Genomic DNA, 109,963 nt, shown 5'->3' on the forward strand with positions numbered 1-109,963 from the left:
CAGCGTGTCCCACGGCCTCTCATCAGCTGTGGGAGCGAGATTCTTGGCTTCCATCTGTAGTGTGTTGGCCCTTCCCTGAAGAGCAACCAGACTCTGGCTCAGGGAGTGAGGCCCTGAATGACATTCAAGAATAAGTCAGATCTCTTGCTGTCATCACCACCATCCACACTCTCCCCCAGCCTCGGCCCATTATTTTAATCACTGACAGGATTTCAGGGTTTTTTTTAAATATTAGAAATCCCTGACATCTTCTTAATGGAGAATACATCTTCTGTGCAGAGACATTCTTGTGGGTAATCAGTCATTAATTCCCTCTCATACCCCCACTATATGATGCACAGAGAGTGGGAGCTTTGAAAGCAGTCCCACGTATGCCCACTCCAAAGCCAGGCCAAGACCCATGTAAGCAGGCTGCTCATGTTAAACTGGGCCATGGAGCCAAAGGTTCTGCCTCAGGCTACACCAGAGAAGGTAAACTGGGAAGATACCTAACAGCTACCTCCTGGGCTACTCTGAGTCTCATCGGGATGACCCTCAACTCAGACTTTGTTGCTGTCTGAAAGACTGCTTACTAGGGGAAGGGGAAGAAAGATGGATGCCAGATTATGCTCTAATTCCCAGGCAGGAGCATGCACTCCCAGAGCGAGTGGAAAAGAATGCCCCCAGAATCCTCTTTCACTAGCTGGCCAACAGAATCCCCCCAGTGGAGATAAATCAAGAGGAATACCATCTGGCCCGTCTGAGGCACTGTCTTTTCTTTATCTTCACTTTCTGTTTATAAGGATGCCTGTGTTCTGATGTTATATGGGATACAGTCATATACCACACTATAAATTATTAAATACATACAAATAAATGCCAAAGCATGGAGGAAAAGGGATCCTTCCTGCCTGGCCTGTATGGCTTGGCAGCTTGGGATCTAGATCTATCCCTTTGGCTAAAGAAATGACCCTCTCTTGAGGGCTTATACTCCAATGGAAAGGCACACATTGGGGCTCTTAATAGATTTTGTCTTCTGAACAAAGCCAGGCCTTACAAGGGTATTTTCCCCTGAAAGGAAGAAGTACCAAGCTACTTTGGACATCAAAGGAACTCAACCAAGTCTGCAACTACAGGTGGGATGAAATGAACACCACCACACGACAAGTGGAAACCAAAAATCTAGTCCCCACACCTGTTAGGAGAAAATGGGACACAATAAAAATGAAGGGCTGCTCCTTGCCCTGCCTGCTCAGCAGAGGACACACACCTTCAGTTCAGTGCTGTAAGAAAATATAAACTCCTCCTTGAGACAACATACTACTCAAACTACTAGCAGATGCTGATAGACACCAAAGGTGGAGGAAAACAACTCAGCACAAAGAACAGCTACTTACCCTGCATTCGCTGTGGTTCTTTGAGACGGTGTTGGCAGTGTAGATCCCACTGCAGGCATGCATGTGTCCCAAATGTGCAAGATTGGAGTGTTTGCACAGCGGTATCTGTAGGGTTGCACAGGTGCCCTGTGCCACCTCATGCTCCCATGCAAGGGCATATAGGGCACAGTGGCCATAATCATACCTCACAAGGCAAAGTCTGGGGTTGCCGAGGCCTCTGAAAAGAGAGGGATGGAGGATGGGTCATGGGATCTGCACCAACTACATCTCGTGAATGGACGATAGGTAACTCTTCCTTCTTTGAGCATATATCAATGGGAATCCCACTGTAGGTCACTGTCAAACAGTGTGCCCTTAAGATGGTGGAAATGAGGTGTCTCAGCTGGATTAGTTGAACAGTGATTGGAGCACGGTTCTCCTGAGGTTGGCATCTTACGTAGCAGTTAAGTCCAATGTGTAATGTCTGGCAAAGGTCCGGGAGTTACTCCATGCTGTTGCCCTACAGATTTAGGATATTGCCACATTTCTGGAGTAGGTGGAAGATGTCGCTTGAGCTCTGGTGGAGTGAGCCTTTCAGCCTTAACATCCAAAAGGAGAGATACTAGCCAACTAGTAATATATTGAGATGGCATGTATTATGCTCTGGTATATTCTCTGTGATGAATCACCTGACTTTATGAGTGGCTGCCTATGGCTCTGGCTCCAGATAAACAAGGTGCCAGTCTGGACGGGTTTGTTCTGTCAATGTAATAAAGTAAGACTGGAGACATGCAAGTTCTTTTTTTGGTACAGATTGGGGTTTCAGGAAGAAGATAGGTTGATTAACTAATTAGTTCAAATGGAATTCCAAGACCATCTTCTGGATGAACATAGGATGAGGTTTCAACCCCACCTTGTCTCTGAGTAAGGTCATAGGGAAGTTCAGTCATGAGTGCTTGCAGCTCACTGACTTTTCCAGCCAGAATTATGGCAATTAGAAAGACTGCCTGGAGAGTGAGACAGACTAATGTGTGTTCTGAAAGAGCCTCAGAGGGAGGCTCTGTGAGATTCAGGAGGACAATATTGATATCCCAAGCAAGCACAGGTTCTCTGACGTATGGTAAACATATAACAAGCCTTTGAGACACTTTGATCCCGTCAGTGCAAGACGACTGAGCATGACCGTAAAGGAGGATGGCAAGCTGAAATTGCTGCCAGGTGGATCTTAACAGAGCTGAACAAAAGGCAAAGTGTTTTAAATGCAACAAGTAGTCAAGGATCTTCAACATCAGAACCTGCTCTGGGTCCAGGTTGTGTTGGCTTATCACATTGAGATTCTTTTGCATTTCAAGGGAGGAAAGTCTTTCTTGTAGCTGTCTTCCTACTCTGTATCAGGATTGCCCGAACCTACAAGGAGCAGTCTTTTTCAGTAGTACTCAGCCAGCCAACATCCAGTGACTATCAAGTATCTGACCATGGTTCTGAGATACTGGGGCAAGGCAGTCTGGGAGCTGGTTAGGAGGCCGGATGGTCACCTGTAGTAGGTCTGTCAGCCACAACTGTCTCAACCAGTAAGGAGCTACAAGGATGAGTGTGGCTCTATCCACCATGATCTTTGACACCACCATACAAATCAGTGGGAAGGCATGTAAGAGGCCTTGATTCTATGGCAGAAGGAAGGCATCTCTTAATGACTCAGGGTTCATGCTCCTTCTGCAGCAAAAGTTCTGACACTTGGTGCTATCCTTGATCTGTGATGGGAGTCCCTCATCAATAGAACACTGGCTCTGTGATGAATCTCGGCAGTGATTATTCATGGTTAGTGACAGACTGTCTGCTTAGGTAGTTTGTTAGATTGCTGCTGACTCCCAGGAGATGAAGAGCAACTAGGGTTATCCCAGGATGGTGACACCATGTTCCGAGCTTGATATCTTCCTGGCAGAGGGGCGATGAGCTGGCACCTCCTTGCTTATTTACATAGTACATTGCAGATGTATTGTCTGGCAGGATCTGCACTGTTGGATTTTATAGAACAGCTAGGGATGCCATATAAGATAGCCGTATGACTGATTTCCAGGATGTTTATACCCTTATATCTGAAGATGGTCAGGTGGGCTCCCCAACTATTCCCGATGCGTCCATAATCAAAGTCATCATTCGGGAACAGCAAGAATGGTAACCACCGTCTCATGTTATTGGAGTTTAGAACATAACATAAGAACGGCCATACTGGGTCAGACCAAAGGTCCATCCAGCCCAGTATCCCGTCTGCAGATAGTGGCCAATGCCAGGTGCCCCAGAGGGAGTGAACCTAACAGGTAACGATCAAGTGATCTCTCTCCTGCTATCCATCTCTACCTTCTGACAAACAGAAGCTAGGGACACCATTCCTTACCCATCCTGGCTAATAGCCATTAATGGACTTAACTTCCATGAACATATCTAGTTCTCTTTTAAACCCTGTTATAGTCCTAGCCTTCACAACCTCCTCAGGCAAGGAGTTTCACAGGTTGACTGTGAAAGCCACCAATTTTTGACTGTGGTCAGAGACTCAGAGCCCAAGCCCAGTGGAAAGGGGCAAGACAGCTTCTGAAGGTCATGGTAGGCTCAAGCATGGCTCTGGTGAGGCTCCTAACATTCCCATCAAACCTGCTGCCACGGGGAGGACGCTGAGTGTATGATGGAGGAGGATGGATGCCTCCTGGCGCACCAGGGTCTCTTTCTAAGTGGGCAGTCAGCTCTTATCACTTGTTAACTCTGCAAGTAGAAGGGTGTTCTCTGCTTCTGTTGAGGCTGGTACTTGTAACGGCTTATGTCAGAAAAGGAATTTATTCAAATACAATGAATCATCTCTGATAATACAGGTGTTACTGTGTGCGCATATATAATATTAGTAACACTGCATTTAACCTGTCACTTAAAAATCTGAAGGCATGTTGCAAATATAAAATATAGATATATTTTCTTCATAATGCCAAAGCCTTTTTTAATGCACAGAGTGCAGCTGCTTTAAGGGGGAAGCTACACATTTCTGAAGCAAGGTGCCAAGTGGAGATAGACTCTACATCCCAGCTTCCTCTGGATTTGAAAAAAATGTTCTGAAGCCAGGGCTAAATGGTGTGGGTGTGGCATTAAGAATTGATACATTTCCACAAAAAGATGCCATGGTGACTGACAGACACACCAGGAAATCCAGATAGAGGAGGAAGCAGGGGAAACACAGGCAGACACACATGGAGACAAACCAACACACAAGGAGAGGAGATGATCAGATGATAGAGGCTAACACAGGGTTAAATCCTGCTCTCTTCACTCACAGGGTCAATTCCATTGATTCTGATTCCAATGGGACTAGCTCTGGGAGTAAGGGGAATAAGATTTGGGCCCCAGTGAGACACAAGTACATTGAGATGGCCAAAGAGAAACATATGCTAAGATCAACAGAAAGGGAGAATACTATACAAACAGGAGAAAGAAAGGGGAGAAGGCAGATGACTGAATTGTAGCACTTTTACATTGGAATCCTGTCTCTCTCCCGTGTGGGATGGTGATTTCATAGCCAGGCAGGGGAGTGCTGCTTTTATTTCCGCTAGCAATGTACTACTCCACTAAGGTGGGGAACAGTATTATAAAAGGGGCCCATTTCGGCTTCTTGGCTGGAGAATACTAATTATAGCCCGGCCGATGCTGCAGGGAAGGATGGGGATGCTCCTGCTTAATCGTGGAGGGTTAGGACAGGTCAGGCAGGAAGGTCAGATAAAAGAAAGAGGACGTTTCCACAGGCAGGCCATGTTCTGTCAATTTGACACAATCTTTGGCAGGGATAAACAGGAGAAAAGGCCAAACCAAATCAAAAGATTAAAGCCTCACTAGGTAAACCCTGGGTTCCAAATCATAATCTGTCCAAGCTACTTCCGAAGAACTCCACTGTTGAGAAATCATAGGAGGAGGCATGGCAAGCAGCTGTGTGGAGGCCTCATGGTGGGAAAAATGAGAGCCCAACTCACTCAAAAAATCAGAGAGGGGGGAAAAAAACCTAGAACTGAAATAGTTACAGAAAAAAAAAAACCAGAAGGGAGCAAATTCATCCCATTAAACTCTACCAGCTTCAATTCAGCTCCATGAGGTAGAAATCTGACAAGGAGACAGATGAAATTTTTAAAAAGATGGAATTCTAATGACATTTCTCTGTGTTGGTGTCATGATGGTTGGGTTCTGGAACACTTGGTGCTCACTCTCTCCTCATTGGCTTCAGAGACAGGAGGCTGAGAAACAAAGACTGGCAATGTGACTTGAGCTATTGGAACTTTTCAGCTCTCTTCCTTCGGCAGAATTTCTCCAGTTTCTTTTAGTCTCAACCATTTCTGAGTCTGTGACACTCCTGTGACATTCTGAACACCCTACACCCCCATGTTCATCCTGATGGTCGTGTGGTATCTAATGCAAAGTTTGTCATGTCAGGTGTCTTCAGAAGGCTCATGATATACTGAGCATTGTTGTCATGGTAATGTTATAGGCTGTGATTTCATGTATATAGTTATGAGGCTGAAAATGTGTCCTCATGGCTTAAAGCAAGCCCAGGCAAAAACTCCCCAAGAGCAGAGGGGCAGTTCACACTTCATCAGGACATGTATGGGACAAACCCAGCCCCAGCCTCGCAAGAACAAAGGATGCTGGCCTAGGCAGCAACAAAAGGATCTGTTGAACTCTCGAGTGAGTCACCCCCCTTCCATTGGCCAGTTTGGGACTACGATGAGGTAATGCTCACCTGATTCTGAAGGGGAGGGGGCAAAGCCAAGAGGGAAGAAAGAACATGATAAAAGGGAGAGACGTCTGCCATGCTCTCTCTCTTCCACCTCCATTTACAGACACCACCACCAAGTGAATGAAGCACTGATCAAAGGGGAGAGCCTGGCTGAAGGGCAGCCAGCCAGCCTGTGGTGAGAAGCATCTAAGTTCATAAGGGCATTGAAAGTGTTATGATCAGCTTAGAATGCGTTTTGCTTTTATTTCATTTGACCAAATCTGACTTATGTTTGACTTATAATCACTTAAAATCTATCATTAAAGTTAATAAATCTGTTTATTTATTATACCTGAAGCAGTGTTTGTTTTGAAGCATGTCAGAGACTCTCCTTGGGATAACAAGCCTGGTACATATCAATTTCTTTGTTAAATTGATGAACTCATATAAGCTTGCAGTGTCCAGTGGGCATAACTGGATACTGAAGAGGGAGGTTCCTAAGGTTGTGTCTGGGACCGGAGATATTGGCTAGTGTCATTCAGTTGCACAATACAAGGAGCAGCTTACATGCCAACGGCTGTGTGTGAACAGCCCAGGAGTGGGGGTTCTCATAGCAAAGTAGGGCAAAGCTGGCTCCCTGAGTCAAGGATTGGAGTGACCTAGTAGATCACCGGTCCAGACAACACCAGAGGGGAACGTCACAGTAATGCACTGAACTCTCCCTATTCAATAATTTTTTGTCAAAATAACAGATGACCTAGGAATGTCTCCCTGGATGATCTCCAATAGCAAAGTGGGAGAAAAAGGCCATCCTGGTCAGGTTGTTTTTAGTCACTTTTGCCAGGTTCAGACAGAAAAGGAGACTATAGTGGATCTGTATAAACATGAACATTTATTTCTTTAAAAAGAACAGCAACAATGTATTTTTAGACAGAAAATGCTTCACTCTCCCGCTCTTGGGCATCCCTCTTTAGCTCTTCAAATAGAAAAACCATATTGCACACCATTGAATCCAGCAGGCCATAGACCTAGAACAGAAAACATACAAAGACCCTTTTAATGAAAACATGATAACAAATGTTGGTGAAAGGGATTGACTGAAGCGAAAGCATCTCGCTTATATACACCCCCCACCCCAAACATGGTGCTTGTAATGCTCAAATAAATATCTGGATTTTATATATTTTTATCCCTAACAGGAGCTGTCTAAACTAAAGGAAAGCATGTTTAACATTATCTGACATAGAATTAAGTATGATGATCCCTCAAGAATCCGTAAACATGCTGAAGAAATTCCAGGTCAAAACTGGGGGATGCAGCTGAATACATGATGGAATCATTCCAGCTTGGGGATTTGTTAATACAGCAGCCCATGCTAACATTTGCTGACAATTTGTTCATTAGGTTTTCTTAATCTGATAAAATGCCCAGCTATGCACCTAGCTTCATGCTAAGCTTAAAAGCAAAGAAAACAAAAGCAACTGAGAAAAGGTGACAAAAAACACAGGAGAATGGGAAACATGGAAAGATAAGACCAGACTTACTTCAACATAAAGTTTTTCACGGTATTTCTCAAGTACAATGGGATCTACTTGTTCCTGGCGAGATTCTACTTGGTCTGAATCTACGCTATCCAGCAGTGTCAATTCTTTCACCTCCCGTGTGAAACTTGGAGTTCTTACTCTTTTCTCATCTTTCCCTTTCGTCCTCCTGCTATTTGAACGTTCCTGATCATACACAGAAAGACAGACAAAGGTAGGACCATAGCATCCTTCAAATTGCAGAGCATGCTGCACATCAGAGACAGCAGTTCATGCAAAAGAGAGGAAATCAATTCTTCCACAGGAAGATGGAGGTTTACAAACTCAATATAGGTTTCAGAGTAGCAGCCGCGTTAGTCCGTATTCGCAAAAAGAAAAGGAGTACTTGTTAGAGACTAACAAATTTATTAGAGCATAAGCTTTCGTGAGCTACAGCTCACTGTTATCTGTCACATACACTCTAAGAAACCAATTAATCGCTTTCCATCTTCTAGATTTCCACACATACCTCTCTATCTTTTCCTGTTGACTTTGTTGCTCCTTTTTTGTCCTCTTTTTCCTTCCCCCCAGTTTTCTTCTCTTCTTTCTGCACGGCTTTCCGGTCCTCCTTTCCTCCTTTTACAATCTGCTTCAGATCCACTGCAACCAAAACAATTTCAGTGATCCCAGAGCATTGTTTCAAGATCCAGTACAGAGCTGCAAATCCAATGCCTCTGTGCACTGTATATACATTATATTACAATGTATTTTCCTCTATCTGATGTTTATGGAAGCATACTGCAAATTAGCATTCGTACAGTACTCTGACTTCTCAGATATAGTCATATTTAAGGCTGAACATAAGCAGCAATAAATATGCAGCAGGACTAGCACGTAAAGGAGCAATAATGGTAATGTTTTTATTAGTATGGGTGAGAAATAGGCCTAAATGTTAATAGAAATACAAGTATGAATGCTAAGCCAACAGGTTTCTGTGCCTTTAAGAACCACACTACAAACCAGGGTGAGTACTATACTCTGGACTACTTTTTCTGATAGGTTGCCTCACAAAGAGCTCAGCGCGGGAAGTGCTCAAGCAGTCATTTCAGCTGAAGCTCAGTAAATTACCTGAAATTAAATGGAACTGAAATCCACTTAAAAGTCCCAGGAAAACCTGCTTAAATGGCTTAAAGGCTGGTGGGCTAAGACTAGAAATTTACCTATTTCTTCTGGAACACTTTCTACGGAAGCGTCCTTATCAGGCATGCCGAGCAGGGATCTCAGCATTAGGGAGCGGCTCACCAGACCTTCAACTGCTTCACGCCACAGCTGGAAACTGAGAAACAAAACAGTCAGTATTTGCCATGGCCAGAAGTTGTGCAGGAGAGCATTCATATGCACGTGGGGGATGAGGGGCAGCATAAGGCAGGGTTTTTGCTTCTCCCAGCATCTTGTTCTACCCTGTGCCCATGAACAAAGACACCTTAGCCAGTAAGAGCTATTGCTGTTTCCAACTAACTCAATGTGCTAACATCCAAGGTCTGACAATTGTGCATAGTTGACTTCAGGAGAAATTATTTTATGAAGTTATAGCCCCCATAGCTCTCAATAGTTTGGGAAACAGAGGTCAGCTGGATCCATAAATATTGTGAAATAAGGTTTCTTCCTCTTCAACATGAGTCAATGTGGATCAGACTCCCATCTACATCTTGGCTTTCCTGTGTCCTTCTGATTTACAGGAGAACAGAAACTTTCAGTGTGTTTACAGCCCTAAAGTAAGAGTCAATGACAGAATATGGGCTACAACAACCTTTTCAAGTACAATGTTAGAGAAAACTGCCTGCCAGGTGAGACCCTCATAAAAGGAAACACAGAATATTTTGCCAGATAACAATCTCGGAGAATGAAAAGATCTCAAGTATTCTCCAAAGCAGCAAGAGATCAATATTCTGGCTTATCTCCAGAGTCAAATGGGATCTACGACTTGGACAGCTGCTGTCCCTAAGCTGTAGAAAACCTTGCCTGTAGAGGACTGATAGAACTCTTATTGCTGGACACACTTGTCTGCTCTCTTCTGGAATTTGCCAGTGCTACTAAGCGAAGGTATTTGTCGGAAAGGGCTTTTCTCTGAAATGGTAACATACCATGTTTGGTACAGGAGGTCTGACTGAGTTGGCCTCTGTTCAACACAAAGTGCCAATGCCGCCTTATTGAGCTGAGTCAGGGCTGCTTCTCGTTTTTCCTCCTCCGGGATTAACTGCAAAGCCTGATGGGATAGAAAGCCCAGTGAGCAACTCCTCAGCTTCAGAGCCAGAATGAGGACCCTGGGGGGTCCAAAAAGGCAGGGAATGGGGAATAAAGCTATAAACGCAACAGACAGGTTTCCAACAGTGCACTGTAGCCAAACTTGCACGATAAGTTACACCAGTCTGGACTCTTAAATCCAAACGAACACCACAGTGAGGGAGAGAATTGGAAAATACCCTGTCTGCACCCTGTTGTGAGCACTAGGCCCCCAAATCCCCTGATGGATAAGAAGAACTTTTTAAGCACAAGGATCTGTAAGGGAAACAGAGGGGGCTGGATCATGACCCCACCCCTCATATTCTAAATCCTGGGATAAACAACAAGCGCTTCTCCTCCATACTAAAAGCTTTAGCTTTCCAACAGCTAAAATACTACTGAACACAGAACACGTACAATGTTATCCAATTCTTTTTAATTCATCACACAGGAGCTGCAAAGTCTCCCTCGGGAATCTCTTCACAAGAGCACCCAGGACATGGTCAGCAGTGCTGAAGGAAGATTCATTCCCTGCTAGATTTTCGCTGACACACTCAGTGAATCACCCCTCTCACCTCATTGCAGTGATTTACTCAGACTTCTGATACACACACAACTATTCCCAAACAAGCAAATCTCAAAGTGGATACACCTCCATTCCTTGCCAACCCATCACTATTTTAACAAGGACAGAGGGGTAGAACCTGTTTAAAATCCTCAAAGGAAAGGTTCCACTCTGGCAGATTCACTTCCTCCTGCTCCACATTAATCATCTGGCTTAGGATCTCCTCCGCAATACTCTTCTGGTGTGGGATCTCCCCGGTAACACTCTTCTGACATGCAATGTCCATAGCACTCTTCCGGCACCAAATTTCCTGTACAATGCTCTTATGGCCTGAGACTGGCTGCACTACGATCTTCTGGCACGAAATCTCCTCTTCCTCTGAAGTTGAGGGAAAATTCATGTTTTGCCTCCACAATTCATGGAGCTCCTTCACCACTTGGTGCTGATAGTGCAACTGTGATAACAGAGAAGAAAAAAAGATAAATACAGATGTGAGACAAGTCTTACTTTTCAAATAAGACCACCATCTAGCGATTAAACTGACAAGCTAGATGAGTCTATCTTCCTGCTTAGAAACTCTGGAATGCACCACATAGGCCACAGCATCATCATTCCCGAGTACTTATGCTCAGTTCAGTGTAGAATATCAAACTGTACCTCTGGATTCTTTCGGTGGAATAACTCTTCCTCTGTGATATAAGCATCCACAGGAGATAGGACTCGCTCCGGTGTCCGAATTCGATCAAGCAGCTCCTTCAGATTCTCCTTTACTATGACAGCAACTTCTCGCGCAGCCAGCTCACTCTGGGGCACCACAGTAACCAAAAGAGATGTGATTCCTTGATCCACACACACTACTATAGGCATACATTAACATACTTGATCAGTTACAAAGACACATAAATAACTAAAACTAGAAAAGAAAAAAAAACAAAAAACACCTTTGGGTGCTATGTAAGTAACTGATAATCTTACTCTTAGTGACAATTTTATGGCAATAAAAACATTGGTCAGTATCCACAATTCCTTACCCACATCATACTATATTCTATATTTACATATTGAATCTGAAGCTTATATTCCCGCAGCTAACCACTTGGTTACCTCCAATTCATCTCTGAGGCCAGCCAGCATATCCTCATACAAAGCAATGCCCCACAGGGACACCTGTAGAACAGCCCCTCCTAACAACATGGGGTGAGTTCCAAACTCCCAGGACTCACTGAAGATTCCTGCCTTCCCCGATTTGAAAAAGAAGGAAAAGTTTCTAGTTTCCCCAGGCAGAATGACACCTAAGAATAACAGAGAGAGCACATCAGTCACCTGACTACAAGAGTTCTCTTGTCCTGCAGAATTCCTCTTCCAAATACTTCACAAATCTGCTTATTTTCTTGTGTCAATGTCTGTTTTTCAGCCAGATATCACACTTAATATCGCCATCCATCTTCCAGGTTTACTCCCATTCATCTAATTGCTGAATGGGTTTTTTTCTCTTCACCCTTCCAATCCCTAATTTTACCTTGATCTCAACACTCTCAGTACACATTCTACCCCAATTTTTCAATAGAAAAAATCACACGGTTTTAGATATTCTACCCATACAAATTCTGGCTAGGACTCACTCGCTTTCCTCCAACCATTCTTGAATGGGATCTGTCTCACACATCTCCTCTGGCATTAGTCTGCTCTGGGAGCCCCAGATAGCTTCTTAAGGAGAATCACCACATATGTTTGCTTTGGCAGTGGCCTGACTCAGATAACCTCCTGAACATGTCCACTTCACAGAAATTAAAATGTTAGATTAGCCTATCCATCCAGGCACATGGCATGGGTATAAAGCCCATACGGTAATCTTTAAAAGATCCACATCTCACCTGGTCTGGTGTTAAAATAAAAATACGGCATCCCTTTCTTCTTAGTTTCTTCAAAGGTAACAGATTGGGCTTGCCTCCGCCAATCATACCATATGGCAGCTGTGCCATCATTGCTTACTGTCAGGCAGGATTCAGCTTTCTCACCTGCCAAAACTTCAAAGGTGACCCGGGCAGCAATGCCAATTTCATCCTGTGTGGAAGAGAGAAAGAAAAAAGGTAACCACAGGATTTGCCTTCCCATGACCAAATGAAGTGATACCACAGCTGGCTGTTTAAACTATTAGATCCAGCCTGACAGAAACTTCTGCAAGGCACTGTTTGTCCCTACCCCACCAAGTTGCCACTATCAGGAGGTGGACTGAGGCTGAACAGAAACACAAACAAAACTGCCTGTCTCTGTTTCTAGATACCTCCAAAGCAAGTAAAAGTTTAGCAACCACTTTATGATGTCCAGAATAATCCCTGCTGGTTACACTCAATATACAGCTATGACTTGGGAAAGAAAGAAAAAACTTAGCTTTATCATATTTCAAAACAATTGCAATTTTACCCTATGAGAAGTGGTGCTGTTGATCCAACGAGCTGGCTGTCCACAAAACTGCAAAGATGGACCTAATACTGGTTCTGGAACCACATCTGGATAATCTTCTAAGGGATCACTGCTAAACAAAGCAACGGCCAACATTCTCTTGGGACTGTTCAAGCAAGTTATAATCAAGCACTGGGAACAGACTGGTTGTTTAGAATACCCACATTAACCAAGGAACAGAGGGTTCATTTCTGATTAACCATTTCATCTGTAGGGTTCAACTGTAGCCAACAGACTGAAAACTCATCAAATCACAGAGTCCTCTGATTACAGACAGTGTCATTGGACTACAGCTTCGAGGATGGGTGCAGGAACTCCAAACATAGACTGATATTGTCACCACAAAGAATGGGCAGGATGCAACTCATGCTGATGAAATGGACAAGGACACCTGCCTAAGGAAGGCTGGGGACAGATCTCTAAATGAAGAGGCAATATCCACCAAAGAATGGACCAAAGGTAATGCCCACCATGGGCAGAAAAAGATATCTGAGGAAGATGGAAGACTGAAGACACCAGAAGGAGATGCAAAGCCTGGAATAGCTAGGGGCAGATTCTCCACCCTGCCTAACCTAGGGCACATTGAGTGGAAAGGGGGTGGGTCACAAGAAGTTGGTTTCAGCTTCTTGATCCTCAGCCACGAGGCCCCATTGCTAGTCCGGAGTCATACAGGAGCATCTCTAACTTTGCCAGTGGAGAACTGACCATAGCAGTGCTTCACTCCACCACATCTCCTCCTCTTTCCACCTCTGCTGCACCCTGGAACACTCTCAAAATGGCCCCTTACAACGGGATAAGGAGGACATTTGGTATTGGAGGCAGTGGAGCTACCTCCATCAGGTTTCCACCAGTGGAGAATTCCTCCTGCACAGGGGGAGTTCTCTACTAGCCATCTCTGGCTTTCTTAAGGCCACTTCCCTCTCCTCTGTGGAGAACTTGGCCCATTCTGGATAAGGACAAGTGAGAAATCCTCAAAGACTGTTGGTCAGTATCCACAATTCCTTATCACTATCATCAAACATAACTTACAGGCTCTCTCTCTCTTCAGTGGTGCCTTCCTTATTTTCCTTGCACAGCGGGGAATACTGTGCTGAGACAGAAGTGAAAGGTTGCCCTTTACCGATGACTTCCAGGCCATCTAGGTCCTTGACAAAAGGTAGACATATAAAAGGAAAAAGGACATCTGTTAGTTTTTCTTCTTATCCAGAAGTCAGACTAAGTTAAGTTAGGCTATAGTATATCCTTTGATAAGGAAGGAGAGAAGCAGAGTATGCTGCCTTAAAAAAACAGTGCCTTGTGCTTAGGAGAGGGTCCACTGGTCTTACAGGGTGATTAAAATCCAGCTCCTCTAGAATGGATTTTAGCTCCTGTCGTCGATACTTTAGGAAGAGACTCTTATCCCAGGTGAGACGGAAAGGGGACTCCTTTGCAGATCTGGAACCTGTGGAATTAATCACATGTGAGCTCAGTGTTTACATACCACACGCCTATTGATTTCACTTTCTCCCTTACCATTGATCTTGCAACAGTCCAAATATCCCCAACTGTATCTCTGAGAAACACAGTTCCATCAGTGTAAGCTTAATCTTCTGAGTACCCTGGCAGTGTCACCTAGGGCTACAGTAGTGCAACCTTCCACTTGGCAGGTCCCTCCATGTGATGACTAGATGCTCGACAGTGTAAGCTGCTTCACATCAATGCCCTCCCACTGCCAGAAGGGACCCTAGCAATACGAGCTTCCTCACAGCAATTTAAAACTACTGATAATTAATCTTTGCTGTTCCACACACCTCCCCATAAATGTTGTGCCTCCACCCATTTCCTCACCCATCTCCATCCTGACACTCTGAGGTTTCCCTACGTGAGTGACAGGCTCTGGGTAGCCTCGCTCTCTCTGGGTCAATGTCATCATCAGACCAGTGAGTTCATCTCCAATACACTCAGGCTGGCTCCAGAACTCACTTCCTACATGGTAGCCCTAGGGAGAGAAAAGAAGTTCGCCACCATGCAATGATAATCTGCCTCTCAGTCTCACAAGAACTAAGCAGAAGGCATCACATGTTGTTTATAAGAAGATTTAACCAATTATGACCTCTCCTCAATCCAAATGGACACTCTGACTGAATGAAAGATCAAATGATATTAAAACAATATAGTCCCATTGATGTGAATCCTTTTTTAGTGCTGTAAATACACAACAAATGACTCTTGTTTTAGCCCAGGAACATTTCCCTGCAGAGCACCTTCCGAACGGGAACCTCGGCCATCTAGCCCTGACGCCACTACATCTTTGTTGCCTGGTAATAGTAATTTCTGGCACAGGACCATGCCATCTCCCCAACCTCTGCTGCTCCATAGTAGGAGGCTCACTGCATGGCACTGCCCTATGCACTAAGGCTCTTTAGCAAGGAGCCCACAAGACAGCATCCATTAGATCTAACCAATACTTGTGACACCACCACCATTTTTAGATCAAATGATGTTTCTCTTTGAAATAACTGAAAGCTCCGTAATTCATTTCGGACCTGTAGTGGATGTGGTAGATGCCTAAAGATGGCTCCTCATTGCCAGTCCCAACAGTATTATTCATGATACTAACATCCTAGTCCAAACGGCCTCCCCTTTCACAAGACCAGAATAATCAGGACTCTGAAGAAGTGGGGCTCTCACTTTCCCATAGTGCAGAGCAGGGAGGCTCCGGTCGATAAGATACCGCTCTTCCTGGACTCGTCTGTAATCCTCTGAGAGATTCATCAGCAGTTCATTTTCTGGTTTCTGAAGAAACTCTAAAAACAAACAAAATAGAATCACCTCTTTTACCAACCAAAGTCTCCAGAAAATCAGCCTCACTCCTTCCAGCTAGCTCCCTCTCCAGCACAGTAACTCTCTTCCAGTCATCACCCGCTCCCCCATATCTGCCTCACTGCTACTTCCAGCCACAGCCGTACAAGCATCAAGGCCATCCTCACAGCCTGAATGTGCTGAACCATCTCACCCAGCACTACTGGAGTCTGGGGAGCACTGAAAATGTGTGGATAATTGCACAGCAATACAATTTCCCAAATCAGCCAGGCCTTGGTTTGCCAGGGACAGTAATAACTTACTGCAATGGTGTTTGATTCACACGGTCTTACGTGGTGTTCCACACAATTAAGCTGTTCCAACTTTACTCACTACTCAGAACTCTCTGCTGCTTCTTCCTGAGTGCCACATTATGATGCCAGTTCTGGAGGGCCCTGTGCTGTGATGGTGGGGCCCAGAGAGACTCTCTCTTCTTTCCTTCCCCATGTTTCTCTCTGTACTTCTCTAAAGCTGCCACAGTACCATCCAGATACGAGTCTGCAATCAGCTCAGCTAACTGAACAGAAATTAAAATGTTAGATTAGCCTATCCATCCAGGAACAGACACCACAAAAACAAATGGGACAAAGGGGTAAAGAAAAGTGTGTTCTGGATTGGCACTCTCTCTACACAATCACTTCTGGATCAACAGAGTTTCTGGCATTCACTGCATCACTTGCAGACTGTGTCAGACTATACTACATTGAGGAGTCAGACAAGGAATGAAACTGTCTCATCACCTCACTTCTTGTGCTACTTAGTACTGGTGCTCTCAGCAGAACTGCTGATGGAACTGGAGCCTGGAACTGTTCAATTCCTCTTACTGTGGAACTCTTCTCCAGACAGGACTTAGTAGTCCTGGCACTGCAGCTACTCTACAAGCAATTTCCCCCCATATGGGCAAACAATGTCTCATGCCAGAGACTTTTCTGAAGCATTTTCAATTAAACCTAAGTCTACTGCATTCACTACTAGAACTGTGTGAATAATAGATTTTTCGGTTCACTAGCCAAACAAAAAAAATCGTTTGGGTTTGACCCAAAACTCCCCCCCCCCGGTTTCCGTGGTGGTGCCCCAAAAACCCCATGGCGGTACTCACCTGGGATGCAGGAAACCCAGGTTCCAATCCCTGCTCTGGACTAGGGACCTGAACCAAGGAGTTCCCGCTCCTAGGTCAGTGCCCTAACCACCAGGCTATAGAATCTTATTTCTCTCTCTTTCTGACCCAATGAATATTTCATGAAAAGTGGAAAGCTTCAACAGAAAAGACAGAGACTTCCCCAGAACACCCAACAGGTTGGTAGTTAGAGCACTCACCTGGGAGGGCAGATACCTGAGTTCAAGTTTCTGCACCAAAGCAGGAATTTGAACCTGGGTCTTCCACATCCATACTGAGTGCCCCAAAGAGTGGACTATTAGGCATAAGGGGGGCAACATCACCACCTCCTCCTCAGTTTTGTGAATGCCACACAAATCCCCTTGTGAATGTAGCCAGAAAGAAATTTGGGGTTGAAATTGACAAGTTTGCAAATAGTTTTGGAACAACTGGAAGTCCGTTTTTCAGTGAATAAACTATTCATGCAAAAAAATTCATCCAACTCTACTCACACTCTACTTCTAGGACAGCATTTGATGGTAGCCATTTCACAACTTTATAAACCAACCTCAGCATTTCCTCTAGCTAAAGCTTCTCTCTTGAATTCCTGGAGACTTCCTAAGATGCTGTGGGGGAGAATCTGTTCACAGTTACCAACAAAGGGTTCTTCTGGCCCTACAATAAAGCAAGTCAGACTGTGAGATCACAGAGTGCTCCTCATCAAACATAGTGGACAGAAACAGAGACTGAGACCACAAGAATTTCAGGTTCATTTCTGGACTCTCAAAGGTCTAGCCACAGGTAGTTCTAGCAAAACTAAGAGTTACAGGTAAGAGCTGAAGTTTAACCCTACCAGAATAACTCAGTGGTCTCTTAGATGCATCAGTAACAGCAGGATATGCTACCAGGAGCTGTGCCTTCTTCCCAGCCTCTTGGGGTTTGTGTCTTCGAATGAGGAACTTCCTGGCAATAGGAATTTTCTCCCCTTCTTGGGAAAGGCGTGGAGTATGGAGCTACAGAAACAGAATACACAGACCCAATGAGGTTAGGTACAGCACTGCCTCATCTCCACCCTTCTGATCTTGCTGGGGAGGCCCTGGAAGTAAAGAACTCACCAAGATCTGTCACCACACTTCTGGTCCTTCTCAGGAAGGTGTGGTGTATGGAGCTACAGTTATCAAATTAAGTAACATCCTGACCATCTTGACTCTGCTGCTTTGATGGGGCAGGGAATTAACTCTGAGTGGCCTCCCCCAAGAATTTTCTGCACTATAGCTTAGTGACAGGTGCTACCTCTTAAGTAGTTTAGTTTGGGTTTCATAAAGGTGCTATTTTTTTTTCAAAACCACAGAAATCTTAAAAGAAAAAAAAAATTGGGAAATGTGATTCTGAACACACCAGATGGTTCATCCTGACATTTAAGATCTTAGTATAAAATTAATCCTCCACTTTCAGCAGCTTTTTCACAAAGACTAGCTAAAAATTCTGATGATTTGACAGACCATCAGAAGTAGGACAGCGACAAGTGGAACAAAAGCAAAGCTCCTATAGTTTGTTTGGATGAGACCCTCCCCAAACCCCCATTCAGGATAAAGGGAAAGTTTCAGTGAAGGCAGCTACTCCCTGTGACAAGGGACACAAGATTTTATACCCACCTTCTCTAGATCTTCCACCTTGATTGCCAGAGCCTGGATTTCATCTCCTTGCAGAACAGAGCTGACAGGCTCAGGTTCCTCTTGAACTGGTGGGGAAGGCTGCTCAAATGTCTTCACTCTCTTCTTATCTGAAGCACAAGCAAAGAAGTAAAAACACATTGTCTTCCTCTCCCAAGGAAACCTTCTTTCTTTCAGCCAATTGAGTAAGTCTTAAAGGCAGTACTAGTCTTCAAGGTGTATGGAAAACTAGAATTCAGTATCACCCGTGTTCAGCACATCATGGTATCCACATGACTTGAACATAGACAGTGGGTTTCATCTGCCCCATTCCCCTCACCCTGGCTTAGACACAATGCGATACATTTTCAAGTAGTACATTTCCAGCAGGCAACGACCTAGAATGGAAACAAAGAACTTTTACAAAAGTTTTCTATTTCAAATGGAAATGGAAATAGAGAACTTTAACACAGTTACACACTCAACTACATGATAGTCCTTAAAAACTCTATCGTGTGCAAAAATATCAGATTTGTATACTCTAGGAGACATTTTTGCAGCTCATTAATGCATATTGATCATCAAACCTTTGATAATTTGATCTGCTTATGTCCTGAGTTGTGGCATTCTCATTACTTTGTGATGTTATATCTTCCTTGTCTCTCCTTTTGGTCTTAGATTGTAAATTTTTCAGGGTAAGAACTATCTTTTTGTTATGTGCTTGACAGCACCTGACATAATAGAGCCTGGTTGGGGCGCCTCAGTGTTACCACAATTCAATAAGAAATAATCCTAGCTTTAAAAGGCTTTCCCCACCTTTCACTCAAAGCAACAAAAGTTTCTCCAATCAGAAAGAAAATCAATAGTAAGAGTCAGTCAAATTTTATTGATTTTTGAGACAGGTATGTTAACATAATTAGGAATATGCAGTATTATATTTTAATTACTTTCAAACATTAAAAAGAATATCAGGGTGAAACCTCTTTCTAATTTTATATAATACATATTTTGAAAACATATGAGATCACTGCACTTCTCAGATTTAGCAGTCTTCTCACTGACTATAATTGGTATTTGAAAACCAATCTCCCTAGGACTCCAATATTTAACTGGGTAAGTGGATTAAATATGAATATAATGTGCATATGTGATAAATCACTTGCATGTATACTGAGGGTAGGGCTAGCCAAGCCATCCACACCTGCCCGGTTATTTCTGCAATCTCATTGGAGGTATCTATGTTCCTTTTCTGTCGCCTGCTGAAAATATTAAAGCATGTCTTACCATGCACCCAATTAGACATACTGGAGCTGCTGCTGCATCTCCAACATAGGTGCAGCTTTTGGAAAACTTAACCTGCTGGGTCCTGCCTCCCTCTTAAAAAAAAAAAAAAGCCTGATAAAAGTCTGGACAAGGGCAGGCGGGGATGAGATTTTCTCTTATAAAGTTAACGCAGAGTAGGTAACTGGTAATAGTACAGAACCACTGACTATCATGTTCAGCGTGTGGCCCTCGCAGTGCTGTTAAAGCAAGATCAGTTTCATTTGGATACCCCCGCCCTATGTCCCAATTCCAAGGCAGGATTGTCAAGGCAATGCAAGTTCCACTCGGACACTCCGTCACCATTTTGTGCTGGCGGTGGTGATAGCGGGCAATGGGAATGTTGCCAGGGCTCCCAGCTTGTCCCAGGGGATCTCTGGCTACACTACCTGGGCGATGACAGGATAGGCAACCTCCCAATGTGCTAGGTGGTGCCAGAGCCGTGCCCCAGTGACTTCCTGGCAGCGATACCAATGCCTTTCAGCTGTATGCCAGCACGGCAGGGCTCTGGAGCTGGTGCCAGTGCTGTGCCCTGTCAGAGCCTTCCCCCGTGACTGTGCCTGGGCAGCTGGGGTCCCTGCAGCGGCGTCTGGACCGTGTCTCTGTACCTGGGGGGAGTCCCTGAGCCCCCTCACTGTGCCCGGAGAAGGAGGGGGTCTCTGTGCCTGGGCGGAGTCCCCAGGTCCCCTCACTGTGCCTGGCGGGGGGGGTCTCTGTGCCTGGGGGGAGTCCCCGGGCCCCCTCACTGTGCCCAGAGAAGGGGGGTCTCTGTGCCTGGGGGGAGTCCCCGGGCTCCCTCACTGTGCCCGGAGGAGTGGGGGGGGTCTCTGTGCCTGGGGGGAGTCCCTGGGCCCCCTCACTGTGCCCAGAGGAGTGGGGGGGGTCTCTGTGCCTGGGGGGAGTCCCTGGGCCCCCTCACTGTGCCCAGAGGAGTGGGGGGGTCTCTGTGCCTGGGGGGAGTCCCCAGGCCCCCTCACTGTGCCCAGAGGAGTGGGGGGGTCTCTGTGCCTGGGGGGAGTCCCCAGGCCCCCTCACTGTGCCCGGAGGAGGGGGGTCTCTGTGCCTGGGGGGATTCCCGGGGCCCCCTCACTGTGCCCGGAGGAGGGGGGGGTCTCTGTGCCTGGGGGGAGTCCCCGGGCTCCCTCACTGTGCCCGGAGGAGTGGGGGGGTCTCTGTGCCTGGGGGGAGTCCCCGGGCCCCATCACTGTGCCCGGAGGAGGGGGGGGGTCTCTGTGCCTGGGGGGAGTCCCCGGGCCCCCTCACTGTGCCCGGAGGAGGGGGGGTCTCTGTGCCTGGGGGGAGTCCCCGGGCCCCCTCACTGTGCCCGGAGGAGTGGGGGGGTCTCTGTGCCTGGGGGGAGTCCCCGGGCCCCCTCACTGTGCCCGGAGGAGGGGGGGTCTCTGTGCCTGGGGGGAGTCCCCGGGCCCCCTCACTGTGCCCGGAATGGGGGGTCTCTGTGCCTGGGGGGAGTCCCCGGGCCCCCTCACTGTGCCCGGAGAAGGGGGGTCCCTGCAGCAGCGCCGGGGGGGGGAAGGGAGGGCACCGCAGGGCTGCCGGTCCCAGCGCCCCGCCCCTACCCTGGGGGGTTTTGGTCCGGGCGTCCTTCTTGCTCGACTTGTTGATGGTCTCGGGCACGGCGATGAGCGAGGGGACCCTGCGGCCGCCCCGAGGCTCCTTCTTTAGACTCTGAGGCGGCGGCGCCGCCGGCGCCTGCATCCCGCCCCGCACGGCCCGGGCAGGCAGCGGGCTCGGGCCTGTCTCCCGGGCAACCCCTCCGCGCCAGCCACGGCGCCTGCGCGCGTTCCTCGGGAGACAAGCTCCGCCTCCCGCACGCCACGGTAATGGGAAGCGGAGGGGAGCGACGGCTCCCTGGAATCGTCACCACACGCCGGGCGGCCCTTGCGCGCATGCGCGAGCCACCCGGGCGAGAGCAGGTTGACTCTGCGCCTGCGCAGTTTCAGTCTTAGGCGTGCTTGCAGCTGGCCAAGCCCTGTGTTGCCCATAGGTCACAAGGGCAATGAGGCTGCTGGGGGGCAAGGGGAGGGGAGGGTGCTCTGGGACAAATAAAGAGGCAGCGTTGCATTGTGAGGGCTGGTGCCCGTGCCTTGCTGCTAGGTCCTTCAGCAGCCACCAGCAGTCCCTGCATCTTCCTCCTCTCCTGCCTCCACGCCTCCTCTGGGGCAATTCTACAGCTCCTCCTGCTGGTGCCTCCAGCCCACGGGGGCTTTCTGCAGCGTTGTGATACCTTCCCTTCAGGGCAAATGCCTCTCAGCAAGGAAGCTTCCCCAACACACACAATGAGGCTGAACCTCCCCTCAAAGCGGGTTATTGCAGTGATGGCAAAGCAGCACAAAACGGAGACGGGTCTGAACCAGCCCCAGTCGCTGGGGAGACAGGCCCACAGCCCTGGTACCCGTCAATCTTCACGTCCCCCTTGACTCTGCAATAGTTCCACAGCCCCTAGACAGTCCATCCACGGTTTCTTCTGGGCCACAGAGGAATGTTCCAGTTCTTGGCAGCCCATACACGCTCTCTCGTGCGCTCCAAAGGAGCATTCTGCTCGCTTCCATTTCAAAAGGAACTCCCCTCTCATCTTGCCTTCTTTGCCCTTCAAACAGGAAGCCAGCATCTAGTCACAGGAACTCCCAGCACAGAATGCTATGTCCCCATTTGGCAAGTTCTATCTGCACACACTTTCTTATCAAGGTTACACACATCCTTTCTTATAGCAGCAATGTGATGCAGCCACCACTCTTCAATTAGCTGAAACACGGTCAACAGCATCCCCTCATGCCACACCTCAGCTATTGGAACAGTGACTACTACTCTGTGGTCTTAGGCCTACTATCACACATCTGAGGACAAGCTAAGAAACTAGAGAAAAAACCTGCAACACAACTTATTTCTACGGGAGGGAGGGACAAAAAATATCCAGGGTGGGGGCAGTCCACCTCATGTTCCCCCCCTTAGCTATGGGGCTGGATCCATAATATACAATGCTTTTTGCTTTCTTCAAGATGGAGCAATGCATGCTGGGACTTATACTTTCTGTGGGCTGCCCTCCCAAAGCCTGTCCCTCCCCCACACATTAAAGATGGGGCATTGTATTCTGGGACCTGTCCTCTCCCTGGTTTTAAAGTGCTGTTTGGCTCATAACTGATCATTCCATGCTGAGATCTTCCAGAACTGTGGGATGCACAGCACCCTCCATAATAAAGTGCTACCTGGCTCACATGGAAGCATTGCATGCTTGGCCCAGTAATTTCCCTGGGCCTGACCCTATATTTAAAAATGAGGGCTATCAGAAGAGCAGATTGCAGAATTCCTGTGAGCTGGATTTGACTCACCTCTTCTTAATAGAAACATAGTTCTTGACCATACAATTGGATGTAGATCTTTTGTGCCTATTTTCATCCATTTTAGGCCATGCTTTAGCTCAAAATTTACCTCTCCTCAATCCATGATAACAAGGTCCTCTTAGTGCTTTATGTTAAGAGATAAGAAATATTGATTTTTCAAACCAAGGTGTCATAAAAATAAAGGGAAGGGTAACCACCTTTCTGTATATAGTGCTATAAAATCCCTCCTGGCCAGAGGCAAAACCCTTTCACCTCTAAAGGGTTAAGAAGCTAAGATAACCTCACTGGCACCTGACCAAAATGACTTTCGGGGGGCGGGGAGGGTGGGACAAAGGGTTCGTCTCTCTGTGTAATGCTTTTACCAGGAACAGATCAGGAATGCAGTCTCAGAACTTCTGTTAGTAAGTAATCTAGCTAGAAATGTGTTAGATTTCCTTCTGTTTAATGGCTGGTAAAATAAACTGTGCTGGATGGAATGTATATTCCTGTTTTTGTGTCTTTTTATAACTTAAGGTTTTGCCTAGAGGGATTCTCTATATTTTGAATCTCATTACCCTGTAAGGTATTTACTGTCCTGATTTTACAGAGGTGATTCTTTTATCTTTTCTTTAATTAAAATTCTTCTTTTAAGAACCAGATTGATTTTTCATTGTTCTTAAGATCCAAGGGTTTGGGTCCGTGTTCACTTGTACAAATTGGTGAGGATTTTTATCAAGCCTTCCCCAGGAAATGGGGTGTAGGGCTGGGTGGAGGCATATTTTGGGGGAAGACGTCTCCAAGTGGGCTCTTTCCCTGTTCTTTGTTTAACACACTTGGTGGTGGCAGTATACAGTTCAAGGACAAGGCAAAGTTTATAGCTTGGGGAAGTTTTTAACCTAAGCTGGTAAAAATAAGCTTAGGGGGTCTTTCATGCAGGTCCCCACATCTGTACCCTAAAGTTCAGAGTGGGGAAGGAACCTTGACACAAGGTGATATCAAACTTTACACATATTAAATGAATGGCACATTGTTTCTTTTCCTGCTTCCTCGTCTGCTATTTATTGTTGTGCCTTTTTAATATTTCCATCTTCTTCATTGTACATTTTAAAGGTCTGGGTCACACATTTGGCTTTTGAGAGCTTTGCATTCATTATACCTTACTTCCAGCACCATTTGGTGACCAAAAATATAATTGCTTTAGTTTATCTCATCACAGTGTCTTGCAACACGGTTCTTTCCAACATTGAGCAACAGATTTAAGATAAAGCAATATGATTACAGAAAATTCTTGGGAGGTATTGATCATATGTCCTGGGGTTCTCTGACTAATTAATTTGGCAATGAGCATCCCATCAATATGCATCATTTCTGACAAATTAAAAGAGAATACAAAGCCCAATCCTGTAAAGTGTTGAACACTACAGTTTCCCCAATTTCCACTGAAGTCAACAACACAAGCTGCTTAGCAACCCATAGGAGCCAGGCCTTAGTTCATAAAACCTTTCCTGTTGGAAAACTTGTCTTCACTACAGCAGGTTTTGACACTGTAACCCCATGTTAATTTCATTTGCGAGGATGTGAGTAATAAAGAGGCGTTCCTAGACTGAATGCCTTCAGGATATTTGGATCTTCTGCTTCTCCTCCCAGTTCTGATGCAAATGGGCACATTGTCTGGCTACTTGGCTGATGAGCACGAACAGAAGACCAAATACCTAATATTCTCAAAATGGTGGGCGCAAAACCCTGCCTCATGACAACAGGTCAAGAAGATGACTGGAGGAAGTGTCCCCTTCTGAATATTTGTTTGCAATTTATTGCATGAAACAGAGCTGCTGGTGTGGGTTACTCCACCTTCTACAAAGCAGGGAATGCTGCCAGAGATCAATGCAAAATGCCTTTGCACGTATTTCTGTGCTACCAGGTCATGGTCAAAGCAAGTTACTACAGGAAGCTTGCTGCTCATTCCAAAGATATTTGTTTTCAGCCAAAGGCAGCTAAACTGCCCAAAGAGGAGCTATGTTGGCAGCTTGCTGGAAGCCCAAGGGCCCACCAATGAATCAGATGGCATCGACCCTTCTTTATAATTTAGCGGTCCAGCCGAGAGTGATTACAGGTCCCACCATGCACCATGTGCTTGTCAGCCAGAAGGATCCTCTCAACTGCCCTGCTCAGGATCATCACGACAGGCAGATATCGTAAAAGATTCTCCAGGCAAGTACATTCCTCTGGCTCATGGGCCCCATCCCTGTTTTGCTCCTGGCACAGCCATGTGATCAGACAGGGCATGCGGATGTGGAGCAAACACCTGGAGGAAAAGAGCAGGCTGAGGCTTAGGCTCAGTGATGAGCACAGCGTGGTTGTGATGGACCTTATGTGACAGATCTGCTTGGTCAGGTGAAGCTGTCTTCAGCTGAGAATGATGGGACAAACGTGGCATGTGCGCCTTCCAGTAGGTACCAATGCTACTTTCCGCTCAGTTCGAAATTTCCTAAGGTAACAGCTGTCGTGCACCAGTTACAGCCCTTGAATGAAACTAGGAACGTCTTCAGGGGATTCACGCCTCTCAGTGCCATCACTCCCACACCCTTGTACGTGCAAATTCTGTCCTTGCATCTCCCTACACCCAGAGCCTCATGTCAAAGGCACAGAGCACTGCAGAATTATTTTTCTGCAGCCCAGGCTGAGGAAGAGTCCATGTTCCCTCTTCAAAAATGTCCAGTAACAAATCTTCAGCAACTAACCCAAATGGGGATTTCCTGGATTAGGCTAAAAAGGGAACGCAAAGATTTATATTAGGGAAACAGAAGCAAGTTCTCCTATATTTACCTTAGAAACTTCATACTGGCTCAGGCTAGAGGCTTTTCAGCTCAAGGCACCTTGGTTTATGTAGCGTTGGAAGGCCTTCGGTGACATGAGTTTGGGTGGCCTTATCTTAGTCCCAGATATGCACTGTAGGTTGGGAAACCACTTCCTCTGACACTCTCTCCCTCGAAAACAGTTGGGGCTGACGGACTCAGATAGGTTTTTTCACTCTTTCTAGCAAAGCACCCACCCTTTAATTCTGGCATACGTCACCCTCTCCTGTCACCTTGGTTGTTCCCAGAACTACACAGAGCACATACTGAAGGACAAATTCAAGGATTACTCTTATCAGCACTGAGGGAAGCTTGCCAGCCGCGAGCGCATTCCTTACCACTTCACAGAGCAGCGCATAGGTAACTGGCCCCTTTGCCTAAAGCAAAGACCAAATGGCATCCAGCAGGCTGATAATGAGCGGAACGTGTCAGAGACTATTAGCATGAGTCATTGCTTCTTAGGCTCAGTGAGACTGATTCAGGGAAGGCTTACTCATATATTTCGCCTGGGTGGCAAACTCCTCAACACTTCAGGAATCACCCGTGGGGATTCATTCTAATCAGTGGAAGTGGGTGAAATTACTAGTTCAACCTGTTAGGCCAATAATTAATGACTATCAAGGTGTCAGTGAGGAATAATTGGCCCCTTGCACCTCATCACCTCACTGCATTCCTTTCAGGTGTCTTATTTCCCCTTCCTTAGTGAGACTGTGCTAATGCTATGTGTTTCCACTGCACCTGTCGGTTGGGGATCTCAAAGCACTTTGGGTATTATCCCCATTGTACAGCTGGTGAAACTGAGGCACACCATGGTTAAGTGTCTTACTCAAGGTCAAGCAATGCATCAGTGACAGCATCTGGAACAGAACTCAGCTCTCTTGGTTTCCAGTTTCCTTCTCTGCCAAGCAGATGACGGCGCATCCCATAACAACTGTAATGACTGGAAACATGTTTGATTGTGAATTTTGTTAAAAGACTTTAAAAATAATGGGTCTGAGTCTGCCCTCATGTCCCCTTCTTCTTCTTCTGTGCCATCTACATTACTGGAGGTTTGCAACAATGGTAGTCCATTCTGTATGGTCCTCTTCTACCCTCTTTGTGGATGAGCAGTCCTTTTGATCCATCCAGGATATCATCTCACCACCCAAAATCTTCTTCTTCTGCCTCATGTTCTGCCATCAACTTTCCCTTCCAGTGCCCATAAACATGCACTGCCACTTGAACCTCTTAAAATATGCCCTGCAAATCAAATCTTTCTTTTAAAAAGATCTATAACTAGCGTTTGAGGAGTTCCAGTCATCTCCAATACTTTTCGTTGGTTACAGTCTATCTGTGATAGTTTCAGAATTCTATAACACCAGAATGTGAAAGATTGTAGTTTCTTTATTATTGATTGTTTGAATGTCCATATTTCACAGCCGTAATTTAACACAAATGCAAGTTTTTAAGAGCTGGAATTTAGTCTTCATATTTATGTCCCTTCTCATCAGATGTTTATTCTTCCGCAGTATCTGCTTTCACTTACTCTGGTATAAATCAGGAATAACTGCAAATCAGAGGTATATACTGGGATGAGTGAGAACAGCATCAGACTCAAGGCATGCTTTTGTTTCTCGTCTGCCAACAAAGGGCTCTTTTGCCCGTTTCAATCCTGATCTACAACGCACTGACACCAATGTGTCTTTCTATTGTCTTCTTTGGGCTTTGGATGCGGATGTAGAATAGTTACTGGTAACAGGAATTTTCTGTGCTCATCGTATAGTAGATCTAAATGTGAGTATATTGATATTGGCTATGATGGATTTTCACAAAAACAATAATAGCAATCTATACAGTGTGCTTTCCTCAAAGGGACACTGTTCAAATATTGTGTACTGATTTTAGTACTCTTTTGCATAAAGTTTCTTCCCAAAGGCTCAACATTTCTTTCCCTACCAATTTTGGACCCAGCTGGACTCATTTACACCCATTAAACTCAAGAGGATGGCGGAGGTGTAACTTAATGCACAATATTTGTCTAGCTGCATTTGGCAAACTTTGTTCCCATTTCTCCCACCCATACTCCTAATGGAGGGGAGGTGAACTTGCCTGATTTTGGTAATGTCCTTATTTGTTTATTAGCATAATCAATTACATCAATAGCCTTGGAAATCACCAGGAAGAACATTATTTTTTCTGGATCCTACCACCATCGTAGGGCTAAATATTAACTAAGTCACTTCTCTGCCACAGCATGGTGAGGGTTGATCTAGCCTTATGATAAAATTCCTAGCCAACTGATTGTTCTTTTAAAAAAGACTTTCTGCCTCCTACAGAATCCATTCAGAGATGCCATAGACCAGCTGATCAGCAGATGTGAAAAATGGCATTGGGTTTCCAAATCAGTCAAAGGGAGGCCAACTGAGAAGACCAACAGGCCATGCAGATTTCTTACACTACCCTTGTCTACACTACTCGCCGGATCGGCGGGCAGCAATCGATCCAGCGGGGGTTGATTTATCGCGTCTACTCTAGACGTGATAAATCAACCGCTGAGCACTCTCCCTTCGACTCCGATACTCCACTGGAGTGAGAGGTGCAGGCGGAGTCAATGGGGGAGCGTTATCCATTGACTTACTGCAGTGAAGACACCGCAGTAAGTAGATCTAAGTATGTCGACTTCAGCTATGTTATTCACGTAGCTGAAGTTGCATAACTTAGATCGATGCCCCCCTCCAGGCCTTATGGGGAAGGGAGTTTAACTTTTCCTAACTCACATGTGCGGGAGACTCCTCAGCAAAAGCCACAGATGGCAGCAAGTGGAATTTCCTATTAATTATTCACTTCTTATCTCCCACCTTTTATCTGTCACGTCTATTTAGCTTATAAATTCTTCGAGGCAGGGTCCATCTCTTACTTTGTGTCTAGACAGCATCTAGCATATTGGGGCTCTGATGCCAGACATGGCCTCTAAGTACTTGCATAATAAAAACAAATAAATAATAATAAATTCCTTATTTCTGCAGGATCACTCAGAATTTTACTTTCTAGGCTATGTCTACACTACACACCTTTTAGCAACACAGCAGTGCTGCTACAACTGTGCCGCTAAAAGGCGCGCTATGTAGCTGGTGTTTGTCAGCGGGAGAGAGCTCTCCCGACAACAAAAAACTTCCATCCCCAATGAGCAATGATAGCTTTGTCGGCAGGCGACGAACTGGCACTTTTCATCGGTAAAACTTTGTCATTTGGGGGGTGTTTTTTTCACACCCCTGAATGACAAAAGTTTTACAGACGGAAGTCCAGTGTAGACAAAGCCTTAGTCACTATGAGCTAAAAATAGCAGTGGAGAATGGGAAAAGGTAAAACAAAAACATCTGAAACATAGACCTAGAATTTGCAATGCAAATTAATTACAGCTGTTCTGGCACATGGCTTACTCATAATCCCTGACACAGGACAGGCCCTCGGCTAGTATGGATGCAGAGAGATTTTCCCCATCCATTATAACGATGAAGGTGTCAGGCAAACTTTGGACCTAAATTTCTTTAGTATTTTAATAACACTCATAAAAAACCTAAATACAGTTCGTGCAACCACAGATCTAGGACAGAGTCCCAGGATTTAGTCTGATTTTGGAACCGCTGAATACACATTGTTGACACTGTAGCAATCTTGTCTTTGGGCCAGAAGGTCATTCATAAAGTTCCACGGCTACACATGGACTTCTCCTTCCCAAGGCTGACTGTAGCCCTACACTGCAGAATGAAAAGGACGGTAAATTCAAGCTGTAAAAACTTTCTGTTAGAAGTTAAAACGCCGATCCCTTCTACCCATCTCTGGTAGCACAGAATGATCACATTTAACCTGAGCCTCTCAACTTTCACATCCTCTCTATCGAAAGCAGGTTCTGTGATCCAGGACTATGTATGAGCTATTGCTCATTGCAGACTGGTGCTTTTGCCCACAGAGTTGCTGCCCAGCCAGTATGGAATTGATTCCATTATAAAGCACTCAAAGAACCCTTGTTTGGTCTATAGTCTGGTCTGTAGGGTAATATGCTTTTCTGTTTACCTCTTCATCTTCCAGGAGTTCATGACAAATTGCAAATAAAATCAAGTTAATATTTTAAAATGATTATTCTCTATTTGAACAACTGCTGCCAGGTCTTGAAAACTGCATGAGTAATCTATCACGGGATCCAAATATTGATCTTACAGCTAAACTGCAATTACCAGACTAAGTCAGACACAAACTATTACAGGCTGGTTTATTAAAAACAAAACTTCTTACTCGTGACTGTAGCAATCAGAACACCCGAACAGATCAGCAAGCTTGCCTGAGCTCTTCACTCTGCATTCAACAGAGACCAGAAGGAACGTCTCAACAGCTGCACAGCTCTTCACCAAAGCTAGGCATAATATAATGGGCCTGAATCTGATCCAAGGTATGTGGCACTCACCTCTGTGTCTCCTCCGCACGGGGAATGCAAGGATCACAATGAAGCACAAGTTTCTGTACAGTAATATCTGCATTTGCTTTGGTGTAAAAGGGAGGTGATGTCTGGGCTGGAAACCGTCCTGCAGCCTGGACTAGAGCACTGGACTAAGACTCAGCAGACTCAGGTTCTATTCCTGGCTCTGCCACTGACCTGCTGTGTGACCTCTGTTTCCCCTCCCACTTTTTGTCTGTCTGGTCTGTTTAGACTGTAAGCTCTTCAGGGCAGGCACTGTCTCTTATTATGTGTATGTACAGCATCTGGCACAACAGAGCCTTGATCCAGATGGGGGCCTTTAGGTGCTACTGTCATATGAATTGCCGTCTAAAGACAGGTCTCTACACCTTCGTTCCATTCAGCAGTGAGACCAAGGGCTGAGAGGACTACTAAAGACAAACTCTCCTCTTAGCACGAAGTCAGGGCTATGGCGTGCTAGTGGGATGGGGTAGGAGAGCCTTGGCCTGCCAATGCCTATGCTGTAACTGTTCGGTGGGCAAAAAGCACTTCATTCCCCAGTGTTGTCACGGCGGCACTGAATTCCCTCCAGAAGTGAATTGATACCCCAGGCGCTACTGCACCTGGGAGACAATGGGGCTCAATAATGTATTATTCTGGGCTGCATAATCTGCACCTTCCCAGCTTTCTGGCATTGTGGGATGTGTGTCTCTGTGATATCGCCTCTGCTTGTGGCTCCGGTATCCACGACAGGAAGGGAAAGATGGAGTTAGACCTGGGGTGCCCTGCTTCTGCACTAAGTGGCAGTTGCTGAGACCAGCAAGCTACTCTGCAGAGTCCGAGGAAAGGCAAAGAGAATAACCAACAGCCTTTGCAAGGGAGCCCTTAGCTCACCTGTCCATCTTACCAGCGTAAAAGGTCAAAAGTGCTACAGATCTAAACCAGGGGGATAGGGAGCAAGGTGCACCCACATGCTATATTAGTGGGCATGAGACGGAGGGCTTCCGAAAACTCGGCCAGAATGAGAGGTAGCTCTAGCCCGTCCCGGTCGCCCACGCTGACCGAGGGGAGTTCAGTCCAGAGCATGCTGCAAGCGTCGGGCAGGAAATGACTTGCTCGCCCTTCCTCAGGGTTTGACATTGCAGTATTTTCGCTTCACTCCTTATCTCCATCTGCTGGAGGGAGATTGGATCACATGCTGACTGCAGAGAAGAGACTGGTTTCAGAGTAGCAGCCGTGTTAGAAGAGATTGACTCTCCTCACTGAAGTAGTTTAAGTCACTGAAACCCACACTATTATGTATCTTTCCATTCAATCTAAAATTAAAATGCTTTTACCCTATTTTCTGCAGTAGCCACTGAGCAAATATTGTGCACATAAAAAACAAACAAACCAGCTTCCTCTCTGCTATAAGCAGATGCAAATTCCACCGATTTACTCCAAGCCTGGATTTGGCCCTAGTCCTGGATTTTGAAAACTAAGGGCTCCAAACTGACTTCAGCCAAGAGCCAAGTTGTTCCTTAGGATCAGCCTCCCCTGCTGAAATGCTTTCCAGATTGGATGCAAGATCTATCTGTCTTCGGGTCCCCTGTCCATCCAGGACTGCTGGAGTTCGCTGGGAAAGGCTGCTGCTTTCTGGTTGAGAACTGTCTAGCTTCAGGTCCGATGGGCTGTTCTGTCTTCCCAGGACTTCTGGAGTTGGTTGAGGAGGGTCAGCAGCAGAGAGTCCAGCACTGCCAAACCTTTCCAAGAGCACCTGAGCCCCCTGGAAAAAAAATAGGACATGGATCACGCCCCCCATCAAAGAACAGGGCCCTTCCCCCGCCACAGTCTGTCCCTTACCTATTGTCCAAAAGCAGCAAGCCCTGATCCTCCAACTCTTTCACTTCCTCTGAGGTTCCAAACACGTCCCAGAGGCTCAGGCTGGCGGCAAACTGCAGCCAGTGCTGATGGGGGAGAGACTCCTTGTAAATACTGACTTGAGAGAGTTTATTGGGGCTTTGATCTTTATTCTGTGGGTTAGTTTCACCTGCCTAATAACAAATTCCACACAAAGCTCTAGAGGGAAGGGTGTGAGCCTCTCAGAGAGGCCTAGCCTTTCTCAGGGCTGCCTGCCTTTCTGCATCTGCATTGCTTCTGCAAAAATAGCACTCACCTGGCTTTGCACCCTTAATTTAGATGGTTCAATCCCTGACGGTGCCTGATGCTGCGGTGATGGGGGCAGTGTGAAAGTCGTGATCGAGAAATCAGAGAGAGAGAGAGAAATCAGGTGCTCAGCTGCCTAAATGACAAGATTTGCATCTCCAGCTGAGGGTGCCAGAAGCACAGCTGCAGTTTCTATGGGTGCCCATTAAAAAAGGAGGTTGAACAGAAGCCCCTTGAAATCTCTCGCTGTGGCATGCAGTCCAAGGAGTTGTTCGCATGGCCCAGTGGGTAATACACCTGACTGGCCAACAGAGACTGAACTCCTCTCTCTCTCTCCTAGAAGTCAGGGCTACAGGGTGGGAGAACCTGTCTGCCAAGTCCAATCACCGCACTGTCGCATCTATTATTGTTAAATGCATTTACAGTAGAACCTCAGAATTACGAACCCCTCCGGAATGGAGGTTGTTCATAACTCTGAAATGTCCGTAACTCTGAACAAAACGTTCTGGTGGTTCTTTCAAAAGTTTACAACCCAGCATTGACTTCATACAGCTTTGAAACTTCTATCCAGAAACTTCTATCAGAAACTTTCTATCCACTATCCAGAAGAAAAATCCTGCTTTCCCTTATTTTTTTAGCAGTTTATGTTTAAACACAGCACTGTGCTGTTTTTTTGTCTCTGCTGCTGCCTGATTGCGTACTTCTGGTTCCAACTGCGGTGTGTAGTAGACTGGTCAGTTCAAAACTCCGGTGTTGATAACTTCTACTGTACTTTGTATACTGTGCCCAGCAATGTGTGATCCAAGCATGAGATTGGAATATCAAAGGTGCCACAAACAATCAAATCCTGTCCTACTGCACGTGACTGGGGCTGGGACCAGTATCCTGACTGTAAAGGTTTGTGGAATTACTGAATTCACCGTTTGGACTTGATGACCTTGGGCCAAACTTTCAAAGGCATTTAGGCACTTAGTGGGATTTTCAAAAGCTACCTGGTGCCTAACTCCCTTTGATTTCAAATGCCTATCTGCATCTCTAAGCACCTAAATACCTTTAAACATCTGCCCCTGGGGGCTTTCAGCCCATAGCAGCTGTACTGGGCCAGGGGGTGACATCTTGGCAATTCAGACTAAGGAAATCCCTGTGAGAGTTCCAGAGCTGCTTAGAATCCCAGCAGAGAACAGACCACTCCTTGCCGAGCCAGTCCACACACAGCACTTGACCAGAGCTCTCCTTGGAAATGGTTCCTCTTGCTGGCCCTGTCCGCTGCCAGCTGTGAAAGCCATGCTCTGAGAGTTCCAACCCCCGCAGGACAGGCTGCTACAACCGAGAGCCAGCTCTCACCTGGTGTGTGATTCCTATGTCCGTGCGGAGCCCCAGGACCAAAACCTCCTCCAACCTACAACACAAAGAGCGATGCTGGAGGGCTGCGGGGTCACCAGGGGGCTCCCGAAGGTGGTCCTGCAGCTGGGGCTGAAGGTGCAAGGAAGGCAAAGGGGAGCACCTGAGTGCAAGTGGGAAAAGGCTGCCCACATTGTTCTCCTTCAAGGGCCTGAGACTGCAGCCCTGCTGGCAAAGCTCCCATAGTCTTTCATAGTTTAGCCCGCAGGAGAATGGCAGGATCGGGCTCCCGCTCGGTTAGAAGCATAGAGTTTAAGGCCAGAAGGGAGCACAAGATCATCTAGCCTGACCTCCTGCATGTCACAGGCCACCACCAGCCCCCAGCCCCCGCACACTAAGCCCAACAATCAAAACTAGCCCAAAGTCTCACAGTCCACAGGAGACCCAATATGTGCCACAGGCAGAGAACGGGCAGGACCGAGGGGCATCAATGCTCGAGGCCCTGCAAAGGCAGGGAAGTGATGGTGAGATATCTCCACACAGTCCTGGCAAGTGACCCACGCCCGGGTTATTTTATCTCAGTTGCTTGCAGGAAAGGCCACATGCACCAAGATGCTGAGGAGGAGGGGGGGTGGAGGAGTCAGACACCACCTGGGGTTAGCCGACTGTGGGCCCTGCCCCAATACTCACACCTCCAGCTGGCTCAGCACAGTCCGCTTCCGGGTCCCGTGTCCACAGGCCAGCACCTCCTTCGTCCAGCTGTCCGGCTCCAGGGTCTGTATCCTGGCTTCCCGAAGGCTCTCGCCATGTGCTCGCGGCACAAACCTCCCATGAGCTCCTAGGATAAAGACAGGCATTTCTGCAGCATCCCTTCCCTGCTGGAGTTCATCACCCCCAGAGCAGCACTGCCCCTTGGGTCAGAGCCATGGGGCTGCTTGGGGGGCGAGAGGTGGTGCCCTGCGATGGTCAGTCATCACCCAGGGCCCTGCAACAGTGCACTGGGAGGATGAGCTTCCTCACAGCAGCTCCTTGTAGAGGTCACTGGACCCCAGCGTAGAGGCTGCTTTGTAGTTCTATACACAGCCCCATCTGGTGAGATCCTGTGTGCCTCTTACTTTCCCAGGGAACTCACCTGGCCCAATCCCTATGTACTGGCTGCCTTGCCAATAGGACAGGTTGTGGGTACTGAGCGCCCCCTGCAGGAGAAAACGACACACCGTAAGCCAGGAAAAGGGATCAAATCTCTTTGGACCCATTCCTCCAAGATGCTCAAGGCTTCTGGCACGGTGACTCCCTATTGGACTCAACGGGACTGGTATGCGCTCAGCACCTAGGAGGATCAGGCCCATCATGTGGGGTTCTGGATTTATCTTTTTCACAGCGTGCAGAGTAAGCAGGGCGTCCTCTTTCAGTGCTGGGCTTCCCATCTCACTCCTGGGCTGAGAGGACAGTCCAGCTTCCTTGCTCACCCCAGCTCCCTGCTGAGAGGGAATCTCAGCACACATTGCTAGCAGATGGCATGCTCAGCGCTCGTCCCCACTCCTGACATCCAGAGAGAGTTCCCCTGGGCCTGCGTCTGCTCCCTCACATCTCCCCCCGCAACACGTCCCCGGCTTGGGAAGCTCAGATCCTCTCACCAGTTGCATTCTGAATTATTTGGGTTTATTCTCCCCCCACTTAGATCTGGGACACACTGCAAAAGGCTGAGGGGAGGGACTCACATTCCTGGCAAAATTGGAGACCTCGTACTGCCGGAATCCCACGTCCCGCAGCATCTCCCGGGCAGATTCATACATCTCCGCCACCACCTCCTGCTTGGGCACGGGCAGAGAGCCCCGCTGGACCTGCTTGAAGAGGGAGGTGCCCCTCTCCAGCGTCAGCTGGTACAGAGACACGTGGTCATCACACAGCTGAAGCAGCTCTTCTAACCCCCTGGCCCACGAGGAAACACTCTGGCCAGGGAGGCCAAAGATGAGGTCAACGGACGTGCGGCCGGGAAACAGCTTCTTTGCCTCTTCCAAGGTCCCCAGAGCCTCATCAGCTGTGTGGTTCCTCCCAAGAAGCCTCAGCTCTTCATCGTGCAGGGACTGCGGAGAATGAGAATGACCTGCGGCGAGGTGCTTTAGGCTGCTTTAGAGAGGTTTTGGGGGAGGGAGCACGGGGAAGCCCCAGAGAGGGATGAGAAGGGCAGGTGAGGAGACAGCAAGAGGGAGAAAGAGAGTGAAGGAGGGAGCGAGATAGAGCAGGACCCTGTGGGAGTAGGGAAAGAGAGTGTCCCTGAGAGAAGAGCATGGGGGGCGGGGGAGGGCATGCCTGAGAGGTAAGAAGGGTAAATCTCCTGCTCTCACCTGGATGCCAATGGAGAGGCGATTGACGCCCGACGCCCGGAATCCCGCCAGCTGCGAGGCACCTGCTGAGGTGGGATTGGCTTCCAGAGTGACCTCGGCGTCCGCCGCCAAGTGGGCGCAGCGGGAGACGGTCTCCAGGACAGCAGCGATGGTGAGTGGGCTGGCCAGGCTCGGGGTGCCCCCGCCGAAGAACACCGAGCTGATCCTGCCGAGCGGAGGGGAGAGAGGCCTGGAGTCTCACAGGGTGAATGGGCTGCTCTGCAGGCTACCTCCAGACTCACTGCCTCCCATGCCCCAGGGGACACCTGCTTTCAGGCAGGACGTCCCCACCCTCGGACCTCAATGGACCCTTACCGCAAAGCCCCAGCTTCAGCTCCTGCCCAAGCAGGAAAGGGGAACAGTGTCAAAGAAGCCACTCCCAGCCTCCCGGCAGCTCTGGGTCGGGTGCAAAGCTAAAGGCCAGCACAGCCTTTGTGGAATACAGCTGGGCGGATATAACCACCTCTGCCTCCCACATGCCGCTTTCCCTGGCTGCTGTTGGGGCTTTGGTGTAAAGCCACAAAGAACTACATTACCTCCCCTTTCCTCCTGCAGGACCCACCTCTGGACTTGACTGAGCCGGATCAGGGTCTGGGCTTCCCGAGTGAGACAGCTCCTCATGGACTCCTCGTCTAGGCCCCGGGGGATGTACTTGTTGAAGTTGCAGTAGCTGCAGCGTTTCTGGCAGTACGGCCACTAAGAGACACGGGGACCAGGATTCACAGACTCCAAGGCCAGAAGGGACCATTGTGATCATCTAGTCTGACCTCCCATGACACTGGTCACAGGGCTTCCCTTAATTCATTCCTGTTTGTATTATTAATATGTTTACAGGAGAACCTCAGAGTTACAAACCCCTCGGGAATGAAGGTTGTTCATAGCTCCGAACAAAACGTTCTGGTGGTTCTTTCAAAAGCTTACAGCTGAACACTGACTTCAGACAGGTTTGAAACTTCACTATGCAGAAAAAAATGCTGCTTTCCCTCTCTTTTTTTAGTAATTTACATTTAACACAGCACTGTGCTGGCTTTTGTTTGTTTGTGCTGCTGCCTGACTGCACACTTCCAGTTCCAAATGAGGTGTGTGGCTGACTGGGATCTAGGGTTGCCAACTTTCTGGCCACAGAAAACCCAAATACCCTTGCCCCCCTGCCCTGAGGCTCCACCCCGTCCCTTCTCCAAGGCCCTGCCCACTCCCCTACCCCCGCTCACTCCATCCCTCGCTCACTTGCTCATTTTCACTGGGCTGGGGCAGGAGATTGGGGTGCGGAAGGGGGCTCAGGGCTGGGGCAAAGGGTTGGGGGCGGGCCTTGGGAAGGAGTTTGGGTGCGGGAGGGGCTCAGGGCTGGGGCAGCGGAATGGGGTGCTGGAGGGGTGAGGGGTGCAGGCTCCGAGCAGCGCTTATCTCACACGGCTCCCAGAAGCAGCAGCATGTCCCCCCTCCAGCTGCTAGGTGCAGGGGCGGCCAAGCAGCATGTCCCGTCCGCAGGCGCCACCCCCACAGCTCCCAGTGGCCGTGGTTCCCAGCTAATGGGAGCTGCAGAGTTGGCGCTCGGGGCAGGGGCAGCACATGGAGCTTCCGGGCCGCCCCGTCACCCAGGAGCCGGAGCGGGGACACGTCGCTGCTTCTGGGAGCCGCGTGGAGCCAGGGAGCCTGCCTGACACTGCTGTGCCACTGACCAGACTTTTAATGGCCTGATCAGCAGCGCTGACCAGAGCTGCCAGGGTCCCTTTTTGACCGGGAGTTCTGGTCGAAAATCGGATGCCTGGCAACCCTACTGGGGTCATAACTCTGGTGTTCATAACTCTGAGGTTCTACTGTATTATGATAGTGCCCAGGGACCAGCCAAGATCAGGCCCCACCGGGAGCGAGAGGAGAACTTCTGGAAAAAAATCCCATCTTGATTTAAAAGTATCCAGTAATGGAGAAACCACGCGTGGTACACTGTTCCAACAGTTAACTACCCTCACTGCTAAATAACGTGTGCCTTATTTCTAGTCTGAATTTGTCTAGCTTCGACTGCCAGCTATTGAACCTAGGCCATAGATTATATTGGAGACCTCACTCAAATCCTGGGGCAGTTTCCTTCCCAGTAAAGATGGCACCATCTTACATTTAGTACAGAAGTTCAGACCCAGAGATTCATACAGGCCAAAGCCTTGTCCTGACTAAGGATACGTCTACATTGCAACTGGGAGGTGTAATTCCCAGCTTGGGTTAGCGGGCCTGTGCTAGCTGTGCTCCAGCTTGCACCTAAAAATAGCCGGGTGACTGCGTTGGCAGGGGTGGCTTGGTCTAGCCACCAGGGCACGTGCCCTAGGATCTCGGCGTGCACGGGGCGGCTAGCTGAGCCTGCACTGCTAGTTTGGCACCCCAACTTGACCCATGTTAGCACATGCACACCTGAGCTGGGCACTACCCCTGCAGCTGCCCTACAGCCGGGGGCCCCAGGCGTCCGTCACGCGCTCCTACTCCCACCCTCTAGGACTCGAGGGCGGACAGGGGGGCGCAGCCTACCCCACCTGCTGCACGGGGCTCGGGTGACCCAGCTGCGCACCCGGACTCCGGCCCAGGCGGCCAAACGATAGCGAGCAGGGTGGGATCCCAGGACACGGGCTGGGGCGCCCAGCCCCTCCCTAGGGGGATCGGCCACAGTCAGCGGGGCCATCCCTTGCCCCCGCCCTGGGCCTCAGCTCCCGTCCGCGCACAAGGTCGCAGGAGCCCGGCCCGGACGGGTCACCCGCCAGGGGCACGGGCGCGCGCGCGCACACTCGGGGCGCGCGCGCCCGTGGCCCGGCCCGCACTCACGTGCACGTAGAGGGCCGCCTGCGCGCGGGGCGGCTGCGGCGCCCGATGCGTCCGCGCCGCGGCCAGCCAGGCCCGAGGGTGCCGCCAGCCCCGCGCCGCCGCCGCCATGAGCCGCCCCGCCGGTCCCAGGGAGGGAGCGGCCGGCTCCGCAGCGGGCGTGGCCGGGAGCCCCCCGCCCCCAGTGCCGCGCTCAGGCCGCTCCCCTCCCCCAGCAGCCCCCGCTTCGCCCCCCGCTCGTAGAGGCACAGGGTGCTCCGGGCAGAAGGGCCCGTTCTGAGCCCGCGGCCGGGCCTCCTGCGCAGCGCAGGCCCCAGAGTCTCACCCGCCCGCTCCTGCGGAAAGCCTCCCGTGTGTCTGAGCGCTTGAAGGCCTCGCGTCGGGGCTTCGAGACCAAGGAGCCGGGAAGCCTCCAGCAAGTGCCCCGTGCCCCAGAGCAAGGCGAAAAACCGCCAGGGCCTGTCCCAATCTGCCCTGGAGGCAAATCCCTTCCCGCCCCCAGATATGGCGATCAGCTGAACCCCGAGCATATGGGCAAGATTCACCAGCCAGAGACTACAGGAAATTCTTTCCTGGGTAACTCAGATCCCACCCATCTAACATCCCCTGTTCCTACCTCCCCGCTCCTACCGCCCCTCCGCATCTCAGCCCTCACCAGCCCCCCGCATCCCCCTGTTCCTACCCCCAGCTCCCCCTTCGCCCCCGCATCTCAGCCCTCACCAGCCCCCCGCATCCCCCTGTTCCTACCCCCAGCTCCCCCTTCGCCCCCGCATCTCAGCCCTCACCAGCCCCCCGCATCCCCCTGTTCCTACCCCCCAGCTCCCCTTCGCCCCCGCATCTCAGCCCTCACCAGCCCCCCGCATCCCCCTGTTCCTACCCCCAGCTCCCCCTTCGCCCCCGCATCTCAGCCCTCACCAGCCCCCCGCATCCCCCTGTTCCTACCCCCAGCTCCCCCTTCGCCCCCGCATCTCAGCCCTCACCAGCCCCCCGCATCCCCCTGTTCCTACCCCCAGCTCCCCCCTTCGCCCCCGCATCTCAGCCCTCACCAGCCCCCCGCATCCCCCTGTTCCTACCCCCAGCTCCCCCTTCGCCCCCGCATCTCAGCCCTCACCAGCCCCCCGCATCCCCCTGTTCCTACCCCCAGCTCCCCCTTTGCCCCCCTGCTCCTACCGCCCCTCCGCATCTCAGCCCTCACCAGCCCCCCGCATCCCCCTGTTCCTACCCCCAGCTCCCCCTTCGCCCCCGCATCTCAGCCCTCACCAGCCCCCCGCATCCCCCTGTTCCTACCCCCAGCTCCCCCTTCGCCCCCCTGCTCCTACCGCCCCCTCCCCATCTCAGCCCTCACCAGCCCCCCGCATCCCCCTGTTCCTACCCCCAGCTCCCCCTTTGCCCCCCTGCTCCTACCGCCCCTCCCCATCTCAGTCCTCACCAGCCCCCCTCCATCCCCCTGTTCCTACCTCCCCGCTCTGCTCCGCTCCTACCGCCCTTCCCCATCTCAGCCCTCACCAGCCCCCCTCCATCCCCCTGTTCCTACCCCCCAGCTCCCCCTTTGCCCCCCTGCTCCTACCGCCCCCTCCCCATCTCAGCCCTCACCAGCCCCCCGCATCCCCCTGTTCCTACCCCCAGCTCCCCCTTTGCCCCCCTGCTCCTACCGCCCCTCCGCATCTCAGCCCTCACCAGCCCCCCGCATCCCCCTGTTCCTACCCCCAGCTCCCCCTTCGCCCCCCTGCTCCTACCGCCCCCTCCCCATCTCAGCCCTCACCAGCCCCCCGCATCCCCCTGTTCCTACCCCCAGCTCCCCCTTTGCCCCCCTGCTCCTACCGCCCCTCCGCATCTCAGCCCTCACCAGCCCCCCGCATCCCCCTGTTCCTACCCCCAGCTCCCCCTTCGCCCCCGCATCTCAGCCCTCACCAGCCCCCCGCATCCCCCTGTTCCTACCCCCAGCTCCCCCTTCGCCCCCCTGCTCCTACCGCCCCCTCCCCATCTCAGCCCTCACCAGCCCCCCGCATCCCCCTGTTCCTACCCCCAGCTCCCCCTTCGCCCCCGCATCTCAGCCCTCACCAGCCCCCCGCATCCCCCTGTTCCTACCCCCAGCTCCCCCTTCGCCCCCCTGCTCCTACCGCCCCCTCCCCATCTCAGCCCTCACCAGCCCCCCGCATCCCCCTGTTCCTACCCCCAGCTCCCCCTTTGCCCCCCTGCTCCTACCGCCCCTCCGCATCTCAGCCCTCACCAGCCCCCCACATCCCCCTGTTCCTACCCCCAGCTCCCCCTTCGCCCCCCTGCTCCTACCGCCCCCTCCCCATCTCAGCCCTCACCAGCCCCCCGCATCCCCCTGTTCCTACCCCCCAGCTCCCCCTTTGCCCCCCTGCTCCTACCGCCCCTCCCCATCTCAGTCCTCACCAGCCCCCCTCCATCCCCCTGTTCCTACCTCCCCGCTCTGCTCCGCTCCTACCGCCCTTCCCCATCTCAGCCCTCACCAGCCCCCCGCATCCCCCTGTTCCTACCCCCCAGCTCCCCCTTCGTCCCCCCTGCTCCTACCACCCCCTCCCCATCTCAGCCCTCACCAGCCCCCCTCCAGCCCCCTGTTCCTACCCCCCAGCTCCTCCTTTGTCCACCCTGCTCCTACTGCCCCTCCCCATCTCAGCCCTCACCAGCCCCCCGCATCCCCCTGTTCCTACCCCCCAGGTCCCCCTTCATGCCCCCGCTCCTACCGCCCCCTCCCCATCTCAGCCCTCACCAGCCCACCCATCCCCCTGTTCCTACCCTGCAGCTTCCCCTTCATCTCCCCTGCTCCTACCGCCCCCTCCCCATCTCAGCCCTAACCAGCCCCCGCTCCATCCCCCTGTTCCTACCCCACAGCTCCCCCACCAGTCCCCACTTGGTCCTCCTGCAACCCTAACCAGCAACCTCTTCCTTCCCGTGTCCCTATCCCCTGCTGCCCCCAACACCACTTCCTACCCCTGTTCCTACCCCCTTCTTCCCAACCCCCGATCTCAGTCCTAACCAGCCACCCCTTCATCCCCCTGTTCCTAACCCACAGTTCCCCCCACCACCACTTCCTTCTCTCTGTTACTGCCCCCCAGCCACCCCTTCCTCCCCCTGTTCTTACCTCACAGCTCCCCCATTCCCTACCAACCCTTTCACCCCATTCCCACCCCCACTCCAGTCTTAACCTCAGCCACACACACCTTCCCCGTTTCTACCCCCATTCTTGTAGCCTTCCCCAGTTACAGTATAAACGGACAAATAACTGAAAGAGCCTTTTTTGCAGCGTGAAGGTTGAGGCCGGTTGGGGAGCAGGAGATCTGGGTGCTACGGTGAGCTTTAGAAGGGGGCTTTGGGATAGAATTAAGTCCCAATCTCTGTAACAACCCTGCTGGAGGTGTCCGTTCCCACATGCTCTGTGTGCGGCACCGACTCTGTTGAAGAGCAGCACACAAAGGCAGCAGGCTAGTAGTTGGTGTTGTATGGTGCCATGTGCCATCATTCCGTGCGTGACATTGGCCAGGGTGTGATAAAGTTCCTGATTGAAAACACACAGCTCAACCTAGAGAAGACGACTCCGTTGTGTCCGGGGCACATGGGATGGACTTTCCACCCTCCTGTTTTTCAGGCAACGCTCACTTCCCCAACATTCAGTACTAAAAACCAAGCCGTTTCATTAACAGTAAGTGTTTCCAGGTATAATTAAATGACTGGAACGTTCCCAAGGGGATATTGTGTCTCATGAATTTATACCCTCTAGGCCTGGATTTTCTTGTCAGGAAACCATCAAATAATCTGGTACTTATAAAGTATGTACACAGGCCCTTATCCTGCAAACACGCCGGTGAGTAGCTTAATTACCTGGGCAACTTTCCCTCTTGGCAGCAGCGAGTCAATGAGTGCATTTTTCAAGCCCTGTTGGGAGGCCTGGCTGGTCACGTTCTTTAACTCCTCAGGTGGCGTTCCTCTGGTATGCGCAGTGTGTTTAATTAGTAATACCTACCTCTGAGTCCGTGCCCTTCAACCACTGATTTCAAAGTATTTCCCCAATTTAGAGATGAGGAAACTGAGGGACAGAGGCGGGGAATGACTTGTCTGAGGTCAAAGCTTGTCTCTCACCAACAGAAGCTGATCCAATAAAAGATATTGCCTCACCCACCTTGTCTCACTAATACCTGGGACCAACCTGGCTACAACACCATTGTACGGATTTTATCCAGTGCTTTTCATCAGTAGATCTCAAAGCACTTTACAAAGGAGGTCAGTACCATTATCCATATGGGGAAACTGAGGCACAGACAAGTGATGTAACTTGCCCAAGGTTACCTCAGTGGGCCCGTGGCAGAGCCAGGAACAGAATCTAGATCTTGTACGTCCAGTCAGTGTGCTATCCGTGAGGCCACACTGCCCCCCCAAATAGCATTGCTAAGCCCAGGGAGCTTGTTACATCTGTTCTCCAAAGATCACATTAGCTTCCAGTTGCAGTTTGAGGAGGTGGCGTTGAGCTATATAACTCACTATGGTCTGGGTCCTGTCTGGTTCCTCAGAGACTCTTTGCCATGGCTGGGATCTGCTGGGCTGCTTTTGCTAACAGCACCGGCAGTGACAGAGCCTGATTTTCTTGACCTTCAGGGTAGGGGGCAAATCTCAGCTGTTTACTCATAATATTGCCTGTTGCGGGGAACTGCCTAGGAGAACGAAGGCAGTGCTTTGGGACCAGTGTTTGTGTAGACAGCGTACAGAGCTTTTTATCATGGGCGCACTTTGATAAATCTATAAATAACGTTAAAAGGCCAGTCCTACCAGGCCCGCCAGTAATTCCCACAGCCAAACAGCAGCTGGTGCATCAGTAGTAACCGGCTAAACTAATGACTTCTAAAGAAAAGGAGGACTTGTGGCACCTTAGAGACTAACAAATTTATTTGAGCATAAGCTCAAACATGGCTGCTCCTCTGAAACCTGTAATGACATCTAATCATGCACTAGTGAAGAGGGAGAGAGGGGCCTGCCTTGCTGAACACTTAATTCCCACCTCTAGGGGGGGTTTTCAGCACTCTTTTGGGCTCACACGTCTCCTGCTTGGATTTGGGCCAAAGGTGAAGTTGGAAGGTCTCACCTGCCAGGAAAGCGCATTAATATCTGTCAGGTGTGCATAACAAAGTGAAGGCAATAGTTGCTACTTTTGGTGCCCAGAAGAGCAAGGAGCAGGAGCATCCTTTGTAAGGAACTGAGGGGGAAGTAGCGGCAGCACCTTGTCCTGGGTTTCATTTGCCAGTGAAGTCTCTTCCTTCTGGTTTCAAGTGAATTTAGCACTGGAGCCGCTCCAGCTTGTCAGCAGTAAGAACAAGGTACATTTATCCCAGGTCTTTCCACTCGGTGGATCCCAGCTCCAGCTTGTCAGCAGTAAGAACGAGGTACATTTATCCCAGGTCTTTCCGCTCGGTGGATCCCAGCTCCAGCTTGTCAGCAGTAAGAACGAGGTACATTTATCCCAGGTCTTTCCGCTCGGTGGATCCCAGCTCCAGCTTGTCAGCAGTAAGAACAAGGTACATTTATCCCAGGTCTTTCCGCTCGGTGGATCCCAGCTCCAGCTTGTCAGCAGTAAGAACGAGGTACATTTATCCCAGGTCTTTCCGCTCGGTGGATCCCAGCTCCAGCTTGTCAGCAGTAAGAACAAGGTACATTTATCCCAGGTCTTTCCGCTCGGTGGATCCCAGCTCCAGCTTGTCAGCAGTAAGAACAAGGTACATTTATCCCGGGCCTTCCAGCTTGGTGGATCCCAGCTCCAGCTTGTCAGCAGTAAGAACAAGCTACATTTATCCCAGGTCTTTCTGCTCGGTGGATCCCAGCTCCAGCTTGTCAGCAGTAAGAACAAGGTACGTTTATCCCGGGCCTTCCAGCTTGGTGGATCCCAGCTCCAGCTTGTCAGCAGTAAGAACAAGGTACATTTATCTTGGGTCTTTCCGCTCGGTGGATCCCAGCTCCAGCTTGTCAGCAGTAAGAACAAGGTACATTTATCCCAGGTCTTCCAGCTCGGTGGATCCCAAAGTGCTTTACAAGCGTATGAACCACTCCAGCCACCATTGAAAAGCCTCTCTCCGCGGGCAGGTGCATTAACAGAGCACTTCAGCATCATACAGCCATCTTGGGCAGGAAATGAAGAACAGGGTAGCCGGCCAAAATAGCAGAGGGAGTTGGCTCGGGCAGAAGGAAAGATCCGAAACCTAGACGGTGGAGCGAATCCCCTCTCTCTTACTTAAAGTGCCATGTGATCTTTAACGCCCATAGGCTATATAAATACAGGCTAGTAGCTCCTTTTTACATTTCATTTGAAAGATGGCACCAGCTGCAGCATCCCACTGCCGCAGCCCATGCTGGGAAACTTGTTTAGTGTTGTCTGAGAGAGACCAGCACACCAGCCAAGTTGCCAACGCCAGTTCCTGCAGCAGCCTGGTCTTACTAATCGTGTTTATTGCGAAGGTGCCTACTGGCCAGTTAAGCTATTGTGCAGTAAGCTATTGTACTGTACTAGCCAGTCCCTGCCCCAATGAGCTCACAATTAAAGAGACCAGACAGACACAGAGGGAGAGGTAGTACATACCAGCAGAGTGACCAATGGGATGGCAGCAAACGTGTTAGGGCCACAATTTTTTGTTCGTTTGTTTTTGGTGGGGTTAGTTTGGAGAGAACGAGCTAAATGGAAAGAAAAGAGAAGGGTGAGGGGAGTGAGGGCAGGTGTGTAATAAAGCAGAGGGGAAGAGAGTGGGGGGGTGGGGAATGGTTGGAGAAATTGGCAGAGAAAGTCCAGTTGAAAGGTCTCTGAATGTGGGAAGGTCCCTCCCTGCTCTGGCTGATTCTGCGGCTGCTCATAGGGGTGCTGGGGCCTGGCTGGCTCCTCTCTGCAGTTTTTCCAAGGCCAAGTGGGGAGGGAGGTATCACGTGGGTCCTAATGCCCCCAGAGTATGTGCAAGTCTCCCCTAAAGAGTCCCAGGGACACTGGGATGAAGGGTGGCCCCATCTGGGCCCTATTTGACCCCGTTTCCAGTGCAGCAGGTCCCTACTCTGGCTGGTTCTGGCTTCTACGATCCCTCTCATCCCAGAGCTGACCAGAACCAAACACACTTTGCTGATGCAAGTCGATGAAAGCAAGGCTGAGGTCCTCTCTCCCCTGAACTCATGCACATAGCACAAGACAATAGCAATGAAGGCTTCCCCCAGTTACTCTGTCAAGGTCCACACCCTTCTTGTGGGAGAAGATAAGTCACTCAGTGCCCATTCAGTCCTAGGCCTCTTTGCTAGCGCAGCCAACAAAGGTAGCAAACGTAATAGCGATTTTAGTGACGTGACCACTTCTCCCATTGGATCTCACCTGGGACCACCTGCTCACTTTGTAGGAAAACAGACAGATGTCGTCTAGTAATGCATTTTGGACACTGCTGATCTTGGTTCCATACACAGGAGTGAAAGCAAGTCATCTAGCTCATGCAATCGTGCAGAAAAGCCCCGTGTGTTGGAATAGTAGGTGGGACACTACTGGGGCACCAGGTCTTGTTCCTGAACCCTTAGGAAACTTACCAGGCTTTGGGTTTGTTGTTCCTGCTCTTCCCACCTCGCCCCATAGCTAGGGCAGCAGTACAGCCTTTGTTATGGCTGAGATTCCACCAGTGCCACTGCCTGCAGCCCAACCTATCCTGCCACTTCTAAAGGCTACGTCCCCAGGTTGTGCGTGGCCACGTCACTGAGTCCGCCCAAGAGAGCGGCTGCACGTTCATCTGTGCCGCAAGGCCGATCAGGCCGTTGTGCAACACCCGTGCTGCTGGACCGGGGCCAGAAGGCAGGGCTTTCCCAGCAGAAGCCTCTTCCGGTCCTGGTTTCTAGAGACACACAAAGGATGAAATTCCAGTCCTTCAGTCCATGGGATTCTGTGCTGTGTCCTGCCCAGTGCCTGAGGATCACGTGATTAGGAGGAAGGTGTCTCAGTGACAGGTCACGATGCTGGAAGGTGTTAATGGCAGCCATCAAGCTAGTCTTTCATTTATAAACATCACAGACATGGTTAAACCTGATGGGGGCATCAACCAGGGTTGGAAGGAGCAATTAAGCCCCTGGCTGGGGTGAGATAGCGGGAGACAATTGAAGCTGTTGCAAGACAATTGGCTGCACTATGAAGCTTGACAGGTTTCAGAGTAGCAGCCGTGTTAGTCTGTATTCGCAAAAAGAAAAGGAGTACTTGTGGCACCTTAGAGACTAACAAATGTATGAAGCTTGAGTGGGGCTAAGGGTGTCCTGAGGGATTTCCCTGGGACTGGGTGCAAAGGCAGGAGCCAAGATGCATGTGTGTGGAGGAAAACCCAGCAGAAAGGGAGAGAGAAAGGCATGAGAGAGCTGCGAGAGACAGAGCTCTTTGGGCACAGGACTGGCTGGAGGGGCAGACTGAAACTGAGCAAGAAAACTGCCTGCTGTTGTTTGTGCCCACTATGCTCAGGCAAATAGGGCTCTGGGCACCTTCTTGGGACATTACCAACATTGCACCAGAAATACTGGCTTTGTATCATCCATATCTCCTAATGGAAGCCAGCCAGCAAGGCTTGGATACGGGCTAATCGCGTGGGCCGGAGTGGCAAGAGCAGATCCTGTTTGCTGGAGGAGAAGGGAGTAGAATGGGCAGACACGCACAACCCCCCATCTATAAAGGAGTCGTGCACTGGAACGGCTGCACTCTGCACACCCTCAGCTCATGTGTGCCTTCAGCTCCAACGGCAGGGCTGGGGCAGGGGTTAAGAGACGTGAATTCAGGCCGTGCCATCTCTCGGTCACTTGTGCATTGTTAAGCACTGTCTAGCAGCCTTGGTGTTTGCACTCACACCACCAGCAGGATCGGTGCCCTGCACTGCCCAGACTCCTCGGGGGCTCCGGGAAGCGCCTCTGGAGATGCGTAGGGCTGGCGTGCACGGCGCTGGAGGTGGCTCTTGTCAGTGTAAACAGCTGTGGCCTTCGTTCACCGAGGCACTCACTGGGGCAGCTGGCCAGGGCAGCAGGAGCCTGGGACTTTGCAGGTGGCCGGTGAGTTCCCGACCCATCTTCCACAGGGGGAGCTCTGGCTGAAGGGCCGTAGGAGGCAGGGACAGAGACAGGTTTGTCAGAGCAGCCGCTAGCAAGAGCTGTTGGCCGCACTCCGAGAGGCCACCAAAACATTTGTTGTGAGAACCCCCGCCTCAGCTCCTGTTGTGCCCTGCCTATCCCAACCCTTCCTTTGGCAAGGGCCGGCCTCCGTATCATCAGTTAACGGGGCATCACCTCTTCCTCTGTCTCCTTTCCCTCGCCCCCACTTCCACCATCACCCACTGGTAACGCTTCCATCAGGCAGTGGAGTGTCAGACTGGTGCTGATCCAGGGCGTGCTGCTGATCCCTTTAGCTCACCTCCCACCCCTCATCATCCAGCGGGGTAGCCCTAGGGTGACCAGACGTCCCGATATTGGGGGCATTGTCTTACAGATGCAACTATACCGCCCCATGAAAAAAAAAAGGGAATTTTTCCCGAATTTTCACACTTGCTATCTGGTCACCCGAGGTAGCCCCAGCCCCTGACCCCTGCTCCACTAGTCACTGAGTATCTCTGCCTCTGCCCTCAGTTGCACCCAGGACATTTCACTCTGACTCAAGGGAGCCTGGCGTGAGGAAGTTTCCCAGCCCCCAAGGCAGCAATGTCATATCCTTTCCTCAGCGTCAGCTCAAGTAGTTGTGCGGTTGGTTTTTGAGCTTGTTCTGTTAATAGCTCTGGAGAAATGAATTATTTCTGCAGGAGAGGGGGAAAAAACCCTTGAAAAAGAGAAGTTGCAGCAGGATCAGAGCCGGACGCCATCAAGCCTGTCTGTGATGTGACACGTCCCTCTTTGACTCAGCCTGAAACTGCTGAGGTCATCTTGGAATTTCCATCTGTGGGGTTAGCTCTATAAAAAGAAGAGATGTGCCGAACAGCTGGAGTAGGCAAGAGAGAGGAGACGGCAGTGCTTCACCTAGAGATCGTTCTTCCTTCCCACCAGGTGAGTGTATGCTAAGAACTGGGCTCTGACCCCCAGCGGGAGAGGGAGACAGTGGAAGAGAGGACAGGGCCCAGTGCACGCTCCAGGCATTTGGTCATCTCTGTGTGCTCACACAGAGGGGAAGCTGCTGCTGCGGGGATCTGGAGATGGATAATGGCACACAGAGCCTTCAGGTCTATGCCCAGTGGCGGATTAATGATTTTGCCGCCCCTAGGCCCTGAAATAATTCTGCCCCCCCCTTGTCCCCGCGGCAGCTCCCCGCCCCAGCTCGCTTCCGCTCCGCTCCTCCCCTGAGCGTGCCGCCGGGTCCTGCTTCTCCCTGCTCCCTGCCAGTGCTTGTGTGCAAAACAGCTTTGTGTGGCTGGGAGGGAGGGAGAGGGAGGAATGCGGCATGCTCAGGGGAGCAGCAATGCCTGCCCTCCCACAGCATCTTCCCAATGGGCCACTCTCTGCCCACCTCCAGGTCATAGTCCCTGGCCCTTGACTATGGGGCGGGGATTTGGGGAAGGGGACAGATAGGGAAGGGAGGGGGTGGAGTTGGGGCGGGGGGGGCGCGAGCACCCACCGGTGCCAGGGGAAGTTGACGCCTCTGGCTGCTCTTACAAATTTGCTGCCCTAGACCTAGGCCTTGATGGCCTAGGCGTTAATACACCGCTGTCTAGGCCCCAGGTTCAGATCCAGCTCAGAGGTATTAGTGACAAAACGCTACGCCCTTGTGGTGGCTGGGGGCGGGAGGCCTATGTGAAGAAGATATTGAACAAGTTTTGTTCAATATCTTCATAAATGATCTGGAGGATGGTGTGGATTGCACTCTCAGCAAATTTGCGGATGATACTAAACTGGGAGGAGTGGTAGATATGCTGGAGGGGAGGGATAGGATACAGAAGGACCTAGACAAATTGGAAGATTGGGCCAAAAGAAATCTAATGAGGTTCAATAAGGATAAGTGCAGGGTCCTGCACTTAGGATGGAAGAATCCAATGCACCGCTACAGACTAGGGACCGAATGGCTCGGCAGCAGTTCTGCGGAAAAGGACCTAGGGGTGACAGTGGACGAGAAGCTGGATATGAGTCAGCAGTGTGCCCTTGTTGCCAAGAAGGCCAATGGCATTTTGGGATGTATAAGTAGGGGCATAGCGAGCAGATCGAGGGACGTGATCGTTCCCCTCTATTCGACACTGGTGAGGCCTCATCTGGAGTACTGTGTCCAGTTTTGGGCCCCACACTACAAGAAGGATGTGGATAAATTGGAAAGAGTACAGCGAAGGGCAACAAAAATGATTAGGGGTCTAGAGCACATGACTTATGAGGAGAGGCTGAGGGAGCTGGGATTGTTTAGTCTGCAGAAGAGAAGAATGAGGGGGGATTTGATAGCTGCTTTCAACTACCTGAAAGGGGGTTTCAAAGAGGATGGCTCTAGACTGTTCTCAATGGTAGCAGATGACAGAACGAGGAGTAATGGTCTCAAGTTGCAATGGGGGAGGTTTAGATTGGATATTAGGAAAAACTTTTTCACTAAGAGGGTGGTGAAACACTGGAATGCGTTACCTAGGGAGGTGGTAGAATCTCCTTCCTTAGAGGTTTTTAAGGTCAGGCTTGACAAAGCCCTGGCTAGGATGATTTAACTGGGACTTGGTCCTGCTTTGAGCAGGGGGTTGGACTAGATGACCTTCTGGGGTCCCTTCCAACCCTGATATTCTATGATTCTATGTGGAAGGAGCGAGTGGTCTCTGTCCGGTTCCCAGGGGACAGGTGTTCACTTCAAAGGAAACAGCTTCACAACTGGCAATGACGGCTGCTGTTGAGTCCCTGACAGTGTGAGGATCCGGGTCCTCAACCCGGGCCGCTGCTGCATCTGCCCCGCTGCCCAATAGCTTTGCTAGTGACTGGAGAACCGGGAGCCCTAAGGCCTTATGCTCCGCTAAAGATCCCTCCCGTCTCCAGAAGCTGAGTGGAGGATTGGGCTGGGTGCGCTATTTAAGCCAGAAAGAGAGAGAGCAAGTTGTCTGTGCAACTATGAGAATTCCTGGCTGGCTGCTACATCGGACCCTGCCTACGGTGCCTGACTCCTGAGCTCTGCCTTCCCAACTTGTCCCTGGTTCCCTGCCGTGCTCCTGGTTCTTGACTTCCTGCCCTGTCCCCTGAATAGCCAAGCCTGCCTCTGACCTTTGCCTTGCCTCCCGCTGCGGGCTCCTGCTCTGACTGCCCCAGTCCTGGTCAAGGGCCAGGGACTATGACTTGGAGGTGGGCAGAGAGCGGCCCGTTGGGAAGATGCTATGGGAGGGCAGGCATTGCTGCTGCCCACTCTGTAGCTGGCCTGTAGGTGAAGAGACCAGCCTGGGTCTTTCAGGCTGGCACTACAGCCACATAAACACGAAAGCTTATGCTCTAATAAATTTGTTAGTCTCTAAGGTGCCACAAGTACTCCTTTTCTTCTTCCTAAGAAGAAAAGGAGTACTTGTGGCACCTTAGAGACTAAAAAATTTATTAGAGCATAAGCTTTCGTGAACTACAGCTCACTTCATCGGATGCATTTGGTGGAAAAAACAGAGGAGAGATTTATATACACACACACAGAGAACATGAAACAATGGGTTTATCATACACACTGTAAGGAGAGTGATCACTTAAGATAAGCCATCACCAACAGCAGGGGGGGGAAAGGAGGAAAACCTTTCATGGTGACAAGCAGGTAGGCTAATTCCAGCAGTTAACAAGAATATCAGAGGAACGGGGGGGGGGGGGGTGGGAGGGAGAAATACCATGGGGAAATAGTTTTACTTTGTGTAATGACTCATCCATTCCCAGTCTCTATTCAAGCCTAAGTTAATTGTATCCAGTTTGCAAATTAATTCCAATTCAGCAGTCTCTCGTTGGAGTCTGTTTTTGAAGCTTTTTTGTTGAAGGATAGCCACTCTTAGGTCTGTGATCGAGTGACCAGAGAGATTGAAGTGTTCTCCAACTGGTTTTTGAATGTTATAATTCTTGACGTCTGATTTGTGTCCATTCATTCTTTTACGTAGAGACTGTCCAGTTTGGCCAATGTACATGGCAGAGGGGCATTGCTGGCACATGATGGCATATATCACATTGGTAGATGCGCAGGTGAACGAGCCTCTGATAGTGTGGCTGATGTGATTAGGCCCTATGATGGTATCCCCTGAATAGATATGTGGACAGAGTTGGCAACGGGCTTTGTTGCAAGGATAGGTTCCTGGGTTAGTGGTTCTGTTGTGTGGTGTGTGGTTGCTGGTGAGTATTTGCTTCAGATTGGGGGGCTGTCTGTAAGCAAGGACTGGTCTATCTCCCAAGATCTGAGAGAGCGATGGCTCGTCCTTCAGGATAGGTTGTAGATCCTTGATGATGCGTTGGAGAGGTTTTAGTTGGGGGCTGAAGGTGATGGCTAGTGGCGTTCTGTTGTTTTCTTTGTTGGGCCTGTCCTGTAGTAGGTGACTTCTGGGTACTCTTCCGGCTCTGTCAATCTGTTTCTTCACTTCAGCAGGTGGGTATTGTAGTTGTAGGAATGCATGATAGAGATCTTGTAGGTGTTTATAACCGCATTTGCTCCAACCCCTCAGACAGAGACAAACACCTACAAGATCTCTATCATGCATTCCTACAACTACAATACCCACCTGCTGAAGTGAAGAAACAGATTGACAGAGCCAGAAGAGTACCCAGAAGTCACCTACTACAGGACAGGCCCAACAAAGAAAACAACAGAACGCCACTAGCCATCACCTTCAGCCCCCAACTAAAACCTCTCCAACGCATCATCAAGGATCTACAACCTATCCTGAAGGACGAGCCATCGCTCTCTCAGATCTTGGGAGACAGACCAGTCCTTGCTTACAGACAGCCCCCCAATCTGAAGCAAATACTCACCAGCAACCACACACCACACAACAGAACCACTAACCCTGGAACCTATCCTTGCAACAAAGCCCGTTGCCAACTCTGTCCATATATCTATTCAGGGGATACCATCATAGGGCCTAATCACATCAGCCACACTATCAGAGGCTCGTTCACCTGCGCATCAACCAATGTGATATATGCCATCATGTGCCAGCAATGCCCCTCTGCCATGTACATTGGCCAAACTGGACAGTCTCTACGTAAAAGAATGAATGGACACAAATCAGACGTCAAGAATTATAACATTCAAAAACCAGTTGGAGAACACTTCAATCTCTCTGGTCACTCGATCACAGACCTAAGAGTGGCTATACTTCAACAAAAAAGCTTCAAAAACAGACTCCAACGAGAGACTGCTGAATTGGAATTAATTTGCAAACTGGATACAATTAACTTAGGCTTGAATAGAGACTGGGAATGGATGAGTCATTACACAAAGTAAAACTATTTCCCCATGTTTCAGAGTAGCAGCCGTGTTAGTCTGTATTCGCAAAAAGAAAAGGAGTACTTGTGGCACCTTAGAGACTAACAAATTTATTAGAGCATAAGCTTTCGTGAGCTACAGCTCACTTCATCGAATGCATCCGATGAAGTGAGCTGTAGCTCACGAAAGCTTATGCTCTAATAAATTTGTTAGTCTCTAAGGTGCCACAAGTACTCCTTTTCTATTTCCCCAGGGTATTTCTCCCTCCCTCCCACCCCACCCCCCACTGTTCCTCTGATATTCTTGTTAACTGCTGGAATTAGCCTACCTGCTTGTCACCATGAAAGGTTTTCCTCCTTTCCCCCCCCTGCTGTTGGTGATGGCTTATCTTAAGTGATCACTCTCCTTACAGTGTGTATGATAAACCCATTGTTTCATGTTCTCTGTGTGTGTGTATATAAATCTCTCCTCTGTTTTTTCCACCAAATGCATCCGATGAAGTGAGCTGTAGCTCACGAAAGCTTATGCTCTAATAAATTTGTTAGTCTCTAAGGTGCCACAAGTACTCCTTTTCTTTTTGCGAATACAGACTAACACGGCTGCTACTCTGAAACCTATAAACCCTAAGGTCCCCTTGCTGGAGTACCTGAGCACAGATCACATGGCACCATCTCAGGGGAGAAGAACAGTGCGCCAGTGATGGGGGGGTTGCTAGATTTTGGCTTCAGACGTAACTCATGCAAACTGGCACCACGTTAATGAGGCTCCTGGCAACGCTGCTCTGCTGCATAGATATGAAGGCCCATTTGAGATGTCCTAGGCTATGGGGAGAGACATGGGGGGACAGCGGGTTTTACAGGTTGCTGGTTTGCCGATTGTAATCCATTATTGATGTATTTATTGCAGGGTAACAGAATGGTTCCTGGTGTTCCTTCTTACCAATGCTGTGGTTATCTTTTCTGCCTTTTTGTTCCATCAATCAGCAAGGGTGCTGCTATCCTAGTGAGTATACAGCGTACTTCCATCAAACACGAGAACTGTGCCAAATGCACTGCTATGAAACGAGCGCTGGGGAGCACTTCTCTCATGAGCTACCTCCTTCCCCACCATCGTGTTCACACTGCGAGAAGAGAGTTAAAATGTATTTCCTTTGATTGTTTGCACTGTTGGTGTCATCGTGTTGGGCCCAGGATATTCAAGAGACAAGGTGGGTGAGGGAATATCTTTTACTGGCCCAACTTCTCAAGAGTGTATCTCTTTCACCAACAGAAATTGGTCCAGTGAAAGATATTAGTTCACCTCCCTTCTTTCCCTTTCCTTTGATGGCAGGACTGTAGATCTGACCTATCTTTGCTAGCATGTTATTGATTTTGAGTCATTACAATCTTGGGTTATACTCAGCCCCCTTTGTGTAACACACACCCAGGGCAATGAGTTCTGTGTGCCTGCCTCGGGAACGATCTTACTTAAGAACTAGGAATAAAGGAGAAGTGCATCTCCACATGCAATGTCACTGTCACAGGTTCCGTGGGGAGACTATTCATGTCTCCTTGCCCCACAGGTGACACTTTACAGGGCAAAGTGAAGGGAGTGCATGCTGCACGTCTGCGCACCCTACTGGCCAAGGAATGCAGCAACAAAAGCAGGCTGGAAAAGGGCACTTGTTCCACCTCCAGTTAAGGCACTATCCACCCCATATATGCATCACACACATCGCTACATAGACCCAGAGCACTGCCAGCCCAAAGCTTCTGGGTTTGAAAGAAACTGTTGCATTTGTTTTCTTTCAGATAAAAAGCATGAACCTTGGATATTTCATTCTGAGGATCTGCTTCCATGGGTAGAGCCCACCCTACAGCTGTGAGACTCAAGATTCCTGGGAAACAAAGGATCCACTGAGCCATCTCCCTTCTCCTGCTCTCGCTGCTCCTCCCTGTGTGCATGTTTCTCACGTTGGACTGGGGAGAAAGAAGAGGTTAGAATATCCTTGCCCCCTAGCAGAATGCTTGGGCATTGGGTAGGCCAGTTCCAACAGGAATTAGCTTTGCCCCATCAATCCCTGCAGTCAGAGCATGATACTGCACCTTTCAACTAGCAGCGACTCCGGATTTCTACACATTCTGTAAGAAATGGGAACTGCGAGGGGCTGCCCAGAGGCTCCCTCCTGTGACCAAATGCAGCGGTTCTGCTCTCTCTTCCATTGCAAAAATGCCTCAACTTTAACAGCAAAGAAAACTCGGGGTCCTTACTGGAGCATGTTTTTCTCCATTCTACATTTCAGTGCGCTCCAGATCTAGGGGGGGAGGAGTTCAAGGATGGCCCTAGCAGGGCTCTTTAGAAAGTGTTATGAATCCATACGGCTCTGCCACAGCAGACGCCCAGCGAGCAGCAGAAAGAAGGGAAGGTCAGTGGTTCAGGATCGTCGTCATCAGTCATCTATCTGATCTCCAGCTGGAGTGGGACATTGCGCACGAAGGGGAAGAGGAGCTTCAGACCACTGCCCCTCTGCTCAGTGTTTCATGGTTGGGAGGCGCCAATAACTCCCGTAAAACCACCGTCCCGGGCACGCTCTGTCTCGTGCTTCCGATGGGACGGAACCTTTGGCATTTCTGTACTGTGTCTAATGAGCTTCCTTTCCAGGCAGAAATAAACGGTTGTGAAATCTATGAGAGTTTCATGTCACTTCAAAACACCCAAGAGAGGGCTGGGAACAGAACCAGTCCTCTGACTCCATCCCTTCCATTCAGCTGCAGGGAACGGGGCCCTAATCCTCACATGAAGCTCAGCTCCTAACCCCCTCTGAGTTCAATGGAATTTAGGAGCCTAAATACCTGGGAGGCTCTGGGTCCCGTTTGCTGTTCACGAGGACACCCCTTGAGCACCGAGGAAGGGCAGACAAAGGCAGAGCATGGCTGGCTCTTCCTAAAGCCCTTTCTCCTGATTCAGATCCTCACTCTTTGGACAGGGGCAGGTCCAGGGCAGCATCATATCACGCAGGAAATCTAGTCCCACCTTCCTTCCGAGTAACGCAGCTATGCTGGGGGGGTTTTTAAACCAGGGAATTGAAGCATAGGTGGCCTACAACAGCCTCAGGCCCTTATGGGGCAGAACCTTCTAAATATTTAAACATGAATCGTTTGTATTTCTCTAGCCCCACCCACCACAGGATCTCAAAACACTTTGCAGCCCCCTGGAAGGTAGGGAAGTTTCATCATGAGACATACACAGATTGCAGAGGCCGTATCAAAGGAGTGGCAGCCAGGAGTAGAACCTGGTCGTCTGGATGCCCCCTCATTTGGTCTACCCTCCATCCTTCCTCCCCCCACTGTTCTGAGTCTTTATGAAAAGATCTCAGTTGGAAAAAGAAGGGTTTTCTTTGTTTTAATTGACAGCATCACCAGGCTAACTTCAGGCAGCCAGCAGTATAACGGGGTGGTGGGGGCAGGGAACCAGCTCCCAGCTGCTGTTCTTGGCTTGGTGTGGATGGAGAGACACCAGACTGGCTGAGGTGGGTCCATTCGTGCTTCTCTTCAGTCCTCCACCTTTGTGTTCAGAACAGAAGTTGCTTCTCCATCTGCTCTCTCAACTTGTATTTCTGAATCTGGAGTTAGAGCACAAAGGAGAGAGAGAGTCAGAGGAGACACAGCCAGGGGGAGCTAGTCCCCGGCGCCCCAGCACCACGGACATGCGCTATCCCTTACCTTCCCTGAGACGGTGAGTGGATATTTCTCCATGAACACTATGTACCGAGGGATCTTGAAGTGAGAGATCTGAAAAGAGAGAGCCGACAGCTACAGCCTGCAAGTAACAGCAGACAGGGCATAGTCTGTCACCCCTGGTTACAAAGGGCAGCGTTATGGCAGTCACTGCTCATGTCAGGAATACGTGGGACCGGTTTCAGGCCCGATCCCCAGTGGGTGAAGAGGACTTCGCTGACTTCCATGGAGCTGTGGTGATTTACACCAACTGGGGATCGGACCCTTAATATGCTGAGTTCCTGAGAAACGCAAAGCAAATGTGGGCACGGCCTGGGAATGGATGGGGAGATCCTACCTTCCCTTTGCAGAAGGCTTTAATTTCCTCCGCTGTGCACTCCTGCCCAGCCTTCACTCTGATGCAGGCACAGATCTCTTCTCCCATTCGCTGGTCCTTCACGCCAACCACCTGGTTGGGAGGGAGGGAAGGAGGACGACATCAGTCCTAGGAAGTGCTCTTCTCCCAAGAGTCATCTGGCCCCCTCCCTTCCCTAATGGAAGCTCCTTATCCCTTCCTCGGGTCAGTGCTCTGTCCCCACCCTCGGCCCTCACTTTGTTTTCCTGGCTGAGGCACTGTGCTCCAGTCATTAGAATAGTGGACTGAGAGCAAGGCCTCCTGGGTTCTATTCCCAGCCTTGGGCAACCTTCTCTGTACCTCCTTTTCCCCACGTGTAAAATGGGGTCCCTGCCTCAGAGGGAGAGTTGTGAGGCTTAATTAATTGGAGTGCTTTGAGAGCCGCAGATAAAAGGGGTTACAGAAGGGCAAAACTTATTAATATTGTAAGCTCGGTTCCCCACCCCCGTACACAATCCCCAGCAAAACCCTATCATGGCTGAGCTTACAGGCCTACTCCGTACCGAGCTAGGAAGGTCAGATCATTCCACGTAGGAGCTGGATTTCCCCTAAGTGATTCCCCTCGAGTTTGGCTGCACAATTTCCGTCTCCCCTCCCATCGTTCACCATCCCAAGCCAACATCCTGAAATTCCAGACACACAGAGATCATGCTGACTCCCAAAGCTCCGGAAAGTGAAGCCCTTCCATACTGGGGTTATTACACTGAGATGCTGGAGCAAACGCAGCAGTAATTAAAGAACTGGATTATTTATGGGTTAAACAACAGCCGGTCATGCAGCCAGCACACCCAGGTGTGGTTTGTCATGGGAACTGGATGATGTTCCCAGCAGATTTGGAGCAGCTGGCCACAGCTTCTTACTAGATGGACAATAGAACTCTCAGTGCAACTCCTCTCCACAGTGACTCAGCACAGAGAGAGAGTCCATTCTGATTTCTTGGTTCATAATTTGTGGTTAATGATAATGCGCCCTTCCATAAGGCCTTTCTTTGGTGGATTTCACAGCACTTTCAAGGTGACTGTGAGTTTAGAATATGAGGAAGGGAAGAGTTACTCTCCTGCTTGGCAGACAGGAAATTGGAGCGCAGAGATTTTGCCCACGCTTCCAATGAGTCTGTGACAAAGACAGGAACAGAACCCAGGAGTTGTACTCTCACTCTTGGATTTTAAATCTAAAGTCATCCTTCCCCTGTATATGAGATCGCCAGCTAGGTGAAAAGCTGAACATGGATGAAAGCAAACAGGTTCCTCCTGACAAATGTCCTGGATGGCAGCATGCCCGTTACCCCCACCCCACCATGCCTATCCATCCTACTCACCTGCACCTCCTCAATCTTGGGGTGGATGTGTAGAAACTGCTCGAGTTCTGCCGGGTAAATGTTCTCCCCTCCACGGATAATCATGTCCTTGCAACGACCTACAATTTTGCAGTAGCCATACTTGTCCAGGATAGCAATGTCCCTGAAACAACACCCGAGTCAACTTCATAGCCAGATCTCCCAGTTGACTGGAGAATGGCTCATCCATCCAATCAGCCCAGAGGAAGCCTTCCCACTGGCATATTCAGAGCCTAGAGCTCTTAATCCCCACCACCAGGAGGTTAGACTTTCCACCATCCAGTTCGTAAAAGATGCATCACTGTTTCTGCAACCCCAAGAGGAGACTCTCATGCAGGGATCAAAGGATTCCCAATAACTCTTACTTCCAGGAACGTGTCTCAGAATTCAGTCTAAACCAGAATTGCTTCCATTCCCCTCCCTTTCTCTATGTTCCCCACCCGTATATGCATCCGCACCTGGTTATTTCATTGGAACAGCTGGACACATCTAGCGCAGTGTCCTTTCTCCAGTACTGGTTTGTACTAAATGCTATGGACCAAATTCTGCCCAGGTGTAAACTGGTCTGACTCCACTGAAGTTCATGGATTTGGCCATGCTGCCAGTAGAGCTGATTCTGGCCTGTTACTAGAAGTTACTGCTTCCCACTCGGACACATCCATTCCCATCCAATGCTAGACACTTGCGTCCTCCCTCCAGAACAGAAGTAAAAGGGGAAAGAGTGGATTCTAGGTAGTTCCCAAACTCACCCAGTCCTGTACCATCTGTCATCAGTGATCACTTCGTTGGTTTTGATGGGGTCTTCCCAGTACCCCAGCATGATGCAGTAGCCTCGAATCTGGAGTTCCCCAGGACTGTTCAGAGCGGCAATCTCCCCAGTTTCAGGATCCTCAATCTTTGCCTGCAACACAAGAGAGACAGGCTCTTCAAGCACAATGCAAGCCCCATGCTGGCTGCAGCTCAAGGATGGAGGAAGGCCAACAGCAGCGGTGCTCTGCTGTGGACTGTAAAGCTGGGGCAGCAGGGTAGTGGGGAAGATCAAGTTCACCTCTGTGTGGGGGAAAATGCACCCCACCGTCTCAGTTCTCTGGGAGATGTTGTCCTGTGGGAATCCCATGAAGGTGACAGGGCTATTCTCTGTGGTCCCATAGGCAACCTGCAAACACAAAGGTGTGGGGGATATGCATCAGGGACTCTGCTGGGAAACAGAAACAGTCAAGTTCTACTGCGAAGGTGGAGGAAACTAGCAGTCAGTACAGGAGAGAACATTGGGGATGCAGGAGTTCTTCACAAGTCATGGGTCACCAGGCAAACGCTCCCATCTTCAGGTGTATGTCAGGGCAGCTCCAGATGTTACTACCACCGAAGACACTACTGAAAAACTCCCCCCAGGAGACAGGAGGATAAAGAACAATGAGACTAGACCACCGCCATGGTCCTGCCTCTGCTTCACCATGGCAAGCCTACCAATGTTCAAAACTGCCTATCTTCCAAGACCTGCTGGAATGATAGTGATGCTCACATCTCATTTGCCTTTCATAGAGGATCACAGATGCTGTCTCCCCACCCTCTGGGCTCATACGGTCTTTCCTGCCTCTGCTACTTCTCACAAAGCCCTGTTCTGTTTGCTCCCTGCTATCCCTGTCCGATTTGAGACTCCTGTCCCCAAGCTTCTCTCTCTGGTTGTGTCCCCATGACCATACACTCTCGCTGTGCAGGATTCATCTTGGATCTGCCATGCAAAATAGTACACTTTGGACACCACGCCTTGACACCTGGAAAGAGTGTGCCCTGAAAAGAGTCCCAGGCCAGGCCCCTGTTGATGACAACCACACTCTCAATCTGTCAGCACAAAGGTTTACTTCGATCCTTCTGTGCTTGGGCATCAGCATCCCTTGTCCCCTAATCAAGGCATCAAGAGACAGCCCGGAACACTCAGTGCAGCTGCATTTGCAAACATAAAGCATCCAAGTGGGGCAGACCCACCTCTCCATGACAAGGGCCCCTGGAATGCTAACCTAGCTGTGGGTTCTGAGACAGCCTTCTTGATAGGTTACTCCTTCCATCAAGGAAAACTCCAGCTCTATTGTTCATCTCAACAATCTGTACATTTGCAAGGTCGGAAGGTCCTGTCACCAAGAATAAGCTGTGAAAGGGACGTCTGTGAGGCTTTGAATAACATTTGGCATTTCAGATCTTGTGTCTGCAGCTACAGAGACCCCCTTAAATGATAGCACTGAGATGTGACAACGAGCTCCGTATTGGAGCTTTACTGATTTCCTTTGGTCCTGTCCTCCTCTAATGGTGGGTGGGCTACAGATAGAGATTGATAAGCCTGCTCCAGCCTTTGCGAACAGACCCAGCTGTGGCAGTGGAGGATCATGTCATTAGATCCAGCGGTCCCAGGTTTGATCGCCATTGTTGACACCTCTCCCAAGGGCACGGTGTAGCTTCTGCACAGCATGGGTCACCATGCAGCACTTGCTCTACTTCAAGGCCACCATTTGCACAAGGTATTTGAGGTGCCTTGTTTTTGGGGAGGTCCAACTGGAGATGCCTTAAATGGGCCTGTGTTTTAGAGGGTAAGCGCTCAGCCCTTTCTGAAAATCAAGAGGCTTTAAGGTGACTCAGGTTGGGCACCCAACCACGAGTTGCTTTTGAACACCCTGTGTAGAGCTCAGTGTAATATCTAGGATGGATTCTCTAGGGGAAGCCTCTTCTTTAAGTGCAATGTGATTCTATGATTCTAACGTGGAAGGAATTGTCTCCTGGATATTGCAGTGGCCATCCTGTTGAAAAGTGGTATCACTGCAGCCCAGAAATCCAATAGGAGCAACTGTGAACATCCCTTTCCTGCCAGGCCTAACAATGGTTTAACAGCCAGGAGGAAACACTGTCCCTCTGCCTTTAGGCTGCTGCCCTCTAACTCTAACCTCCTGCTGTGGCTGCTGGCCAGGTACAGGGGTGTTTCTGTCCAGCTCTCAGCCTTCCCATCCCACTTGCCAAGCTGCCTGAGGCCAGGTCTTGTCCCCATAGCCAGCTACCAGGCTGGTGTTCAGGGCCTGCTGCTTCTGGTCTCACCCAGCTTCCAGCTTGCCCCGGAGCCTAGTCCCCTCTGACCTCAGGTAGCTCTTTCCTTGCCTGTACTCCGGGAATTATGGAGCCTTCTGCTGCAGACCAAGTAGGTTTATTGCAATATCCTTTACTTTCTTTCCCAGCTGCTGTGTTCCACCCCAGAGATGGCTGCATGTTGTTGGTGGATGAAATGATGCTTGTATAAAAGACATGTGTCAATTTAGGTTTAAAGACATCCTTGGGGATTTATAGATTTTTCAATGCTAGAAGAGACTCCTAGGATAATCTAGTCTGACCTCCTGCATAACCCAGGCCAGAGACCCTCACCCACTAATGTTTGCATCAAGTCCATAATTTCTGTTTGAGCTAGAGCCTATCTAATCTTGACTGAAAGACTTCAAGCGATAGAGAAGTCACCATGTCCCTAGGATCCTTTGCCTTGAAGGGAGCTATAGCGAATACAATAATATAGCTGATGGTAAACCTTGCTAGGGATGCATGGGACCCATCAGTCTTCAGCAACCTGATTACCCCCTCAATTAGCTCAGAAATGCTAAGTGTCATTTTAAAATTACAGCATCGCAGTTTGTTTGGTGACAAATGCTGCTTTCTCTGTGAATTCCGAGTCTTCATCTAAACTGGGAATGAAAACTAGCTTAGCAGAATGGTGCAGTGTTTTGTTTTAAACGCGGTTTACAAACATTTCCAGCTAACACAGTATAAATATTCACCAGTATGGATCAGGCAACACTGTTTAAAAAATAACAAACTCTGCTCCAGTCTCAGCAGTGAACATTTGAGAGACAGAGTGGTCCAGTGCATAGAACTGGGAGTCAGAATGCCTGGGTTTTTTTCCCGGCTGGGCAACATTGGGCACATCGAGTCATCTTTCTGTGCCTCAGTTTGCCCACTGGTACAATGGGGATAAAAACACTCACTCCCTTTTGCCCTCAAATGATGCTGATAGGTTGCAAGGGCCTGATTCATCATTGTGTTACTCAAAATGGAGTTGTGTTGGGATAGGACTGGAGTAGAGATCAGGGCCCTAGAGCACCAGAGGGGTCCTCAGATAACAGTACTCTGTAATTGCAACCTATTATTCTATTGGTTGGGGGCAAGCACAGGGACAAAACCATTGTGCTCCCCCTGCTGGCTCTGCAGCAGTAGTTACACAATAGCGCTGGGGGTGCACAATGATACTGGGACACCAACAAAACTCCAGAGACATGCTTGTTTCAGTTCCCTTAACAACACAGGGAGAAACCACCATCTTGGCCCCAGAGAGAAGGGAGGAAGTGGCTGGGAAAAGTAAAGTGCTTTTCAGGCGTCAAAGAGGGTGTAACAAACAACAGAAAGTCAAACAACAAACCAAAGGAAGTGCTGAGGACTCCCACGCTGGCTCCGCCAATCCAGCCCCCGGTGACCGAGAGGATGGATCTCATTATCCTAAACCAATGCCGGATGTTTTGTCTAGCTTTGAAGATCTCAACTGAAGTCAATTCCAGACCCTCCCTTGGCATCTAGCTCCAAACAGTCCTTAACTCATCACCCTTCTTGTCTCATTCAAATGTTTACTAGGGCGATGAGGCCTAGCGCTGCTGGCCTCGGCACTGGTTATACCTGAGCTCTCCGGAGTTGCCCCCCATTCCAAATTTTATGTGACTGACCTGGATTTTCCAGGTTGATTTTACTGCCCCACAACGACTTCTGGATATATTCCAACTTGGATTATAACGTGATGTCATTAGCTTCCAGAATGACAGTGTCATCTCTATGCCGCAAAATCGGGCAGCGAACAAGTTTGTCTTGTAGGACAATTCTCCAAAGGTGGCCATATTCCTGGAGATCCCACCCATCCAGATAGTCACAAGACAGTCCCAGTCTGAACCGGCTTAAAGAATCCCCCAAATAGCCAATGCAATGTCCTCGCTGTGTCATAATGGCTTTGCCCCAGCGCAGCCGTTTCAAAACCAGCAACCAAACCAGCCTGGCAGACACAACACAGGCGATTGCTGCTTTCCTGCATTGCTGAAAATCAACCTCCTGTTATTTTACTGTCCGGACAAACTGCTCCTGGTGGTTTGGAGTTCAAGTTGTTTCTCTTCTTTCCAGGCCAATTAGCATTCTTGAGGCTCGTAAGCATTTCCCCAGCCTGGCTAGAGTTTCAGAAACTCTGCTCACTGGCGAGCAATGAGGCATGTGACAGTTACTTGGTATTTTATCAACACATTGAAAAATGCCTTCACTAAGCAACTCACCCATTGACCCGACACAGGGAGAGGACAACCCGGGGTGGCGGGAATACAATGCACATCGAAAGAGAGAAAGCACAGAGAGACCGAGGAAGACAGAAAGACCATGAGAAACCCCTTGGCTTGGGGGGAATCGAAGGCTCCCAGCTGCTGGCATCCCACGAAGAAGTAAAACTGAGGACAAACTGGGCAAAATCCTGTCCCTGTGAAGTCCATGGCAGCATTCCCATGGACTTCCATGGGGTTAGGACTTCACCTACTGCAGGTTTCATTTTATTAGTCCACTACCTTGATGATTAGACGCTCTATTAATAATCACTGTTCTGAATGTACTCGGCCCCTGGGACCTCAGGAACAGAGCAGCCTGTATGGCCCGAAGGCCACCCACCATTCAGGTCGAGCTCTCCTTCCCCCTTCTCCACAGTTCAGCGAAGAGGGCCGGGGAGGGGAAGAGGAGACTTAGATCCAGGACACCCAGTTAGATCACTGCTCTTGAGAGCTTTAACCCCACTCCCATTCCTGGGGGCTTGTGGGTTACATTCAGGAACGGAAAGGGGAGGATTTTGGCCATTGAAGAATGGAGGGAGGGTGAGGGTTGTGGCAAGGGGTCAATGGGGCACTCAGGGTGGGGATAGGGGAGAGCAACACAGCAGAGGATACTCTGTTCAGGAGTGGGAGACCCCCCAACAATCCTGAGATCCAGGCTGACTAGCATGCAGGTACATGGTGGGGTGAAGGATGGAGCAAGAACTGGGTGGGGGGCTTCAGTGGGCAAGGCAAGGAGCATCAGGGAGCTGTGGAGAAGACAATCCGGAGAGGCGGCTGGGGATCAGAGAGGAAGGCAGCTGGGCGGGTGGAAGATGCCAGCAGGAAGCTGAGCTGGCAGAGTGTGGGTGGATGGGGTATGGGAAGGAAGCTGCCTTGCCTACAGATACCAAAAAGCAGCAGCCTTGTATTGGCTGGCCACTAACTGCAGGGCAGGGAGCTCTCCGATGGGAAGCAGGCATTTAAGGGTGCCTGACGCAGGCCCCGAGCCCTAGGCACTGCAGTGAGGGGTGCCCAACACAGGCCCTAGGCACTGCAGTGAGGGGTGCCCGACGCAAGCCCCGAGCCCTAGGCACTGCAGTGAGGCGTGCCCGACACAGGCGCCGAGCCCTAGGCACTGCAGTGAGGGGTGCCCGACCCAGGCTTTGGGTTCTAGATGTGGTAGTGGCCCACAAACACCCCAGACAAACACCCTGCTGGATTCTGAAAATGTGAGTGCTGAAGGCCCCTGAAGCTGAAGCTCAATCATCACTCAGGGCGAGGTTCTTCCTCAGGCTGGTTGGGGGCTCTGCAGCACCTGGGTCCCTAAGCAGAATTCTGGCTGATGGAGCCAGAACTGCCCCAAGGAGCTCCCAGACAGCACACACTGTACTGCTCTGAAGGAAGTGCAGCATACTCCCTGCTCCATCCCTTGCCCACTCTCCTGGCCTTTGCAAAGAGCAGGGGAAGCCATAACCCTGCTCTCTCTCATCACTGTGCAGGGGTGTAAACCCCCTGTGCATCAACACGTAGGCTGGCAAGAATCTGGCCCTATGCTATTCCCTCCAGCTAAAGACAGAGGGCCTTGCCTCACATCCCTCTTACACCAGAGTAATCCTACTGGTGTCAGCAGAGTTATTCCTGATTTACACCAGCGTGAATGCAGACTCAGAGCCGAATTCACACAGGGGACACTAGCTTATGGGACAATGAGCTCTTTTAGTATGGGGTGTTTCAAGTTCTACACCGGAGGACATGCTAATAAAGATGAAGCATGGGGGAGAGGGGAGGGACTGTCTCTTTGAGCTAAAACAAGATACCAGAACAGCCCTGCCCTGAGACGCCAGAGAAATACCCTCAATCTATATTTACCCTGTTTTTAAAAGCTGTGTATTTATTGGCTTAGCCCAAAAAGGCCTCTGCGGAGAAGCAGAGCAGAGTCACACATTTGTAAATTACTAGGCACCGGATTCGCCTCTTTGCAGAATGTTTGCAGAACTGTTAATCAATTAAGAAAGAGAGGAGTGCGGGATAATCCCTCCTCTTTTGAGATGTCCCAGCAGCACCAGTCCTGGGGGATCTCCGAAGGCCAGGGCTGAACAGGGGCCCCAGCAAAAGAAACACTAACACTAGACCCGTTGTCACCACCACACCACATGCCACCCATGAGACACTGGCATGCACCAGGCAAGCTGTGAACTTCTGTGGCTCATTGCTTGTTTGCTGCCCATCCTTACTCACCCCAGTCAAGGGCTGTGAAATTCCATGAGTAAATACCAGCTCCTGCCTGCCTGGCAGCAAGACACTCAAATACAAACAGCTGGGAGCCCATGGGCCCCTCCCAGCAGCTGGGTGTGGTGCCAGTTTGTGCAGGACGCCAACCTGCTCCCAGTCTCCTACTGGAATCTGCTCGCTGAAGCAGGGGAGTCAAAAACATTAGCAGAAAGAATTTACCTTTTATTAAACTTTTATATGCATTAAAGTGGAACATGAGACCAGACTCCGTTCCCCTGACGGTAGTGTCCAGGCCCTGTCCTGCAGTAGGTATGTTCCAACTGGAAGACACACAGCAGCCATTAACCTCTTCTGGGTCAAATGGGCTGTATAAGGTATGCCCAGCGTGGCGAGACCCTTCATGGGGGATGAAATAAACCCTATCACCCAGCCCCTTGCATCTGCATTACTGCCTGGCCCATTGTGTTCAGGGCCCCATTGTGCTAGGCGCTGTACACAGACGGAGAGGCAGTCCCTGCCTCAAAGGGCGTACAATCTAAAGAGACAAGACAGACACTGGGTATGTCTACTCTGCAAAGAGAAGTGGGTGTTCCTAACTCAGGTTAAAACAGCCGTGAAGACACAGTGACTCGGCCCCGAACTCAGGTCAGCAGCTTGAGTTCAAACCTATAGAGCTACTAACCTGAGTTAAATGCGAGCTGCCGGGTCTTCGCTGCTCTTTTAACCTGAGTTAACTAACCTGAGTTAAGAACACACCTTTGTTTGCAGGGCAGACACACCCATGGGGTGAGAGAAAGGAAGGACTAGCCCAGGGGTCTCAAACTCAAATGACCACGAGGACTAGTACATTGGCCCGAGGGCCGCATCACTGACCCTGCCCCCACTGCCCTGCCCCCATCCCCACTCCACCCCTTCCATGAGGCCACGCCCCGCCCCCATTCCAACCCCTTTCCCGAAATCCCCACCCCAACCCCGACCCCTCCCTGCCCCAGGGGGTGCAGGAGGGGTGCAGGGTGTGGCAAGGGGCTCGGGTGCAGGAGGGATGCGGAGTGCAGCATGGGGTCTGGGTGCAGGAGGGGTGCGGTGGGGGCTCAGGGCAGGGGGTCAGGGTGCAGCAGGGGGGGTTCGGCTGCAGGAAGGGTTCGGGGGCGGGCTCCGGCCCAGCGTGCACTGGAGGCAGGGCAGGCTCCTCCAGGCCACGCCTGGCCTGGCCATGCCTCCAGGCACTGCTCCCCCCAGCTCCCATTGGCTGGGAACAAGAAACCGCGGCCAATGGGAGCTGTGGGGGGCGGTGCCTGGAGGCACAGCCAGGGCAACACACAGACCCCTGTGCCCCACCACCCCAGGTCTTGGCTGCTTCCCGGAGCAGAGCGGGGGCAGGGCAGGCAGGGAGGGAGCCTGCCCTGCCCCCAGTGCGCGCTGGGCCAGAGCCGCTCTCGGTAAACGCTGGGGTTGAGGGGAGCTGGCAGGCCACAGAAAATAACCCCGTGGGCCGCATGTTTGAGACCCCTGGACTAGCCCAATGGTACAGATGGGGAACTGAGGCTCAGGGAAAACGAGTATCTTGCCCGAGGTCACACAGGGAGTCTGTGGCAGAGCCAGGAACTGAAACCAGACCTCCCAAGTCCCAGTCCAGTGCCTGACCCCATAGTTATTTATTTCCATCTATGCATTCAACCCCTGCTCTGGGCACCTCTCACGAGACATTAACAAATACAGAGTACATAAATAGCCTGCTGGATTTGCAGCTATCTTCATCCCATCCAAAGTACCCCATCCCCCCACAAACACTGTCACCGCACATCCCCTCCCAGAAGACAGTGGAAACAGATGGCGCTCTGCAGTGTCCCCTAGACTGAGGAACAGGGATGTGAGCATATTCCAAAGCAGGGCCCCCCCCTCCAGGAAGAACACCCTTCCAGCGGCTCAAAACCCACACCTCAAACTCACCCGGAAGGCAAAGGGCAGGTAGCACAGCTCCTGCAGTCATGTGCATGATGAGATACATGCTCTCAGCAAGCAGGCGGCTGCACTCCGCACTAGCATCCACTTCTGAAAGGACTGAACGTTCAGCTCCATGCACTGCGGGAATCTAATCTTGCAGCGACAAAGGCCTAGATGAGGGTAGCAGGGTGAGCATCCCAAAAACAGCTGCAATCTCTTGGCCAGATGGAGATGGAAAAAAGCTATTCTGGCAACTGCTGCTACCTAATCATCTAACAGCAGCTGGAGGTCTGATCCGACTCCAGTTGGCGAACCTGAGATGAGCACTCTTTGCCCAAGAGGCATACATACGCTCTTGGCTCTAGCTTCTCAGCCTGTGCACTTTCACGCTCCCAGTTAACTAATTCCTTGCCTAGTGGTGTCAGACAGGTGTCTGGCCAATGGGTACCCACTGGCCTTCATCTGGGGACAAAGATTCCCATCAGCACATGCAGCGAATTCTGGAATTTCTTCCTGTTCCTTCACACCATCGTATAGGGTTGGGTCAGACTCATGCAACACGTGCATCATTTCAACGGCGGTTTGTGATGGGGGCGGGGTCAAAGTAAAGGCTGTGTCCCTGTTTACTGGGAGCTCCTTAAATCCAAGCATTGACACAGGATAGCAGGGAACAAATCCCAGAGGAGAGCTGGGTAAGAACAGTGAAATAACCATGAAAAATCCTTTGAATTCTGAAGCAAACTCTTAGATGGCGGCTGTGCCCCTTTTGTGTTTGCTTTTGATGACTATCCTAGTGAACAGTCAAGCTCACTGGCAAGAAAAGCTCAAAAGCAGCCAGTCCGCACCAATATGCCAAGCTGGCACCTCTCTGAGCCTACGGTCTCATTCTATAAACCCTCAGCTTTCATCTGAAAATGTCTCTAGCTGTTGTGGTTGTGAAGAGAACCTCCAAAATATCAGGGATAAGGCTGCAGGGAGCCTGGAACAACAGCTCTGAAAGGTGTGAGCTGCCCCATTCATCTTAGTGAGGGGTTATCCCAGAGGTCCAGTGATGGTCATTTCAGTGTCACCACTGTTAACTATTTTATTGCTGGTGTAAGAAAGGAGAGGGCAAGTGACAGCTGCATGATTTAACTGTAGGCAACGTCTCATTTTGGAGCAGATAGCACCATTTGGGAGGTAGCACCCCTTTATTTCCTTCCCAGCTAGGGAGCAGTCAGGCCCCAGGATATGCTCAAGCCCCACTGAGGGGGAGTCATGCTCAATGAGCCCATTGGAGCCCACAGAGCTGCTGGGGCTAGAACATTTCAAAGAAATAAGCCTGAGTGGTCTAACAAAGCCACCCAAAAAAGTGGGGGGGCCAGGTTAGAGAACAGTGGGGGGGCACAGTTTGCATCATCACACATGGTGCCCCCCCAAAAAAAATGCACAGGAAAAATAGCAGCCCCAGAGTTAAGCAGAAAAACCACCAGCCACAAGTGGGTAAAACACCCCACCCCATCTTTAAAGGGCAAACCCAAGAGTCCTTTACTTTAAACCACTTGGCAACCCACAGGTGACACATATGGGAGGAGCTTATTTTATGGGTGGAGTTTGGAAAAGTACCACTGTCTTTATTCTCAGTCTGACCCCTGCTGGCAGGCATGTCCATGGAAATCAAACTGTTAGTTAACATTGTGAGGAAGAGGGGGAAAGTGAACGTTGAAAGGTATAAGGACAACTATTTACACAGGAAACCTAACCTAATGCAGCCGATGAAGTGAGCTGTAGCTTATGAAAGCTTATTCTCAAATAAATTTGTTAGTCTCTAAGGTGCCACAAGTACGCCTTTTCTTTTTGCAAATACAGACTAACACGGCTGCTACTCTGAAACCTAACTCTGAGAGTTATGTTTATCCAACCAAGGAACAGAGATATACCATGTAACCTAGGTGTCCAAACAAAACAGTTACATTTCAAATGCTGACAATGAACTGTTCACACACAAAATACAGCTCAGGTATTATTAACAGAAATTATTCAGCAAATAACTTGGAGTAAGTCTGAGAAAGCCACAGTCTGTTCACAGATAGAAAGAGAAAGATTAAATTTTGAGAATTGCTTTACTAATCATTCCCATGCTGCAGGGGAGTTCTCACCGCATGATGGAGTTCCTAGTGGAAAGCCTGGGAAAGAATTTCTGGGGTTCCACTTCTTTAGTTGCTCCAAAGTCCTGATCAGGAATCTCAAAGAGACATTAAATTAGGTGGACAAGGTGCCTGAGGTAATATCTTTTATTGGACCAACTTCTGTTGCCTCACCCATCTTGTCTCTGTAATATCCTGGGACCAACATGGCTACAACAACACTGCATTAAACTAGGTGTCAGAGTAGTCAATGCACTCGCCTTTCAGTTCTGGAGACCCTGTTTCGAGTTCTTATTAGGCCACAAACACACACATTTTATGCCATCTGTTTAACAGATGTTTGACCACAGAACAGCTAGCTCAAAAACCCAGGCTTCCTCTATTGTTCCATCTCAGGACGCAAGTCAGTGAGAACTCCTCACATACCGAGGATGGAGAAGAGGATCCAGGCTTTGCCTGGCAGCATGCTGCCTGGCAGGACTGAGGAGTACTGGAAGAGCTGCATGACAAGGTTTGCACCAGATTGTCTACATTACATCTCCAGTCAGCCAATGTTAGCTATCTCTAAGGTTCAAGAGAAACAAAGTTCACACCCTAAATGAAAAAATAAAGTAAATGGCCCCATTAAAATGTACATCTGCAAAACAGAGGCTTGGATGCTGTCAGCCAGTTTGCATAACACCCTCTGGAGCATGCTCAGGAGGGATGGCTAATTCCACATCTCAACAATGGAAAAACCCAGAGATTCCTGTGAATAAGTCAGTCTCTGTGTCCTAAGTCAGCCCTTGGATTTCCTCCCTTTCTTGAGACTGTCTCGCCTCCATAAACACTCCGTCGGGGCTTTGTAGCCAGCTTCAGAGGTGGAAGCCTCAACAAGCTCCCAGTTATGTGCTCGGCTCTCAGTTGTTTGCTACTGCCAGGAACTGGCTAGAAACCAGCTCAAAATGTTCCATTTACCACCTCCACACCACAATTCCTCCCCTGATCTCTCCCTCTCACACTCAGAAAGGGAGAGAGACCTACAGATCCTACCTTCTTCCCTTAATTCCCCTCCAAGGGGAGAGCAATGGGCACCCTCCAGATCTTTAATTCACCTCCTTGTTGCTATTCTTTGTAACCCCTTAACCAGACCAAAGCACCCAGCCCCACTTCCTGTGATGCCATTAGCCTGATGTGACATGAGCCTCTTCACCAAAGTCCAAGCCATCATGTCTTCCTCTCTCCCCCACCTCTGTCTCAGAAGCCCCAGGTGCGACCAGAAAACCACACTGCACTTTAGCTACTGCTCCCCAGGGTATCACAGCATCTGGGTCACAACCCCATTATTCCATTCTGGCTACAGTTCTCCCTAATGGGACATCAGCCAGTCTCTGTTCCCACCACATCATGGAGGTCTCAACTGCTGCCCCATCACCAAACGGCAGGGTGTCTGTCCCCCATAGCTCACTCCACCAGAGTCTTTCCCCATTACCATATCACCATGGGGCTAGCTCCCCTTCAGTCCCAGGCTGGTCAGACTGTGACTAGCTCAGCAGGAACTAGGCTTCTCCCCACCTAATCTTTCTCTGACCATGACAGATCCTGAAGTCCTCATCCATTATTAGCATTACAGTAGCACCCACAATACACCCAGAGCTGTCCACACACTGAACCTACCCCCAATTGCTCCCAATCTCACTCAATCCTTGCACAGGAAATAAGTGGGAGATGGACAGAATAAGAATGCCAGGGTTTGTCCCTATATAACAACAGGGTTCCTCCTTTAAAGCCTCTGAAAATAGTTCAAGATTCTGCCCATGTTAAATGTCACCAGTAAACACTTGGAAAACATCAGTACAGGAGAGGTGGGCTCTGTACTAGTTAATGGTCCCTGCCATACCCCCTGAGCCTGGCACTGAAGGGGGACAAGTTCTGTGTTCCTGTTGATGGCATTGTGCACCCCTATCCTTGGACTTGGTTCTCCACCTCTGAGTCACCGAGGGTTTTATCACCACCTGCTTCAGTGGGGAGCAAAGGGATCCCCCCAAAAGGCAGATGCACACGCTGTTTTCTCTGCCCATTTACCTCCCTGTCCCATGGGGAAAACTGCTCCAGCCTGCTGTCTGCAGCTCAGCAGTGGAGGTTAGAAGAAGCCCAAAGGGGTTAAAGTCACACTGAGCTCCCAAAAAGTCAGTCGCTTCCAAGTAAGAGTCTGGCTGCTGCCTGCGGTTTGTGGGAAGGGATTTCGGTTTTTTAATAACAACATTATAAATAGGGCTGTGTTCAGCTTGCTGCAGACTCTCACTCTCTCGTCTCCCTCCTCCTGCTGCTGCTCTTCCCTCCTACACGGATCCCAGTGCCGGCCATGGACCGGTCAGCCTTCCTCCTCAGCCTCCTCGGCTTGCTGGTGTGCCTCCTCCCCACCCTCCAGGCGTGCCCCTCGAGCTGCCACTGCCACGGAGGAGAGCTCCAGCACGTCATCTGCGACAACGTCGGGCTGAAGAAGATCCCCAAGGTGTCCGAGCAAACGCGGCTCCTCAATCTGCAGAGGAACAACTTCCCCGTCCTGCCGACCAACGCCTTCAGGGAGATGAAAGGGCTCGTGTCCCTCCACCTCCAGCATTCCCAGATCAAGGAGATCTCCAGCGGCGCCTTCCGGGGGCTGAAGCAGCTTGTCTACCTTTACCTGTCCAATAACGATATCGGCGTCATCAAGATGGGTGCCTTCGACGACCTGTCGGAGCTCACTTACCTGTACATGGATCACAACAAGATCTCGGACCTGCCCAAGGGACTCCTCTCCCCACTCATTAACCTCTTCATCCTGCAGCTGGGCAGCAACAAGATCCGAGAGCTGAGATCGGGGGCCTTCAGTGGTACTAAGGACCTGCGCTGGCTCTACCTCTCTGACAACTCCCTCTCCTCCGTCCAGTCTGGGGCCCTGGACGACGTGGAAAACCTAGCTATCTTCCATTTGGATAAGAACCAGCTGAGCACTTACCCAGTGGCTGCAATGAGCAAGCTGAGGGTAGTGGAGGACCTGAAGCTTTCTCACAACCCCATGAAGGTCATTCCCGACTATGCCTTCCAGTCCTTCGGGCGCTACATGGAGACACTCAGTCTGGACAACATGGGCCTGGAAAAGGTAGGTTCCTTTCCACACTCTCTCCCCTTTCAAATCGAAACGTAGGGCCTGATTCTCTTCTCACTTACAGTGCTGTCACGCTTCCGTCCTGATCCGCATGGGTGTGAGGAAAAGGAGACTCAGGGTCACAGTTTCGGCAGAAGGGTGAAGGGTTCACTAGCAATTAAAAAGGCACCTGAATCTTTGAACATCCACATGATGAATAAAAACGAGAACCCCCTCCTCTTGTGCTATGGGACGCTAAGCTCTCCTGGGCTCACTGCGCCCAGTGGAAGGGTGGTGGGGCCCAGCTCCAATGGGAAATGTATTCTGGTGCTCTAAAATAAATGAGCAAAGAGCTCCCAGCCTTGGGAGGTGGGGTGGGGGAAATGAGAGGCAAGGGGCTTCCCCGTGCTCAAACTGGCAGGACACAGTGGACTGGTAGAGCTGAACTGCCTTGTCTCCAGAGCTGCAGCCTGGGTACCAGCTGTCAGTTCGAAGTGTGGGTCGGGGGGGGGGGGGAAGATTCCTCCAGAAGCATTATGAATAGCAGCAGTTTCTTCCTAGTGCAGTGCAGACAGGTACCCAGTGCACACATGTCCACCTTCTACCTTTTTTTTTTTTTTAAAAAACTTCCAACTTTACACTCTATAAAGAAAGGTTTGTCTATTGATGAGCTCTCAAGAGAAACTCTTGCAGCCTTTTACAAAGAAGCCCTGTTTCTACCCAGAGAGCAGGAGGGACATTCAGGTAACCCAGCAAAATACCCCTCTTCTTCTCATGGAAAAAGTCAGGACCACGGGTAAGAGCATCACGCTGAAGGAGCTACTTGCAACAGGACCCTGGAATACCAGGCAGTAAAGGCGCATTTCCAGCTCAGGAAGGACAGCACCTCAAAGCAGCAATGTCCCACATTGCCAAGCAGCACAGGGATGGAGCGTATCCAGGGGAAATAGGATAGCACCTCACAGCAAGGCAGTACCCCATGATGTGGTGCAGAGGGATGGAGAACATCCTAGTGAAAAAGATGAGCACCTTGTAGCAATACAGAGCCAGCATCATATTGTGCTGGGGTGTGCAGAGCATCTGCATTCAGAAGGACACAACCCAACAGCAGCAGAGAGCTGCCCAGCGGTGTTGGGAGTTGGAGAACATCCACGTTACAAAGGCAATACAACATCCCAGAATGCCAAGCTAGGAAGCTGGAATTTATCCAGGTTGAGGAGGACAGTATCTATAGCAGCACAGCGTCCCTTCGTCGATATCTCAGCTCTTTCCTATTCTTGAGATTACAGTCCCCATAAGGATTGGTGTAATCAAGCTCATTCACCTGGAAATTATCTGCTGACACATCTGTGTAAGGACTCCATAGATGATGAGCATGTCATCCTTCAGTGATGCTGCTATGTCACTACTGTGGGCATCAACTCAGATTCTATCTGATCTCATCAGGCATAAATCAGAAGATACAGGTTAAATGTGAAACTAGATGCAGAGACACCAGAGACAAGATGAGATTTAATGAGTCCAAGATGTTGGGATGCTCTACAGAAGCAAGTGTTCTTTATACCATCAAGGAATTAGCTGAACAAACTGGAAGTCTATGAATTCAGTCTAGCTATGCAGTGACCTTGTTAATCTGGAGAATAGTACCTTGGGCATGAGAATGGAATTTTACAGCAAACGGATGTGGATTCAGTTCTTTCATTTGTTTGATCAATAGGTTGCTAGCTAGAGATGAAGGGTTTAGTCATAGCTGATTTATGGACATGCGTTGCCTGAAGTCCATAGAGTTATGTTCACTCTCACCGGTGGTGAACTTGCTCAGTGGATCGATGGTAGTTCTTTGTTATGTGTATTATCTCGTGCTGCATTGCTGTTTTAATGGGGTTGTCTCGGTATAATTCTGCACACTGACTGTCCCTCATCTTTTATACTTTTTGCCATCAATTTAACAACATTCCAATATAAAAAACTACCTCTGATATCATCTCACATCTCCCGTAGCTTCTTTCAGATTGGAGAGATCCAACCACATGTTACTGGTAGACAAGCTGCACAGAGGAACCGTTTCATCCACCAATGCAGTCCCTTCTGGGGAGGAATAGAGCTGCTGTTTCACAGTGCACACACCACTTCCTTTGTATGCAAAAGTGGAAAAGAATGCCAGATCCAACCTAAACTGCTAGGCAGAACAGAATTATACAAATTAGCCAAGACACGAGGGTTAACACCGCTAGCTTTGCAAAAAAGTGCTCTTGACTCTTTAAGGACCTACTAGTGGTCAGTAATCGACAGGAACTTTGTTTGAGGTCTCATATGAAATATGGCACTTCCTGCAGCCAAGTGCTCTCATAACAAAGTCTAGACCATTTGATTAGTACAACCGAGAGAGGTGTGCCACCAGATGATCATTCCCATTTCACTATGAACATAGTCAGCCATGGTTGCTCCAGGGTTTTCATTTTTTCACTCTAAAGGTATGTCTACACTGCAGTCAGAGGAGCAACTGCACCCATGTGCAGACACACCCAAGCTAGCTTTGATCTAGCTAACTTGAATAACAGTAGCAGTAAAGTCGTGGCAAGGCATGCTATATGAGCTCACCTGGGACCCTGGGTAATTATTTGAGCAGCTAGCCCATGCTGCTGTGGCTTTGCTATTGGTTTTTGAGCTAGCTAGATCAAAGCTAGCTTGGGTACCTCTACATGTGCTGCAGCCACACCTCTGATTGCAGCCTAGATACACACAAATTAGTTTTCTCCTCACGCTTGCCAAAGGCCTTGTATCTATATGACCCATGTGATCCATATGTATGTATGTATGCATGTATGTATGTATGTGAGTCTCCCTGGACACAGTGGCCAGGTAATGGTGGTATTTAAAGTATGCAATGGTGATAATATCTGTGTTGCAGCCATTCCCTCCCGCCGCAAATACCATTCTCAGCTCCTCTTCTCTGATAGGGTTGGATTCTTCTGTGTGGTTTCAAAATTCTATAGCCACTCGGATGTGCGAAACTGTTCCAGATGAGAATCCCTGTCACTGTTGCAATTAACATCACCATTGTCACACCAGAAAAGAAAAGAGTTCTAAAACAATTTTGCAACTCTAGTACTGGGAAGTCCTCTCACACACACGGAAACAAAGAGACCTGACTCTTCTCTGAAGCTTTAAACAAAGATATTATGATACCCATTTCTAACAGGGCTCAGGACCATATTAGCTATGTGCCCCCCAAAAAGTGAACAATAATCATCTTGCATCTACATAATGACCTTCATCCTGAAGGAACCCAAAGTGCTTGAAGCTCGGGGATAAAGCACAGCCGCTGTTTAACAACACACGGCAGCATTACAAAACAATTGGAACAGGAAGTGAAGTAGAATGCCATATTAGATTGAAACCGCAGGGGGAATTTAGGTGGTTAGAACGGTCCAAACTGGAATTTGGCCAGGACACTGGCCTCAAACACCCCCTGCTGCACAAAGCACCAGAAGTGATCAGGACCTTGGTTTCACATCTCATCAGAGAGACAGCACTGACAGCAGCATAGTAGAACCCGCTGGGATTTATTCTGTGCTGAATCATAGGGGGCTGTCACCTGCTGACTTCCCAAGACTACTTGCTGCAGGACTTTGGAAGTCTCTTATACAAGCACTAATCCAGCCCGATGCTGCTTGGTTTGTAAGATCTCCCAGGTTTGCAGCCTGAGATGGTATAGCTGTAAGAGCTGGGACGCACACTGAGAGGACATGTCTGAGGAGTGATCGGCGAGACATGAAAATACACAGCTGGGTTTTTGACACAGAGCTTTCTGGTGGACCCATGGATGCGTCTCTGGAGATAACAAATCTGTTTTCTCCCCCTCCCCACAGTTCTGAAAAGAACAGGAAAGGGGGGAAGAAAACAAGTTTGTTTTGCTAAGAGAAGCACCCATGCAGTCAAAGTTTCCTCTGTAACCAGTGGGCTGCAGAAAAGTTTGCGCTGATGGGTTTGCATTTTACACAAATTCTTCCAAACTAAGCGCCTATGGACAAGTAGGATTGGGGTGGGGAGAAGGGGAGATGGCTAACAGGAGGTGCACAATTGCCAGTTTTCTCTCTCTGGCATACTGCATTTTACTCAGGTGGGTGAAGGGGGCTATATTTTAAAGCTTGCCCATAGGCCACGAACACACAGACTTGCAAACAACCCATTAGGGAGGGGAGGGAGAGAGAGAGAGGTGGGGAGACCAAGTCGTTGGACTCCTGCCCTGCTGCATCTACAGCGCTCTGAAGCCAAGTGTAACTTTCCACTCAGAGCCCACGGGGCACTGCCAAAGCCTACAGGCCCTTCAGACTCCACAAACACTCCCTCCATCAACAGTTCCATGAGCGGGAATGCAACAGGGACTGGGAGGAATTCCAGCCCTGGAAAGGTTTGTACCCAGGGAATGTCTCGGCCCATTTAGAGAGGAGGAGCATGCTTTAGAAATAAATGGGACTGCCCTGACCTCAGCTTTTCTTTAGGCTATATGGAGGGGCCTGCGGAAGACAAGGAGCAAATGGGGAGGGGCTTGGGCTTTAGCCACCCTGTGGTAGGAGGAACTAAAATCCATCACTCAAGAAGAAAAACACCTTGCATGCTTCTGCCTCCTTAATCCCCCCAGGGGGCCATGGAGGAAATTCCTTGCTCCTTACCCTCTGCCACTCTCTCCAGCCCCGCTGCTGTCACTAAGAGCCATGAACACAGGCGGCCTGGAAGAGAAGGGAATGGAGAACATCCCCCCCTCGCCCGAGTCACAGCGATCCGCATCTCCCCTTGTGCTTTAGTTTTCAGATAAAGCATTTGCTGGAGTGACCACACTGAAGACTGTTCACATCGAGAACAACAGACTTAACCAGCTACCTGGGAACTTCCCATTCAGCAGCCTGGAGAACCTCACCCTGTCCAATAATTCTTGGCACTGCTCCTGTCAGCTAGCAGCTCTGCGCAAGTAAGAGACACTCACTTCTCTCGCTCCCCTACTCAATCTGGTGCCCACTGACCAGGTCCAGGGGGAAGGTCCCAGTTAGTTGTGCCAGAGGACCTCCACTGACCAGGTCCAGGGGGAAGGTCCCAGTTATTTATGCCCAGTGAGGAGGAAGAGGCAATACCAATAACTTGACACTTGGTCAGTAATGCAGTTTCTGGTCTCCTCTGGCAGCCCACGTGAACGGTAGTCTGTCCCCTTCTGAAGCTTAGGGGTTTTCTGTTTGTCCTTCCCGAGGTGGTTGGAGTCCAGCCGCTCCCGCCCTGATGCGGTTTGCGCCTCACCATCTCAGTACCGAGGGCAGCAGATAAGAGACACCGCCGCACTCCGCAGCTGCAAACTCCCCACCAGGAGGCCCAGGAAAGGAAACCGCCATTAAACAAGTAAGAAGCTTTTCACAACCACCCCGTTCTTTTTCTTTCTCCTTCCGTCTCACACAGACTTAAACCAAGTCCTGGTCCCCCTGAAGTCAATGGGAGTTTTACCCTGGACTTCACCGAGACTAAGGATCACCTCTAAAACAGTTAATCCATTTACCTACCATGACTTAAATGTATAGGTTATAAAGCCAGAAGGGATCATTTTAATCATCTAGTCTGACCTCCTGTATAATAGGCCAGAGAACTCTCCTGGGCTAATTCCTGTTGGAACTAGAGAAAATCTTTTAGAAAAACATCCAACCTTGATTTAAAACATTTCCAGTCATGGAGAATCTCCCACAACTCTTAGTATGTTGTTCCAATGGTTAATTACCATCACTGTTGACAAATTGTGCCTCATTTCTAGTCTGAATTTGTCTAGCTTCAACTTCCAGCCATAGGATCTTGTTGTACCTTTGTGAGCTAGATTGAAGAGCCCTTTACTGCCAAAGTTTTGTTCCCCACGTAGGTACTTACAGACAGATCAAGTCACCCCTTAATCTTCCCTCTGGTAAGATAAATAGAATACATGCCTTAGTCTCTCACTACAGTAGAGCCTCAGAGTTATGAACACCTCAGGAATGGAGATTGTTCGTAACCCTGAAATGTTTTTAACTCTGAACAAAACGTTCTGGTTGTTCCTTCAAAAGTTTACAACTGAACATTGACTACATAAAGCTTTGAAACTTTACGATGCAGAAGAAAAATGCTGCTTTTAACCATTTTAATTTAAATGAAACAAGAACAGAAACAGTTTCCTTACCTTGTCAAATCTTTTTTTAAACTTTCCCTTTATTGTTTTACTAGTTTACGTTTAACGCAGTACTGTACAGTATGTGCTTTTTTTTTTTTTTTGGTCTCTGATGCTACCTGATTACATGCTTCCGGTTCCAAATGAGGTGTGTGGTTGACCGGTCAGTTCATAACTCTGAGATTCTGCAGTATAAGGCATGTTTTCCAATCCTTTAATCATTCTTGTGGCTCTTCTCTGAATCTTCTCCAGTTTATCTGCATCCTTCTTGAACTGTGGACATCAGAACTGGACACAGTATTCTCACAGCAATTGCACCAGTGCCAAACACAGACTTACTATAACCTCCCTACTCCTGCTCCAGATTCCATGTATACATACAAAGATCACCGTAGCTGTTTTGTCTACAGCATCAGACTAGGAGCTCATGTTCAGCAGATTAGCCACCATGACCCCCAAGTCCTTTTCAAAGACACTGCTTTCCAGGATAGAGTCCCCCATCCTGTAAGTGTGGCCTACATTCTTTGTTCCTAGATGTATGACCTTAGGTTTGGCCACATTAAAGCACGTATTGTTTGATTGCACCCCACTTATCAACCAATGCAGATTGCTCTGTATCAGTAACCTGTCCTTCATTATTTACCACTCCCCCCCAATCTGTGTGCAATCATCTGCAAACATAAAATTATTGCTGATGAAGTTTTCTTCCAGCTCATTGATAAAAACATTAGCATAGGGCCAAGAACTGATCCCTGCAGGATCCCACTAGAACACACTCACTTGAAAATGATTTCCCCATTTACACTTACATTTTGAGATCTATTATTTGGCCAGTTTTTAATCTATTGTGTGCCATATTAATTTTGTATCCTACTAGGGTTTTTTTAAACAAAATGTCACATGTTACACCAATTCACATGCCTTACAAAAGTTTTAAGTCTATTACATCAATACCATGACTTCTATCAACCAAACTTGTGATCTCAAAAAAAAGATATCAAGTTAGTTTGATGGGATCTATTTTCCATAAATCCATAATTCCATTGACTGACATTAATTACCTTCCTTTAATTCGTTATTGATTAAGTCCCATATCTGCCATTCCATTACTTTGCTTTGGATTGATGTCAAGCTGACAGGCCTAGAATTACCTGGGTCATCCTGTTTACCTTTTTGAAATATTGGCACAACTTTAGCTTTCTTCCAGTCCTCTGGAACTTCCCCTGTGTTCCAAGACTTACTATTAATCAACATACATGGTCCAGAGAGCACCACAACCAGCTGTCTGAGAACTCTTGAATGAAAGTTATCTGGACCAGCTGATTCCAAAATGTCTAGCTTTAGTAGCTGCTTTTTAAACATTCTCCAAAATTACTGTTGGAATGGAAATTGTTTAATCATCTATATCATCTAGCTTTTCCCCAAATATGGAACAAATATTTGTTGAACATTTCTGTCTTTTCTGCATTATCATTGACAATTTTACCATTTCCATTTAGTAAAGGCCAATATCACTGCTAGGATTCTTTTGCTCCTAATATATTTACATTCCTTAATTCTGCTGGCCATAGAGTTCGCTTTCTGTCCTTTTGCTTACCTTATCAATTTTCTACAATTCCTACCTTTTGATTTATATTCATAGCTATCAACTTCCCTTTTCTTCCATTTGGCTTGGGTGTACATAATTATTTTTATAGTTTCTTTCACTTCCCCTCTAAGCCAGGCTAGTTTTTTAACCAGCGTAGCCTTCTTTATTGAATGTGGCCTTTGCGGTATCTTGTAAAATGGTCTCAAACAATTCCTAATCATCATTCACATTTTCCTGTTGAAATTCTCTCTCTCAGCCGATTTGGCTCATAATTGTTTTATGAAACTGGTCCTTTTGAAGAACCAGGTATACAGGTTTGGACTTTATTCTATTTGCACATAACAAATGTGAACAAATCATGATAATTTGTGCCTAAGCTATCATTAATTTTTAGTTACATGATCAATTCCTCTTTGTCTGTCAAGACAAGGTCGAATATAGAACTCCCCGTGGTTGGATGCAAAACTTTTTGAGGCAGAAAACTGTCATCTGTAATATTTAGAAATTCGGAGGATATTTTAGTTCTGTCAGATCTCCAACAGGTCATCAGATTGAGGACCCCGTCGATAATGCAGTTTCCCCATCATATACAATACAGATAAGTGCTTAAGGAGCCTGCCATCCTTTTCCCCAGTGTGATTTACAGCAGACACCAACTAGTACCCCTTCCTATGTATTATCTGTTAGGACACTGATTCATTAGCATTCAAGACCATTGTCTTCCAAGCTGTCAGTGACTCAGAGACAGGTAATGCCATTTTTGACAGAATGCTGCTCTCCTTCCCTTTTCGCCCACTCAAGCCTTTCTAAATAGGTTATGACCATTGATTTTTATGTTCTAATAATGTGACTCCTCCCCTCAGGTTACAGTAATACCAACTAGCTCAAATTTATGCTCACAACTGAGCAATTCCAATTCCTCTAGTTTAATACCTAGCTCCAGCCTTGGTGTAGAATAATTTAGGAATTTCTTCTCTTCACGTCCTTTGGTGACTTGATTAATTTTGTTCTCAAGAGCTTGATTTTCTGCTAGATGAGTGCTCATTTGTTCCCTCTTTTCACCCTTCTCTTGTAGTTTAACGCCCTCCCCTCCCATCAGGCTGGCTCCCCTTCAAGAGTCTTCATTGCCCTGGCAACAGTGGATGACACCACAGCCTCTGAGACCGCAGCCTTCTAGAGCCGTGATGGGAATTCTTTCCTGAGCGGCTGTGATGGTGTCAGCTCCACAGAGCAAAAGCAGACTCTCAAATACAGGCCTCGGAGGGCAAGTAAAAGGTGAAATATCTATTTAGGGTATGTCTACACAGCAAAGAAAAACCCGTGCCTGGCCCATGCCAGCCAACTTGGTCTCACAGGGCTTGGGCTGTAGGGCTGCTTCATTGCTGTGTAGACTTCTGGGCTTGGGCTGGAGCCCAAGCTCTAGGACCCAAGCCCAGAAAGCTACACAGCAATGAAACAGCCCCACAGTCCGAGCCCCGCGTCGGCTAGCACAGGCCAGCTGCAGGATTTTCTTTGCTGTGTAGACATACCCTTAAACGTTAGGCCAAATTCATCCCTGATGTAGACCCAGTGAAATCAATGGAGTCAATTAGGGATGGATTTAGCCCACAGTCTTGTCTTGACTAGGGATCATAAACCTTTTATTTTTCTGAAGTTTCCTAGTTTTCTTCCCAAAAGGCCTTTCTGGGGGAAGTGGATGGGTCAGGGGATTGGGGATGGGAGACTCAACCATTAGCCTCTGTCAAATGTGGGCAAGGTGGGTAATGACCAAAAATCATTGCCATCAGACAGCTGGGCAGGGGACTCTGTGCAATATGCTGGTGGCCACAGTGTAGTTTTCAGTGGAACACCATCCACGACCCCACCTGCATTCTTGCTGGCACTCTCAGTAAAGAAGCCAGTGACTGCTTGGGCTGCAGAGCCCGAGCTACTCTCATATCCTAGCAAAGGTCTCTCCAGCTTAGCTTTGAAACCCATTAACAGGGCACAGTGGGGAAAGGTTGCACCACAGCCACCCATCTTGTACCTGGTTCAGTATCTAAGCAGAAGACTTGGCTCTCCTGGGGTCAGCTCAGTACCTCGTTTATTTATTTAAAGCACTGATTTAAAAACAAGGCCTTGTGCCCTGGAACATGGTGTCCTGCTGAGCTCAGAGCTGCACACCAGAGAAGGGAGAGCTGAAACAACAAATGGGTTTTGAATCAGAAGGTTGGTGCAGGAGGTAGGAAGGTAAAAGCAGGGAGGAGAAAGGGAGAAGATGACACAGGGGATAGGGTTGCCTGGGCCCTAAGCAAAGATCCTGTTTATCCTCAGTCCGGACACTGAATATACATCACAGACCCATCTCCCTCTGTTGAAAGCTGCTGAGTGTATTATCTTAAGGATTCAGAAAACCAAGAACCTCACCAATGTTTTACTGTGCCCTCTTGCACCTCAGCTGCTGCTCAGCGTTTTGTTTGTCTGAGGGCCTGATCCAAAGCCCACTAAAATCACTGGAAGAACTCCCATTGATTTCTAAGAGGCTTTGGATCAGGCTCTAAGTTTGTAAGCTGTGTGGACAGGGACCTTTTCTTTTTTGGTTTGTAACACGCTGGACACCTTTATGGCACTGTTTAAGTAACAATGACAACCACTTTTACTGTTCTAACAGAAGAGGTAGGGAGCAGCGACTTGTGGCTATCCGATTCCCAGTTCACCAGGCCCAAACTTTGTTTTCTACATCCATGCATAAAGAGATGGTGAAAACAAAGTTGCATGTTATGAGTACCAGAGGAGATACCAGCTCTTCTACCCCTTCCCAGAGTGATGCTATTTCTCCTGGACGGCTGGCAGATGTTATTGATTACAGATGGAAATACCAGCCATTCCAGGCAGGGGTAGTAGACTTCCACACTGAAAGTGGAAACTTTACTTTTCTAAACCACAGTGCTTAATGTAGTGTATGTAGGAGACTCTCCCTTCTCGGGAAGGAAGAGGAGAAAGCCAAACCCCCATTCCAGAGCCCTCCTCCAGAAGGGTGGAATAAGAAAACGACGATGATAATAATACTTTGCCTTGAGATCCTCACATGGAGGGTGCTCTACAAAAGCAATTTCCCAACATCAGTGAACTGATTCTCACAACTCATGAGTCAGAGAATTCATCCCTGTTGTACAGATATGAAAACTAAATACCTTCAAGCTAGGCACACAGATCCATCCTAAGGCACCTAATTAAGTGTCCTGATCTTTACAAGGGTCAAATACCTACAGTTTCCCCTGCTTGCACTGAAAGTTGTGCTCAGCACCTCTGAGAGGCAAGCCACTTATTGAGATGCCCATATATACTGATTTAAGGTGTAATCTCTATGAATGACTTGTGCCTTTTAGGTGCCCAACTTGAAACATTTTAAGAGGGTCTGATTTGCAGAAGGAAGGTGCTCTGAAAATCAGGCTTCTTTGCAGTGTCTCAGCCCAGGCACCCAAAATCACTTGTTGCTTTTGAAAATCTAGGCCTCAGGTGTCTGTGTTCAGGCAGCCAAGTTTGAAATTTTAGGTAAGTTACTTAAGAGTCGCACAGCAAAATAGTGGAAGAGCCAGGATCACAGAACCCACCGGCCTGGTGTCCAGTGGAAACTGGGATTGTTTGGCACCTCTGAAAAGGAGGTCAGGTGTCTTCTGACTTACAGTTGTGTATGCCATTCATGAGACCATGAAAAAGCCTCAAGTCCCTGGATCTGCTTAAAAAAACCTTTAAACATAGATTTATTTTCTCCCTCCTCTGCCCTAACAGGCCCTGGTATGGCTTGTCCAGGTGACTGGCCGCTTCAACCAATCAGAAAACTACTGACTCCATCCAAGTCCACCCATAAGCTTCTACCATCTGTCAAGAGACATTTCTGATGTATCTGATCACCTCCAGCCTCCTCACAATCCTTGTCTATCTGCTGACTGGGGGTGGAATCCAACTTTTCAATCTTTTCCAACATCTATGTATTTTAAAAGAGGCATTTTTTAAACTCAACTATGCATGACAATGCTAAGACAAGCTAACCTAGATCCTGCCAGTAAAACACAGTCATCTTCCCAGAGGCAACCTAAACCCATGTCCCTGATTATCCTGTTTGTCTCCATCTTTCTCCTTCCAGTGGGATGCAAGTGAATAGAAAGCCATAAGGGTTCCTCCCTCCCTGACCCCTGACTGCTCCAGCAGGAAAGCCATCCCATCTCAACTCATGCAGACAGAAACCTCCTCCTACCTGAGGAGGTGATTTCTGCAGGTCAGGGCAGAGGACCACAGGTGAAGCAATGTTCAGGGTTCAGTGGACCTGAAGAGTGAGTTTCCCTTACAGTCCAGCAGGGGGACTCTCTAGGTCAGGCTGAGGTCTGCTAGTGTTGGGGAACCTCAACACTGAAATAGCTTGGAGATTGGATTCTCCTCTCACCCCACAGGAAGGCGGTCTCACAAAGTACCTACACATGTAAGGGGAGAGGTTTGCACCATATCAGTCTATATCTGGGGAGCGATCTTGCTCTCCAGTCCACCTCCTCTTCTCCCCGCCCCAATCCAGAAAGCCTAGTGGGAGAACAAGATGACTATGGTTTATCGTCATGGATTTTACAATACCACAGTTTCAACTTAACTGCATTTTTTTATCTAAAGATTTATATAAATATATATAAATATATATATTTATTCCTCTGTAACTGAGTGTAAATGACTCTTAGAAGGATGAAAACTCCTCTTACTCTTATATAGAAAACAAATTGTATATTTTCTTATGCACATCTTCTGTATAAAGCTCTCACTGCAAAGATGCACTCAGCTGGTTTCCAAGTTTCTGCCTGAGGCCTGGTGACTCCTGCTGCAAACTGGGTGTGAGTCCAGCTACACAGCTCAATCCAGACCCTAGTCCCCCTTTATCCTGCCTGCAGGTTCAGAACAAAGTCGATTTGAAGAAAATGGTTTTATGAGCAGCCCTACTTATTGTGCAGGAAGCGGTGACTCACCATGTTCCAAGTATTGGCCACCTTGTAATAACGGTGGGGAACATCGTGGGAGCCCAAATATAGGCCTGCGGTAAAGTAAATGGCTGCCACCCCATTGAAGTTCATGGAGTTAGGCCACAGCTGAGTTTGGTCCCTGGTGTTTTAAACTCAGCCCTGACAGCTTCACACAAGAAGCAAAGCCGCAGAGCTCCCTTGAGACATCACCCCGTGCCAGAGAAGTTGCCCCACACTCCCAGAGCACCCCGCAGGGCCAACAAAACTCTTGGTATCAGCACGTTCGGAGGCTGCCAGCAATAAGAGCAGAAATCTGATGCCTAGTCTCGTTTGGTTAACCCATCGCATCACTTTGTTTCCTCGGCCTTGTTACTTTCTTTAAAGCAAAACAACCAGGCTGTGCACACTCACTCGCCTTCAAGGATTCCCAGATCTGTTTCTCAAATGGATAATGAGGGTGGGATCTGGGGCCAACTACACAGAAAGCAACAATGCTCCACTATGCTAAACATACTTCAAAATGCATCAGCTAAACCCCACTGAATGATGGATGGGACCACGCTGGACATTCAGAACACCCCGTTATTCATGCATAGGAATGAGGGTACATATGCATGCTTAGTGACGGAGTAAAAGTTCTGCTCAGGCACGGGTGTGTGTGTGTGTGTGTGTGTGTGTGTGTGTGTGTGTGTGTGTGTGTGAGAGAATACACAAGAAAGGATACAGTGCACATGGCACTGGATCTAACCCTCCACACGCTCAGGTTCAGGGCGTGTGTGCGAATCATGCAGGAGACTGAACATGTGAGTGCCATCCATGCTGGTCAGCCAAGTGTCTTCCTCAGTGTTTATACTTGAGGATTCAGAGACAGCATGCGCAACAGAGAAAAGAGAATTGTCTGCTGCAACCAGAAAATAAACAGAGATGTCCCAGCCTGGGGTACGACCCAATGCGGTCACGCTGGGTGCAACGCTCTCCCTTCTCACCATAGCTGTCCTGGTAGTTTCCTGTGTCCCTCCCCAGATGGGTTGGGCCTCTGATCCCCAGCCCAGTTACTCTACCCTGTACCCCCCTTGAAAGACTGGAAGGCACGAGGCCTCTGCAATCCATCACACATGGACACATTCAATCCATCACACATGGACACACAGGGAGCCTCCAGTTCCATCGCTCTGTACATAAGTCACACATGCTCAGGTTCCCAGGTCCCACGGGAGGGGGTGGGGAAGACACGACTCAGGCATCTCAGGCCCGAGCATGGAAATCGACTCACCACAATATCCCTCATGTTCATCTTGGTCATAATCTTTTTCATGATCTCAGGGGGCACAGGGGACCCTGCAATGACTCCTGGAAGAGAGAAGGCAAGAGGACTATATTGGAGACTCTCTTCCCCTGGAAATCCCACCGAGAGGGGTTGGTACAGTTAGATCTAACAGCTGACAAAGCCTTTGGGAGGCACTAGGCAAGCCCAGCCTCCCTCTGGACCTGATCAATAGAACCTATTTCAGTGGTGGGACAGCGAAGGGTAGAACACAACCTTCCGGATCAGACTGATATTGCACAAGATGAGAGATTACAATGTCAATTTTCAGTGTAGTCAACAGACTTGACAGGGTCAGGCCCCTTCCTCAGATTACAGGGAGTTTCAGATGCGCTACCCAGGTACTTCTCATTCACCCATCGCAGTAGTCTCTGAGTGCTAACGCTGCCCATAAACTCTACATCACTCCTTGCTTCAGGCTGCTGCTATAGAAAATTTCTATTATTGATGCTTTGGGAGGGAAAGGAAAGCTCCAATACAAACGATCTGCACATCAGCTACCTAAAAACTTGGGTAGCAATTCTAAACAAGCAGGGAATTTTACATGTAGGAAATTCTCTACCCATTGTAGCATTGCCCGTTGTCACCCTGGGGAACGTGTACAAAGTACGGTACACCAGGCGTCTGCTGCCACATGTTGGTGAATGGAGGTATGGAAGTCCAACAAGTATAATCCTTCCAGCATACCCCATCCCCTCTCTGTTTCCATAAGACACAACAGCTGGATAACTCCCCCCTAAATGTTCAAGTCATCAGGCCATTGCTCTGAAGAGAGGAGAAGGATGCTAGAAATAAGGAAATCATGAGCAGAAGATTGTCAAGGTAGGAAAGCACACCATCAAATTAACAGGGCAAAGGAAAGAGCTTGCAACACACATTTTTCTTCCTCACTAGTGATTTGCTTGCACAGCCAAGCCCATGAGCGTCTGCCTGTCCAGCTGGCTTCCTTGAGGAGAACCAGCAGAGGCCAGTTACTGTGGGTGCTGATGTACTTACCTCCCCGGAGAGACGAGAGGTCATAGCTGTCGAAGTCGGGCTGGGCGAGCATGTCTATGAACATGGTCGGAGTGCCATGTAAAAGGGAGCATCTTGAAGGGATAGGAGAGAAAGAGCCAAGCTGCAGAATCAGAGCTTGCGGCAGTAAGGCCTATTACCCTGCTCCCCACTGTGCTGGGGTCAGGCCTTTGAGCCCCCCTCAGGTCTGGGAATAATGGGTTTATCATGGAGCAGCAGCAGCACCTCTGCTTTACAGACTACACCTGGACAGCACTTCGGAAATGCAGCCACCGCTGGGGTGGAGGGGATGGTGGCGGGAGAAGGCGGCTGGTTATGTATAGACACACACACACACCAGTCACTAATCCAAACAAGGAGAGACCTGGCCTTCAAGCCAAGAGTCAGCAGTGACCAGGGCAAGGACCAGGGCAGTGGGGCATTTCACCCAGGTTCCTAGGTGCAACAGGGCCAGGACTCAGACAAACAAGAGACTATGCCTCTGCCACAGTGGGGAGGCCAGGGGCAGGAGCTGCCTGCCAGCAGAGCTGAGCTAAGTGACCCCTCCAGATGACACTCAAGGGCCCTTGATTCTCACTTCTCTTGAGCCACTGCTTCCAGCGCAGCTTTCCCCTCAAAGCTCAAGGATGAGAAGACAGCGGGGGCGCCATGCACAGCCATCACCATACTACCTCCAACGGAACCCAGGCAGTGGTAGAGGGGTACGGGGAGGGCAGTACGGGATTCCTAGGATCAAGCCAAACAAAGGCAGCAATGAAGAGATAGCCCTTCTGGTCTGTCTGATCCATTCTGATGCCTGGAGTACATGGGCCTAACACAGGGTTCTCCCAGAGCCACTTACACCTATGAGATATGGGGGCTGGAGAGCCGGGGGAAGGAACTGCCTGAATTGTCATTGCGCCTCAAACCCAGCCCTGTGGGAGGGCCTCCTGCAGGCACCCCGGCAACACAACATTTCTCCATTCTCCGTCCTTAGGGCTCCTCACTAACAGTGCTCTCAGCATCCTGCACCCACAACTTGGGCGAGGGCCTTTCGCTGCATCTTGCTGGGGAGTCATCTGCCTTCTCCAGTGCTCAGTCCGCCTATGGTCGGAGCACAGCCCATCCCCGGCCGACCGAGGAGACTCACCTGCTGATTGACTCCCAGCCTCAACCCAATCAGGTTTGCATTATTCACAATATTTCTATGAGAGAGGGTGGCCCCTTTGGGGCTTCCAGTCGTGCCCTGAAAGACAGAGAGCATTATGAGATCCTCTGGTATGACCGTCTGTTCAGAGGGGCAGGTGCACAGATTCTCTGTGGTGATCCCTCCCCTCCCTGCTCTGTAGATTTCTGTTCTGCTCTTGTCCTTTAGTCTCCCTCCAGACACAGAGGCCTCTGATCCGACAGCCCCACAAATGATATGACACAGAGCAACTGCAGCTGGGATCAGAGTTCCGTGGCACCCAGGCCCCCCCATCTCATCCCTGCTGTCAGCTCCTGGGGTAGGGGCAAGCCATGGGAGTGGTGGAGAAAAGAGGAAAATCCCAGATGACCTCCTAAATCCTAATCTGAAAGAGCCAGGGAAGATGGGACAGTATCCACCCCAAGTGGCCAGGTGTCAAAGGGAGCAGCCTGCTTAGCACTGGCCACAGGGGTCCCCGGATCTGGTGTCCATTGCAGGGCAAAGCAGCATGCGGTACCTACAGAAGTGAACTGGATGTTGATGGGCTCGTTGCAGGACAGAGTCTGCTGGACATCTCGTAACTGCTTCATATGGCTGCTGTCCCCAGCCTGCATCACCTCGCTCATCTGGAACGCGCCAGGCAGCTTGGAGTCTAAGGTGATTACAACTGATAGGTCTGGCAGCCTGAGACAAAGAAAAATACAGTCAGCTACAACGGAGTCAGGAGGACAGACTGCCTTGGTGCTTGTGTTCTGCTAGGGGTTAACTCCTGGAATGGGCCCAAAGGCCCCTGTATCGCCTGGACACAGGAAGCAGGAGCTGATTAAGGCAGTTCATATGGGGTAATGCCATACTGAACTCTTCTTCCTTTCTCCTCTTCGGAATGCAGGTTACGTGGGAGGAGCTGTGTGTAACACAGGGCACTCAGCTTCAGCCCAGGTAGGTCTAAGCAAGATCTCCTCTGTTTGCTGGGGAAGGATAATGGCTGATTCCTAACTGGAACAGGGTGCGGGTCCCAGATGTTATCAGCCACTGATCTGGGGTCTATTTGGTGCTTAGATAACAGGGTGATAGGTGCAACAGGGTATAAAAGCCTAGACAGAGATATTTGTGTGGGACCTCTTTTCCCCTGGGATTATCCACCAGGCTCAATAGTAGGTTTGTCACCCTGCAAGTGTGAGGACCCAGTGCAGAGCACAGCCCTGGGGGACTGCAAGAGGATCTCTGGTGTTTCTCACTCACCTCTTGCTCTTTATTCCCCCTGGACTGGATTTCTCTAGCTCAGGACAAGTTTGCTTCAGGATCTCATAGTATCTCTGGGTTTTAAACTGAGTGGGGAACACCAGGGCCTTACAGCCAACCTGTGTGGGGAGAAAGAGGGAAATCAGGCTGGGGTGACACCTGCTGCCCAGGGAGTAATGAACAGTCCCTGCAAACCTGACAGCAGGGCACTTGCATTCACTGCTGATGGAAAACCACCACACACACCCTGAGAAACCAAAAGGCAGGAGTTAAATCTTAACACTACCTGGGGCTCTTCCCAGGACATGTTCGGCTATGAGCGTGTGTTACAACGGCCCCTGTCTAGACTGAGCTTTCAAACCATTTTAGCCCCTTCCTAGAAGGAACCATCCTGTAAACTGGGGCTGGGGACTGCTCCTACACCACACCAGGAGACATTTAAGGAGTCCAACCCTCCTGTGCCTTGCTGCGCCCATGAGCAACCCCGTTTTCCAGCAGAACGGTGACCCTGAGATCCCAGGCTCACACCCACCTGCAGCGTTGGGTTTAATGTTCAGCATTCTAACACTTTGCCCAGAATGGGCATCCCTGGTGTAGGCAGGTGCAACTCCAAGACTTCAGCAGGTCTTCCCTGCTTACACCAGGCCTGAATTTGGCCCAGAATACATAAATTGTATGTTCCATTTAACATACCATTTCTGAATCTGATGCTGGCAGGAACAGCCTTCCTGAAGGCGACCCTGCCAGTGAGGAAGCCAGCGTCAGATTGAAAGCCAGTTTACATCTGATTTTAGTATTGGGTTGACAGAGCTTAAAAATGGACCTGTTTCCCCAGCAGGGACTGGATTCCCCCCTCACTTCCATGGCTTACACTCTCCTGTCGCCCCACTGACTTCAGCGGTGCTGCTCCTGACTGAGAGATGTATGTGTGAGAGGAGTCTCAAACCCATACAACCACGCTGTCAAAGCGGGGAGCAGCGGATGTGCCCAGGAGAATGCAGCTGCACTGCTGTCACATGCTGATCTGCACGTGCAGCTGTGGGTTTCTGTTGCTTCCGGGGCCCTTTGAATTGTGCTGAAACTCTGCAGTTCCTTTTCTGATTTGCATGAAAACAGGACAAATGTTACCTGTCACCCCAACCTCACCACATTAAGAGGAGGCCAAGACATGCCAGTTTTAATCAAGAAATTATTTGCATGTACTCTGTGATTTGCAATGGGAGAGAGCAACAATTGCTTTCACTTTCAGACAGGAATCCACCAGAGACCTCATCTATACAAGGAAGTTTGGGGCTTTGTAACTAAGGGTATGTCTACACAGTAAAGAAAAACCCATGTCTGGCCCACGCCAGCTGACTCAGGCTAGTGGTGTAGGTAGACTGCTTGAGCTCTGGGATGTTCCCTCTCCACAGGATCCTTGAGCCCTTGCCCCAGCCTAAGCCTGGAAGTCTACAAAGCAATGAAACATCCCCACAGCCTGAGTAGGCCAGCCATGGGTGTCTAGTTGCTGTGTAGACATAGCCTTTAACTCCACGGACACCATGATCAGGGTCCATTTGTCAGGGATAGACAATTCAAGCCACAATACTAATCTGAAAACTCCAAAGCACCTTGTCTGTAAAGGTAGCTATGGGAGGGGAGGAGATGCTGCAAGAGGGCCCCTCTTAACAGACACAGCAATGGTTAGCAGTCGATCTTTCTGTAAAGGAACTTCACTGGGAAAGTCATGATCTGTTTGTATTTACAAAGTTCTGGAAATCTGGTGCAGGGAAATGATTAAAGGGAGGAGCAGGTTGGAAAGTTGACTATTTATTATTGTGTGCTGGAGGGAATTATTATGCAGTGGCAGGAAAAGGATGAAACTGCTGATGGGTTCTGTGGTGAATCTATTTGGATAGTCCAAGACCACGAGGGAAGGATTTTTGTTTTGCAGATTTCCATTAACAAACAGCAGCAATCTAAGGAGTGACAAGGCACTGGCAGGAGATGAGGACAGGCAGACAGCCTTAATGTCAAAGCTACAAGGAACAGCCATAAATACCAGGGAACCGTTTCTCCTGCCACGGGATACAAGCGACTCCCACTGAAATCAAGAGGGCATGTTCTGCTCCTGGCCACTCCTTTGTAAAACCAGATGGATTCCACTGACCTTAATGGAGTCGTTCTGAATTTACACCAGTGTAAATGAGAGCAGAGTCTGACCCAAGGAGACCAAGATAAAAACAAAAGCCAAGTCCTGGAGGAGGAAAGAGAAGCTACTGTTGTCCCTACAGAGCTAATCATAATGGAAAGCACAAACAAAGCCAGGAGTGGCGCAGACAGATTATACAAATAACAGCTGCAGTGGGGCTACAAAAACCCTCCGGTGCCAACACTCAGAGCTAACACAGGCCGCTGAGTCCAAGCTCTAGAGACCACCTTTCATTCCTCTTTAAATGCAGCTATCTGTTCCCTCTGCTCAGGGTGGACACTAAGGAAACTTTCGGGCAGGAACAGACAGCCATTTGGAAAAGTTCTGTCTGACTCTGAAAAGGGGAAGCCACACTGGTGAGTTTACACACCAGATTTAACAAGATGACAACTTGAGCGACCAAACTGCAGCACAGGAGCTGACTGTCCAGGACACTGAGGTGGGAGAAAGATCGCCCAGTGCTGCTGTAAATTCTCCATTTCAATCTTCTGATGGCATAGGGGGTGGGCTGGGAAAATCCAGACTGGCATTTTGGTTCCACCTCCTATTGTGCTTGGGTTTTAGATTCCCAAACTGAACAAGTTAAAACAGAAGCGCAAGTGGCCCCTTGATCCAGGAAGGATTAATTTTGTTCATAAAAGATTCAATAGCTTTAATCCCTCATTATTGGGGATTAGAAACCAGAAGATCTTAGCTACTAATCATTCCCTTGCATGCTATCATGCAGAGCTGAGGGAAAGTCCCATGCAGCTCTGGAACCAAGGCAGGCATGTGGGGACTTGAAGCATAGCAGCATGTGTCGCATGGGAACAGAACATAAAACGTACGGAGAGATGTATAAGAGCCAAGCCAGACTGAGCATAGCCCTGGAAAATACACGGTTGGGAGCAAACCTGCAGTGATGGAGGAGGCTGGCACCTCCAGAGGATTTTCCCCTCTCTGGTTTCAAGGGATTAAATCCTGCCCCACTGCAGTCAATGGGAGTTCTGCCATTGACTTCAGTGGAGCCAGGATTTCACCCTATGATTCTACCATACCTAACCACTGCCACCATACACACAGAACGAACAGCCCAGCAAGGCTCAAACAAGGGAAGTTCACAGGGGATTCCAGAGTCAGCGGGGCTCCTGCAGTTATTGACAGGAGCCGAGTCAGTGGGATCAGCAGCTGCTTTGTGTTTTCACACCGGCAGAAGCCCAAGAGTGCAGAAAGGTGTTAGCTCCCAAGGGCCAGCTGAACTAGAACTGGCTCTCACCCAGCAGTCACCCCAGCACACAGCTTCTGAATGGATCTGTCACTCACAATGCTTTATTGTCCAAGGTGAGCAGAACCGACCCTATGCTGGACCTTCGGCACCTGCGTGGTTTCCTCAGCACCAGTCTAGAACCGGCGGCTGGAGACAGAGGGGACGGGACAGGACATAGGAATCTCTTTGTGGAACAGGTGGGAGGGTAACCACAGGGAACAATAATGGAGGAGATTTACTTTTAAGCATTCACACTCCATAGGGCCAATTGCTGCACCGTGGGGTCCCTTGCATACGTGGCCACATGGCCCACACCAGCCCTGTTCACACAGGCTGCCCCAGAAAGATGTTTTTCTGCTGCCTACATTTCCCAAGTGCCCTCCCTGATCAGAAGTTCTTTTGCCAGTGCAGTTCCTACGGTTACCCTCTGCCTTTAACATCTCCATGTTTCAAAGCGTTTGCGGGCAGAATCAATGGTGTTACCCGTAAGTGGCCTACAGTACCTTCTTGATCACAAACTCTAGCTCCTGGGCCTGATATGCAGGGTTCACAGACACCTAGAATGGGGAAGAGACAGGAGAATTAATCAAGGCTCTGAAAAAGCATCAAAGACCCCGTCTTTGCTTTGGAGGAAAAAAAAACCTCAATGAAAACACACTTGCAGCTTCTTCCTTGTATAGGACAACAAGGATTAGGATAACAACCCAAATTTCATGTTAATCAGGGAAGCCCATTTATCCCCATTTTTACATATAAGTAGTAGGAAGTAAAATGACTCTCACAAGGTCAAATGATAAGTCAATAGCAAATCTGGAAATAAAATCCAGGCCCCCTGACTCCTAGCTCATGCTCAGCCCACTACACCATAGTAATTCACATTTCTAGGGACAATCAAAATCCTTTCTGGATAACACAAAGAGTGAAAACTTCACTATCGCACACCATAGAAGAAGTTTTGGCCCCCGATGCTGAGCTGAGCCATCAAATTTAGACTTTTGGTAGCCCACTAAGCTAAACCCATCTATTTACCCTGTCTAACGTTATATCTTTTGAGTGCCACCACAGTGGGTGATGCTGTACAAAACTTCCAGGAAGACACACTGCAGGCCTTGCCCCAAGGACCTTATGATGTAAACAAGACAAAACCCTAATGGTACTATTGGTGATGGCTGAATCTCAAGGGTGGGTGGGGCAGACATCTTAGCATATATATTTTTAAATGGTCACTTTCTGCAAAGGATTTTCATCCAGAGGCACCACAGAAAGTATTAAGGGGGGATTTTAATACTGGTTGGTTCTTTAGGGGCACCAGGAATAGATATAAAAATGCGTAGCCTCCCTATACATTCCCTCATGCCATCAACACTTGTAAATTATGTCCCAGAGAAGCTAGTCTCACCAGTTTGATGTTTTGCTTTTCTGGGTAATGGAGGGTCAGAATAATGAGGACTGAATGGACCTTGCATGACATCTGCTCCCATTCTTCACTTCAGTTCCCTTACCCAGCACATTATTCAATTTCTCCAAGATCTCCAGACTTCCCCTTTGTCTCCCCCTCACCCTAAAAAATCCAGGCACTTAGACAGACAAGTCTCCTTACCAGGATGATTCCTGCCTGGGCTGTTGCAAATTGCATTAGAACCCACTCATACTTGTTGGGACCCCACATGCCCAGCCGATCTCCCTTCTTCAAGCCAATAGCCAGAAGTCCAGCTGCTGCCTGGTCCACCTGCAAAACACATACGACACCAGATAGGGAGAGAAGTCACCTCGCAGGGCACATCAAGGCATTTCAATCTCTCGCGTGCTAACCTGAAGGCAGCTGAGCTTCATTTTAGCCCCCGGTTTAGGGAACTGAAATCAAGCGTTATGCAACACTACTGCACAGTCTGGCAGCTTATTGCTTGGCGCGGTTCGTTTTATAAACAGCAATGTCTAGTGGACTTACAAAGAACAGATCACTCACACTTATCCGGTGAATGATGGCACGTGAGGCACCAACTCAGAACACACGTACAAAGGCAGCTGGGAATCTGGTATATTGGACATGTATAGGCAACATCATTCCTGTGCAACCAAGGTCTGTGCACCCTTTAACTCCTACAGAGGCCCTCAAAATAGGACTTGTCTAGTGCTGCTGGATCCATGTACAGGGTGAATTGTAATCACACGGGCCTTATTTCTCACTTCTGAAATCATTTGGGTTAAGAATGCAATTTAAATAAGAAGTCTGACCCGTCTCATGTTTGAACCCTATCCTCATGAGTCAAAACCCAGGCATTATATTAAGATCATCATTTATCTTGCATAACGGCATATGCATTTCAGGTGGGGTTGGACATACACTGTTCAACGTCCTCAGTAATGTTTCGTTAACTTTCTGACATTCTCTCCTTCTAGTGTTTCCAGATGAGCTAGATTTCAGTCCACATAACTGCTTATAAAATCCCTTTTTAGAGTTCTTTGTTTAAGAAATGAGTATTTTCCAGATGAGTCAGTAAATATTTTAAAAATTAGTGAGTTCTGCAAATAGAGTTTATTCTTGTAAATTAACAAAACTCTAGCAAATCTACAAAAAGCAATACGTGAACACCTTGGATTATCAAGACCACCCATCACATTTAGGATCATACAGCAAATCTAGTGGAAATTCCCTTCCCATTTACAGATGTAATATTGTATGCACATTCAGAATGCCCATTCATACATATTATTATAAACAGGGCCAAGTCCTGTAGTCTTTACTCAGGCAAAACTCTGACTGATTTTAATGAGAATTTTACTTGCATAACAACTAGGAAGCTACAGGTGTTCAGTACCTCTGAAATTCAAGTCACACTGATTTCAATGGGATTTGAATTAGACTTCAGGACTTGGCCCAAGATAAATCAGATAGAGAGAGAACCACTTCCTAAATGCAGTAATGCAATCTAGAATGTGCATTTACTGCATTACGCATGAGTACTTCCTCTGTGCACTGCCCTCTCCCTTTGTTCTCATGCCTTACAGAGCAACTCATGAAGTTAGGGTAAGCATGCATGCACACACACCCCTTATCACGCACATCAGATGATAAACCAACATGTAGCTTTGCTATGTATTCAGAGCCAGGATCAGAATCCAAACCAAACCAGCCCAAGCTCTGTTTTCAATCCAGGGACGAAATCACTTTTTTTCATTTCTCCGATGGGTTGATCAAGCCACCCTCTCATACTGCGATTCAGCTGGATTGCAAATTCTCAAGGGTGGTGAGCTAAAGGACTGGACTCTGTAACAGACAAGTTGGCCACTCACTTCTTGTATGAATTGGGCAAATGTCTTCCGAACCCCATCTCGACAGAACACCAGGGCCTCGCGGTCTGGAAACCGATGGGCTGTCTCCTCCAGGCATTGACCCACAGTTTTGGTGAGCAGTGGAATGGCTGTGGCCCCTTGGATGTAGCTGTTGGTTGCTATTGGTGTGACGGGGGCTGTATCTATGTGCAGGGCACTGTAAAAGAAAAGACGAGGATCAACAACAGCTGGGAGACAGTCACCAGTAAGGTCTCCCTTGCGATACTCAACTCATGCAGCACTCCCTAGGCTACTGCCCTTTCTTCTTTTGGAGTCATCTTATACTCACATTGGCTCTCAATCCCAACAAGACAGAGGTCTAGTCACTAGAGTGGCTTTGGATATATGTAACGCACACACCTGATGTCTGTGGTGCTCTGTCTCATCTAGTGGCACCGAGACTACTTAGAGAGAGATTAATGAGTATGGTCTACAGCCTTAGCTAACTGCCTTATGGCTTTTAGCTCATGCAGTAGAGGCTCATGCACTAAGCTCCAGAGGTTCTATCCCGCCCGCCGACAACCGGGGTCTGTCGGTGTTACATATAGTACAACAGGGCTATTAGAGCACTGGACCACAACTATCCATCTATGGTATTTCTATCGCCCTCATTAACATCCTTTCTGAGAACCTCACACTCTAATGTGTTTGTCCTCTCAACATCTTTGTGAGGTAGGGAAGTGCTGTATGTGACAGACTTCCTGGGCAAACTTTATTGAATTAAGTGCATGTATCATTGTGGGCCAGGGATTGTATGTATTTCCCTGAGAGAGGGTCACCATACCCATCCAGGAACTAAGAACAGTGTGTATAGTTGTGGGGGTGATTAAGCAAATTCACTCATGTTGTAACACTTTGCAAGAGGTCCCACCACCCAAAGAGGTTCCAATATACTGATTCAAACCAGATTCTTTTGAGACCACCGGACATCGAAAAGACTTTTGCAACAATAAGCGACGTTTAAACTGATTCCGGGCCCGCTTCTGGATCCAGCAAACAGACAGCACCTTCTGTCCAAGGGAGGCAATCCCCAATCCTTTCTGAGACAGGTTGGAAGGACTTGACCTATTTCTGGGGGCGCTTGTTCTGAGCTAACAGCTGTTATGAACTTGTGACCACAGGGAAAAAACCCTGGTGGGGTCTGAAGGTCTGGTCACCTGCCAAAGCCCTTGTTGGGGCTGGGGTGATCTCTGCTCAGCTTATCAGAACATGTGCGGGTTCTTTCATTGTTTGTAATGTTTTCTATGTGCTGTTTTCACCTTAACAACCAATGCACTTGCTTAGAAAGGGCTGAGTGGTAACTTATACAGTGGGCAATGATGCTGTTTATAGCCTCCAAGGAGAAGACAAAGCAGGCCTGCTGAGGCAGTCCAACTTGCTGGGGAATTGACAGGGTAGACAGTGGACTGTTCAGCCTGGAAAAACCCTGGTCTGGAGGGAGAGAGGCACCTGTCTCTGCCCAAGAGAGGTGATGGCACAGAGCCAGAAGCCTGAGCGTGAGTGCCCTGGGTGGACCATAGAGGGGGAATATAGGTGCAGTTGCCCTGAATTGTGACACTGTTCCCATTTTACAGATGGGAAACTGAGGCCCAGGGAGGCTAAGTGACTTGCCAAAGATCACACAAGAAGTCTGTGGCATAGCAAAGATCTGAACTCAGCCTCATTTACCAGAGTGCAGACAAGTATGTTTGCTCTCAATTCTACCTGAAAGAATGAAGTACCCGAGTGAGCAGAAGGAAAGAGAAGGTAGAGAGGCAGCTAACTGTGTGTGCAAGAAAGCGGGTGCGGGGAGAGAAAGCATCAGAACAAAGTTACATTTTCAATCTTTCATGGCAAAGACGGAACCCTTTAAAACAAACAGTCTGAGAGGTTAAATTCCCCAGTCATTTGAAACCAAGACACCCATGTCAGTTGGCAGGCTGACGCAGCTCCAGCATAACTCAGGCACGAGTAGGTTTCCTCGACAGAAAACACGCCAAACCCTCAGCTGGTGCACATGGGAGCAGTTCCATTCCAGTGAACAGAGCTGTACTGATTTACACCAGCTAAGGGTCTGACTCAATGCTTACTGCAAGAATTAACTTAAATTAACCTAGGCTAAAGTAACAGGAAATGCCTCCTCCTGGGCTCCAGGCAGGGTAGGCAAGCTCCACCACTTGTGTCTCAAGCAGCTTCCTCTGAGCACCTGTGGAAGAGGAGGGCATGTTCACCGGGGAGCAGGCCGGGCTCCTGCAATCTGTCACAGTCAACGCAGAACAAGAGTTCCGAAGGCCAGCTGTGCACTGTTCGTACACAAGGCGTGTGGTTGCCCAGGTGGGCCAGAGTTTTTATTGCTCTGATACAACAGCCGGAGCTTGTTTAATGCATTCCTCCCAGCTGACCTGGAACCAGACTTTGGATAGTTTTTGAGGCAATAAAGATACTTTCCACCCTCTGGAGACTGAGGGGAGAGGGATGGGTCAGAGCTACAGGGGAAAGGTCCTTCTCCCCATCCCCTTAGAAGTAAACATCATGGTAGGTAGTGTCCTCCTTAGTCATTAAAAGGTACCTGGATATTACAGCAATTGGTGCTATAAAAGCGTCTAAGATGGACACATACCCTATCCTCAATTTCCAACTTGCTTGCTAGGTCCCTGTTGCAACAAACTTCCCTCTAGTAAAAACCCCTGGACCCAGTTTCCCCCGGAGCCAATCAATGGAGCTCCTTCAGCCAAAAGCAACCATGGGTTTTATGACACTGAATGTATCCGATGAAGTGAGCTGTAGCTCATGAAAGCTTATGCTCAAATAAATTTGTCTTTAAGGTGCCACAAGTCCTCCTTTTCTTTTTTCATGGGTTTTATGTCGCCTCCATTTCTGACTGCCCATCTTTACACAGTCTGATTTTCAGAGTTGGGGGGATATCTACACTGCCATCAGAGGTGTGACTGCAGCACGCATAGATGTATGCAAGCTAGCTCTAACTTCACTAGCTCAAACCAAGCAGCTAGCTCTTGCTGCTATTAATACATACCCAGGGTCCCAGGCATGCTTGTGCAGCCCCTGCTCCCACAGCTTCACTGCTTCTGTTATTGGAGTGAGCTAGAGCAAAGCTAGCCTGAGTACATCCATCAGTGCGCATGCACAACTCCAGCTGAAACCAATGGGAGCTGGGGCACTCAGCACCACTGAAAATCAGGTCCTTGGTGTCTCAAGTACAAAGACAGAAGTATCGAAAAATTAAGAGGATATTCTTGAAAATGTAGAGATAGGCCTAGGAGGGACCTCCTGGCAGCAAGACTCCCTTACTTAACCCATCCCAACTCCAGAGGATGATCCACTTCCAGCCACGGTGTGCCTCGCCCTGCTTGCTTAGAGCTTGAAATCCAAACGGTGGTTTCCCCCAGGGCAGAATACTGTGCTAATCCTAAAACATTGGACCAGCCCTAACGTTCTTTGCGCTGCAGATATTTCATCTGATACGCAACCTCTCTCGAAACACTGCTCTGCGCTTTGGACAGCTAATGCCCTCTGCCTTTTCCTGTGTGAAGCAGAGGGAAGATTAATCACTACTGAATTGCCCGGGAAATGAAAAGGTGGAAATCGCCCTGAAGTTCTGGAACAAAAACCAAGAGTTTGTAGGAGAATCCCTTATGTTGGATTAATTATAAGGGGTAAAAACTGATAAAAAGAGAGACAAAGAGGGCTAAAATAAAGCCAGATAAAGACATAGCATCTCTCACTCAAGAGGATTCAAAGGACAGAAGGTTTTAATTAGGCAGATTAAAAACTTTGTGGGGGAAAAATCAAACAAAGGGAGGCTACAATAAAGTGGCAATCTCACATTATGATCTGTGTATATAAGACCACATGTGTCAACAAGCTCAGGGAGAGGAGTGACAGGCCCCAAATGGCCTATAGTCTTGTAGCTAGTAACAACGAAGAGCAGAAGTTGCTGATCTTCTCAGCAGAGATCAGGAGGGAAGGCAGGGCCAAAGCAGCTGGCTGTAAAGACAGAGAGGAATGCTGCTGCAAGCATAGGGTAGCATGAAAGCGGGGGAACAGGAGGGCCTGGAGGATGAATGTAGAATGGGATGCCCAGTTGTAAGAGGAAACAAAACCTAAGCAGTAGTGGGCTGCAGAGAGCACTGAAAGGGAGAATGAAGAGCATGAACTTGATACTGAAGAAGAGAGGAAATGGTTCTTGGAGATGGGGAGGGCAACAGGGTCAGAGCAGTGAAACAAATAGTTCTTGTGATGATTTTAACCCTTCCCGTGCAGTACACCACTGACAACCAGAATACCTTACTTGATCAAAGGTTTGTAATGCCACCATCAAGCTGTAACCCTTACAGATCCTTTGAGCCAACTCCGCAGCCCTTCTCCCCAACCCACCACTGACCAGCACGCAACCACCACAATTCTTCTGGGCTGGCCAACCCAGCTGCACAGGGCTTGCGATCTTCACTTGGCCACTCCAGCTAGCCTGATTCCTCTGTTCCTCCTTTCCCATCTCCCGCCCCACCCAATCCCAGCCCACCCCCTTCCTGAATGAAAGAAAAATCAGAAGAGAAGGGGTTAATAAATAGTCATGGGGTTCATCAACTTATGGGACTGTGAGGCATGCATACAGATTCCTTGTAAAACTTAAGGAGACTAATGTCTTTAATGAGACTTCTTCTTAGGGAGGAAAATAGATCAGACGGAGCTCAGCTTTCCATTGTTTGAATCATGGGGCATCGCAAAAGCAATATTCTGCCCGATATTTGTCTTTCACTGGCACAGAGGTGTTCTCCTGCCTCTGGAGAAAAAAGAAACCACCTCCCCCCAGCCCATTTTTATCCTAAAACACTGAGGGACAAGTTCTGGCCTCCGATATGCTCACATTACTCCATACAGCTGACTTTTACACCCAGGACATAACGAGAGGAGCATGGCAGGTGTGAGGGAGTGTGAGTGAGAAGGGAGCAAATGGGAGGGGATAAAGACAGACCAACATTAGTATTAACTTTTATTGTTTGGAAACGGGGAGGCAGGGCATGTAAATAAACTAGGAGTAAGAGAAAAACAGAGTGAGCTGCAGGAGAGAGGCGGTTCTATAGGGAGCTTTTATTTCCTAGAAAAATTCTCCCTCAGCCAAGGAAGCCAGGGTGCCCCTCTTCAGATTAAAAGGGGAAAACTGCTACAGTGTTTCACGGCTAGACCACTGCTTCAACTAAAGAGCAGGTCACTGGCTACTCAAAAGCCTTTATCACCAGACCGCAGCTCAGCAGCCTCAAGTAAATAATCCAGCTGCTAGGAGCAAAGTAGTCCTAGCCTAAGCACTGTTATTAGACTGAGAAAGGACTGACAGGGCTGAACTCCATCAATCTAGGCACTTTTATGGCCCACTCTCACTTTAGCAGAGGTCCCTCCAAGCCAGGATTGAGGAACACAGGGCGGCAATGTAGAGAAGCTTGCACTGAGGTGTTCGGTTGATACAGGACTTGAGTCTTGAAAACCAAACCTTAATCCCACCCACTGCGGTAAAGGGCAAAGTGATCATGGGCTTTAGTGGGAGCAGAACTTGATCTTAGTGGCTTCGTTTTCTTCTTGACCTCCGTTGTTCTGGGAGTGCCAGCTTCTTGCCTAAGTACAGCATTCACTTGCAGAGATTTAGAGGGAAAGGAGAGACTAGCATGATCAGGCAGCCACTGCTGAACAGGTTATACAGGAGTCCCCTGCTGAGCGCCCGCAACTCCGTTGAAGACACTGGAAATTGAGGTTCAGCATCTCATAGGATTAGGCCTGTAGAGCGCGTGAAGTCACCAAGCCTTCCATCTCCTTTGCAGTTTCCATGGGGACTGGGCCTGAGGGAACAGCTCTTAACTGGGGCAGGAGAATGTCCTGGCACATATTCCAGCATCATGTGGCTCAAAACAAACAAAGGGAATCCGAAGAAAGGAGAGGTGAGGAAACCTGCCTAATCCAGTCCCTCCTGCCAAGTCACACCCCACAAAAGTATTCCCCTGCATGTAAGTGGTTAGTCCATCTTCTTTTAAACACTGTTCGTACTGGCTGCCCTATTGCCTATTAAAGGGCGATGTGCTGGCACTGCCCCATCATTTGGTACACTGCCTCCTTCAGGAGGGGTTAAAAAGCTGGGGCTTTATGTTCTTACCCTTCTTTTCACTTTCACCATTTCTCCAGTTCTGCAAGGCAAACCTTGGTTCCACTAATTCCAGTGGGACCAGAACGTCACCCTGCATGCTTGAGAATTTTCTCCATGGCATTAATGGGTTTGGGAATCTACAAGAGCCCCTCAGGTTGGCTTGATAAACATCCCATGAGAGAGTTTAAGGGCCAGACCCTCACTTGGTGAAAACCAGCATAGACAATTTAAACCACAAAAGGATCTGGCCCCAAGTCTTTATGGCAGCAACTTTTTTCCACCAAATAGGAGGAGTGAAAGATGACCAGATTATCACGAGAAAATCCTCCTGGAATGTTGCACTTGCTAAAAGACAGTCTGTCAGGTATGCTCAGTGCCTGAGAACATAGGGCAGTTGCAATAATTTTGTATTTTGAAGAACTAGATGCAGGATCAAATTCTGTCTCCACTTTCTCGAAGTGTCTAACAGAGCACACTGTTCTCCTGGCTCATATCCATGTAGCTCACTTCATCTTCCAAGTGCTTCACAAACATTCATGCATCCTGTCAACAACCTTAGGAGGGATTAGCCCCATTTTGCAGATAAGGAAACTGAGGGTGCAGAGGGGGTATGCCCAACATTTTCAAAAGAGGCTACTGATTTTAGGTGCCCAACTCGAGACACCTCAAATACGATTCACAGAAGGGCTGAGCACCTACATCTCAAATTTAAACTCAGCAGCCCTGAAATTAGGGCCCAAGTTATCATGTGTTGGGCACCCAAAAACTGAAGCACTCCAAATCACTATCACTTTTCCAACATTGGCCCACATGACTTGCTCAAGGTGTCAGAGTCGCACCTGGGATCAGAAACCAGGATATCCTGAATCTTTGCTTACCACTAAATAGAGGACACATCTATCTTAATCCAGCTGCCCCCAAGCACTGCATGTTTTAGTCTCTCATTTCAGCTTTAGCCAGGCACAGAAAGCAGTAGGAAAGGAAAGGGGTGTGGGGAGAAGACGACCCCATTTGTTTTCATGCCTTATGAAGCTGATACAGAATCCTCTGTATAACATAGAATCCTGGAAGCTCTCACATTGCATGGGATACTGACACTAAAAGAGACAAAACAAATGTGGTAAGTTAGCAGACTGTATTCCTGGTAGCTCCCAGCCTCCCTAAAAATGACGAAGGATTATACATATAGATCTTCCCCAACAGCTTGCAGCCAAGGAGGGAAAGAGTTACCAATCTGCCCATTAAAAGGGATTTATACCCAACTCATGTATCTGGAATCCAAGCATCCATCTTTCTCCAAAGAATGGAACTTTCCTCACAGCACAAGGACTGCACTAGGGAAGAGAGGTGGTAATGTTTGTTATTTTATCATTGTAGATGTTCATTCTTTCTCCCCCGACTCTTCCCACAAGACTGGATAGGAAACCCTCTAGTCCAAATTCAGACCTGTGCGAGCAACTGTAACACCACAGATTTCAGTGTAGGTTGAATTTGGCCCTCTCTTTTTTAATTGTTGCACAGAGCATGGATGTTAAAGACAGGCAATGATCCTCAGAAAGTCATGGCAACTTTTATAACTTTATGGCTATAGAGTTAGGAAACTGAAAGGGTGTGGAGGAGGTAAATAGCTCTCTGAGAGTAAACTGAATCTTGTTTAAGCAATGAAAAAAAAATATCAATAAAGAGAACGATCACCCTTGAGCATGGGCCACTCTATAAAAATGTTCATTGCCAAGGAGGCAGCATGCATTTGGGTCACTGATTGATCTTTTCCACAATTCTGGACTGAAAAAGGTTGGGCACCACTGGTATAAGGACCAAGTATGGGACTGGGGACTAGCAACTCCTGAGACCTAATCCTGGCTCCGATACCAAATTACTGTGTGGCCCTGAACTAGACAGTCTAGTTTTTCCATCTGTGAAACTGGAACAGTACTTAGTCACCTACTTCATCGGCATGTTTGGGGATGGACTGTTTGACATCTGAAGATGTAAAAATACTATAAGTGTATTGAATAGGAAGGACAACCTCGGGGCTGAAGATTGACAGCCAGAAAGTCGGGGTTCTGTTCCTAGCATTGCCCAGGCCCACAAATTGCTTTGTGATCTCGGAAGTTCATTTTTCACATCTGTAAAATGGGAACGATACTACTTGCCTACCTCTCAGGGAACTTTATGGATCACAAAGAGCTTAGGAAATGCTTTGAGATTATAGGATGGAAGGAACAGACATGCAAAGTATTAATCATCACTAATGCCACAAGGAAATTACACATTCAGTCTCTACACCTTCTGGACAGTGGTGAGTGCACCGCGCATTCTGAAAGAACATTTCCACAGGGAAGAGGTGAAAAGAAAGGCATACGTTTTGGCAGGAAGTGCTCCAATCACCTTCCCCTGGTTTCTGTCAGGGCAGGAGAAGGGAATGGACAGATTGCAGGTCTGATCCGCTATGGCCGTTCCCTAGCGGAGCAAAGGAATCCGAGAGCCAGGAGAGCAGAGTGGGCTGCCAAATGAAAGCACTCTCCCTGAGATCACATACATTGCCTAAGCAACAGTTTCTGGTGTCAGATAAGGAGCCAAACTCAACAGCGGGTCCTGCAAAGAGGACGGTCAGAACAAACTCTGCTGTCAGCATAGAGCACAGATGTATCAGAGACTTAGGGATGTTTGTTCAATGTCTGCACCAAGTAAAGAAAAGGCCCCACCCTTCCTCCTGCAGGAGCAGGGCAGCTAAATTTGAAAGTTCTCCGCCCTGGTGGGAACAGGTGGAAAGCATGGTGCATACACAGGCACTCTCTGAGAGGACGAGGAGCTGCATATATTTATCTCTGCACAGCCTCAGCCACTTCTCTACACTTGTTGATTCAAGATAAGTAGCCTTCTCTCTCGACCTCTAATATTGTCCCCAAATTACCACAGAAAGGGAAAGGGACTTGGTGCAGTGTGCATGGGCCCTGGGGAAGCAATGCATTTACGTCACCCTCGGCCCCCCCCCCCCATGTAAGCACATGAGAGGGCTCTGGCTACACAACCACAAAGGTCATTATTCCCCTGTCTGGCATCCTCCCCTCTGCCTGTCTGGGTAGCTCCTGAAGGCCAAGCGCACAATGGGGAAAGCTCATGAACTCCTCCCCAACCCAGTTTCCACCTGGTCTGGGGAGACTCCTTCCCCCCTCATCATAGCAGCTCATGAAGGAGGCTCTAATGTACCTAAATTGCAATTTTTGGCAGGGTGGGGATGGGAAGGAAAATTCACCCCATTCTGCTGTTTCCTCATATCTTCCCCACTCTTAAAGACAGACATTTTAGACAAACTCATCTTGAGTTTTACTTCACAGAAACTAGTTTTGAACTAGAGGATTTTTAAACCAAGAATGGATATTCTTCTTAAAGATATTCTCCAGTTCAAACAGGAATTAATTTAGGGCAATCCTATGGCTTGTGTTATACAAGAGATCAGACTCTGGGATCCTAGTGGTCCCTTCTGGCTTTATAATCTATGCATCTAGGACTTGGAAGTTTCTGAGCTTTAATGGAGCCTTCACATTCTAAATTCTGGTAGAATTTTGGCTTAAAATTTCCATTGCCCCCTCCCTTCCCCACAACAAATCTATTCTGAAGAGTTTCAGTAAGACACCCAAAGCCACCCTTGAACGCAAACCTGCCCTTATAATTACAGTCCTGGGTTGGATTCCAGACCACAAGGGGAACCTATCTCCCCATGCAGAGGCAGCTGTAATTTCACGAGAACAGTTTGTCAGGTTTTGTTGCCATTGAAGGCACTCCCAACCCCAGCCAGGTCTCTGAGCCACAGACGAACACCTCCCTCCTGCCCCCCCCCATCTCTTGTTATAAAAGAACAGGTAGAAATTATACAGTGAAAAAGAAAAGGTGTATTTCTTCCCATTTGCTGCTGGGATGAACCTTAATTTCAACTGCACTGCTGGGAATTCACTCAAGTTCATGAAAAAGCCACTCCCTTCCTGTAGGGCAGGTGGGATTTGAAAGCTCCATGACCGTAGCTACCTGCCCTTTCCCACCACCTACTCTAGAGCCAGCTTTAAGACCAACCAAGACAAAGAACCATTTCCAGCTCCATAATACAGTAGCTCCATCTCCCAGCCAACTGTACAGGACCAACTCACCACCCAACACCCCATATAGCTTGGGGGTCCACACATTGTAAGGTCACTTCCTTCTAGGTCCCATGCTGCACCCCCAGGGGGCTCCTGTTGAACAGCAAGGAGCAACAACAGAGTCAAGCAAAATCAAGTGCTGGGATCAGTAACACAGAACAAGCTGGAGGAGCCACTTGAGAGGTTTTCACATGATCGTCACTAAGAATACACGATGGGGAAGGAAAGATTGGATCTGGGGCAGGAGATTGCACTGAGATGCCCTGTGAATTCCCCTGCGCCCAAAGTCACAGCCTCCAGCCAGTGCTTAAAGAGATCTGAAAAAAGTGTGTGTGTGTGTGGGGGGGGGGCAGGGTCTAGCATAATCAGAAGGTAGCAAGTTTGGTAAAAAGAAAAGGAGGACTTGTGGCACCTTAGAGATTAACAAATGTATTTGAGCATAAGCTTTCGTGAGCTACAGCTCACTTCATCGGATGCATGCAAGCCTGGTAAAGCAGAACGTAAAGTGGGCCCCTCCCAGACCCAACTCAATTAAAGAAAAAAAAAGCCAGGGCCGTGACCCCTTACAAGCGCCCCTTCCCCACTTTAAGCATGGCCTCCAGCCCTGCCATGGGGCTCCCAAGTTGTAGGCAACTGCCCAAGGGACTGACCACCACACACGGCTCTGGGGACACAGCGCGAGCTGGAGCCGCATTTCTCAGGGTGCCGGTCCCTGAGCTCTCCCTGACAGTTTAGGAAAGCAGCAAGCTGGTCCTTGCTATCAAAAAAGTTGAGAATCACCGAGTCAGAAGAATCAAAGAGGGCTGAAATACAGAGCAGGAGAACTTGGGCAGCAAATTAGCTTCGCACCCTTCCCCTGGCATCTGCGCCGTCTTCCTACTACCCCAATTAGCGCATGCCCCCCACCTACCTCCAAACTGCCCTTCTCCAGGCAACCTGCCCAACTGCATCACCCCCCTGCAGCTGCCCGCTACCCTTCCCAAACCGTGGGCATCTTCTTCACGGCTCTCCCTGCCCAAGCTGCCGGGCTCCCCGCCACTGCCCAGAACACCCCCAACGGCCACCTCTCCTGTCCCCCAGGAGCCCCCCTCAGGCACCTGCCTCCCCCGCTAGCCCTGAACGACTCCCCCCTCCCTGAGCCTCTCTCCCCCCAGACTTTACCTGACCCGCTGAGCGCCCCGGAGCCCCGGGCGCTTCCCAAGCGCAGCCAGCACCTCCCGAGCCACCAGCTTCCGTCCGGCTGCGCTAGCCATGGCGGAGCGGGGCGCTGCGCCCCAGAACCCAGCCCCACGCCGGCGGGCACTGGCAGGGCTGCAGCCCGAGAGTGAGTTTAGGGAGGGAGGACGGAGGAGGCGGGTAAAGCGCCGAGGGCGGAACAGCCAAGAGCGTTGCCCAGCGAGGGGCGGAGCAGGCGCCGGGGTGCGCGCAGGCAAGAGCTGCGTTAAAGGAATTCTGCGGGGGGGGGGGCCTCCCCCGCCAACCCCCCCCCCGGCCACTTCGGCGGGCGGGGGCTCCTCTCCCGCGAGCCCCCCCCCGGCCACTTCGGCGGGCGGGGGCCCCTCTCCCGCGAGCCCCCCCCCGGCCACTTCGGCGGGGGGGGGCCCCTCCCCACAGGGCCCTAAACTTCACCTGCCACTTCTGCGGGCAGGATTCCAGCTGCCCCTGCTACTTCTGCAGGCGGGATCCGGCCCCCAGCGAGCTCCCATT

The 109,963-nt window shown here is 49.2% G+C and overlaps 4 protein-coding genes and 1 long non-coding RNA gene across 11 annotated transcripts; 2 read left to right on the forward strand and 3 right to left on the reverse strand.

Moving 5' to 3' along the window:
- Window positions 1-6,977: 6,977 nt before the first annotated feature.
- On the reverse strand, window positions 6,978-21,666 carry LOC119843204 (MYCBP associated protein). Of its 5 annotated transcripts, none has more exons than XM_038372241.2 (19): window positions 21,417-21,666; window positions 18,523-18,650; window positions 17,721-17,880; window positions 17,436-17,542; window positions 16,105-16,288; window positions 15,601-15,716; window positions 14,758-14,908; window positions 14,256-14,371; window positions 13,960-14,075; window positions 12,892-13,003; window positions 12,342-12,531; window positions 11,572-11,759; window positions 11,125-11,271; window positions 10,607-10,921; window positions 9,764-9,885; window positions 8,840-8,955; window positions 8,149-8,279; window positions 7,644-7,826; window positions 6,978-7,127 (listed from the first exon to the last, which is right to left on the reverse strand). In XM_038372241.2, exons 1-19 carry the CDS (start codon window positions 21,553-21,555, stop codon window positions 7,026-7,028), a joined length of 2,823 nt encoding a protein of 940 aa, XP_038228169.1. In that variant the 5' UTR covers window positions 21,556-21,666; the 3' UTR covers window positions 6,978-7,025. The 5 variants fall into 5 exon arrangements, with proteins under 5 accessions (XP_038228169.1, XP_043353231.1, XP_043353230.1 ...); XM_043497296.1 differs by having other exon boundaries at window positions 8,149-8,360; window positions 12,892-13,000; window positions 21,417-21,640; XM_043497295.1 differs by having other exon boundaries at window positions 8,149-8,360; window positions 21,417-21,640.
- Window positions 21,667-30,264: 8,598 nt separating this feature from the next.
- On the reverse strand, window positions 30,265-39,727 carry RSAD1 (radical S-adenosyl methionine domain containing 1). 2 transcript variants are annotated; one of them, XM_038372195.2, is made up of 9 exons: window positions 39,146-39,310; window positions 36,900-37,033; window positions 36,299-36,503; window positions 35,672-36,037; window positions 35,083-35,146; window positions 34,641-34,788; window positions 33,954-34,008; window positions 32,307-32,410; window positions 30,265-32,229 (listed from the first exon to the last, which is right to left on the reverse strand). In XM_038372195.2, the coding sequence occupies exons 1-9, from the start codon at window positions 39,251-39,253 to the stop codon at window positions 32,121-32,123; spliced, it is 1,293 nt and encodes a 430-aa protein (XP_038228123.1). In that variant the 5' UTR covers window positions 39,254-39,310; the 3' UTR covers window positions 30,265-32,120. The 2 variants fall into 2 exon arrangements, with proteins under 2 accessions (XP_038228123.1, XP_038228124.1); XM_038372196.2 differs by lacking the exons at window positions 32,307-32,410; window positions 39,146-39,310 and adding an exon at window positions 39,468-39,727.
- A 7,590-nt stretch (window positions 39,728-47,317) lies between these two features.
- Window positions 47,318-56,177, forward strand: LOC119843202. Its single transcript, XR_005288887.2, has 3 exons — window positions 47,318-49,171; window positions 54,420-54,515; window positions 55,304-56,177. It is a non-coding gene; the product is annotated as an uncharacterized LOC119843202 (long non-coding RNA).
- Window positions 56,178-56,868: 691 nt separating this feature from the next.
- ACSF2 (acyl-CoA synthetase family member 2) lies at window positions 56,869-109,715 on the reverse strand. Its single transcript, XM_038372234.2, has 16 exons — window positions 109,418-109,715; window positions 97,949-98,144; window positions 96,255-96,383; window positions 95,158-95,211; window positions 91,218-91,336; window positions 90,497-90,659; window positions 89,940-90,035; window positions 89,388-89,536; window positions 88,793-88,884; window positions 87,746-87,822; window positions 60,008-60,115; window positions 59,709-59,860; window positions 58,942-59,083; window positions 57,567-57,677; window positions 57,215-57,283; window positions 56,869-57,114 (listed from the first exon to the last, which is right to left on the reverse strand). The coding sequence occupies exons 1-16, from the start codon at window positions 109,507-109,509 to the stop codon at window positions 57,064-57,066; spliced, it is 1,800 nt and encodes a 599-aa protein (XP_038228162.1). The 5' UTR covers window positions 109,510-109,715; the 3' UTR covers window positions 56,869-57,063.
- Window positions 72,638-86,281, forward strand: CHAD (chondroadherin). Of its 2 annotated transcripts, none has more exons than XM_043496424.1 (4): window positions 72,638-73,739; window positions 78,533-78,696; window positions 78,970-79,115; window positions 82,566-82,795. In XM_043496424.1, the coding sequence occupies exons 1-3, from the start codon at window positions 72,960-72,962 to the stop codon at window positions 79,109-79,111; spliced, it is 1,086 nt and encodes a 361-aa protein (XP_043352359.1). In that variant the 5' UTR covers window positions 72,638-72,959; the 3' UTR covers window positions 79,112-79,115; window positions 82,566-82,795. The 2 variants fall into 2 exon arrangements, with proteins under 2 accessions (XP_043352359.1, XP_038228165.1); XM_038372237.2 differs by lacking the exon at window positions 82,566-82,795 and adding an exon at window positions 85,262-86,281 and having other exon boundaries at window positions 72,642-73,739.
- Window positions 109,716-109,963: the final 248 nt, after the last annotated feature.

The sequence above is a fragment of the Dermochelys coriacea genome, chromosome 14 (genome assembly GCF_009764565.3).
Source record: "Dermochelys coriacea isolate rDerCor1 chromosome 14, rDerCor1.pri.v4, whole genome shotgun sequence".
NCBI lineage: Eukaryota > Metazoa > Chordata > Testudines > Dermochelyidae > Dermochelys > Dermochelys coriacea.

Coding starts and splice junctions, on each gene's coding strand:
- LOC119843204 (XM_043497295.1), bottom strand. CDS start 21,555: ATGCAGGCGCCGGCGGCGCCGCCGCCTCAGAGTCTAAAGAAGGAGCCT. Junction 17,881..18,522: donor AGGTGGAAGATCTAGAGAAG/GTGGGTATAAAA, acceptor CTGTTTCTGTAG/CTCCATACTCCACGCCTTTC. Junction 7,128..7,643: donor GTGAAAAACTTTATGTTGAA/GTAAGTCTGGTC, acceptor TTTCTGTTCTAG/GTCTATGGCCTGCTGGATTC.
- RSAD1 (XM_038372195.2), bottom strand. CDS start 39,253: ATGGCGGCGGCGGCGCGGGGCTGGCGGCACCCTCGGGCCTGGCTGGCC. Junction 36,504..36,899: donor CGGCTCAGTCAAGTCCAGAG/GTGGGTCCTGCA, acceptor TCCGCTCGGCAG/GATCAGCTCGGTGTTCTTCG. Junction 32,411..33,953: donor ACATAGGAATCACACACCAG/GTGAGAGCTGGC, acceptor CTCCCCCATCAG/CACTGGCTGCAGTTTGCCGC.
- CHAD (XM_043496424.1), top strand. CDS start 72,960: ATGGACCGGTCAGCCTTCCTCCTCAGCCTCCTCGGCTTGCTGGTGTGC. Junction 73,740..78,532: donor ACAACATGGGCCTGGAAAAG/GTAGGTTCCTTT, acceptor CTTGTGCTTTAG/TTTTCAGATAAAGCATTTGC. Junction 78,697..78,969: donor CAGCTAGCAGCTCTGCGCAA/GTAAGAGACACT, acceptor GTCCTTCCCGAG/GTGGTTGGAGTCCAGCCGCT.
- ACSF2 (XM_038372234.2), bottom strand. CDS start 109,509: ATGGCTAGCGCAGCCGGACGGAAGCTGGTGGCTCGGGAGGTGCTGGCT. Junction 87,823..88,792: donor CCTCTCGTCTCTCCGGGGAG/GTAAGTACATCA, acceptor TCTCTCTTCCAG/GAGTCATTGCAGGGTCCCCT. Junction 57,284..57,566: donor AAGCCTTCTGCAAAGGGAAG/GTAGGATCTCCC, acceptor CTCTCTTTTCAG/ATCTCTCACTTCAAGATCCC.